Source organism: Falco cherrug, chromosome 5 (assembly GCF_023634085.1).
Source record: "Falco cherrug isolate bFalChe1 chromosome 5, bFalChe1.pri, whole genome shotgun sequence".
Classification (NCBI taxonomy): Eukaryota; Metazoa; Chordata; class Aves; order Falconiformes; family Falconidae; genus Falco; species Falco cherrug.
Window position 1 is genome coordinate 80,716,341 of NC_073701.1, and position 144,179 is coordinate 80,860,519.

The following is a 144,179-nucleotide window of genomic DNA, read 5'->3' on the forward strand; positions in this document are numbered from 1 at the left end:
TTGCTGTTCTTCCAAAAACCAGTTTTGCTTTCACAGTTGCTTAACTGGTGTCTTACTAGCTTTAGTACTTTACACATTACATACCTTTTTCCAAAGTCTTTCCTAAGATCCACCTTCTCTATTTCCACAAGCCTCACATCCCTCAGCATGTTACACCATGATCAGTGTCACTAAACATCCAATGGCCTCTGCACTTCTTGGATGCTACCCTGCTCAGGCAACAGGTTTATTTCGCTGAAATGTGGCAGCTCTTGGCAAAGATGCCTTTTAAAACGTTTCCCCACATTAAGATAAATTCTGAACTGGCATTAATTGTTGGAAGTCAGTTCAGTATAAAGAGTGTTCTGGTAATTCTTTTCTCCTCTTTCCGATATAGACTTGGTATTTTAGCTCTACCATTTATGGTAGAGATCTAATTGATCTTATCTCCCTTATCTAAGAGACCTTATCTCTCTTATCTGTCAGCTAAGAGATCTTCTCTCTCACATAGATCTATCAACAATGCTGTGATTTAACATTTGGAAAAGAAAAAGCACTTTAGAACCGTATGTACAATTGGTCATTAACGGACAGTTAATTGCTGCCTAAAAATCTTGCAAATTAAGCAAGGTGCAAGGCAATACAGCAACACATTTCCTTTAAAAACCTTCATGTTCTCCAAAAACAATTTCCTCTTCCTAGGATAAACAATATTACTACTAATTTTATTCACCAGGACTTACTTCAGCCTCAAAATACAACCCTTGTAAATGCAACTGGATGTTTTCAAGTGATGTCTAACTTTCTTGCCGGTTTTCTTCCTGAACGGGTTCATTCTCATGATCAAAGCTTTAACGGGTGAATAGGTTTTCTTAGTTTCCTCTCCCCAAACCGTTTAAATGTACTGTATAAAACCGAATTTTGGTCACACCAATATGTTCAGGGGCCTACAATTACTGCTGATCCATCTGTGATGAGCCTGTGAATTTGATGCAACCAACCATTACAGCTGGAAAAGGACCGTGCCGCCGCCCGGGCCCGCTACTCACTTGTGCCCTGCTCTCTCCTAAGCCTGGGTGACACTGCGTGACACAGGGAACACATCCCAGCTCCTTTTTCAGCTAATATTAGCCAAACTACAGCTGGACTACCACTGTGCTAAGGAAGTATTTCCCTTCTCCCAGACCTTCTTCTGTACCTCTAAATCCTCAGAATTAAAAGTCCTTTCTTTCCGATACCTTAACTCTGTGCAAAACCTTCCACCTTCTGAGCCTGCCTTTGCTACAGCTCAGTACAAACACACCGCGTGCCCACTCAACTGTCACTTTGACTTCAGGTTTCTGTAAGAACAGCCCACCTGGGAATTCTAAAGTCTCTTAATTACGGTTTGAACACCATAATTGTCACTTTAGCCAGTTAGCACCGGGAAATTGTCCCTCATCCTTTCTTCAGATTGGCTCCTTCCACAAACATCTCCTACCTGTAGAGGTTATTCTGCTTCTCCGGTTTTCCCAGAAAGCTGGAGGGTTTTGATTTGTTTTGTAAATCACTTGAGCTGTATTATGGGAAGAGACATGCCTCAGAAATTCAGGCTCTCTGGTTTTGCTCTTTTCTTTTTTTTTATTTTTTATGAATGTTGCTGCCTTGGTTGAATGATGGAGCAGGTTTTGGCACACTTTTCATTTTGCAGCTCATGCTCAGCACTAAGTAACTGAGCTTAAATATTGTCTGATGGACTCAAGACATTCTTCTAAGGAACATATTCCAAGTTCTTTGTCAAGAAATAAGAATCACAGGAGACATGCTGAAAGCTTCTATTTTCAGAAGTGACCTGGAGGGCTGGAATGTTTAGGGTTCCTCTGGTGAAGAGGCTGAGCTGTGTATAAGGAGTGTAATGTAGTCAGAGAGGGGCTAAAGTCTTTTACTGACCTAGTGGCCTGGGGAAAGGATGCAACCTTAGAAGCTCCCCTGAGACACCCCTTCCTGAGACACCTCTCCATGCGGACAGGTTCTCTCTCTTCACTTACCTTGCTTCTTTACACAGAAAGGGTAATGGATGGGAGCGGCGTGCAGCACGGAGCAGCGTGGTCCACCACAGAGAGCACACTTAAAACCTCTTTGCTTAAGACACAGGAAGGAATGAAGAAAAAGCATTTTGCCCATTTCTAACCCAAAATGAGAGTAGTTGATACTACGAGTCGTGCACAAGCAGTGCTGTTTGTAGCACCACAGGAAGAACCTGAAGATACAATGAAGCCCTGAACTCCTGACCAGAGCCTCGGCCTTGCTTCTGCACATTCTTGCCACTATCCCAATGGTAAACCAACGGAGAAGCCGCTATGTTCGCACACAAACTATTTTATGGTTATATAGCATTCAATATTTGGGGGCAGGAACTGATATGACCTAACAAGAGAGCTTAATAGTTACTACCAAAGATAAGATTATCTTAGAGATAAAGAGATCTGCAAAACACTGTGTGATTATAAAGATGTATGAAGATCACAGACTGTGTTGAACTGAAAGACAGACCCAAAAAAACCGACAGCAGATGGAAATCAACCAGGTAAAAGATGCAGATGGACAGAGATTAGGACAGCAGGCTGAAAAGAAAGATAATGAGGGCACTGAAAGGCAATGCTAAATTTAGCAAGAGACCTAACTTTCAAACCGTGAACAGATGATCAAAGTTACTCTGCCCTCTGCAGATTTTCAGTCAAAGTACAGCAAGAAGACTTTCCATTCTCACAGACAATATACAGTCTTAAAATATATCTCAAAGCATGCTATAGGATACTGTGCCTAAGATCTTCCCACACAGAAACACACTGCTAACTCTTGATCTAAATGAGGGCTGACATTTCCAAGGTGCATTTTCAATGTAGAACGAACCTAGCTTAGAAGTATATCAGGAGCTTTCATTTCTTATATCTCTTTTTAAAAATGTTCGATTTATTGTGATTACAAATCCTGATGTTGCAACTTGTGTGATCGCTACAAAAAACATTTTCCATTTTACGTTCCTCCTCACCACAAAATCCATGCCTGAGCTTCTCACACAAGCTGCCGTACTGCTGTTGACACCGCTTCAGCGCATAAGGGATCCTAATTGCTGAGACCTGTTGCTCTGACCTCCAGCAGTTCCCGGCTGACTCATTCTGTTAAGAACCAACTGCAAAAGTAGCATCCATTTTTCAGCACCAAAAATTACAGAAAAAAAAAAATAAAAATCAACTTCTATAGAAATCACCAGTATTCAGTTATATGTTACTATCACACAACAAACTGAAGTTTTAATAAAAAAGCAATTACCAAAAGACAAGATACTTTCTAAATATGTTGTGCGGAAAATGATTACAGAAATAAGCTTCTAATATTCTATATCGATAGAGATAACACACACGTACAAACTAAGGGACAGAAAGACAATATACAGTACAAAAGTTTTATTGACATGAGTTTGGGATGACTGTTTTACGTACAAAGGTGAAGCGTTAGGAAACAGGTAATCCTTTCCTTTTCCAGGCTGAATTTGAGAAAAACACTACGTTGGAAAGTATAGGCATGACCATGTTGCTGTTCATAGCTCTCAAAACCATCTCCTGGCAGTTTGATCTCAAGAAAACTCCGCGCTTTGCTCCGCCAGCCAGCCGAGGTGTCTGGGCAGGGAGCGTTTCCACATTACTACACTTCACAAGCGTGTAACTGCAGCTACTGCAGAGACCGGGGGCATAATCCCCCTGTAGAAACTCTCCCTCGATGTGTGAACGTGCTCTACCTCTGTAGTAGGGGGTGGGGGGGAATTATAAAGAATTTTAGCTGCAGCTCAAGTATCATTTCACAGCAATTACATCTTAAATCCACAATAGAAATTGATAATTACATAGGAACTCGTGTTATCGCTACTACATTATCTCTGATAATACTGTAGTTCAGCTTGTGCTCAAACTCCTTTTCAGTAAAATCTGTTTCTGTAAAACACTATTATTTCTCAGATCCTTTTAAAACACTGATGAAGTATATAAAAGTTTTTACAGTATACAAGAAAAACAAAGTTAATAAATGATCCCATTTTCTTCAATTCTATTAAAGAATAAGAGTCTGAGAAAAATAACTTTTATTGCATTTTAATTTCTCAATCTCTTTCCTTTTTTAAAAGATAGAAGTTATAACGAAAATTCATGACATTTTAGATGAAGAGAAGCTTGAGAGAAACAAGATCAAAATTCAGCAGGCAGATGATGGGGAAATCAAAGTATTTAATATGGCTTGTAGCTGAAAGTAATTGATCTGCATTTCCAATCATTTTAGTTATTGCCACATTCCATTAATTTTTCGTTAAGTGAAGATAAAAACATGTCTTTAAAATGCACGAACAATAGCTTGAAGCCATTGCTGTACATATTGTGCAACTCATCTGAATGCAGTTTAACATGTGAACTTGATAGAATATATTTATGTACAGTATATACACAAACAGAATCCTGTGGTAACACCCCTGAATATTATCATTTAAACAAGTAATTTTCATAATAAAAGAAGAAAAAAAACCAAACAAACCACCTATGAAGGTGGCAAAACTGCCCATTTCTGAAGTTTAAGTCAATATAATTTCCAGCTGATTTACATAAGAAATAAACGTGGTCCTGTACAAACTTTACATTACAGGGAAACAGTTTATTTTCAAAAAATATTTACATATTTGAGTACTTGGTTCTTTGCAATAGAAATTATAAGATCATCAAAAATTTTATGGTAGGCAGGTTTATTTATTAGATTTTTCTATTTGTTCTTTTTTGTGCAAATTCCAAATCTCTCTTTTTGCCTTATTATCTGCCTCTATTTGCCTTGTATTACTGCTGCTGCTTTTTTTAGTATTCTGAGAAGGCTGGGTGACTTTACTTCTAGGAACTGGAAGAAAAGATTTAACTCTTGAAACACCCAACTCTGTCTTTGATTTACTGTTGCTGCTTTCCACAGTTCGACTGCTGCTGAGCGGACGCATTCCATCCTATGAACAAAAAAAAGCATTTTCTGTATAAGTAATTGTTGCCATTTGACCTGGAAAACAACCAACCAACCCTACCAGCCTCATGGAAACTCTTGGTATTTACAATCTTTTGCCATTTAGTATGACAGCTTCTTACTACTTGGTGAACTATGGCGCTTTGTTTGCTTCTTTGACTGAAAAGACATATCAACATCTTAGAGTACTGAAATAAGACAATGGGGTTTTGCCACTGCTATTGAAAAAGCCTTAAATTTGATTCTTGCATGTCTCCATTTCAGAGGAACATTTCACGTTCTTTCTTTCATTACTGTGGAAAAATGACAGCTGTAGCCACAGCTAAAAGGGAAAAATGGAAATTTAGGTCTTGCAGGCACAAAATTCAGCTTTAAAGCTTGAATAAAGATACACACTTTTTTTGTACCATCAAGGCCATAAATAAGAACAAAATAATCACAACAAAAATAATACTTCGAGAACAGAAGTTGAAAGGCTAGTTACATTTTAATATAACAGAAGTTGAAATATTTAATATAACAGAATAAAAAGATTTAATATAACAGAAGTTGAAAGGCTAGTTACATAATCTTACAGATTGCTTTCTTATAAACCAGATTTTAGCCTCTCAAATTATTTATGCTAAGAAGCTACATTCTTAAAAACTGGACCGTATTCACCCCGCCCAAATTTAGACAGCGGAAGTGCCAAAGTGAGGTGTGTTGTCACTTTTTGTTCCTTTGTAGACAAGGAGAAAGATGTTAGCTAAGCCAGTTTATGACGGTCGCTAACACATCTCTTTCATGAGAGGTGCCTACCTGACAGGAAAGGAGAATTAGGAACTTAACTGTTGGCATCACCTGAATCCAGGTCACCCTCTGGGCAGCAATATTAAAAAGTTCATTTTCACCAGCAGCTGCTGCTCTTCAAGTAAAGGTTGGTGGCATGCAAGTAAACTGTTCATCACTGTCTGTTCCTTATTAATCCTTGATTTCATCAATTTGTTTGGATCCTGGATCAAAGATTTTGCATGTCTTATCAGTTTTCTCTTTCTCGTTCACATACTTGAAAGCATTTTTTCTTCCAGCCAATTAAAAAAAAAATTAATTATGGGTATGTTGCCCTTGTAAGTAATTTGTCTCATTACTGTTGATAAGATCTCCTCTGCTCGTGCAGTATTGCTTTTGTTACCCACAGAATTCTATTTACTTTCAGAAAAGGATGCTTTTCTAATCTCAAACTCGTTTTCAGACACCAGTTCTTGCAGCTGCACAGGTTCAACATCATTGGAATTGCTTCTAAAAGTTTGACTTCTGCTTCCAACCTAAGACTGTGCTCTTCTAGATTTTTGACAGATTTGTTGTAGTAACGATTAAATCTAGAAACAAAGCTTGTCATTCTATTAGATCTCTTTCCCCTCTAGCAAAAGGTTGGGTTGTATTTCCTTCATTTTGGCCAACATTTCCTCACAAGGTATGGAAAATCAATTTTTTTAACCTGTATGAAATCTTTTGACCAAGTTCTTAAAAAACCTCAAAGGTAGCTAAGCTTGTTGTAATGGTTTCAGCTGGGACAGAGTTGATTTTCTTTTCAGTAGCTGGTACAGGGCTGTGTTTTGGATTCGGTATGAGAATTATGTTGATAGTACACTGATGGTTTTAGCTGTTGCTAAGTAATGTTTATACATAGTCAAGGAGTTTTCAGTTTCTTAGGCTCTGCCAGCGAGAGGGCTGGAGGGGCATGGGAAACTGGGAGGGGACACAGCCAGGGCAGCTGCCCCAAACTGGCCAAAGGGGTATTCCATGCCATAGAATGTCACGCCCAGTATATAAGCTGGGGGGTTGGCTGGGGCCTGTGAATTGCTGCTTCTTGCGCACTGGCCGGGCATCGGTAAGTGGGTTGTGAGCAGCTCTATCGTGCACCACTTGGGGTTTTTTGTTTTGGATTTTATTCCTCTCTCCCTTGCTCTCCTTTTCATTACAGTTGTTATTATTATATTTGATTTTATTTCAATTATTAAATTGTTCTTATCTCAACCCTTGAGTTTTACCTTTTGCCCTGATTCTCCTCTGCATCCCACTGCTGTGGTGGGGGATGAGTGAGTGGCTGCGTGGTACTTAGCTGCTGGCTGCCGTTAAACCATGACACTCGTCTACCTCCAAAGTCAATGCAGCTGTGCCTTAAATTGTTAGCAGGAATTTTAAAAGTAAAAAAATTAACTAGGAAAAATTTACATTAGAACAGGTAGGTCACCTGACTTACAAAATTATCCAGGCATTGCCACTATGTGGAGATTTGATTTGTAATGTCTGAAATTACGAATTTTAAATCTGAATAGCATGGCCAGCAGGACCAGGGCAGTGATTGTCCTCCTGTACTGGGCACTGGTGGTGCCGCACCTCAAACCCTGTGTTCAGCTCTGGGCCCCTCACTGTGAGAGGGAGCAGAGGGGCTGGAGCGTGTCCAGAGACGGGCAACGGGGCTGGGGAAGGGTCTGGAGCACAAGTCTTGTGAGGAGCAGCTGAGGGAACTGGGGGTGTTTAGCCTGGAGAGGAGGAGGCCCAGGGGGGAGCCTTGTCGCTCTCTACAACTACCTGGAAGGAGGCTGTAGGCAGGTGGAGGTCGGTCTCTTCTCTCAAATTACAAGCGACAGGACAAGAGAAATGGCCTCAAGTTGCACCAGACGAGGCTTAGACTGCATAGTAGGAAAAATTTCTTCACTGAAAGGGTGGTCAAGCATTGGAACAGGCTGCCCAGGGAGGTGGTGGAATCACCATCCTTGGAGGTATTTAAAAGCCAGACAGACGTGGTGCTTAGGGACATGGGTTAGTGATGGACTTGGCAGCGCTGGGTTAACGGTTGGACTTGATGATCTCAAAGGTCTTTTCCAACCTAAATGATTTGATGATTCTAAAATAATGTGTTTAGAGAAATATCCAAAAGCAGTATACCCAAATGCGGATCTGGAATGTTAAAATTGTTTGTTAGTGGACACTGTTCTCTGGATTTTAAATAAAGTTATGGAAAATATTCTAACGTTTTGAATATTTGGATATGAAAAAATACGGTAAGCGTGGTAAGTGATTTCATCCAACTGTAGTTTTTTTAATGCTTAGGTGTGCAAAGTTAAGCTATTTTCAGGGCTACTTCATTGTAACTGCAGAAAATAGACAGAGTGTCTCTAGGAAAAAAATGATCATGGTCAGGTAAAAGTGTCTGGACTGGACTTTAGAGGATCCCTGTTAAGGGAACAGAGGAGCCCAGTGAGGGAACACAGACAGATTCTGTGCTGGCTAAGGTTAATTGAGCCATGTGCTCAGAAGCCCTCTTGATGTTCAAAACCACAAGGAGCAAGAAAGAAAAGGGAAAAAGAGAAAGCACAATTTTAACTTTACTATCCAAAGAATGAAAACTAAGCAAGATACAACTCCATCTTCATATTTAATAGGGATGTTAGCACTCACAAACAATTATTTCAGTTTCTGAAAAGATGATGATAGTGGACCGATTATATCTTCCAGTAGTATTTAGCTTATCATCCCACTCTGAAACTGCTCTGAAATTAGTAAAGTTCGTTTACATTTAGACTATCTTTTCCCATAATCACCAAACTTCTAACACAGGGTTTCTTTTAATTTCTCATAAATAATCTGGCAATACTGAAAACCCTTTTAAAAAATCCATGCTATTTTTCACAAACTCTGATAATATCATGTCTTACAATTTCTACCACTGGAAAGCTTTGACACCAGAGCAGCTCAGTTCTACTTAAATAATAACACTTAGGAAAACAGTGGTCTGGAATTGTATATATTTGGGTAGTCACTACAAAAAAAAATAGTAGAAAAATAAACCATAAGCCGGGAATTATATATCAAGAATTTAAAAAACTTGTGTGCCTTTGCAAAGTTACTGAATAACATTAACTAGGGTGGGGGGTGGGGGCAGAGGAATGAACCCAGGGTTTTTATTTCATCTGATGCAAGTAACTTATAATGTCAAAGAAATGTCAACAGTACTTGGCTTAAGGAGATGGCTTTATGTAAACATGAAAACGGAAGCAAATACATCCATTGTTTAATAAATCTTAAGTTTCCATTAAAACACATGGAAGAAATTTGGCATGGTATGTCTAGCAAGTTTCCTAAGAATCATGACAGTTTATTCTTGTAATAAACACGGCACTGGAACACTAATTCTATGGATCCAATCAGGAATTCAGATTTTGGAGAAACTCAAGACATCTTCCCTATCCTACTACAAAACTCATTTCACCTACCTTTTGTGCTGTTGTTTTACTTGGGTTAGTACCACTTGCTGAAAATACAGGATTCTTCTGAGAGTTATTGAACATCAATAGCTCATCCTTAGAATCTGCTATCTAAAAAAGATAAGAAAATGGTGATTATGTTTTTTTTAGTTATTCACAGATTATGTTTCACTTTGCCAAATTTTGGGAGTCTTGATTTCATTTTCATATAGTTTCTGTGCAATGTAATGCATAAATATCCAAAGAACAATTAAAATACATTTCCTTTACTATAGAGTGCATTTGCGGGAGGTGGGTGATGAAGAGAGAGATTTCACATGGACCATAACCAGAAGAAGATGAACCATACATTTCCAGAGCAATACTATTCAGCGGAACTTCAGGGCAGTTTCTCGTTAAATTTTATTCAGCCCCAGAAACATCACAAAAAGGAATAATCCTTTTCTCTTCCTTCTGCCATGTTTCTCCCCTACTATTTTCCTCCAAACCTTGTGACCATGCAATAGCAGACAGAGTCTAATCAGCCCTCTGTCCTCGCTGAAAACTAGGTATTTTGTTCTGGGGCAAGCTGATCCAATTCCCTGCAACTGCAAAAGTACTCAATCCCAACCTAACAGAGGCACATATTCAAGTGAAAAGGCAAATTAGAGAGCAGAAGTACTTATTTTTATGGCAGCCTGAAATTCCATCACACGGAGAAAACATGCAACAGCACCCTTACTTCTGTAAGGCTCAACTAGGCAGCTCGGGAATTAACAACAGAAATTCCAGCCATGGATGGTTCCACCCATGGTGAGGAAACTGAACAAAAGACAGTGACATCTATCTCCTTCCTTATCTAACCCATATTTCCTTGAATTGTCAACAACGAGCAATTACATTTTACATGTTATTAAACACAATTTTAAATTGGTTACCATTTCTTTAAGCACATCCCATTCTTTCAAAGATAGATATGGTAAATCCCTGCTAAGTGACTGGTGATTAGCTTGCCAGCTTGGCTCATGTGACTCATGCAAGGACTGTAAATACTTTAAAAAAACAAAACAAAACAACCAACCCAAAACAAAAGACTCTAATAAAGGATTTCATTAAATAGGTTGAAAAATTTTCCCAAACACAGTATTTCTTTTTTTAATAAAAACTTTGTTGACTTCTAAGACTAAACAGAGTACTTAATAAAGGAAAACGAATGGACCTGCTGCTCAGGGAGATCCTAGAGGATGTAACACACTGCCTAACGGGATAATAGCTTAAGACTAACTCTGTCTGTGTTTCAAATGGTACAGAACAGCTGCTCCAGTGTGAACACAGCCTGTTGTCACAGCCATCCTACTTCAGCTGTGCTAGGAGGCAAGAAGGAAAAGAATAAATAGCTACGGCTACAGGGAGAGCCTGGATGCTTTTGGCGTAGAAGGACAAACGAGAAAGATCCACAGCTCCACCCTCTGCAGCACAGAACTTAGCCCCAAACCTGTAAGCCTTGCAAGCATCCTTCACCCTCTGCTGCCGCTGTTAGAGAACTAGGCCAATCCATTCTTTCTTGCTCGGGGCAGCAAAACTGCGTTTTGCCTACGCAGCAGAGGAGCTTTGAGACAGTTCAGTAATGGCTGATGGGATTACACTAAATAAACAAAATGTGCTATGCATATTAGGAAAAACTTCCTATGTCTAAAATTACAAAACAGTTTCCCAGTGGAAGTGATGATAGCATGAAAGATAACATGGGGAACAATAATGCAGAGGAGGTTATTGTTGCTAGCATTTATGAACTTATGAATTGCAGCCTCTCCAGCCTCCACTGCAAAAATCTCTACCAGATAAAATAGTGAAGGTGTAATTTAAAACCAGAACACTTACACTCCAATTATAACTTATTAGTTGACTTTGGCTTATTTCCAAACAATTTTATAATTTTCTTCAAGCAGTGCTTGTAAATTAAAAATTCATTTTAAACACATCACAAACAACTGCATATGGCAAAGTAGTAAATTATTTAAAAGCCTTGTGTTTACCTTGCTTATATCAGGCTCAGATTTGCTGGAACACATACTTTGAAGTTCCTGCACAAGATCTACCTCATCATCAGAACCAAGGGACAGCCTTTGCTCCAGATTTAACGTTCCCAACTGATCCTTCTCTGAAGATCTTGTTCAAAAAAAACCACAAACAAACAAAGAGAACAATTAAAATGAAGCTATGACACAGAATTTTAAAATAAATATTATACACACCTGAAAAATAGTAGGTTTTTTTCCAAGTGACCTTTACTACCATGAACAAAAAGAAAATAGCATCTAATTAAGTGGCAGCAATAGTTGTTACATCATAAGGTATCTTCTTTCTATTCAAATTATTCTCTCCATTCTGAAATTCTAACAAAGGATTCTTCTGCCTACTACCTTCAAAGATTCTCCTCTTTTAAGATGGACCAAATGAAATTTATTCCACTCCTTTTTGGGGGGGATTTGACTCCTAACACTTACAAAAACCCTGGCATACCAAGAAGCATAAACATTCTGTGCTCTCTGTGCCTGTGAATGTGGCAGAACCAAGGTTTCAAATTGAAGTAAAGTCTCAAATGCAGTTCCCTCTGGCTAACTGTACACTTTCCTAGGGGAACTCTGTAGCGTTTAGACTAAAGCACATATACTACACGCTTTTGAATTGCCATTCAGTAAGCTAAGAGAGCCAAAAGAGTTTTGAAAATATAATGCCAGGTGAGAAAAGCATACGGTTGGCTTTTCGTGGCAGGGTAAATGTTACATAATGGTCTTAAGTAATAGACTGTTACATAAAAAGGCATGTAGTGCTGCAAGGTTTAAAATACAGAAATGGATTCTAAAATTATCTTGAAGTATATAAAATTTTCTCTCAGAACTGAGAATTAAAAAGGATTCCTTTCTTTAGATGTAGAACCAAAACATTACCAAATAGAAACTCTTAATCTATTAATTATAATGTGCTGGTTTACAACACAATTTTATTATCTTTACTGTTTGCTAAGTATTACAAATACCAGAAATTAAAACTTACTTTGTGGTGAGAGAAGCTCTTTTCTTACAGTTTGGCTGCAACACAGTCCTAGATTTTATAACTGCACAAAAGACAGATGGACTTATTAGTGTGTTACCATGTGTGTTTGTTTCTTTATTCTAAAATCTGTGATAAACAAGGAAAATGTGTTTCTGTGTACTGGTTAATCATATCAATAGACTCTGTCAAAGGTCAGAATGCATCCCTTGAAACTGTTCAGAACAGCAGTCGGAACTGCTAAAATGGCAAATGGGGCATGACTTGCCCAAGCTTTTGTGGATATAGAACATGAGGTTTCTGTGCAAGGCACCTGAACCACCCTTACTGCTTCTCTCAAAGAGAAATCGCTTGTCAACAGGAAAAGATTTAAGCTTTCTTCGTTTAAGTAAAATCAAACAACTTACCCTTGGAATCGGGAACCGCATTTGATTCTGATAGTCAGAAATGGAAGCCTATTTAAATTCACCATTCCATTTTTTACTTATATTCACAGATATTAACTGGAGTCTAAGAACATTTTCAGGTGCAAGACACAGTATAAACCATCCTCCTTCAGGTTACATTCATTTGATTTCTTAAATCCTCTTAGTGGAATTAGGTGAATTCACAATTCAAACACAGAACTCACAAGCAAAATCAGGACATTAGAGCTGGAGTTCAGAAAAAGCAGATTTCTTTCTGAACAAGAGCTGAAGAAATGAATAGCTCAATTTAATGTTACAAAGTACCAGGCATCAAGTATTTCAGTCTTTTATATATGAGGTAATTGAGGCTAGAATCTTACTGTTTCCAGAGAGAGAGAGAGAGAGAGAGAGAGAGAGAGAGTGTGTGTGTGTGTGTGTGTGTGTAAGCCTCTTTCTCTCTGCATCCCTTCCTAACTCTTCTCTCTGAAGGAGTTACCTTCATTTTCTAAAAGCAAAATAATTTGATTTTGTCCTCTAGAAGCTTTCCTGTTCAATACTGTATTCAGTTATGGTATTCCCAAGTTTTCTTTCTAGACAGATGTGTAATTTTAGAAGAATGAAATGTTGCTTCTGCACATACCCAGATGTTATCCCTGTGTAGTAAACAGCTTGTTAGACGGCTTGTGAGCTTGAGGTAAAAAGACAATTCAAAAGTGTCAGCTACTAATACGACTTTCACATACACACACACAGACTGTCACATAAAGCCTTCTTTATCAAGCAGCCTGCTAAAAATGATGTGGAAACTTCATGAAAACCTTACAGTATCTGTGACTACGCAGAGGTTTTTACATTTAGTTTTTGCAATTAAAAAGAAAATCAAACAAAAATCTTCAATTTAAAACCAGAGACCTCTTGCTTCCGCTACAGGGCTTCTAGATTATTCTACTCAATTTATTTAACAAGACTGAACAAGGGATGCATGATCTTTTTATTATTATTTATTTATTATATTTTATTATTGTAGCGAAGCTACAAAGTATGTGAAAAAAAAAAAGCAAAAAAAGAAATACTGTAAATCAGGTGCAGCTCTAAAGAGCACCAACCAAGTAATGAAGTCTTTCCCTCATCTGGTGCTGGGGCAGAGAATGATAAAACATCATTCCATGCAATATGAGGTGGAACCACTGCTGAATCTTCCACCACCTGAACTAAAGCCTACCTCATTATCAGGACAACAGGAAAGGCATTAGAACAAACAAACAAAAAATCAATAATTAATCAGGATACCTCACAGTCACAACAAAATTATTTGAGGGGAAAAAAAGTAAACGATTTTTTACTGATGAACATAACCATGAGCGTCATTTCATTGAGAATGTTTAATTCATGACGTAGAAGAAAACTGAGATTCCTATCGACACAGGTCAAGCACCCACACCTTCTTTCAGAACTGAAAACGGAAAGCTTTACCTTCAGCGTTTGTCTCCTGCTTATTCCATGACTGGGGGGACAAATGGCCTGACTTTTTGCGAGGACTTGTGCTCACTTTTCTCCAAGAAGCATTCTCACCTCTTTTCTTACTACAATTTTTGTAGCTCGAAACCACAGATAAAGGAAAGTTTCCTCCCTTAAAATCTGCTATGTAATTATCTAGCTCTGAAACAAAAGTAGAACAATGTTAAGAAGAATTGACTCTTGCAAATGATTCCTCTTTGACTACCTTATACAACTACTTAGTTTAGTGACTGTAAATGCTTTTAACCACACACCTCCCATCATAACTATAGTTACGTTTTGTGAAAGTTTTAAAAAAGGAATCCAAGAGTTAAAAGCCCCACTCTGGCAACGTACAACTACTTGCCTTTCAGACTGTTCAGTTACCTGGTCTGGGGAGAGGACAGCCATGCAAAACAGCTTTATTTAGCAAGATACTGAGAGCAGCTTTAACGACAGCCTGTTGACCTTGGCTAGGACTTTTTTTGGCTATGGCTTGTCCTGGTACAGATGGTCTTTTCACAGAGGCTCTGGAGAGTATTGCTTCTTGAACTCTGGGAGCTATCACAGCATTCCATAACCTGGACATCCACCTGTAGGCACACAAAGAATCCCTTAACTTCAGAGAGAATTATAAACAACCCAAGATTTTATAGTTCAGGTAACATATCCAATTCTGCATTTTCAGGAAGCACATATATTTTGGACTTTGTATTGTACCCCATTTCAGAGGGGAACTGATTTTATTTAAAGTGGGGTATATTTGTTTGTTTTATATTAAATTATTTGACCTAACTTTCTTCAGGCTGCTTTGGCAAACTATTTACCATCTGATGGTTTCCTTCTTCAGGTAAGGACCATAAAACATCTTTTCCTTTTTAAGGCTAAAAGAAAGAATGTCCCAGAAAGATGCACCTTCATGTGTGTACAACAAAAGCCCCTTGAGAAGGTTCCATGCCTGCAGGTGTTCATTCATTGCCCGCTGGCTGCCAGCATGGGAAAAAGGAGGTATTTAGTTATGATTGCACCCTTTCCAGTATTCTTCCACTTCCAAACTTGTCCAGTTCACAAGACCCTTCTATTCATACAGCTGCCTTGCTCTCACTCTCCTTTTGTCTATTTGATCTATGGTGAACTGCGTTTCCAGGATGCTGTGAATTTTCCAGATTGTCTGGTTTTGAGACTGGGTCTGATCATAAAAAATTGATTTAAAGGGACGTGGCTCTTCTGGGACTTTTGCTTTTCTAAGAGAGAAATATTACATTGTTTTTAGCTCAGAAGTGACAAATCTGTGTTAGGAAATAAATAAATGCTATTTCTTACAGCTTATAGTTCTCAAGGGATAAAAGCTAGGAGTTTCAGGCTTAGGGCTCAGCTCACATCTATAACAGACACTGAGACAATCTTTTTTTAGATCAAATCCATCTCTTTTTTTTTTTTTTTCTTATACCCTCTTATAAGAGGAAGATGGTAAGACTGAGAGTCAGAGGGTTTATACTGAAGATCTATAAGAAATTATAGGTTATAATGCTGTGTTTCAGCTTCACAGAAATCCATTCAGAAAAACTGAGCGCTAAAATGTGTTTGACTTAAATGAACCATTTTGTTGGATATGTTGATACATAGAAATCATCCTATTACCCAAAAGATTATGACAACATTTTTGGCTTTATTTTTGTTTGTTTGTATTGTTGTTTGTTTGGGTTTTAAAATTTGATTGTACAAATCGTTTGATAGATGTATTTTTGGTTAGTTATGAAGCACAAAATTGAATTTTTATGATATATAACCATGCTACAAAGTGCTGGTATAACCTTGAGAAAAGTTACATTAATTAGAAAAATAATTAGTAGAGTTGTTAAAATAAGATGTAAAATGCATATTGGTGATGTTCCTTCAAGCTTCCTTAGCATAATGTTGTAGATACCATTACATATAGATACAGTCTACTTCTGCTAGCTGAGTTAAGCTACCAAAATAAACAATTGCTTTCATTTTAGCAATAAAGAACTCTACCTCTCCATTTCTGCCTACGTAAGCTTTTGGCGTTTTGCAATCTGCTAGCATAAATGGTGAGAAATGAATGCTGAAGAAATAAAATTAATTGAGCCCATTCTAATCAAACAGTTAACAACTGATGGGCTGTACAATGCCATCCTCTCTAAGTAAAAAATCCAACCTGGTGCTTAAATTCAGTCTTATGTTTGTGCTCATCCTGACCAAGTCCCCAGTTCCTTGATATAGCGGATACTCAGGAAAGGTACAGCACCTCCCTGCCCCTGCAAAGAGCTGGAAAGTGAAACTCTTTCTTGTTGGAACATCATCTTTAACGCATAGATCAAAATCAAGAAAAAAAAAATGTAACTAAAATTGTCCTAATTTATTCACCCTACTATCCAAAATGTGAAGCTACACGAAACACCACACAGCAGGAAACAATTGCCTGTCTCACCTCCTCTCTCCCTTCCCAGCTGCCTGCTGCTGCCACTTGCCTCATGTTAACATCAGCCCAGAACAAACCCAGTTCGTAGGTAGCTGCCTACTGTCTCAATGAATTGAACTGACTCAGTGAAGCTTTAATAAATGTAAAAAGCAGCAGAACAGCACAGCGGAGAGGAGGGACAAGAAGACAGGAGCGGTTAATTAGATTGAAATAACAGCAACAGCTGCTAATTAAAACTATTTATTGCTAGTTATATGACCACACTGTTAGCCACCATGCTGCTAAACCAAAAGCGTGCAGTAAGTGCTCATTGGAGCTGTGCTTTTTAATAATTTATTAGTGGACAAAACCTACATTAAAATGAGGAGTCAGATGGCATATCGATACTATGAAAGACATTTTGGGGTTGAGCTCAAAATAAGCATTGTGAATCCAGTCAAAGTTATACTTAGGAGAAATCCAAACTCAGAAACGCAAGGTATCTAAAGAACAGTTTTCTGTCCTCTAATACCACTGCAATAAATAAACGATTAAAACATTTCAGAAGACATGATTCAAGAGGGAGATAGATGCATGGTATACTTTATTACTTTTTTATTTCACAGCACCCATAAGATTTCAGCTCAATGCTACATACACATTTAGAGTTTGATAATAACACTGGATACTAGATAATCTGTCCTTTTAGAAAAAAAAAAGAAAATGAACAAGTGAAATGTATCTAGATCTGCAGACAGAATGAAAGAAGAGAAAGGCAGTGAACATAGTAAGCAAAGGACCCTGGAAACCTTTATGAAGCAGCAGAAACCATTACGAGAAAAAAGTCAGAGGGAGCAGAAATGGCAATTCAGGAGTGCTGTGAAACAAGGTGATAAAAGTAACGTTGCATCTCCAGAAATCAACATTATTATTTGCATTCTGAACATGCTTGAATCTTAATTAGGGGCTCATAACCTTTCTACAGTAGCCAAGAAACATCTTGGCATGAAATTAATATATTTTAAAATCCTATAATTATTTCTTGTTTCACCTGCTAGCATTTGCAGAGAAGTTGGAACGTAAGCACACGTTCATGCAATTGTAGGCAAGAAAAGACAACATTTTCATCATTCTTTTATGTTACTGGACATATGGTTATACATATACATATGGTTAGATGTATAGCTAAAGGTATATTTCTGCCCTATTTGCTAAGCTGTGAAATTATGTGTATGTTTAAAAATGATACCAGATATTAAATAGTGAGAAATCGTTCTCCAAATTTCCCTTGTATACAACTTCAAAAGGAACCTTTACCAAATTTTCAAGCTCAGAATTCTTGAATCTTATTTTGATCTGTTCACTAATGAACAGCTTTCTTTACTGGGGTGTCTCAAAATGAAGAACAAAACCTTTAAAGGGTTGAGCATTATTATCCAGTACAAGTAATATTTTGCAACCTCTGTGTCAGAAAATAACTGCAAGATCAGAACAAGACTGACTTTCAGCCAGTGTTAGACACCCAGTTCCCACTTGTGTCCTTCAGAATTGCCCTTCTAGTACTTAAATATCAAACAAAAGTTTAAAACTTTCAACAACTTCCACTAAAATACTTTCAAAGTCGCTGAGTCAGTTGGGTTTTTGGAGAAACATAGCTACTATGTTTGCAATAGTTGGCACTGAACAGTGGCAAACAAGAAATGGAAATCTTACTTCACTGTCGCCTGGCCATGCCCTGGCACCACAGGACAAGAGAAGAAATGTTTTGGCCCCATAAGTGCTTCAGGTGCTCCTAGACGTGATAAGCAAGAGTTCAGCTGGTGCCAAACAGCAAGAATCCAGTCTATGATCTTGCACACGGGATCACATGGAGGGGGTACTTTGCCTCTGAACTGCAGAGAGAAAAGATGTTTGACATAAGACCTCTGCTGCACACACTTTCCTTGACACCCCAAGGCGGCTTTTTCCTGGCGTTACAAAATCAGCAACAGTCAAAAACTGGTCAAACCTTTTTATGGAGTATATTGAAGTCTTGTTGTATTAAAACTTATTTCTTCACTATATTTCAAAAGATATCTCCCTACCAATAAATTGACATGCCTGTACTTTCTTGTGGGAAACAGACACAAATTTGGCAGCAGTGCTTTTTCTATGATGTTTAAGGTTAGGATTACAAGAGATACCTACCATATCCTACACAATATACATGATATAAGTAAGGCATATAAAGAACATACGATCACACTGAACAGGAACGTTCTCAGTGGATTTCTCTACTGATTTCAGATTTAGTAGCAAGGAAGGTAAGATGCCTTCCTCTAAGACTTACATTTTTTTAGTATGTCTTGTTGAAGGCGAATCATTTGGTGCCAGAAATATCTATTTAATCTGACTCCAGATTACAGCCTTCATCATCCTAATCCTAGGATTATCCTCTGGAGCCATCTGAATTAGAGGAAGCATTAAAAGATGCACTAGGGATAGTGTTTGCCAGCACTGAAGACAGAGCTTCTTGACAGAATCTACAGGTGAACAGAAAGTTAATGTAGAAAAACATTTAAACTGTTCCCATATATCATAATAGTCCAAAGTATGGGGAAAAGAGCTTTTCATCTGAAAACATGAATATTAAGGCACAAACAAGGTATCAGAATACAGAGCAAGGATCTTTGAAATAGTCTGTTGTTCAAACAATAAATGTGCTTTTGCTTTCCGTTAAGATTGTTATAACAGATTAATCCTTTTGTTTTTAACTTTGGAATCCACTATTTTAAGCCCCATACCAATGGCATTTGAATTTGCACATGGCACATGTATGTATCAAAAAAATAAGAAAGTAATAGCACACTGGGCATTTTTATTCATTATTTAGTTAGGGAAGGTACAGGAAGACACACGGCTTTTTTCCTCCAAAAAGCCACCATCTGCATATATGCTTTAGAGAAAATAATGAGATTACTACAGAAATTCTGTTCAAATTCAGTCAGAGGTAGGAACCTATTACATTGTTAAACTCTAACCTATGAGCCTAAGGATTGCTTTTAAGCTTAAACAAAATAACCTAAAAATGACATCTGTTACGCAATGCTGCAAGATCTGGTAGCCAAAGCAGTTTGGCAGAGTAAGCTTGATTCAGCTTTGTCTGCAAACAAGTCAGAATACCACTGCTTTGGCAACTGTCCGCATTGCTGTGCTTCCTGGCCTTGTGCTCAGTCAAAGACAGTCCTTCTCATTGATGTTGAATGATTTATGATCAAAGCGCTTCCGTCCTTTTATAAAGGGGCTTAGATCACTAGATATTCTCCAGTGCAGACTTGAGAATGCAAACTCGCTCCTCAAGAGGAGGGAGGTGGATTCTGCTACATACTTCCATTGCACTGTCCTCTGGCCTATACTTCATTCCAGTGCCGTACCGTATCTGCAAGATAACAGCTTCAACCAGCCCACTTACTTGCCTACAGACAACTGCTACCCTCCCCATCCTTTGCCAGGATTTTGGAAACCATTCATACCTTCAACCAGACAATGACTCATAATGGTTCCAGCTTACTATGTCTGTAGGGACTCAAAAGATTTAAAGCACATAGGGAAAAAAGGAAATGTTTCACATAGAAAAAAGTACTTATAAATAACTATGCACCTGAAAAAAGTAACAGAATCATTTAGGTGGGAAAAGACCTTCGAGATCATCAAGTCCAACTGTTAACCCAGCACTGCAAGTCTACCAGTAAGTGATGCCCCTAAGCACCGCAACTACGCATTTTTTAAACACCTCCAGGGACGATGATTCCACCACCTCCCTGGGCAGCCTGTTCCAATGCTTGACCACCCTTTCAGTGAAGAAATTTTTCCTAATATGTAATCTAAACCTCCCCTGGTGCAACTTAAGACTGTTTCCTCTTCTCCCGTTACTTGTAGTCTGGGAGGAAAGCCCAACATCCACCTGCCTATAACCTCCTTTCAGGCAGCTGTAGAGAGCAATAAGTTCCCCCCTGAGCCTCCTCTTCTCCAGACTAAACAGGGTGGTCAACCAGCACCCCCAGGTCCTTCCCCACCAGGCAGCTTTCCAGCCGCTCTGCCCCAAGCCTGTAGCGCTGTGTGGGGTTGGTGTGACCCAAGTGCAGGAGCCGGTACTTTTACTTTTCTTTGTTGAACCTCCAACAATTGGCCTTGGCCCATCGATCCAGCCTGAGCAGATCCCTCTGCAGAGCCTTCCTGCCCTCAAGGAGATCAATGCTTGCCGCCCCCCCATCTTGGCGTCACCTGCAAATTTACTGAGGGTGCACTCGATCTCCTTGTCCACAGCGTTGATAAAGACATTAAACAGAACTGGTCCCAGTACTGAGCCCTGGGGAACACCACTGTGACCAGCCACCAGCTGGAAGTAACTCCATTCACTACCACTCTTTGGGCTTGGCCACCCAGCCAGCTTTTTATCCAGTGTAGAGAAGTAATCTCTTTAAGAGTTTCATTGATACATTTCACATGATTCTTTTTTTATATTCTGTATTTCTGTTCTTGCTATTAAAGAATACCTACAAATGTTTTTAAATTTCCTCATTATAGTAACTGAAGCGTTCAGTTACCACACATTTCCTCTTTAGGATCTCTTTGAATCAGTAAGCTTTTATAGATGAGAACTGTGGCACAGGGTACAGGAGATGACATCCCCAGGGATAACCAAGATACATACAGCTGAACACTCAGAAATGACAGTGGGTCTGTTGTTCCAGACCAGGACTCTTTACTACTGACAGTTTTTTGCTATTCCTAGAACAATCTCCCTTTTTAAGCCTGTTCAAAATTCTGCTGCCAAGATTATTTCCCTTTGCAGCTGTTTCGATCAAACTCCCCCTCCCAACATCTAACACTCCCTGACGTCTGCAATAGCTGCTATCACACTGGAGTGTTCTTCTTCCAAATAACTTTCAAAATTCCACAATTCTGCTTTTGCCCACATCTTTCATTTCATTTCCCATCCTCCATTTATTTATTCAAGTTAAAACAGACTTCCCATCCTTATTCTCTTTTGGACTTTTTTTTTGCAGCTTCAGCAGGCATACTGGCTCAAAACAACTTCCCGACTGATATATTTTCACCCCTCTTTCCTCTTTAAGTTGAAAATCATGAAAACTCTTTTTGCTGCTTAAAACATAAGACATTACACACGGGATATATAACTATTTCATTTCAGATATATAGAATAAATTCCTCAAGAAAGGGATTTTACGTTCGCTGAACAGATTTTTACTATCACACTCACACAGAAGATAAAATAAATTATTGAAGGACGTTTTCATACAGTGGATAAGCAGGTATCCACAGTATCATTATTTGCAGCCATCCTGTGTGTTTATGCTGATCAGCCACAGCTGCACACCTTCCTGTAAGAGGCCAAGCACAACATTTACAGATACAGAGCTCCCAGAAATGAAAGCTTTTTTCCTGAAACAACCTAGTTATCTGCTCAGCTTTTGACATTACCATCGTATGTATTTGACAGATGTGGTGAAGAACAAAATCACTGAAGCCAATTCAAGTTCTTACCTTGTTTATAACTTTTCTTCTTAAAAACCTTTGAAGCAAGCCACGCATTGGTTCCCCATCCCACCTAAGTTGAACCCAACGGAAATGCTGCTGAACCAGCAGGTCAGAGCCATGAAGATGACACTTTGCAATTGTCCCCAGCAAAAAGCAGTTCTCATGAAAGTAAAAGGCACCAGAAACTCCATTTGCTAAAAATGAACCATAAAACTTTTTACTGAAATAACCAAAGCTCTGACACAATTTCATATAAAAGCAAGAAGTGACATAATTAGAAAGAAAAAAACACCATCAATTAGCCTCAAAACACACTGTACTTTGTTAAGAACAACTCTTCGTAATAAAATACAAAACAATTTAAATTGTAAATGTACAAACATTACATTATTCTACTGTTCCCTGTCTGCCATGCATTATAATACAACTGTACTGTAGTAAAAACATTTCTCCATCCCAAATTCTTTAAATACCTCTTTGAATAGTGCAAGGATTTTCCGAACTCCGATTCTCAAGAGGTGCCAGAAAATCTCCTAGTAATTCAGATAAAGAAGCTCTCTCCAGATTTTCTAAAATCACAATGGTTGTCTTGCTTACAGGAGGCTGTTTAACTGGGACCAGACAAGCTGAAAGATAAAAATCCCATTAACGTCTACTTATGAAAATTTACTTTTATTTATGTATACAGCTTGTACTGCTACTAATGCAATAAAGGGTTTTTTACAATTTTTTTTTAATTTTTCCTTTTAACTTGCTCACAGAAGCAGACAGACTGTATAGTATGGTCAAAACTGTAAGCATAAAAATCAAATGATGGGAAGAATATCATACTGTACAATAAGAAAAAAAAAAAGCTATTATCAAAATAAATTCCTGAAACGGCTATAATAGTATCTTCATATATAGGAAGGATTTCAGCACACTGAAAATAAATGCAACAGGAAAGATAGCAAAGACCTCTGAAAACATTTCTTTCATTTGCTGTAATACATTTTAAACTTCTAACATGTATTCTTTATACCATGTAGTGAAAAAAGGATTCAGAATATTTCACGTTTATAAAAAACTAATTATTTGTTTGCTACTATCCTCTGTTCAAAACTTCCTCCAATATCTTTAAGAATCACTCAAACAATCAGAGCTAGTTTGAGGCACAAACAGTAGCATCTGAACCTAACAGGCATTAAAATAATATATATCTTTATCTCCTATTTTCACATTTCATATCTTTTCCTTCATTTTTCCTGATTTTAACATCTTATTGCCTAAAAAAGATACAGCCTTTGGAAGGGTTCCTCTAACACTAAATCCCAGATGAATGCTTCTGTAATACAAATACTCAACAAAACACTTGTCTTGAGTATATCGTGCCTTGCATTGTTTCAGAACTTTTTGAAGGTGGTGCTAAAGATGGTCTTTAAGGAATATGATGAGTGATAGAGCAAAACTTAGAGCAACTGACTGCAGGGGGTGATGGCTATTTATTTCCGATTTCCTGAATATTACTGCCCTGTTCTACTAAGAGGATATAGCTGGACAGCAGGGAGGACAGGTACCTCCTCCGTGTCTGACGGAACCATTTAGAGAGAGGAGGAGAGTGCCCTCCTAAGAGAGGACACGTGGCAGAACAATGGGGCAAGAAGCGGGCAGAAAAATGAGACGCAACCAGCAGCACGATGCTGAAATGCAAGCACAAAGTGTTAAGAGCGTGTGGCTGACAGAGTAAAGCATCCAAAAGAAGCAGCTTTCCTAAGAGACAGTGGCTAGTAAACAAACCAGACTATGAATGACTCTCGCCTGCAGGTCAAACACCAAAGCCTAGCTGACTTGTGACTAAATGGTCTCTTCTTCTCCCCCAGCAGTGTGATGGCACTGAAAATGACATGTGGGAATAATCACTGGCACCAGCTATCCTCCGAACTGTGAGCAGGATTTCCTGGGAGAAAAAAACCCAACCTGACATAGATGAAAATACACTGGAAAGTATGCTAACCAACAGAACGGAGCACCCTTCTGCACACCACTGTACGAGCCTGTGGGGTGGCTCTGCTTTTGTTCATGAGCATGGATGTTGTCAGAGGGCACTGTGCAGTTTACTGCAATCAAGAAAGCCAATGAAAGCGACAGGACGAAAGCATACTTGGAGAATAGGATCCACACTGCAAGCGCACAGCAGGTAGTAAGACTGAATGCTGTCTTCTAACTGAACTGTAGTTTTTCTATTAATAAGTTAGTAATTCTAGTTTGTTTGAATAAAACATTTGCTTTGGAGATTCAAATTCCTCTTGGTGTTTCTGATCTGACCATACTGAGAAGGAAAAAGGTAGGGGCTGATCCTCTCAAAGCTCTGTCTGTCTCAAAGTTTCATCATGGCAGCACATGAGAATGTATCCAGAGGCACTGCACTAATAAAATTGAAACTGATGAAGTTTCAAATGCCTAAAGCCCAGCTTCTTTCAGTATGGAAAGTGAAATGTGAAAATCAAAGCTCCTGAAACACAAGGTTATTCCAAGCAGTAATGACATTTATCACATTTATTTTTAATGTGAATCACCATATTGAATGAGAGGTAAACTTAAAATCCTAGAGCTGTAGAAGAGACCACGATAATAAAAGAGAAAAGCCCAACATTTTTGGATGCAAACAGGGTCTTGCTACCAAGGTTAGATTCAAGCTATATTGCCAGTTGTCATCAACAGAAAAAACCCAAAACCTAAACACTCATGAAACAGAAATGGAAAAAAAAAAAATAGAAGAAAGCTGCAAAGGGGTGAAAGCAGCTACCTGAGAACTGCCTGCAAAGGACAAAACTTGTATCTGAGCCAAAATTAATTTGAACAGTACCAAAAAGAAGGAAGCACCATATCACCCTTCAGGCTCTTATTATTGTATGTGTAATATTATATACAATATATAAAATAAAATAGCAATAATAGTATATAGCAATATTATGTACTATATTATCACTCTATGGTTAACACTACAGCAAAATAAAAGAAATCAGAGTTTGAATGCGTGAGTATGGGCAAAACGCAGCCCCCAACCTGCCCAAGAAGAAGCCCTCCACAGAAAACACCACTTTTTCCTTCACTTTTAGCACTATTCTATTTGTTGCTTTTTATGACTTCCTTCACTTCTGACTGACCCATGTGGCCCCATTCTTCTGCTTTTGTACTTAATTTGCCCATTTTTACCATCATTCATCTTTGGCTACTTTGTCCTTTTTTCACTCTTACCAATTAGTCATCGTGAATTTGCACAATACAGCCTGCTGACCACTTTGAGAATACTTCATTGTGAAGCACCCAAGTAACAGGACTTTAAGCCACCTACAGTTATTCACCTCGATGAAAAATTTGTTCTGCACACACCGACACACACACGCACACATGCACACACACACATGCACTCGCGTGCCTGCCCAGGTGATAAAATATGGCTCAGACCCACACATAAGTATCTAGCAAACAAGCATATGTCAAAAGCAAGTGGTCTGACTTTTAAAGAACTCTTTTACTGTTCCTTTTATTCCCAGAAATGAAATAGTTATAGCTTCCCTTCTCCTGTATTTGTTAAAAACCCACAACCATTACAACAGCTACAATAAAGCAACAATAGACGTTCATTTCTGATGTGCTAGATCTGAAGCACAACAATCAACTTTTAAAGGCTCACAAACAAAGGGAAAAAGAAATGAGACAGAAAAAAATATTAAGAACTATTAATTTTACTTAAATGGCATGAACTTTTGATAGAGCTCCCTATTGGACTGTCATACACAGTTCTACCACAGTGTAGACTCTTACCATTATTTCCGAAGCACCTGGAAAACTATGTCTTCTGTCAAAACATGCCACCCACCATGCAAAATTTTTTAATGTATTTCTTTACTTTGTACCATTAAAACATTTCCTACAAATCATCAAAATCAGTCCTGCTGAAATAACCTTACCACTACTGATGAACAGTTCTGCAAGCTGCTCCTTGGAGAAATCAGCATCCACTTCAACTTTAATGATTTCACATGTGGATCCTGCAGCAACTTGCTTTTGCTGTGTTGAAAATTTATAGATTTGGTGAAATAGTGCAAACTCTAATTTCTGAACTAATTTACTTTATACGTTTGTGTTAATACCTTCATGCAGGCCGCTATCTGATATGCTATATAGTCTTGCAAACTTCCTTCTGGACCATGGAAAATGACATTACGGTACTGTTCAACCTACAGACAGACAATAAATGATTCTTGAAAGTTCAGACTTGGATTATTTTTTTTAACCTAGATGAGACAACCAGCACCTAACAGACAAAGTTATTTGTTTTGCACTACAGGAGCTGAATAATCCTTACTACAGCAGTTTCACAATAGGCAATATTTGCATACAATATCTTGGAATTACGTTGATAAATTTATATCCTACCTTGTAAAACTACATGAAAAAATATTTTGTCATTATAACAATCACCAAAAAATGAAAAAGTAATGTAGGAAGGATGAGTTGAGGAGTCACAAATATTTTCTTGATTTTGAATTAAAACTGAAAAACCAGAATGATTTTAAAATCATCAGACTAGTTTAAATCACTGCTAACTTAAGGATGTAGTTTAAGGACTTTATTTCCAGTTGAAATGGGATCATGTTCTCAATACAGCAGAATAAAAATCATCTGTCTTAACTGTAAAATTACATTAGCACTAAAAAGTCAGTAAGGGAACACACTCATATCGTTGTGCACTATTGTTGAATACAGCAGAAACCTATGGCATGTAGCTGTTCTTATAACAACATAAAACATGTTATAAAAACAAAACAAAAACACAACAGCAAGGACACAGCAGAAATTATGCAATTTTAAACTAATGCTGATTTTATTAGTAATGTTAAAACAAATTATGTATGAAAGTTAACTCATATTATCCAACTATCCTTACATTACGAGGTATTAAATAAATTGTAAGAGTTACAGCACAGATAGAGATATATAAGCTAATAATAAAAATCATACCTCAAATAATTCTGATTTACTTTCCCCTCAAAAAGTGGAATGAAATAACTTTAGAAAGAAATTTAGAAAGAACAAAGACATAACAGAGCTTTTAATATATTTTCTTAAGCAGTTCAGTTAATCAGGTGGCAGCTTTTTAAAGAAGGAAGTTAATGCCCTCATGTGACTTAAATTCTTGGGATACGATCTAGTGGGAACTTTATCTTTAAAATAACAGCTTTCATGCTGTTCCATTTTTTAGAAGTCTTGACATTCTTTCACAGCGTAGAAGATAATTTTTTTTAGTCAATGCTATTACAGAAATATTTTCATGTATAAACAGCATGCAGAGAGAAAGTAGCTTAGTACCTACCAGGCGGAGGTAATTCTGAAGTGTCTGAAGATGTATCATAGATGCGTAAGTCACACTATTTAGGCAGCCTTCTTGAGGTCCTTTAAAAAAAGATACACAAATAACTTTTCTAAATCTCTCATGTTTATAAGCATGTATGATGGATACATATGCTTTTCATGCAATATCCTACAGCGATCTCCTAAAATTACAGGCTATGCCAATTAAAATGGTGAAGAAATGAAAGGTGTTTATCTACCAACACAGATTCACAGGTATCCATAACATAAGTAAAACGGATACTACTATTTAATTGGAAAAGGTAGTAGGGCTTTTATGTGCCAGCATATTTTCTAAATGTTGTAGACCCTTTCAAATCTAGTTAAAAAAAATAACTGGATATATTAATTGGATATGATCTGAGGATGAAGCAACACTGAAGAACAAAACCAGTAGCAAATGATTCTCAAATTATGTGTTATATATACATGGTGCGACTTAACATTCAAACCTAAAAAATATGAATTGAAAATTACCAAACAAAAACACTGTGATATGCTCAGCTCTGTTGTTCTTCAAAAAGTCCCATGGTGGCTGGGAAAAAATCTGACCTGTTGACCACGAAATGTTTCCTGTTACGAAGAAAAAATGAGAGAGATGGTTCCTGTATATATATATTGTGTCCTATGCTCAAGCATATTCACTTGCTTACAAAGATTTTGTGCACATACTGACAAATCTGACAAACAAACCAGTCCCATGTACTAAATCGTACTATTATTTGATACATGACTGAGGATACTAATGTTTCCTGCCAACTGAGACACAGATTTAATAGCTAGCTTGTCTTTACATCTTTACGTGTAAAATAAAGTAAAATAAGGTTACTTGCCCACTCTGATTTGAATTGGGCTTTTTTGGGGTGGTGGACAGGTGGAAGGGGATTTAAGATGAAGCACATGAATTTTCAGAATCCTATGCAACTGTTACTACCACCACTGCATTTTGGCCAATTTCTCATCATTTTAAAGATTCTTCTGGTTTGCTTTGATAAGTGAAGTTACATAAAACAGGAGCAGTTCTGTTCTACCTATGCTAATGATTTATGGTCTGGATTTACTGTACATTCTGGATGTCTGTAAAGACATAGTGTGGGCTTTACTTTAAATTGTTTTGTTTCACCTGTAGGAGTACTAAATTGAGTAAAAGACTAATTAACATAGGGCCTCATGGTCCCCAATATGATATTACAGTGCTTAATGAATTGTACCATACACATAGCTAAAAGTAAAGAATGCTTTCATGCCAGCGCTGTTCAGAGTTTCATAGCTAGTACTGGTCTTTCTTAGTCTAAGCTTTAAAAGATCCAGAAATCTAAAGCTATTTTTTATCTCACTTACAAGATTTCAGCAATTCAAGAAAACCCCAAATTTTTGCTTTTCTTATTACACCAATATTGATACCTAGTTTGACAGATAATATACTGCTTGCACTGAGGCCAATGTTGGATTCTGCAGCACTATTAAATGACAGCTCTTCTAGGCTCCTCCATCCATCAGAAGCAATTGCTTGGAAGTGGTTTGTCACTGCCTGACTCACTGCTTTTGAAAAATCATCCCATGATGTTTGTTTGCGGATATTTAAAGCACATATTGTGTTTTCTGTATCAAATTCCTCTGTACCACAGTGGGCTGGTTCAATGCCACTGACTGAAATCCTTACAGGTACATTGAGAGCATCTGTTGAAAAACAGAAATAAAGAATGAGAAAATCTGTAAAACTCAATTAAAAAAATCCATTTATTAAAGACCAATAACATTCAATATTGCAAAGGAAAGCTACAAAATAACTCCCACTACAGAAAAGCAAATGTTAAAAAGCAGCACAGACCACTAAAAAAATCAAAGCTGTGATGAAAAACAAACAACATTTCTTTTTTTACTTTACAAAAAAATTATTATTACGCTTAAATAACAGGAAACAAGAGAAAACTTACTTAATCTTTTATTTCCTCTTTACAGACTAATTTTTTATAAATTAAGACAGATGGTAGGTTGTGTCTTAATGTTTTAGATTATTGTGGTTGTGCACATTTTTATTGTCAATGCAGAAAGGAATTTTCTGGCTTTTGTGCACAAATGGAAAACACAGTTAGCTGAATCAAATGTCTTTAAGTAAAATCCTAAGAGCCAAGACAGAAAAGTCACTTGGAAGTCTATCTTTGATTTACTATAGAATAAACTGACAAAACATATAAAAAAGAAAGTAGGAAATTTCTATGCATATTCTAGAAACAAAATTAATTTAATGATTATATTTTAAATCTTGCTCTGAAAAATGGAATACAACTCAACAGAAGCAGCAGTCTAATATAAAACATTTAGATGACTCAAGGTGAAAATGAAACTGCCTTCTAACTAATGCCAAAACAATACTTTTTGGAAATTATCCCTGAAATTAAAAATAAGTGCACCACAAAAAAAAAAAAAATATCAGATTATGAAATCTTGCAACATGATTTTAGTTTTGCTTTTGAGTTCAGAAGCTAAATCTTAAGCTGATAGAAACCAATGAAGCTTTTCTAATGTCAGAAAAAAGTCTGTTTTAAATCCAGTAGCCTACCATAGGGAAAAGATTACTCAAAGGCATCCTTCAGATGTGGGATTGTGAGCAATGTATCAAAGGCTTGCCCTTCTGAAGGCTGGACCTCAGGGAAATGAGCAATGACTATAAGAAATACAGAGTTCTCTACACGGAATCAGGCCCCTAGGACAGAGGTACAGCATATGCCTCAATTTCAGCGCATGTGACCTCTACAGCACAGCTGGCAGTCATGGCTCAGATCTGCTGGAGGACATCCTCCTGTCCTACATGCATGGAACACCCTACAGCAGAAACCTTCCTGGACTGTGAGGAAGGTAGAGGATAGTACATACGCAGCTTACCCCAACGCAGCCTTGCCTTGTTACGGTGTATACCCAGATGAAACTCTTGTTTCCAAGCTTCCACAGATCAGATATTGGCGGGGGTGAAGAATTAATTATGATGGCATTGATGTTATCTACAGGCTTAACAAATGAAACAGAAGAGAAAAGGAGTCCAAAGGTTCTGACCTGACCTGACAAAAGCAGCCGAATTCATGATAAGCCTGATCAGAGAAACAAGGTACTAAGACTGATGAAAATACTACAAGCATCAATTTAACAGGCTACAGATTAAGCCATCAGTAACTGGCTTCAGTCTGATAAAGAAGTAGACCCCAGAGGAATTTCTAATAGAAAGTGAGTTGTGTTCCTCTCTGCACCAACAGTAAAATGACAAGAACATAGATACTCTGCTAGCTGAAGAGGAAAATCAGAAGAAGCACACACAAAGCTTCCCTAATTTGTTGATAATCAATGACCTTGACTACCCACAACACAAACACCAAAAAAGTGAATAAATATGAAGCGTCCAAATCTACAAAGAAATACTTCTGAGTATGCAGAGAAACAGAAAACACAGAACTTGCAAGTTCTAACTCAAGAAATACACAGTTCAGCCTGGTTTACTGATTTTTGAGAAAACTTAGAGAAGGAAGATGACAGGTTCCAACAGAAGAACAACCTTCTAACAGAAGTTATAAATGTTGGAAAAAAGAAGTTCTTTCATGTTGTCTGTAAGACTTTTTTTGAAGAATAAAAAAAGCAATTCCCTCAACAAGAAACAAATTACAAATAAAACTATGCTCTAAAAAGAGATTCAGACAGGAATAGATGATTGCCTTGGCCTAAGAAATTTGACAACTATCCACCATCAAGTGATTGTTCTGCAAGAATTTGAAGGAAAGATAAGAGGAGGATTATAGCTCTGGAAAAAGTAATTACTAATATTAAACTCAGAAATTTTAGGAGAATATAGATGTTTTCACATGTACAATATACACCATCTTTTCAAACGGTTTAAAAAGAAAGACCTAAGTCATTTAATAACCTCCAACAAAATTTTATCATACACTCTTACAAAATCTGGAGAGTAGAAACTTGTTTGGTTTTTGTGGTGCCAAAAAAGTGACGACTGCTATTTTCATATTTCTCATTTTTGTCCCATGAGCTCTTTACTAAAAGCATTTTTATATAGTGCTGATAGCATTTACTTACTTAAGTTTTCTAGGAGATGTTTGCAATCATCAGTAGCAACATCATGCAATGTTCGATTACACTTATCTTTTCTCTCAGCCTCTAGTCCACCATGGCTACAAAGGATTTCTAGACAGTTCTGCAAAGTAAGAACTGCATTATTTACTTGTACATTTGCTGCATTAAAGTGTTCTATCAATATGCAGTTAGACTACTAAATGAAATTCTTACACATGTATTTCCAAAGATAGTCAGCTATGGAGTTTTCGTATATAAGCATCCAAATGATGTTCCTCACAGAGTTGAAAACCAGAAGTAAAAATGTTTTATAGCAGACTTGAAAGTCTCAAATCAAGATTCTGAAAAAGCAGAACATATGCTGCCAGGCTTCTACAGTCTTCAAGCCTCAAGTGCTGATCAGTTGAATTGAGAAATTCTTAACATCTGCCCACTAGTTTAGGTATTCACGTAAGGAAACATGCCCAGCTACGCATCCTGTTTTGAACATCTTGGCTTCAATGTTCAGTCAACACTAGAAAAGCAATTCTAAAGCTTAACACAGACTCATTAATGAATCTATTCAGATGGCAATCCATAAAATCAATTTTAACTTTGCAATTCACCAAGTACAAGTTCCCATTGTGCCTGACATCTGAATGGGACACAGCAAAAGAAAAACACTAATTTCAAAATCACCTTGCAAGCCTCTTCTTTGGCAGGTAAATCTGAATTTGTGCAAGCATAGTAACAATGCATAGAAATAAAAATGCATTTCTATTAAACTCAGAAGACAAACATTTTGTGGATGCCAACATGATGTCCTCTTAAAATTCAAAGACTTTAAAAAAGTCAACAAAAGCTCAAGAAAAGCAAAAAATCATTAAAATTCATTAAAAAGAAGCTACTAGCAGATACATTTGTATTGGTACAATCATACTGTAACATAAAAAAATCCAATTTTATAGATCCTTCCAAACTAGCAGGAGAAAAAAATGCCCTCACAAAATTACATTCAAACATCGATTGATCAGTGATCAGAAGACCGATGGAGCAACAATACGGGTGGCCTTCATGAAACCTTTGTCATCCTCAAACATGCCTTTCAAGGACAGATAGCCATATTAGAATTAGACACCACCAAAAATTACATTAGTTAATACTGTATTGAAAACCTCTGAGGTTTAGATAGTAGGGAAACGAGACCCTGAAAACACAGAGAAGCAGCTATTAAGTATTTGGACTCAGCACAGTGGCTTGTTGCAGGTTTGGCTACTGGTTTCAATTTTGTAGCTGTTCTAACAGAAAGACTTTTGTCAGTATATCTGGTACTCTTAACGCCTTTCATAAACATAACAGTCATTTCAAGCTGTATTTCCCTGTGAGATGAAATTTTACCAGATTGTGGCTCCAGCACTTGTAAGAAACTCTTAAAAATCAATTAGCTCACTAACTTTGCCAGAAGAAAATAGACCAGAAAAAAAAAAGGAGCATAGTTTCTTGCCAGGTTAGTAAGTTAACTCTTGTCTCTCAAATGGGTGCAATGAATGGCAAAGTCAGCAGAAGGCAAAGGACCGAACCGTGAGGCTGAAAGTGAGAAGAGGGAAGAAACAAGTAGAAGAGAACAAAGAAATGAGGCTTATTCCCTTAGTAAAATGGGAAGTTTTGTTGGTTCTGTTGCCTATGAAACAGCAGCCAAGATGCCACAGCTTAATTCATGTGTAAAGAATGGCACCTACCAATCTCAGAGAAGGGTGAAAGTGCCAGCACTGTTTATATGCGACTATTATATAGTGTCATGAATGACATGCAGTGCAGATAAAGGATTAGAGAATGAAGTATTAACAGTGCTTGAAGATGGCTATTAAGCTTTCTTTAGCTTTTTCATATCTCAAACATCTCAAGTCAATAAATGCATCTTAATCAAATACAATTGTACAAAATCTCTGCAGCACTGAAACCAGGAATCTGACTGCCAGCTGTATATTGCCTTCATCACCTAAAAGAATAACTTCAACCCTCGACAGAGACATTATTGAACAGCTGACTTGGAATGTGCTCAGAGACTCAAAACTGAGCTATTCACGATAGGTATGTCTGAAGACTTCCAGCGCCAGAGCCTTCAGAGAGAACAACTAGCTGAAGCCCCTCTTAGTAAATAAAAGCTAGCTTCCAATGTCCTGAGGATTATATTATTGCAGAAAGAATCAACATACCGCATGCTATTTAGGTATTTGCAGACTATAACAAATACCTTAAACTCCATCTCAAATTAGATGAGTGGATACTGAAATAAGAGTCTATTCCTGCCTAACAGACATTGGTCACGGAATCCAGACTCTGTAATGCAAAATGCTGAGTGATCGGTGGCTAGTCTCTAAAAAAAATAGTTTAATAAACTGAATCTTAAATTTGTGTATATTTTGAATTTATCATAGTAAATTTATCAGGAAAAAAAGCAAATATAATAATAGATATTGAATTAAGCATGCAATCACAAGCTGATTTTCATAGTCTTGGACTGTATTTTCCTAAAATTCACTCTCTTCTGGGTTTAGTATCCCCTATTTTCTCCCCGGGTAAAAGTTTCACAGTTGTGACTGACAGCTGTCATTAAAAAAATAATAATCCTTTAAACAGTCAGTGTTAGAAGTTTAAAGCTCCTGATACCAAATACTTCAAGTAATATTCATTTTCCAGAAATCTTCATGTTTATTATCAGTAAGAGCTGTCAGGTCATTCTCCATGTCATCAGTTATCCCACCCCCCAAAAAACTTACTCGCTGCCTGCTAAAAAGATTGCCCCAAACAACAAATTGAACAATGTGTTATGGCACAAATCTAATCCTTAAATTTCTTTCTCTTCCCTCCTTCCCTCTGGAAAAATCCTTTATAGCTAAATCGTCTCTAACTGTAACAAGAAACTATGTTCCACTAATAAGTACATGACACCCAATGAGTTGGCATTTAGGATAGGATTCACCTTGCCTTAACTTTGAAAAACTGAATCTCAGGTAATCATGTTTTGTCTTTTTATTGTCATCCCAAAAGAAATAGACACCTAAATATGACACTTCACTCCATTTGACACCTAACTTCTAGGGTGAATTGTCCACTAGAAATACCTCTCTCTCTCTGTTAAATCAATTGTGACAATAAACTAGATAACAAACTTATATTTGACATCTAAGTTTTAGTTCTTCAAAGATAAGAAAGGATTATCTTGCCTAAATTCTATCAGGTTACTGTAACTTGTTCACACAGACTGACCTTAAAGCCTTTTGATGCTGCTATGTGGGCAGCAGTCCAACCCTCTTTGTCAGCATGGTTGATGAGATCTGCAGAAATAACAGGCTTTATGCTACTGCCATAGTTGTCTTCTCGCTTCTCCAAATCAAAGTAGTCTAAATTAGTCTCTGCATCAGTCAAAGGGTTCCCATTGTTTGGCTTTCCATAGTACATAAGGAGCTTGAGACTGTCAACATTACCAGAATCCACTGCTGCGTGAATTGGTGACCAGCCATCCTAAAAAAAAAAAAAAAAGCAGAAAGCACACTCCAACCAAATGCATAGAAAAATGTTTGCAGAACTTACATCAGCAATGAATCTGAATGGAAAGCTTTGCCTGGAAATTAAAAAGTTAAGCAAGAGTGATATAATAATCCTTTGGGAAAACAGTTGCTCATATGTGTCTGAGGTGGAAGAAAGAGAGGGAAGAAAATGTAACAGAAAGAAAATTTTACAGCTTGCTCCAAGGACAGTCCAACAGAGACTTCAATAATTTTTGGGAGAGTCTAAGTGATATAGGACTTACATGCTGTTAATAAACTGTTTTCTTATCATGTACCAAACTACCATGGATTCTATCAATAATTTGTTTAATGTTGCATTAATCGATTTAGCAGTCAGGTATTTTCATGGTTTTGACATCACAACTTTCTCTCATTTAAGTCAAATATATTTACGTTCCAAATCCAAAATAAATGAATCAAAAAATTTCACTATAAGAGAGGAGCAGAATGTATTGTGAAGCTAATAGTCATTGTGCTGTGTTTCTGGAAAGCCTACAACCAACATTTATTGTAATATTTGCATCAAAGTCTTAAGAAAAACTTCAGGAAAGCACCTGAAAAAGGCAACACCTAGATGTTCATTTTGAGGCAGTCCTCCTCCTTTTCTCCTGTAGATAATTCTTCTTCCCCATATTCTCCCATTTATGATATGTGAGACTTTAAAATACTGGCTGACAAATTTGGGGGTGGGGATCCACTCAAGGACAACAATAAAGCACCCTAACATTCCCTATCTCCACTTCTCCACCTTAAAAATAAGTCAAAACAGAAGAGTCCTGCTTTGCAAATCCAGTGCTGAAGAAAAGTCTGCAGCAAACTGCAGGTGGAATCTGAAATATTTAAAATTATATCGAAGTCACATAATTTCAGAGATTTTTAGACAATACACAGCTTTAAAAAAAACAGAAACTATAATGAAAAGAACAAAATATTATTTCAAATTACATGGTTTATTGCAGCTTTGAAGAAAACTTTAACTAAATGTTTAATGTAAATATCTCCTACCTGTTTGCAGTTATTCAGTACTACACAAGGCACTTTAACTTTACAAATTATTTTAACTTACACTGGTTTTGACTGTTCGATCTGCTCCACCTTCCAACAATAGCTTAATACAATTGCTATTTCCATTTTTACAGGCCAGGTACAAAGGTGTCTGTCCTCTTTCAGCAGCATGGTTAATATCAGCCTGATACATGATTAATAATTCTGCACACCTACAGCAAACAATAAGGTAGTAAAATCATCTTCTGTTAAACATCCAAAACCTCTTTATAACTTACACCATTTAAATGTTTTTTTTTTATAAAGTACTGATTTGATAGACACAGATCTACCTGTGATTTTATCCATCCCATAGTATAAGGTATAATTTCACACACAGGTATAACCACAGAAAATCAGGTTACTTTAAACCCATAAGTCTTAAACTACCATAGCTGCATTTAAAAACTGTGAATGTAAAAAATTTAATTTCAGAAGGCTAATAAAAACCTGATGGCAGCTGCTTAAGAAAAACCTTCAGCTGAGAAAAAAAGGAACATTGATTTTCAATGACTGATCATTGATTTTTCTGATATTTAAAATAGTTTTAAAAAGAAAAGGGAAAAAAAAGGACGAATGCTAGCTTTAGATATCAACAAAAGGGACACCGGTCTAAGGGAGTAACTTGGTGGGGACAACAAACCAGCTATGGCACTACCTACCACTCACATCCCTGAACGGAGGCTGCTCCAGAAGGATGGCTTGGGTTGTGCTGGTAACAGCTGCTGCATTAGGGAGGACAGAAGATGAGGCAGAGCGCTGCAGAGTGACTCACTAGAGACCAGCATTTATTGGATCCATTACATGGATCCAAGATCCTGTACTTCCTGCAGTAGATCCAGTTTTCTTTCCAGTTCTTGTGCCAGGGTTGGCCCCCTTTCCCTTCCCAAACCTGGCTTTTCAACGACTCTAAAGACTTTAGAAAAATCTTGATGCCAGTCTATTACCTCTGCAGTTCAAACAAGTGCTACAAAGATAATTCCATATCTCTCTGGCTCAATATTTATCACCCCATAAAAATAGAAGGATATCAACAAGGAAGCCTCAAAGCAATTAATGTAATGCCAAATAACTACTGGTTAGGAGATCATACTATAACAAAGAGGATGACTAAATATTTAAAACAATGTAAAGGTATATATAAGTATGTAAGAAATCACAAATTAAAAAAATCACAAGTATTTTTTTTTGTTAGACAATCAATCAAGTTCAAGATAAAATGCAGTTTTAGAAGACAGTAAAACAGATAACACTAATATGAATTACTCAGCTGTGCTTTCTGAAAATGATCAACAGAAAAAATACGAATAAAAGTAATGCTCTACCTTATCAAATGTCGAACATGTACCCTAACCATACAGTCACAAAAATCATCTTAAGATGGGCTCATAACAAGACAACTCCATAGAGCAAGTCAGACTGAGTTTTAAGTCTGCTATGTTAAAAATACCTGTTTTGTTGTTTTGCATTCTATTTAATGATCCTGGAAATACTATATTGACTTTCGACCTCAAGATCAGGTAAGGTCAACCCAGCCTGGCCTTTTTTGCTTTGAAAGTTTCTCCTAAGAGCATTTTCTGAATTGGTGGTATTACTGAAGAGTCTCAAAAAACTATACTTTTTTTTTTTTTTTCCTTCTGACTATGTAACTAGGGCTGGAACAACAGTATTGTCTCAGTTCAGGAATAAAATTAATGAACACGTCACAGGGGACTGGCTAGCAAATCTAGCACATACAAGTACTGGGTAATTGATAGTTTAGTGCTCATTAACACCAGATTCTCAGTGCTGTAGTACAACACAGACTACGCCACACAATGCTTGAAAGGGGACAGACTGTACTACTGCCCAAATTCTGCCTATAAGAAATTTTCTGAGCCAGAACTTTGAAGTGATCAAGAAATCAAAGATCCTGAAGCATTCGTTGTATCCTACATATTTTTTGTCGACCTCGCTATTATTCCATGCTCCCTTTTAAAATTCAGGTTTTGTTTAGTAGCTAAAAAAAGTGAAAGCATGAAAAGTGTTTAAGGATATCATACTACATAGGTAACTCTAAGGGAAAAAGAATATAAAGTCTGCAACATCATAACACAGCAGATGATATATAGCAAAGTACCGTGAGGGTAAGTCAGAGAAATAAACAGCTGCCTATTTAAACAAAGTCCAAGATACTTATGTTAGCAGAAGAATATGAAGAGTATATTTTTGGTTTGCCTTGTCAAGTCACATGTACTTTTTACAGATTTTAGGTAAAACACCAAAACATTTAACTTATATGTTTATTTTTGTGCTGAAAACACTTAGTGAGAATCTGCTACCTCTGGATTAAGACTTCCAGTAAAAGATGCCCGTTGGCTGATAAGCTTGAAGTCTTCCAAGAAGTGGCAAAAATTTTTGATGATCCTTATATACTCATGGAAGACCATGAGAAGGACAGGGATCCCGCTCTTCCTCATTGGGTCAGGGCCTATCACAGTATGATAACATTCAAAGACTGAGCCCTATATGTTACTGTATCAGAGTAAAAATACTAAAATGCAGCATTAAAAGAATAAAAAAACTAAAAGATAATCAAACCCAAAGATAACATAAAATGAAGGTGAAGTCTGTAGTACAGATTCCTAGTCATGCTGTTGAAGACTTTCTCCATTTGTAAAATCATTTTATCTAGGAAAGGATGCTCTGGAAGAGGTTATCTAATGGTTGTTGCCAACTTTCAGCTCTGTTTCCTATGGTTTTATGGTACACAGCAAAGCTGCAGAGCAGAAACACATCATCAGCCTTCAGCTCTTCTGACGAAAAGAGGAAAAGGGAGGAAAAAAATCAATCATCTAGGTGAACTGTTCTGTACTGGTTCTCAGTATAAAAAAAGAATAAAGTATTTTCTAATCATGCTGTCAAAAAACACCAATCTTTATAATGTTAGGAGCTTCAAAAGTAAAAGGAAATTACTTTAACTACATTTTGAGAAAATGTTCTAGAAATATCCTTTGACTCATAATTTTCTGTTTTTCAAATCTACTTAAACCTTAAAAAATGTTTTGTTGTTTAAAGTATCCCATTCTATATCACTCAGGAGAATGTTCAGACAAATGTTCTTTTGTCACTGAACATGATAGTTTTCTGTGCTTCAAAAAAAATCAGTGCAAAAATAATTTTTCCTCCTTCCTCTGTTAATCCTGTATCATGGTTGATAATATGAAGAAAATTAAGAAATTCAAAGGTATGATGCCCACATAGACCAGTATCATACTGTGATTACTAAGAATACATGTGTGTTCAGCAACCTGAAGAGCTGCAATGGGAAACAAAACAAATGAAAAAAATTAAAACCAGAATGGCATATGAATATGAGTTTTAGTAGCTGCTTTCAATAAATGACAGCTAAATGAATTTGGACCTAAGAATGCAAAAGTAATGTAATGAAAAAAGTATATAATATAATGTAAAGAGAATATAAAATTCTGTAATAGTTGACAGGCAAAATCTCAAGACTTCACTTACTTGACATGTCCCTGAGCAACTGCTGAACACAAGGGTGTAAAGCCATTTTTATCAGCAGCATCCACTTGCGCTTCTGCAGTCAGCAGCAATCTCACACAATCTATAAATTCAGCAAAAACATAGACTGATACAACAAAAACAAGTGCTTAAAACTACCAGAAGTTAAAAACTTCTCAAGGGGTAACAGCAGCCAGTCTTTTTCACTATACACCATACACCTTGGGGAACCAAAGCAGAAGGTCCGGAAGTAGTTTGCAGGAGAGAGGTGAGAACAGACTCCCTGGGGCACCACCACTCTTGCAAAAAGGGCTTGGATTGGGTTCTACCGGGATCCAAATATGTGCCCATCACTGGCAACTCCCACAGGGTTAGGTAACATACCTACGAAGTGGGGTATTCAAAGTATCCAGCAGCCTCTAAAGGCAGCACAGTCCCACTGGCAGTCATGTGACGCATCCCAAATACGATGGCCACAGGAGAGATGCTCACAAGCTACACGTAACTCAGGCAGCACACTGGCCAGTCTTCTTTTTAGGACACTTTGACTTAGGATTGCAATGACAAATAAGATAAGCTGACAAACTCAAACCTCCCCAAACCATTCCCATTCATATATTTCCAAAACGACATGCTAAAAATAGTACCAGTTTGATTCCATCATCCTACAGCTAAATTAAGATCATTAATTACACAGTAATTAGACTGCTTTTCATCCACAAATTGGAATATCGTTTGATGCAATTAAGTTTGAAGAAATACCTAACCTGCTTTATATTCTTGAAATTCAAACCAAAATAAAACAAGTCTTTTGTAGCTGAAACTACTACTTTGAAAATAAGCTCAGCTGGGGCACCAGGTATAAACTCCCGAGTTGATTTCTGAGCACGCTTAGTGCACTCTGTTCCAGCCCTCTGTAACGTCCTGGAGCCCAGCTTTGCTACTGAAGCTTATTTCTAGATATCAGAAACATAATATTTAGAATTACTGAGAAACCTGACTACCCTGAACCATTCCTGAATGTATTTACTCCTGTTACAATTCTTTCAAATATTAATACAGATGTTGTGGAGTTGATCAAATAAATGATTTAACATTAAGAAAGAAGATTTTAAAACACTATAAATTATTATAATGTAAATTAAGAGTCTTAAATTTTTAAGTAAGTAATCTGATCTGAAATGTCTTTTTAAAAAAAAAAAATTAAAAATTGGTTTTCAGTATAAGCTACCAGGACTTCATCTGTAATAATTTTTTTAAAATCATAGAGAAGCTTTCAGTTAACTAACTAACCTAGTATTTCCACTTGTAAGATAATACCAATTAAAATCAAATTATATTTTCAATCACTTTGTAACAGAAAAAATACTCTGCTAACAGTGACATTTTTTTCCCCTCTTTCCATTGTCAATCCCAGTCTTATATTAGACAATTAACTTGAAAGTACAGATTCCTGTTTGACAACCTGGAATACTTTTACAGTTTATGAAGGATGTTGAAAAAAATTTTCTTCTAGCAGTTTCAAGTATTTGACTAGAATACTCTTTGGTTTCTTTATAAAGCATATGTTAGCCATGCAAAAGCCATGAAGAACACACAGAACAAGACCACCTTTCTAGAAAGGTATGGTTAACTCATAATTATTGATTGGCAGATCATTCAGGTGGTAGCTTATCTATGTGGAAATACTGTTTCTGATGAAGATCACTGTAAAGAGCTGTTTATTCTCAGGGACAGGTGCAAGCATGAGGAAATACAGCTACTTTCACAAGGCGTACCACGTGAGCGAGTAAGCTCTACATGACCTGTTCTGGTGGCGTACCAAGTAAAAAAAGCAATTATCTCCAAGAAGCCTGGGTCCTCTGGATGGACTTTTGAATGGGATTTGGAGAAGGGCAATTTGGGTCAGTCCAGACTCATTAACTCTGGTTCACTGCTGTCTGCCACAGAAGTGATCAGCAGTGGAGAGGACCGGGCGAAAGGGCAGGCACAAGACAGACATTGATGCTGTCACTCAGTTCCAACGTTTTGGTCAAAGCAAAAGCAAAACATGGAAGCGTATTAGCACAAACACCTGGAGACTTTACTGCTCTCGACCACAGCTGGGTAGTTAGTTCTTCCAGAGTGCTGGCAAACACCATGCAGATACATCCAGTGGCTCGGCAGAGCTGACTCCATGTAGCTGTATGTCTCTGCACCTCACTCCTTTCTACTTCCCACATCATTCCAGTTTTTCCTATCAATCAGGGCGCCACAGCCTCCAAATACTCAGGACAGAAGAGAATTGATTATACCATAAATGCATATGATTAGCACATAGCTGAGTCCAAAAGATATTATTATTCTCTTCACATCTCAGTTTCAGGAATTCTTATTATTTCACTCTGTCAGTCACCTCGTGTGTGGCAGAGAATGGTCAGGATCAGCAACACAATACAGACAAGCAGATATATTAGCTACGTGAACTACTCTACATGTTACCAAGTGCATAACAGGCTGAAGTGGCTCCTGCTTTGTTAATGGATCAAATCAAGGCGGCCTGACAAAACGATCTGCTCAGCTATCCCAATCTAGTAGTTAAAACAGAAAATGAACAGCTTCCTCATGTCCATTCAAACACGACAAAAGTATTTAGCATATATTTTTAGGGTTGAAGTTCTGCATTTCAGACATGCAGAACTGGGGATTGTGCGTGCAGGAAACAAAGCAGCTGCTATGAGCTTCACACGCTCGAAAAACCCTCAGCTGCAGCTCTCAAAAGGCAACTGTTGAGGAACAGGAAGGCTGCGTGTTTTGCAAATAGGACAGAATAGGAAAGAATATTTGAGTGCTCTCTTCTCTTGTGTAACTCAATTTTCTCTATAGACTGGGCTGAAAGCATGTAACAGCTGCTGCCACCAGGCTGGTTACAATGTGCTCTACCATTCTCTAGTTACCTATACATCTCAAATACTGTATTTCTTCACTGAAAATGTGTGGAGATCAATCATTTTCCACTCTTTCCAGACTCTCTGCAACATGCTGTTTGTTTCTGAAGGGAGGTACTCATTATGCTGACTCTTAACGAGTCTAGATCTACTCTTTTCTTCTGGCCAACTGTTTCCCAGGAGAAATCAGAAAATCTGGTTAGTTGACTTAGAAGAAAAAAGGGTTCTTGAAATCTCCAAATCTATTTAGTCACTAACTCCAGGTTGAAAGTATTCTCAATAAATTAAATCATGATGCAATCACCCACCAGGGTAGGCTTATGTGTTAAGTCTTGAGGTTGGACTTGATGATCTTAAGAGTCTTTTCCAACCTAAATGATTCTATGATTCCATGGGGAAAAAAGCCCACCCAGCTAAAAGACAGTAACTTACCATTGACAATCCTACTCAATGGAATGAAAAATTTGTACAATAAATTATTTTATCCTTCCTCAAATTACGTCATTTCTTTCCACCTGGTTAATTAAAAAATGTTTAAAATTTGTTTTTAATAGCTTAAGAGATTTATTCTTATACTTCCTCTCTTAAAGCTACATATTTTTACATAAATCTGTTTTTAAAAGTCTTCACTTTGAACAGCTGCATCTATCCATGCACTTGGAAGCAAACTGCAGGTAACAAAGAAAGGATTACATATTAAATTTAAGCACAAAAACCTTTCTCCAAAAATATTATAAATCTACTACTCTCCTTTTTCATATAATGTATTAAAGAGACATCAATACTGCTGCTGTGTGATTCCCTTATTCAGAATTCATACAATCCATTTAGTCGCTATAATGCAATGATTTGTACAACAAAGTGTTTTTCACATCCTGTCAACTCTAAATAGAAGAGCAACACTAAAACTTTGTAATATATTTTTTGTTTTAAGAAGTAGAAGATACTAAACAATTACAGGATGCATATGCATGTACTTGGTTTTATTATTGTGTTTTCATATTTCTGTCAAGTTCTTCTTATTTGAAATTTTTGACAATAAAACAAGAAACCAAATTGCCTTTGCTGTCAGTAAGAGCTGCTCAGTAACTGTAACTGAAAATCATGGCAATTGCTTCGAAGCATTTTAGGAATACAAGATGAGTAAAGAATTGGGTCAGTTACAGTCTCCCACAAACACCAGCAATGATAAATGGATGTAAGCCTAAAAGAATCCACAGAACATACATCCAGTGAGGGGGAAGAAATAAATCCACACAATATAATAAACATCGATGTTTAATACTAAAGATAAAATTTGCAAGAAAAAAAAAAAGGAAGAAAATAAAGGACCTTTCCAATATTTAAGGGTCTTGGCAACAGCAACGAATCTGTCAGATGAAAAGCCCCAGATGTTCCTACAAAGTAAACCATAGCACCTAGGAAGCAAAGAGAAAATATACCATTCCGAACAGAGGGAAAATTCTTCCTATCCCTGTGGCTGGTAACAAAATTAACCCTGAACATGTCAGAAAAATGTACAGTATCTGCCTAGCTATCGATTCTGGATTCTAACTTTACTTTGATTTCTAAAATACTTCAGAAAAAAAAATAATTAGAGTAGTCTCTCTAAATAGTATTTTGAACACTGGATCGGGGTTTTACAATTATGTCACTGACATACACATAAATAAATAAAATCACAAAGTACTCCTGAAAGTACTAGCTTTGAAGGTACTATGTTCTATTGTAAAATAAAATCCTGACTTTATTAAAACTTAATGGAATTTTTGTCATTGGTATTTGTCATTTTCACCTTCAGTGTCCAAAACAGCATAATGATATTATTTGCAATATAAGAATTTAGGAGATTTTTACATAGGTAGAAAAAAACTATAGTAACGTGTACTGGAATTTTAAAAGAAAGCTGCTGTTCAAAAGCCTTATGTTAACAGCTGGAAAATTATCGCTTGCAGTTTGTATCCATGAAATTTGTATCTGTTATTAACATATGTGCCTCATTTCGTAAAAACATTCATAAAATATGAAGACTGACTGTTGAAAGTTTCAGAAATGCTACCTCCTTGAGACTGACCACTGAGGTAGTGTGGAAAAGGAAAAGAAGAATGTTAACTATCTCAAGTAGAGCCCACAGAAAAAACTAAGGCCGTTTCATCAAGTTCAAAAAGAAAGACTATTCATTTTATTTCCAACTAACACACCACTCTGAAATGATCTTCCATAATTTTCACCACTGCTGCAGAAGATCAAAACCCTGGTGATGACCTATTCTTTCCTGCTTAGTTCCTGTAGAGAAAAGTTGTTTCTTTCAAGTTGCCTTTGCTATAAAGAAATCTTTAGTTTGTCACAGAGCATGGGGTGATGGGTGATGATATCTGGCGTTTTTTTAGAGGAAAGGAGTGGAGAAGTAGAATGGGTGTTCCTGCAGAATGTTACCACAAGCAAGAATGCTTTCTGTGTTCCATAAGTCTGCCTCCAGAAGCACAGCTTATATATACAATATAGTATGACTTTTGTCATATAATCTGTATGTCAGTTTCAATTTCACATTTTTAAAAAATCATGCATTTGACCTAATATTAAAAACTTATGAAATAAGCTTTCGCAATTTCACATGAATATTGTAACAAAACTTAGTGTCACTTACCTATATGTCCGTTCGTAGCAGCAGAATACAAGGCAGAATAGCCATCTTCACAAGAGTAATTAATGTCCAGTCCTTCTTCATTAAGCAGCATTGATAATAAAGTGACATTTCCCTGGGCAGCAGCTTGGTGAAGAAGGGTGGGCCTGCCACCCAGGGGGACAGGACCACCACTTGTTAACAAAGGGGTTAGGGAGGAAGACCAGCCTGTGAGTTAAAGCAACAGAAGTTAGATGGAAGACACATAAATAAAGCTCTGCATTTTCTGTGTTCTTTTAAAAATTAAAAAGGATCTTCAAAATGACAGGAATTGTGTAGTATAGCACACAAGGTTTGCGATGATGCTTTGTCTATACATTAGAAGGTGCTCTGAAGAATAAAAACTGCATATAGGGTAACAGTTGTTAATGCAAATGAACAGGATTGTGTTACAAAAGGTTAATGTGAAACTTGTTATGAACTGTAGTAGCAGCTGGTTGTCTCAAAATACTTTATATTACTAAAATTCAGAAACTACCAAAAAGTTTATACAAGTTTTAGTGTAATTTCTGATATGCCAGGAAGGCTTTTTTAAGTATGTACAGAAAGTTTCCAAGAGAAAACACTTTTCATATGAAATTTCATTCTCTTTTACAGCCTTGGTGCAAACTTTAGTATTTATATCTCACCTGCAGTTACACAGACAAATTGCAGAGCCCTTATTAACTTTAAGCATCTTCCAATAAGTTTGCAATAAAATGTAAAAATCATGTACACAAATACAGAAATAAATATATTTATCACTGAACTGTACCTTAAGGTAATGTTCCTTTTACTCAGCAATACTTAAACAATTTATTATAAAATAGTCCAATGTGAATCAATAAGGGGTTATATAAAATTTATGAGTGAAAGCTTTCAAGTCACCCTGTTAAAAAATAATATTCAATTCAAAGCTCTGAAAGCTTAGGAGTTATCTTGGTTAAACGTTCATTACTTATCAGCTTTAGTAGGGAGTTTGTTAAGAATATGAAACTTGCTGCATAAGGTATAGAAAATTTTGTGCATTCTTCTTTGATTAAGGACTGCAAAAAAAAAAAAATAGGAGAAAGATTTTTTTTCTTATTTTCACTATTACCAAATTCTACTTTATATATTTCTCTTGAATAAATTACTTTTTATTCTGTGGCCACATATAAGCTATTATATGAGGCTGAATTCTGACAATACAAAGCAAGTTTACACAGCTTTTACTGTGGTTCTGCAACACCCAAGACAGAAGAGGAGCTGCAGGGCATTACCTCCAGCTCCATCAAGCTGATAAACGTGCTATCCAACCTCCAGCATCTAGAACTAGAAAAAGCATGTAGTAGTAGCTCTACCATGCTGGGATGATCTGCTCTATTATTCTGGAAAACCAAAATCATAAAATGGAAGTTCCCAACAGAATTCTATAGGAAAAATAGAATTGGGAACCTTGCAAGATCCGGACAAATTTTAACTAAGGTCCAGACTTACACAACAATCCATCATTTGAGCAGCCCCAATGAGAAACATGTAGTTTGATCAAATCAATAAAAATAAATGCTTGGAGTATTTTCATATTAGATTCTAAAGTAAGCTACATTTGTCTCAAATTAAGTTTACTAGTTTTTTACGTAAAGGAAATGTATTTGCAGTATTTTCATAACATTAGCTTATTATTCAACTAATTTATTTGATATTCACTACAAGAAGTCATCACTACAGCTATGAAGTTACCCTATAAATCCCACTTTAAACCAATGATAAACTGTAAAGTTAACTCCATCCATCTTTATGTAACTTCAGTTCTGAAGCTACCTCCTGACTATTAATACACTTACTAATATTTATTTCTCCAATATTTTTAATCAGAGGATTTTGAGTGTTTTCTGAAGTTTGTAAAAAAACCCAAGCAATATACAAAGTAAACTACATCCTTCAAGTGGTAAAAAAATTTATTTCCACTTCCAATATTCGAGAACAGTTAACTTTTATGAAATCCCCAAAGGTCTGAAGATTATTTTTTGTTCTTCCTTTCCATTATAAAAGTGTGTTTATTTTTCCAAACTTATGTTATTCTTTGAAACTAACTGTGCAGCAGCTGTTACTATATATAAAAATATAAATATACATGTTTTTAAAATAGTATTCCTGTATTTTTTACTGTCTTGCCATGGTAGTTAACTGATAGTGGACATGGCTTGCGTGGCACTCCAGATGCTAACACTCTTTGTTCAAGTTATATTGGAATTATCTGGGGGAATCTGTGGAGCCTGACACTAAGATTTAGATATGAAGTTCACTTTGCCACGCAGTTTTGTAATGTAAATAGTATTTCCGAGTTCCCTTCCTTATTGAAAATAGTTTAGGTTTTTTGGTATTGGTTTTTTTAAAGCATCATTAACAGAAATGCCAAAATAAAAGGATTTTGTGTGTGTGTGCCATATGTGGTATCTTAAATTTCATTTCAGCTCCCTGAAATGAAGAATATGTTGTTGCAATTCAGCAATGAAATCCATTATCATGATGATGATGATGCTGTCCCATCCCTGGAAGTGTTCAAGGCCAGGTTGGATGGGGTTTTGAGCAGCCTGGTCTAGTGGAAGGTGTCCCTGCCCGTGGCAGGGAGGTTGGAACTACATGAACTTTAAGGTGCTTCCAACCCAAACCACTCTATGATTCTATGAGGTTATCATTGATGAAAACCTTCTACTGAGAAAGATACAAACCCCAGGCAGTAACATAAACATAACTTTAGCTTCTATTATCAATGTAAAACAATACAACAAAGCTGAATTAATCCAACTAAATACACCAACATTAGAAAATACCAATAAATAAGGTATGCCATTACAGATGCAAAAAGTTAGAAAATATGAATCATCTGTGAAAGCTTGTAGGGCATGCAGTGATGAAGGGCAGAGGGATAGACAAAAACAGCTTCTGGCATCAGCTTCAGAATGTGAGATGGTTAATTTCAGAGCCTAGATCAGTCCCATACACCCCCCACCCCCCCCACCCCCCTGCTTTTATCTTTGAAGCCAATTGTATAGAGAATAAATCAATCATTATAGAAACGAGCAAAATAAAAAACATACTTCATTGAAGAGTGACACAGAAAGCGCAAAACCAAGAAGAAAGTGAAAGCAGAAATCCCAGGGGTATGAAAATCCAACTGCCTAGAATCGTTTCCATTTTGAAGTCTTACAGCCATTGAAATGTAGAAATCCAAACAGAGCAGAAGCATTTTGGCACTAGTTCAAAGGCTGAAGTTAAAGAAAACACTGTTGCAGATTTTTGAATCAGGGCATAAATGTTCATTGTAATTTCTCTATGTACATTCTGTTCAACAGTAATCACAAAAGCTCATGTCTTTTTGTACCAGGGATGAAAAAAGCAACATGCAGTACAATGCCCGATCTCTAAAACAAGGTACTGTCACATTAATTTAGCAGAATGCGTAACTGAAAGAATTGCTGCTGTGATTTTAAGTTTGCTCTTAATAGTTGCTCTTTCCAGAACCAAGACACAACAGCTGCTATGTTCTTAAAGCTAGGATAGTTTTAAAATTAATAAATAAAATACTTTAGTGATTAGGCTATTATCAAGTCTGACTCCACAGTAAGAAGAAAGAAACATGGATGTATTGACCAAAAAAAAAAAAATTATTTCAATGTGTTTTTTCATGTTAAATTTGTTTTGCACTGTTTAAAAAATGAACAAATTCTGATTGAAGCTCACTACTTACTATACAATAAAATACAGATAAGATTTCACCATGCTCTGCTTTAACTGAAAGCAAAATTGAAATTCTAAACATTTTCTGAAAAAAGTAAATAAGACAGATTAAAATATACCAGAATATTGATAAAATAACCGAACCTGTGCCTAGAGGGCATGAAAATGCAGATATGGTAAAGAGGTTTCAGTAGCATTTATAGCTTGTTAGATGTTGCTCACTTCAAGAAAAGTCATACTTAAAAAAGCAACTGAAAAAAAGAAAGTGAATAAGTGACATGAATTCAGGCATTACTGACCCCATTATCTTAATGAAAATGGTGTTATTAAATTTGGTTTATCTTTTCTAAGACATACATATTTATAAAATCTATTTTTTTCTCTCTTCTCAGCACAGAATTTTGAAGGAAATATCTTTCCATGCTTGCATAACATCTGTTGCTCAAAGTTTATTTAGTTCTGAAGTTCGCCAGAACACTTGGACAAAACAGATTAATATTCCTTAAAACCTAAATAAAATGGGATTGGAGAATATGTGCAATAAAACTTAAGCATTAGTTTGGGTAAAAGACAAAGAAGCTCCTGAATATTTACTTGAATATGGCAGATAAAAGATATTAAACTTCTTTGAGCCTGTTTGTGGTCAGTCAAGAAGGGATATTAAAATAACATATCATAACAAGCAAGAAGGGATATTAAAATAACGTTATTAACAAAATAAAACAGCAGACCACTAACTAGAGTTTAAGCAATCTTTCCTTGCAGACTTCTGATTATGGGATACGTTTCCCATTTGTAATTGCAAAAATTCAGAAAAAGCACCACCACTTACAAAATACTAACAGAATCAAATGTTCAGAGCAAGGATTATAAGGGGATTAAATGAACCCAAATGTTTCCATCCCTCCCCAAAACAAGCAAATGGACTCTAAATGAAGAAAGGCAACCTGAACACATAAACCAGCACAATTAAAAAACCACCAAAACAGTTTTTGACAAAAAATTCCTGTCTTTGAGAATTACCTCTGAGAACTGTCACAAATTTCATAAGAAACACAAATTGACTATTTGGTGGAGGAGCCCTGTTTAAAAGGCTGTTCTCCGAAGAAAAAAAAAACCAACAACAAACTTTGAAGCACAAACTAAAGCAATAACGATACATGGAGTTATGAAGTCAAGTGGTGGTAATTTCATTTTTAACATAGAAGATTTATTTTTTTAAATATTCAAAAACTATCTCAGATGAATACCAAACATCATCTACTTAATGTAATACTAACTGAAATAATACAGCCTGATTCATGCTAATAGTATTTGTGGAAGACAGCCTCTTGCCTACAAAAACTATTCACTTTGAAGCTGAATCTGTCAATAATTTGTTGTATGTAATAAAATCTTAAGATTTATTTTTTTTTGATGAAATTTTAATTCCATTATGGAGCTTAACAGCCGCTGAAGGTAAATGAGGTTTGGGGAATATCTGGAATACTGGCATACCAATGATTTATCTGACATGGCACTCAGACTCAGCTAGGAATAGAATTTAAGACGAAAATTCAGGACATCCATATGAAAAACAGCCAACTAATGGGCAGCCATCAAATCCCATGGCTGTTAACTCTGAGACACAGCAGACAAATGGAATATAAGATTTCTGAGCTCATATTTTCATGGCACAGTTCAGAAAGGAGAGAGGATTCTGACAGCATGGTACACAGCCAAGCACTAAAACCATGACTAGGTTACACCAGAAACATGAAGAAAGTCTTCAGTGAAGTGGAAAGGGAATAAAAATTCCTGAAGAATGTGAACTGTAAGTTTGCCACACGCTGCTTTTGGAACAGCTTCCCCAAGACTGGTGAGTGAGTTCAGCTGCCTTATCAGACAGCACTGCAGCTACCAACAGAAAGTCATTGGTTGTGTGATGGAAGCAGACCAGCTGTGCACAGGTTTTATACCCTATAGATGATGATGATACAGGGACTAAAGTTATGAGGGACAGAAGTATCACAGCTGAACTGAGAATAACTGTTGAAAATTTGAGACCATTCATTCTTCAATGCTGATGAAGGTTCGAAGTGTTCCATAACTGTGTGTCTGTCTTCCTCACTGCAGTGCCAAGTCAGGCTAAAGGGCTTCTACTAATGTTCTGGTGATATTGATTGCAGGAGGGAAATATGTTGACAGAAAGTTTTATAGGAGATCTACAATTAGCCGAAAGGTAGATCAGGGCTGCCTTTGTTCATTTAACTGCATCAAGAAGATACCCTTAAGTTGGCAGCACATTAATCACACAAAGTCCCCACTGCAATGCAAAATGAATAGCAGATAGCCCCATTGACTACAGACTTCGACCTATCAATATTTAAACTCTCCAACAGCAACCCTTTGCTGAGATCTGTTGAAGCAAACCTGTGAGATGCCACACACAAGTATTAACAAAGCCTACAACTAAAATCAGAAGAACTACAGAAAAACTGAAATGAAAATAAAAGATATTCTATAGATACGAAGTGATATATTTGAAACTGCACTGTTATCCAGGCAATTATATACCTTAACGTGGGAACATCTAATGCCAGAGGAGAATACAGTAGCCCCAGCTATGGCCTATTTTCTAAAAGATTCACAAAGCACTGAAATATATATTCCATGTAAGATACTACTGGCAGAGGTAGTTTTCAAAACATTATTTCAGACTGAGAAAGCATTTTGAAGTCCAAAAATAATAGCATTCACCAAAAAAATCCCCAAACCAAACCAAACTAAAAACCAAACAAAAGAAGGAGTTTCTTTAGTATACCATAATCTGCAGCCCACTTACTTTAAACATTACTCGTCTTTACCTTTAAGAAAAAAAAGCCTTCAATTTGGAGACCTCCTTCAGCAAGCAAACTAATTTATAATGTTACTAATCAGCAAAAGAATTCCCATACCCCTGGCATGTGGAAAAATATAAATGAAATTTTCAGCTTTTAGAAAGTAAAAAAAAAAAAAGAGAAAGGTATAAAAAGATAAAGCAAATGAGAAACATATAGGAAAACCAAAACATTTTAGAGGGAGACGGTTTGTAGCATATCAATCCCTTTACCTGATGCTGTTACCAGGAGGCTGTCTGAATCACATGGTCTACAGGATGAAGCACTAACAGGGTTTATGGAGGAGCTACAGGCAATGGTGGTGGGAATGACAAAGGAATTTTCTGAACATGCAGGTTGGTTCAGTCCAGGGAAGTGGGAAGGCCAGGCACCCACCTGAGATGAGGCTATGGCTGGTATGGCACAGCCTGCAGGTGCCACAGATAAATCTATAGCAGGTTTTGGTGGCAGCTGAGGTGAGGACTTAGAAATAATTTCCTCATTTATTACCCTGATTCCTTGTGGTGAACTTGAAAGAGGTGAGGTCACGGTTTTGCTGTCAGTTTTTGTACCTGTATTTGGGGATCGACTACTATCCATTAAAACTTTAAGCTGTGGGTGTGGTGGAGAAGGAGTCTGCGAAAGCCCTGGTTTTTTGGGAGGAATAGGTGGAGGATTTCCTCTGTCAATCCTTGATACGCTGGGAGTCTTTAAACTCATTCTACCAACTGGGGGGTAAGTGCCAACTTCCATTGAATGTGATGTCCCCGGCCGTGATGGAGCACCACTCTGAGGGCTTGTAAATCTTGAAAGGACTTGGGTAACAGTATTCCGAGCTACCTGTTTGGAAACTAGGTTATCACGGCTCGTAGGGGATATGTCCCTTGAGGGAGGGCTTTGGGTTGTGTTTCCATTTTGGTCTTGATCATTTGCATTCGCTTGAAATCTAAATCTAGCTGCTTGGATGCGTGGATTTAGGCCTAGATGCCCAGTAGTGTTGGCAGACGGTGAATGCAAACTGTGCATAGATGAAGTGAGTGAGGAATTCTGAGCTGCGGCAGTGGGTGCTGCAGGGGCGCAAAGGGAAGTACTGTTTGAAAAAGGGGGAGTGCTACTTGGTAAATCAGGTGATGAGCCTGTACTTGGTCCGTTTTCCTCAATTCTGTTTTGATTCTGTGTAAGAACAGGAGTCGTGGGAGGGACAAGTTCACTAGATGAAGATTGTCTATCAATGACAGGCTTCACAAATGCTGCATTGGCACACACATTCATTTTTGTATTGCCAGACACTAGTGGGTTCACTGTAGACGGCTTTACAGGTACAGTCAAAGGCAACTTCTTAACATTTTCTGTGCTACTGTCCATCACCACAGTATCTGTTTGGCAGGCAACAGTTCTTGAACTTGGCTCTTCTGTTTCAACAGAAACAGAAACAAGACTCCTATCTTTATTCTTATCTTTATTTTTAAGAGAAAGATTAGCTTTACTTTCATTCTCTTTTTTTAATTGCTCAATCATTTTGACCATTTTATCTCTCTCTTCTCTGAGGTCACTGGTGTGTGCTTCCTCTCTATGAAGTTTGGCACGCAACTGCTCTCTCTCCGTGTCAAACTCAGACAGCTGCTTTTCCATTTGAGCTTCCATTTGTGTGCTCCTTTGTTTCTCAGCTGCAAGCGACTCCTCCAGCTCGGTAGCTTTTTTCTTTTCCTCTTCAAATTTTGACATCACTTCTTCCAGTTTCTGGGCTTCCTCTACAATTCGGCCAGACAACTGCTTACACTCTTTCACTAGCATCAATACTACATGCTTGTTCTTTCCTCGTTCTTCTTCAAGACGAGTGGATAGCTTTTTATGCTCCAGCTCAAGATTCTGTAACTGAGATTTTTCCATTTCCAACTGTAAGAAATCATAAAGAAAAATTCTCATTAACAAGATAAAGACTTCCAACATAACCTCATATTAACCTGACATCGATATTTTAACCTTTGAGAGTATGCCTGAAATAACCTGTCTGCCCCAGGGAAGTGATTTGTCATATCTAACACAAGTGCTATAATTTTACACAAGTAAAAGAAACAGATCAGCATCTCTAAAGAGCAATTCAGAGACCAACTAAGTCCAGCTATTTTCCTCTGTTAAAAACAGAGAGACTCTCCAAAGTTATTACATGCTTTTGATTCCTGAGTGAGGAGCTATCTGTTCTCCAGAAATTAGATATAAGACATCACAGAAAGTCTTCTTCTCAGTAAAGGAACCAGACACAAGCAAGAGATGAGCTTTGCAAAAAAACTTTGAGCCCAGAAATGAAAGGTTTAGGTTTTAGGTCTTCATCAGATTAAAGAAGATTAGGGTTGAAATACACAGTCCATCATGCTCATAAGACATTCATTTCTGAGACTTTTTGGCACAGGCACAAATACCTTCCTGTACTTCTCAACAGCAGAAGGTCGCACTGACATAGTGATGTATAAACTATGTTATAAGCTAGAATCAAAAATCTACCTACTATGGGCAGCTAATGGATAAGAGTAATTTTTCCCCTCATTCATACAGTCATCGCCTCTAATTCATCTTGTTTGCTGATTATGCTTTCATTCAAAGACCCTGTTCTAGAAAAGTGCTGGAAAAATAAGTTAATGCACCATTTTATGAAATGCCTACTAGTAATAATGTAACCTAAATTGCTTTGTATTTCCCAAGCAAACTTTTACACGGGTCAAACCACAACAAAAGAAAAACTGATTTCTTTCTTCCTGCTCCTCCCTTCACATACTGATGCAGTAGCTTCCTATACGGCTTAGCAATAGCCATATTTAGGGCATCAGCAACAGCTACGGCATATCTCCTCTCAGTCAATGCTTAAAATACTGTCTTGGTTGCTAGATGAAACCAGACAGACACACAGGCAAAAAACCACCCAGGCACTACAATAAAATAGTTTTTCAGAAGCCTGTTGCTACAGCACGCTATTCCCTGCCCTCTCCAATAGCAGATGAAATTTCTTAGCTCTGGAAGCTTTTTCCACTGAACGTGTGTCTACAATTCATTTTTAACTAAACAGCAGTTAAACTCTCCAGTTACACCATAGAGTAGGGTTGACACTCATGCCACCAAGAAGTGAGCACAAGAGACAGAGAGTTTGCAGTTGTAATAGAAATAAATCCCACCTGCTATAGGTCATTGTCCTCAGGATAATTTTTTCGCACATGATAAGTAAAACCTCATATGCAAGAAAACACTTAAAAATTAAGGCAAGTGAAATGACATAGAGAGAACAAACAATAAATCCTGCATGAATTTACACTTACAGATAAACATGAGTCTCAGTCTCCTGACATTTCTAACCATATTACCCGACTGTAAATTTCTCTCCCATTTTCTTCAGAAGAATGGGAAAAAGCATAAAGAGGTGATGGCAATATTGGTGTGATTTATCTTATAGTAATAGTAAAATTTGTTCCTGAAATCATACCATTATCATAAGAAACAGTGAACTACGAGCAAGAGATCACTATGGGAAATTATACCTATATTATAAATGACACCTTAGCTTCAGATATCTCAAAAACTGTTTTGCAGTGGAGGGGCTCCACTGGGGTTTTAGAGCTTCATCCCGGGTTAACCAATACACTCTGTACAATGCATTTCACAAAAACAAGTTCACTCTTTCTTAAAAACAGTGTTAAATACATAAAAAATAAGATATGGCATTCTTAGTCATTGCTAAACAAACAGTATCAGTAACAACTCTTCAGTTACGTTAATGACAGTACAGCTGCAAACTAAACTAACAAGCTATGAAGACGACACCGTATTAAGAACATTCATAGTTCTTCACCTGTAGAAAAACTGGTTTTTTTCCCCAAGCATTTCATTGGTTTTTTTCAAAGCATCCAACAGCATTTGGATGCTTCACAAGCATTTCAAAGCAAGTGGAGCACCCAGCAGTAACAGCAAAGCATTCAACAGTTTCTTTTTTGTTAAAACAGATACAGAAATCATGAGAAATATATATGATTTCTAAAGCTTGACCCTGCAGTAAGATTATAGTGAAAATATTTTTTATCAAGATTTTCTACACTTTGTTATTCCTCCATTTTGCTTTCAGATGAGGGACTAGTTCTATAAATTAACTGTTGTGAAATTACATTACTTTCAAATAATCACAAGCAGATTGTAACATATAACTGGGATGAAATCAGCTTTGGAACTAGCTGTAATTATTTATGAGTTTATGAACTAACTATGACCTAATTTTTGCAGTGTACTAACTATATGCATATACTAAATCATATCAGTAATGTAAACATGTGGAACTGTGTCCAAGAAGGATTTAAAAGGGGTGTAAAAAAAAGGATACTGAGAAAAATATAGTGTCCCACAAATAACGAACCAGCAAAGGCCCTTCAAAGGTGAGAGACTGAGTGCATGCCTTGTGAAAAAACGCTGAGGGAGTTTGGCTTGCTTCATCTAGTGAAAAAGCCTGAGGATGATCTAATAGCAACATACCACTCCTTTTGAAGGGTCCTTACAGTGATGACAGAGTCAAGTTCTTGGTAGTGGCAGATTGGGCCCCGTAACAAGATGTTAACATGAAAAATTGTCCTTTAAGGGGCTTAGTCATGGAAAAAAGTTCTTCACAAGGATAGTAGTGCAGAAAGGCTGCAGTATTGCCATTCCTGGGGGTCTTCAGCATTCAGAAAGACAGATTCACAGATAAACAGATGTATTGCTGGTGACAATTTGCTTTAAGCACAAAGTTAGATGAAATCACATCAACTGGCCTCTTTCAACAAACATGTTTGTCTGTCTTTGAATGTGCATCCCAATATTAACTTCTCTGCAAACTATTGACAAAAATCAGGAACTGTCATTTTGATTACCTGGTTTTGAGTTCCCAGGAAATTAATTCAAAATTAAGTTTGATAACAGCTCCAGAAAAAGCATTCAAAGATATGGAAGAGGATGGAGACTTAACACAAAGCAGATGACATCTGGGGATTAGGCTTTTGGTATATGGTAAACTTATGACTGACAGTCATTTTGTGCGCGCCCCTTTTTTTCTACATTCTGGGACATTGTTATGACTTGTCTTTTATGATCAAATAAAAATTTTATTCAACTAATGTTTTTAAGGTCACTACATTCACAGTTAACAAGTCCCCAGGAATAAAAGTTCGGTCTGAGCCTGTTTAATGTCAGTAATTTCCAAAGACGACAAACACAGCTGTACACCTACTTCATTACTTAGTGTAAGAGCGAGACCGTGAGGCAATTCCAAACACAAAGATAGAGGCATCACACATTTAGAGAAGGAAGAATCACTCTTGGAGGGAGGAGGTGCAGCTGGCTCTGTATTTCGGTCACATTTGTCTAGGCTTAACTGTGGGTTTTTTCTTACATTGGGTCATTTACCTTGTCAAACATTTCTAGAAATCCCTCAAAATACCTCCACTACTCTTTTCCACACAGGGATCTGAGACATGAAGAATAGACTGGAAAATGTGGAACTAAGGGAAGGTAAAACACTGGATAAATGGTTTGTGAATGAACTGAGATGGTTGAGAGATGTGTCATCTGTCACCACAAACCCAAAAGAGTTAAAACAGTTCCCTCTCCAAATAGCATTTGTCTTTAAAAGAGGAAGATGCAAGTTCTGCAGACAGTCATGCACATGGCTGCTCAGCACCATGTAGCTTGTTTTCAAATCCTGTGTTATTTAAATTTCCTATTTGTTACAAGGAGTAAAATGGTAGAATTATAATAATACATTTTCAAAGAACATTAGTTTCTTTCAAGTGTAACACTTTCAAGTTTAGCTTGAAAGTTATAGACTAGGTTTGAGTGTACTAGGGGTTTAGGTACTTCTCAAAGTAAGAATCAAACTGCAAAATAAATTAAGATCAAACTATTTAAAATAGTGATTAAAAAAATTATCTCATGTATTCTTCTAGGAGACAAAAGACAAGCATACAGATACCGACTTCGGTAATAAACCTGGGCTAAAAAAAGGACAAAACAGAATTTACATATCAATACCCTGACTTTGAGACACGTTCTCAATATTGTAAGCTCATCTTACAGGCATGTATCTGTCCATATACTAAAAGCCAGAGATAGATGAAGAATTTAGGAGCAAGAAGAGACTTGTTGCCATGCACTGAAACAAGAAACTAACCCAATTGTCCAGGCAGATGTGTCAGTGTCTCTCCCAATATCATTCTTCAGTCAGAATTAGGAAGCTTACTCTCTCACTTTTATGCTGAGACAATCCCTTCTCCAAAATCTCAATTTACTTACAAAGCATTTAAAAAAGAAAACTAACATTTAAGAGCCGTCAAAAAGAAGTGCTAGGTAAGTAAAAGTAACAGTTCACTACACAGGCCATTGCACTGTTTCAAGACTCATGTATCATACATACAGTCTAGTATTATTCATGCTTTTTGTTTTTCTGAAGTTTTAACAGAGAAGGGATGCTTAAACTTAACAATACAGCTAAAATAACAAGAAAAGGTTTGCTGAATTAATTTAAGCATGTATTTCCAGCATACTTCCAGTACTTTTGTGTGTATGTTATTTCCCAAAGAACAATTACTACCAAAATCAATTTTATGTCACTTGTCTTAGCATTGTTGGGTTTTTTTTAAACATCAATATGAAACTGTCACCAAAAGGTATTTCACAGCTACTGAAGACATTCTACCCATCTTATACCCAGCGAGGACAATTCAATGCCTACTCTTTTATACTTATTCCAAAATGCCTGGTCTAGATTAGCCTATTAAGTTACCGTTCCCCTCTTTTCTCTCAGAAACCCCTCTCCAACATATGCATATTTAGCTATGCCTTAGGAATGTATGACTTACGTATTAGTGAAATACATGCAACCAACCATTCCCTTTCAAAATGACATTGTTTTATCTTCAATATGAGCCTCTTTTTTTGCAACATACTTGTTCCAAAGTATATTTTTCTTTACAGCAATTTTCTAAATATATAAAAAAAGTATTTTTTAGAGTTATAATTTATTTTTACTGATTTATGAAACAGAGCCACCTAGTATAAAATGCAAATAAATTATTTATTTTATGCTATTTAGGTTAGAACAAAAATAACAGTAGCTTCTCTAGGCTTCAATGGTGTTGGTTTAAAAATGTATTGTTATGATGCTTTCTCAGCTCATGCTGACTTATCCACTTGTATACTGCATCGACTTGCACCAGTTATACTTCATTATTCCAGAAGTAGAGCTAAATTCACAGAACAAATGAGATGTGTGCACACAAAATATCACCAGAAAATCAGCACCTCACTATATATGACAATTAAGGATAAAATTTTAACACTTGCAATGATAACCAAGTTGGACAAAGATGCAAATTAAAAAAGGGGCATGAAAGAACAAGTCAGGACAGGGAAAAGGAAAAAAAGTTAGTAGCAGGATACCTTCTTTTGTCTGTTTTCAGCAGCAGCCAACTGAGCTGACATTCTTTCTTGCATTTTCCTGCAGTGAGCCATAACAGCTTCTAAAATGGACAGAGGGTTCATGCATATTGGCTTCTTTTCTTTATCACCAGCACCTGCCTCAAAGTCTCTCTGAAGAGCCAGAAATGGGTCACTCAGATTAAATCTTCCATATCGCTCCTGGATAAAAACCTCTTTGCGCCGGGCCTAACAAAAAACACAAACAGACAAAAATAAAACTAAATGCATGCTTTGGAGTTCATCCACACATAGAAGAGATCTAAACCACAGGGAAAGTTATGTTACTTATTTATGCTTTTTTAATATTTCCTTTAGGTATTCATTTACAAGCTCTAAAAGAAATAGTCAGATACGTTGCACACAGATTTCATTATAGTCAATACAACTCACTACATAAAAAACATGCCCCCTTCTCAATTCAACACAGAAATACCAATCTGGATCATTGTCAAAAGTATCATGAAAATAACAACTTGTAAATTGGCTGATACACAGAGAGGAAAAGGAAGAAAAACATTCTAAAATAAAAGTTTTCTATTTCTGTATATTAAAATGATGCTAGTAAAAGATATGAAAACATGCTTTGGGTGTTTACTGCAGTACCAAAATAAATATTTTTGAAATAAAAAAATCTGACAGTATGTTTATACATACAGAGATTTTGATAAGTAATAGCAGACAAGCAGAGAGCAAAAATACCACCATGACTTATCTGAAATAAAGACATTTCCCATATCTCTGTTGAGGAAGAAATTAATGATCATGTTTCTCCATACCTTTATTTTAAAACATATTTATATTTCCAAACTACAGTACAACACATCATTGTCATAACAAAAAATAATTAAACAATAAAGATCAGAGGTAGTTTTGCTTGACAAATTTTTGGTTCTTCAGCCCAACAAGAAAACAAGATCAGTTTCAGAGAAGGTATTTTTATACATTTAATACACAGTGCACAGGACGGCCACAGATAAGTACTGACTTCTAACAATATTAATAGAAAATATTGTTCCAAAATCTCAGGCTTAAGACCCATCTAATTTGTGGGGGTAAAAGAAAACCAAACCAACCAACCAAAAAAAACCCAAACCAAAACACCACCAGAAAGATCCAATTATTTCTAAAATTTTGTTGTGGTGGTTTTGTGCTTGCACATATAACAGAAAGCAGAATGTAGACAGCCAAACCATTATAGCACAGGTTTTGGAAGAAAATTAAGATTTCTTTCTTTAAAAATTAAAAGAGTCACCAGAAGAGCTCTTTGAAGAAGTCTCAAAAAATCAGAAAAAAACCTAAACAAAACAGTGCATAGAAAGACCATCAGAAAAAGGAATCTCTCAAAAAATGCATACAAGATTTATTTGTGATTAGGTTCAAATTCAGTTTTGAATAAGCAAAAAAGAGGATGAATAAGCCATTTCTGAGATACAAAACATGAGATACAGGCCTAATGGTTACCAAATAGATTCATAAATCCTTTGGAAAGCTTGAAGAAGCTAAAACTGAAACATATGTAAAGATCATAAGAGGTAACGCACATTTCAGGGCATGAGAAACCAAAAAAGAACATAAGAACTATGTTAGAAAAACTGTCCGGAGACTAACTACAAATAACACAGCTTAGTGAATGCCCAACTTTTCCCTATATATTGTCTGCAAAATTGAACTGTTGTGGGAAATCAAAAGGTAAAAGAGCATTTGACTGCAACAGAAATGAGTGTGCCTACATATTCTGATGCTTGAAATACTTTTAGCCTATTTTTCAATTTGATAGTATAAATAGAACTTGAAAATATTTATAAAAAACCCAGGCCTTTGGGGCATAACTTTAGAAAAAGCTCACAGAGTTCATTCAGACTGAAAGTATAGCTAGGTTTACAGAGTCAGGTAATAATTGGTCGAAGAGACAAAAATAAGCTGATAGAACTTTGGGGTTTTTATAAATTGCCTTGCAAGTAACCCCTAATTAGTCTAATATTTTAATCCCTTAATTTTTAACTTAGATTTTAAATTAAAATAAAATAAAATAGATGGTTTCAAAGGTAATATTACAAAGCCAGGTGGGGAGGGGCTATATTTGTAGCTCCTGGTTCCATAGACTGAAGTTACAGGACAGTATGCAGCTTAGGAATTCAACCTTCATGTAAAAGAAACAATCAAAACCAAAAACCTGACCCTAAATGGATTAGAGTGCTAAGTAGCCAAACAAGATGACAAACCCAAGCAGGTTAAGAATATTAATGGAGATGGAGGCACAATCTATATATAAATTATCAGCAGTGTAAAAGCCACTTAGTTTATATAAAGAAAGTGAGCCATGAAAGTAAAGGAAAAACCACTGATGTAGCAGCTCAGCTGTAAACAACAAAAAAAGACCACCAAAGCCCCCATCCTTCAATCCAGAGGCCAACAGCAAAAAAAGAAGCCAAGCAGATTAACTGATCTCACAGGCAAAGGCAACCACTCATGCTTTTAAGGAAACACAGACAACCAGTGAAATAATGTGTATTTTCCAATTTTTCTATGACCAGCACATGCTGTACGCATGCAATATGAATGTATTTGATATGTTCTCTAACATGCATAGCTATTAACAGAACAAGCAAGGAAAAGAAAGGTTCAGCGTCCACCTGCCAAAATAGTAACAGGATGGGGTGCCCAGATTCATTAAATAAGGAAAAGATGAAACTACACAGAAGAGTTGAGCTTCATCCCAATGAAAATCAAAACAATCTGCTGGCATTAAGAATTAAATGGCTACAGGAAAATCTGAAAGCTTAAGACTGTCAAAAAACCAATAGGTCTTGAACAGCACGTGGTTTGGGATGACAGACCCTGTAGGGCTGAAGCCATAACTATATACCTTCAAGCACAGGATAAAACAGACTGGCGACTCTCAAACCATTAACAGCCAAGTTGTGTCAGGATGCTTCCAACTCAAAAGGGAGCTAAATGCAAAATATTAAAACAATGTTTACATGTTTCTATACAAGAACTAAACATATAAAATAAAATTATGGGATGAGCATGATTTCAAATGAAGATACCAGAATAAAAGATAAAGCAGAAGCTTGGTAGAAGGGAATCAAAGAGTAGTTTCTCAAAACTTAGGCACTAAGTGGCAGAAAGAAAAGCTAGGCTTGGGTTGTTTTTTTTTTACACGATTCCTCCAGCCCCTAAAATAATACTTCTGTTCCTTTGCATGTCACTAAAGTACACCAGATGAGAGAAATAGAAATATTAGAATTAGAAAATTTTCTGTTACACCACCTTTCAGCATTGAATTTCCAGTCATAAGAGCTAGTAGCAATATCAAGATATCTGTTTTTTATGGCACTTATTATCTGGGGAATGTACAGTCTAATGTCATACGGGTAATTAATCCTCTAAAATAGGCTCTGCATAATCTGGTGGTTGTGCTAAAACAGCATTAGTACTGTCTCGTGTATTAACTTCAATTGCACAACTATATATACAGAAAATAACATTTAAAAAGTTCATCAGTGAATAATTCACTGAATGCATTTTCAAACAGAAAATTTTCAAAACCAAACAGAATATGCACCCATAGGAGGTAATCAGGACTGCTGCGCTGTGAAAGGTGCTATATGAATTTATAAACCCTGAGCTATATTTTTCTGTACATACCCACTTGCACAGCGACTAGCCTTTTAATGGAAAGACTGAGATTGAAAGTACTTAAAGGTATAAAAAATGGCCATGGAAAACTATTCTTTTTGCACCCTACGCCAGCTGTACACAAAATTATGACTTAAGCTAAATCCTCCAACAGGTAACTGCTAATGAAAAGTGACAGCAAACACACACAAAGGGAAAAGATCTAAAAACGAAGAAAAAAACCCCCTTTAAGTAGTTAATTAACTAAATTCACTACTGCAATAGAGTAAAAACTTAAGCTTATTTACAACAGCTTTTTAATTAAGTCCAGAAGGAACACCACATTTATACAGAGCTTTCAAATCCTTACACAGGATCTGAAACATTAAACAAGTAGACCAAAATCAGGATGCAACTACTACTTAAAAAGAATGAAAACTCCAAGGTTTTTTATGGACAGGCTGGTCTATAGCATTATGTTGGATCAAGAGTGGACTATAAATTTATACTAAAAAAATACAATAGAACTGGAAAACATCTTCAGAGAGGAGTGAAAGAAGATCAAAAGGTACAACATGGCTTCTCTTCAAGGAAGAGCTAAGTAGAAAAAGGACTTTTCAGTGTGAAACAGACAACCAGGGAGAAACACTGGACACTGAACGCTGACAGGACAGGTAGCAATTGTCCCATGATCTAATTCAGGGAAACTGCAGTTGGACACACATTCTTCTCACTGAGAGCAGATAAGAACTGGAACGTGTTGCACTGGGAAAACATACAACCTCTGTCACTAGGAGATTTCCAAAACTCAACTGGATAAGGCCACAAGCAACCCAATCCATGTTTGACATTAGTCCTGCGTTACGCAGAAGATGGAACTGAACAATCTCTAAAGGTGCCTGCAAGCTAAATTACTCTGTGATTAGTGATTTCTTCTAGGACGGTTAACTTTTGTCGTGTAGATGCTAACCATCTTCTCAAGTAACAAATGACAGAAATGTAGTCTCAGAGGAAGGAAAAACAACCAAATACTTAATGGTGGAACAAGTCTTATGTCTTGCTTTGGATCATGAAAACAGACTTAAGACTTAGAAAACAGAACTTTTAGTCTGTTATATTCAAAATAAAAAATCAGTACTGAACAATCCCAGGGCTTACACAGCTGTGTGACACAAGGTGAAGTTTTACCCTCAATTTTTCTCTCCTATGTCTGCGGCCAACAAGAATCTGGAGGATCAGGCTGTAAGATAACCTGCTTCTTACTCTCTCAGGGAGCCTGTCTCGTACCACATACAGCAAGACACCTCATTCACCCTTACACCAACTTTTTTCACACAAAGTCATACAAGTCATGTCTATGCATCTATCCAGCTCCCTCCTGGACACTTCCATCTCTCAAGCTGACCCTTTACAATCACTGACCCCACTCATTTACAGGCAGATGAGGACTGGCAGAGGCACATGCTGGGAGAGGAACAAAACGAGTGGAGGCATGTGGATGATGGGTTGTGCAAAAAGCTGCAAATCCAGTATAAGAACTGGCCTGCAGTCACTTGTTTCTGATGTTCCACTTCAGAAGGAACAAAAAAAAATATTTTCAGTGACCAAACTGAGGATTATGAAGTCTAATTAGATTCTTCCCCCTTGTTATTGAAAAAAGAATGCAAGGGGGTAAGGAGGTCTTCACACAGTATCCAGCTGTCGACTTAAAGCTAAAAGCATTAAAAAAGCAAGGAAAACCAAATACGGCCAATAGATAGTAAATAAATATAAAATAATAGTAAATAATAAGATCAATAATGAAACCTGAAAAATCACATAAAGGAAACTAACTATAAAAGTAATGTTCAGTAATAATCTACATTGATCTTAGTTGCACACATTTGCTGATATGAGTTTTCAGCTTGCATAACCAGTAACAGAATATATAAGCAACAGTATTTTTAAGGTTAACACTGCATTATTCCCCCAACATATCTCAAGAGTTTCCTCTTCGTTTACCTGCCAAGTTAAGAGTTCAGCAAGTCCAAGTCTTCCATGAAGCAAGTGATGATAAACATCAAAAATAGGACTGCATGTCCTACACTGCTGTGAAACAATAGAACTGAATTAAAGCTGCCCCAGAACCCTTAAACAAAATTTCCTTCCTTTCAGGAACGTTTGTTCCTCTGATTAATTTCCCTTTCCACATATACTGAAATCGTTTCAACAGATGTTGATATGTTCATATTAATATTTTCTTTTGACATATGTATTAGGCACTGGTAAAACATTTTCTAAAACTAACCAGCACAGAAGAGGAGGCAGTAAAAGCTTATGTGTTATGTTAAAGACGGGGGTGAGCCCTTGACTGTAAATAAAATTGGAAGGTTAATAGATTATTGAAAAGAGGAAGGTGGCTGAAAGAGAACATGTTTATAAATCTTATTTAGTGGAATTATAGTCTCTTGAAATGATTTGCTGGAGCTATTCACTTCAGCAAAAGAATTATTAATGAATCTATATATCTCATTGATATAGTATATATATACACTATACATATATACAATATAGGATTATATATATAATTTTTATATATTATGTATTGTATGTATAACCCCCTCATCCAGATCGCTGATAGAAAGTTATATACACGCTATATATGCACACACACACATAAATATATATATGTGTGTGTATCGTTATTGGCAATCTGGATGAGGGGACTGAGCACACCCTCAGTAAGTTTGCAGATGACACCAAGCTAGCGGGGAGTGTTGATCTCCTTGAGGGCAGGAAGGCTCTGCAGAGGGATCTGCTCAGGCTGGACCGATGGGCCAAGGCCAATTGTTGGAGGTTCAACAAGGCTCAGTGCCGGGTCCTGCACTTGGGTCACACCAGCCCCACACAACAATACAAGACCTGGGGGTGCTGGTTGACAGCCGGCTGAACATGAGCCAGCAGGGTGCCCAGGTGGCCAAGAAGGCCAGAAGGCAAAGAGCATCCTGGCTTGTATCAGAAACAGCAGGACAAGGGAGGTGATCACCCCCCTGTACTGGGCACTGGTGATGCCGCACCTCAAACCCTGTGTTCAGTTCTGGGCCCCTCACTGCAAGAGGGACACAGAGGGGCTGGAGCGTGTCCAGAGACGGGCAACGGGGCTGGGGAAGGGTCTGGAGCACAAGTCTTATGAGGAGCAGCTGAGGGAACTGGGGGTGTTTAGTCTGGAGAGGAGGAGGCCCAGGGGGGAGCCTTGTCGCTCTCTACAACTACCTGGAAGGAGGCTGTAGGCAGGTGGAGGTCGGTCTCTTCTCCCAAATTACAAGCGACAGGACAAGAGAAATGGCCTCAAGTTGCACCAGACGAGGCTTAGACTGCATAGTAGGAAAAATTTCTTCACTGAAAGGGTGGTCAAGCATTGGAACAGGCTGCCCAGGGAGGTGGTGGAATCACCATCTGTGAAGGTATTTAAAAATTTGTAGATGCGGTACTCAGGGACATGGTTTAGTGATGGACTTGGCAGCGCTGGGTTAACGGTTGGACTTGATGACCTCAAAGGTCTTTTCCAACCTAAATGATTCTATGATTCTATATACTCATAATAAAAGCAGTACTTTCAGAGAGATACCTGCAAAATACAGGGGTGGGGGATATGATGTGTTACTATGATTAATTAAGAATCATATGATCAGTGACTTTAAGAGTTATTAAGAATGCATCTTTAAAGAATGCTAGCAATTCTGTTTCACAATACTGTTTGGAGTCTTTGGTGGCCTCTTTGGTGGTAGGTTTTTTTTTAAAGCAGATGTAAATGAATGTTTTCAAAGTACCATATCGGATGTTACTTCCATATAAAACTTTACAGAACAAACTAAACATGGAAATGTAAACATCAATCACAGATGAAGAAATTGTATCCTGCAGCATGATTTCTGTCAATACACATGATACTCAATTTCTTTCTTAATTACAGTCTAAATACCTTTCTTCAGCACTGTGACAGTGCATACCTATGCAAAGTCTACAAGTGATTTAGATTTTAATGAACTCAATATTATATGAAAAACATTTGGCCAATATATTTGAACTGTCATTTCCATGTTAAGTGTCATGTATCATAAGACAAAAATTTGTACATACACTTTAAGGATGAAAAGAATGGAAATTCTCTGAAGAAAACTGATGATCTTAACAGGCTGCTAGTTCAAAAACAGTAAAAACAGTAGAAAGAATTGAGAAATGGTAGGATGCAATCAGCAAAGGAAACAAAACCAACATACAGGTTATATAGGTCTCTCAGAGCATAATTAATTGTTTAATACTATAAAAAATGCTCTTTACATATGACTGATCAGGATCATGAAAGAATTCAAGTCTTTTGGTAGAGCTACTAAGAAAATAAAATATACCTGTTGAGTAATTTTTAATGTAAGGCACACATACTCAGAAAAAAACATTCAAAACTATCTTGGAGCAGTCTCTCGTAACAGTCGTAAGCTATATAAATAAACTTATTACAGTTGAAGTAGGCTGCATGAAAGCGGAGATAAAATCAGTTTTTCCAGAAAAGTTATCCCAAGTGTGAATCATTAAAATAAGAGTAACAACAAAACACTGCATTATTCTTTTATACACAACAACCCATAGAACTTTTCCAAAACTTTCTAATTCACAAAGTACCCCTTTCTCTCAGAATCACATAGCTTTAAATCCCAGCTTTTTAAAAAAACACTTTTTAAGGTAAAAAGAAAGCTCTGAAATAAGACGGTATGTTGTTTTAAAAGGCTATCCTCACTAACCTCCACTTAAGAAGATATACAAACCCATCAATATAAGGCACAAAAGGTCAGATCTTACCTAGTGTTGATAAAAACAACAAACCAGATTATTTCATGCCAAGCAGCCAAATATTAAAGTGGTTTGCAAAAAGCCGTTCAGTTTCCTCTTCTCTGCACTAAAAAGCAGACTTAACGAAAGCACAACATGCCTAACGACTAATTGAAATCTCTCTGTGTATAGGAGGACAAACATTTAATTAATTAACACTTAAACAGTCCTGACTTAGAATATATCAGAAAGCACTGAAGAAGAATTATACAACCAAGGTAATGATCAACCCCAAACCTCCTTAGGGGTCTGACTCCAAGAGAGTATCACCCAATAGTACCTGTTTACTGTTACCCTAACATTGCTAAGGAGCACAACCTCCCTCCCTTTCTCCCTGCTACCTCACAAAAACCTCCATAAAAGAGATACAGACAGGACAGACATACACATGCTTCCAACTCTTCATTACAAATTTTTGCCCTTAGAGTGATGAAAATCCACTATTTTGAGGATGCAGATTTAAAAATGAAAAGGCCATATAACAAAGCTAAGATCAGTTACTAACAGAGCAGTACCAACAAGAAAAAAACAATACAGTCAATATAAAATATTATTCACTTCTTACAGATGTAAGAGTTGAAACTCAGGCCTTGCACTAAGTTTCTAAATGATGAAGGAGAAAAAGCTCAAGCCAAGTTTTTAACTAACAAGAACCATCCAGATGTTCTATATAAAAATGACATTAGACCTATTTTATGACAGCCTTCTTGTCTGATGCCTAAATATTTGAAAATTATAGGACAGTATTTTGTAAGAAAGTATCACTATTCGATGCTCTGATTATCTAACCACCCAGACATTTATCTCTGAAAATAACACAGATTTTCATCCTGATAGTGAATCCCAAATGATAGAAGAGACTTGAGCTTTCTGGATACTTTAAGTAACCATTTGTCATCTAAAGTTTTTTGCACATTCAGATCTATAGTTCAAATTCATGCAAATCAATTCATAATTCTTTGCATGGAAATGTCAGCCATTCTTCTGAAATATTGAAGGAAATACGACTTCACCTCTGATCAAAAAAGAGCACTTTAACCTCCATGCTTAGCAGTTTAAAAGTTTCTTCAGCTCAGTAAGAAAGAAAACATAACAAAGGCATAACAGAAAAACTTCAACTAAATCAATTGGTGCTTCTTTTTTAATTTACAGCATTTGGATTTTTGTGTTTTCAAGCTCTCAAAATCTCAGCTAAAATATCATCCCGTATTACTGTATGGCAATTACATGGTAACCAAACTTTAATTAGCTTAATGCAATTGTATGCAAATTATGAGTGGCAATCATCAGCTATAGTCAACATCAGTTCACAAAAGGAAAGTCCTGTTTAACTAATTTGATATTCTTCTGTGACCCACCTAGTGGAAGTAAAGGCAGTGGATGTATTTTTTCTGGATTCCAGAAAGGCTTTTGACACTGTCCTTCATGGCATCCTTCCGGACAAGTTGTCTGGCTCTGAGATGAGTGGGTTCATAGCTCCCTGGGTGAAAGACTGGCTGAAGGGCAGAGCTCAAAGCATTGTACTGAATGGGGCCACACCTGGCTGGAGACCGGCCTCCAGCGGTGTTCCTCGGGCTCCAAGTCTAGGGCCAGTTCTGTTCAATATACCAATGATCTGGATGCACCATCAAGCAAGGTTGGTGCCGATACCAAACTAGGAGATGCTGTTGACTCTCTCGTGGGACGGGAGGCCTTGCAGAATGATCTAGATAGATTGGAGCATTAAGCAATGATTAACAGGATGAAATTTAACAAGTCAAAATGCTGGATTCTGCTCCTAGGACGGAGTAACACCAGGCAAAAATACGAACGGGGTCAGGAGCGGCTGGAGAAGAGCCCCGCAGAAGGGAAGCTGGGGGTGCTGGTGGGGAGCAGGCTCAGCACGAGTCAGCTGTGTGCCCTGGAGCCAAGAGACAACCCGCACCCTGGGGTGCCCCAAACACGGCGTAACCAGCCGCTCGCAAGAGGTGATTATCCCCTGCATTCAGCACTGGTGCGGCCTCACCGGGAGCACTGTGTGCGCTGCTGGGCCCCACAGCTCAAGAAGGACGTGAAGGTCCTTGAATGGGTCCAGAGGAGGCCAGCACAGCTGGTGAAAGGGCTGGGAGGAATGTCCCGTGAGGAGCAGCTAAGGACGTTGGGCCTGTCTAGTTTGGGGAAAAGGAGGCGGAGGGGTGACCTCATTGCTCTCTGCAGCTTCCTGAGGAGGGGGAGTGGAGAGGGAGATGCTGAGCTCTTCTCCCTGTATCCAGCGATAGGACGTGTGGAAATGGCTCAAAGCTGCACCAGGGTAGGCTCAGGGTGGACACGAGGAAGCATTTCTTTAGCGAGGGGGTGGTCAGTCAAACACTGGAACAGGATTCCCAGAGAGACAATTGATGTCCCAAGCTTGTCAGTGATTAAGAGGCTTTTGGACAATGTCCTTAATAACATGCTCTAACTTGGCCAGCCCTGAATGGATCAGTGAGTTGGACTAGATGATCATCGTAGGTCCCTTCCAACTGAAATAGTCATTCTATTAACAATATAGATTAATTTGAGGTATAGTAAGTGAATTCAGTATTTTCTAATTATTTCTGGTATTCACTGAAGATAAATTGTGAGAGTGATATGTATTACCTACAAGAACAATTTTATTCTTGCTACTACAACTACTGAAGCTGAACGAACAAATGGATTTAACTAAATAAATTTGATTTCTAGAATGGAACATTTTAAAGTAAACAGAATAGTGATCTGCACTGTATATCTTGGCTTTTATGCCCTTTAATACAACTGTAAAGCAATTTTCCAGCTAGTACTCTCTTTACAGATACCATTACTTAAAAGTTACCAGTTTTAAAATTGCCATCTAACAGCTTATATTTCCACAATATCTAGCTAAAATTTTATTCTGCTATTTCAGAGAGAACTCACTATAATCACTGTTGCTCTATATTCTCAAACTTTCTATTTATTTGTACAAATGGAATGCTGCTTTTATAAGAGACCTAGTGCTAAGTACTTTTAGTACACTGCCAGACATTCCAAGACACATGCCTCTCTCTGGAAGAGCTGCAGGTGGAAAGACCTATCCATCAGTCAGAACAGCATCAAAACTGAGCGGGAGAGAGAAAAGCTTCACAAGTGTTGAATTTCTAAAGGACCCCAATCAAATCTCTTATCTTATTCATAATTAGTTCTTATAAATTACTATCATAATTTATTTGGAAGAACAGAGAATAAACCTTTTACAGTTTTTCTTCAGCAAGATGAAGACACACAAACAAAAGGAAGAAGCGTTGTTACTGGTTGCATTTTAATGTTACCATCAACAAAATTAACTGTACCACTTATTGGCATAGAGAAAATATCCTGTGTATGTTCCCTTAACTAAAAATGGAAAATTTCAGTTAACATAATAATACAGATAGGATGACCCAGTTGCATTTCTCATTGTCAGCAACATGAGTAATGATGGCAAACAGATAAAGCATTTTAAATAAGTCACTCTAACAATGAAGTCACAGCTGTATTATTCATAAAGATCACAGAAACCGAGAAACAGTTACATCAACGTGATGTTGGAATTTTTTATTGTTTTTACAAATAGTGTGTGCATCTCTACTCACTAGTTTATGTTGGATTATGCAGAAAGATCAAACAAGGGTAGGAGGAATCAAGTGGAAAAGGCAAAGCAATTATCCAAATAATAAACCAGCAGAATATTTTCAGCTAGATCAGTAATTACGTGCCTCGCAACAATAAAGATATTCAGATCTTATGTGAAAAACAAAGAGAGACTATTATCAGTTTAACAGTCACTGCTCTAAACGACAGAGTGAAAAGGATGTTTGCAATGCAAGGCCATAGAGTTTTCATAATAGAAAACTAGTCTCCTAGTTTCATACTTACAGTCCCCAATTTTATGAGAACTTGGAATAAGGTTATTTACCTGCATAGTGAAGCTTAAGCTTAGTAAAACATCACATATACAGGAGTGTTTTAATACAGTTTACCAAAAATTTTGCTTTGCTCAGTGTTTATTATCTCCCTTTGGCACATAGCAAATAACTACCACAAGAAGTGATGTAATGCAACTGAAAACTTGTTTTGTCAGTGGCTTCTAGAAGAGGCCTTTATGTGTCAAATACCAGGATCCCTCAGATCAACAAAGTTAATCAGTTCAGTGACTGCTGCTGCTACATCTCCAGCATCTATTGGAAAAGGTGAGACTCTCTGTTCCATTCATAATAAAGTGCAAGAAACAAAAGATGCTACTTGAAGGAAAGTCTAAATACAGTTCATGTGATACCTTCCATCATGCAAAGAAAAGTATTTTTTGTTAGTTATCCACACTTACAGAACTATTACTACAAAAACCACTGAACATAAGGAAAGTAAATACTTTCACAGATACCTGAAATGATCCTTTATATAAGATGCTATATAGAAAGCCAATCCACCAATACTATAAAGAGTATTTCCAAATTTTTGCAACATGGATGCTGGTAATATTAAGAATAAAGGTATAAGGCTGTCCTTCAATTAACACTGGACTTCAGGAAATGTTGTGAAGTCTATGCTGTCTTCAGCAGCCTTGGTCATTTTGTTGTCATACAACAAAAGCTATTTTCTTACATTCTAACCAGTCATGCAATTCTCAAAAACTGAGGTCCACACAGGTATTTCAGGTATTTACTGGAACAGTGTTAGGTTCTTGAATTGTTTGGCAATAAAGCAGTGTATCAAAACATGTCAAGTAATTTAATAAAAACTAAATTTAGCTGACATAATATAAACTAAAAAAAAAAATTACAATACATTAAAATACATAAACGGGGGGGCGATAAAAATTTGAACATTCTTTAAGGTCATGTCTAACAACACTTTTTCAATGAGGTGAACAAAAAGCATGTTGCATTACTTTACAAATTTAAATAAAATGCAGATGAAGAAATCAGTCCAAACTATGCACTGAAAAATCATTTACTCTAACCTGTCCGAGGTTTCTTCATATTTCATAGTTTCCTTGTAATTGATTTTAAACGGTTTGTGATAGTGAAATAAAACTCTGTCAGCCATATTCACAAAATTACAATAAACTAATGTTAAGAAAGTAAAAGCTTTAATCATAACCAGAATCATTGGACAGGTAAAAACAAACTATTGTTAAGAGCAAAGAAAATGCATATGCACTATAATTAAAGTCAATAAATCAAAAGTAGCAATCAGATGAGCAAGGACATAAACTGCAGATCATTACCTCCCAAAAATTTAGTAAAAGTTAATTTTTTGCAAAGAAATTGCAACATGCAAAAATGACAATGCAAACAAAGCATTATCTGACTTCTATTTCATGGTTCACTTCTGCCACCAAGGCCAGCAACTGCCATCATACTGTCTACAACAATAACCTTCTGTTACTACAGTTTAACATCTTCTGCTCCTCCTTCTACCTAATCACCATTTCCAAAGCCACCTGCTACAAAATAGGCTGTCTTACTGGCTGCCAGAAACCTCTAAAGCTGCCTTCTGTGCGCTCTTAGCTCCATTCTTTGGTACGAGCGTGCCATGGGATTCATACATATAGGAGACGTTCAGATTTGCATTTTAAATTCACAACAGCTAAACAGAATTACTACAGGTAAGGGTCTTCATAGTTTATAGGTGGTGTAGCTTCCTTTGACAGATTACTCTTAATATACATGTAATTCTTTTACCTATCAGTCAATGTGATAACTAAACTATATGGATTCGTTCCCTTTTTCCTGATGGCTACCAGGTTTCTTCCCCTCTAACTCCAAAGTTCATCCTAGAAGTACTATCTTATAGTACAAGCTGACTTTGTTACTAAAACAAGTTTGTAGAGCAACAAACTTTGCAGTCTTGTTGACTTTGTGTAGTAGTTCAGGGTAAAAAAATTATCCATATACAACTGATAATTGTTGTGTGGGTAATATTTTGTTTTAACATATTACTTACAGAGTACACACAAAACAAAGTATCATCCCATCAAAAGATGCAGAAGACAATAAATAACATTAAAAGGACACTAAAACTCAAACTATCTAAATGAAATTTTCATAACTAAAATTTCAACCTGTGGTAGGCAAAAGTGTGCCTTGGCCAGGTGAAGGAATCTCCTTTGCTAGACAGAACTCACTGGGAAGCAGACAAGTCAAATTAGGCAAGTATAGCTTGCAAGTATCTGCAGCTCTCCTTCCAAATATTTTATTTAATATTTACCCCCTTCCCCACCCCACCCCAGGGAACAGCTAATTCATTACTGAAAATGCAGAACCAGGCCTGAAGGGCTCCACATTTTGCAGAGTTATTCCAGTATCACTCTCTGTTACCCACCAAAAACCTAACATTGTTACATAGTATGCTGTTATGACAAACTATGATACACTCAGGGTTTTTTTAATATTGCTTGATCTTCTCACAAATTTAAAAAAATGCAAAATTAGTACAGAAATATATATACATGACTTATCAAAATAGTTCATGTTTTCAATGAGATCAAAATAAAACTATACTGTTCACTGCCTAATCATTGTTGGCTGAAATGGAAAGTTAAGTTTACTAATAATAGCCTTCCACAATGCACAGCTCAGGGCTTGAAATCAAACTAGCTTGAGCAGAAAATGCATTCTGCCCTTTGGGGAGAAAGAGTCATTTTACAATGACCCATCTGGCAATTTCACAAGCAAGGTCCATCTCTCTTCAATTCAAGAATGACTGCAACTGTAGAAAGCACTGGGGAATTTCTGGTTTTAAAAAGTGAACATGGGGATATAAAGTTAATTTTTAAGAAAATCTAGACCAAAACAACTCAGATTTCCTACTGTATTTACACAAACAACCCTGGAAAATGGCATTTATAGGTATACATGATTATGTCAACATTAGCAGGTAGTGTAGCACAACAGAAACAAGTATGTAGAGCAACAAACTTTGTAGTCTTGTCGACTTTGTGTAGTAGCTGAGGATAAAAACTTGTATATATCCATATACAACTGACAATTCTGGTGTTGGTAATAATTCTGTTTTAACGTGTAACTTATCGATACTGGGGATGTGCCTATAGTCCTACCATTTTGAAGGAGATCTTAGGACTAGCTCTGCTCTCCGTTCAGTTTACACTGCCTGACAGTAGTCTGTGAGGCAAATCAAAGCGAGGTGGAGACGATGGGGAGAATTTCTTCAGAACTGCGCTCTTGGTCTGAATCCCAAGGTAGTTCACCCAAGCAGTTCATTCACACACACATATACTTCCAGAAAAAACGGAGCAGAGTTGTGAAGCAATGTTGGATTATACCACTATAACCTTGGAAATGGAGTGTCTTTTCATTGCAGCTAGTTATTTAAGAAATTTCTGAAACCACCCCATCATTTCAAAACAAATGATCCTCCTAAAAAGTATTAAACTTTTTTTTTTTTTTTAAACTTGCTTTAAAATACTGAATTGCTCATGGAATTGAGTACTGATAACCTAGTAGTTCTAAAATGATTAATGAGAGTTGGAACCGGAAAACTGGTATTCAACATACTATGCATTATCAAATTTAAAGACATGTTGCAGATTCTACACAGTAATCACTATACTTTCTAAAGGCTGTTTAACCTTGTCTTTTTAAACTGGAAGCTTTATAAGGTAAAGCTAATAGAACGGGTTATGTTATGAAACTTAAATGTATCTATGAGGTATTATTACATGATACATTAATTTCTGTCTTTTGATCTACTTATTTCATTACATTAATATCCACACTTCATCACAAAACTCAACCGCGGCTCTTCAAGAACTCACGTGACTTGCTAGGGGCAGTCAGAAATCACCTTATATGGCTTTGCTACTCAGACATAATATAAAAAGTATGAGTCATTTCCAGCTGTATTGATTAGCCTGCAGGCCTGTCAAAATGCTTACATTCAGGGAGATATACTGTACTCACAATGCAGACAGAACTAACTCCCACAGCAGAGATATTTTTTTTCCTCCCTCATATTTTTGTAAACTTACATAGTCTAACTTAAATTCTCTGAGCAGTACAATAACAGTCTGATTTTCCCTAACTCTGTGTTCTAGAGTTCATATACATTGCTCAATAAATGACACCACAAATCTCTGCCCTTCTTCAACTAAGGCCCTAACAACAGTATGACTTTTCTTACCCAGCTGCCTTGTTTTATGACTACCGATTTCTGAAATGCTTAGCATTTCTTTCAGATTTTGTGGAAACTGGCTAAAAGATTCAACAGACGTTAGTACAAACACATACAGAGAAGATCAAGTTTCCTGCCGGAGGAAGTTGCAGCCACATTTTAATACAGTAGGGCTTTACAACACTGAAGAAACACCTACAACCAAATTCACCTTGCCATTCTCATACCGTCCTCCTGACTCCGCCATCACAACACAGAACCTATTGACTTGGAGCTCACTTAAGCTCGGAGAAAAGACATTGCTCCACAGCAATGTCATTGATAGCGTAGTCAATTTCAACTAAACAAAAATGTATCTGTTGTTGGTACTGACAATTCTTTTAGCCATTTTTTTTTATTTCATTGGAGATTTTTCCCAACAATCCAAAGATGTTGCTCTAAATCTATAGTGTGGTATATTAATGAATCTAGTATGGTAAGAATTTGCATTGTTCACATTAATTAATGCACACCAAAGAAGCAAGTATAATATTAATTTTCATTTTACCATTGACCACCTAATGAAATTTACATAGGTAATTACAATTATTTTTAAAAAACAAAAATCCCAACTAAATTGGTCTTTAAAATTTTAGATGAAAAATAACCTACTAATGATTTAAATTTATGAAAGAGCATCACTAAAAGCAGCATTTAGTGTTTGTAATTCCATGCTTGACAACTAACGCTAGCACTTCAATTCATCACATGAGGGTCAACGCACTTTAAAAAAATCCTCTAGAAAGCAGGCAGATATAGCAACCACTTTACAGCTAGGAGAGAAAAAAACCAACAAAAACCCAAAAACCCCACAATGAAATAAATGCTGTATTGAGATCACAGTTGTGGGAGACCAGACCTGTGCTTTGATTATGTGGACACATTACCTCCACATTAGGCATATATTATCCCCTTATTATAGGCAGACAGTTTATTTGGATAATTGAGACAGATGGAAGCAGCAGCTATAGTTAAGTCTCCCTCCTTTTTTAACTATATGCATTCCCAAAAGCAATTAGACAGCATGTTATTTCTCATTAACGAAATAACTTTAATGATTTAATGTTAATCTGAATTTAATTTTAATTGCTGTGCGACCCTAATTATGGAGCTACTAAAATAAAGACGTTCCAGACTGAAAAAGAACCATCTCAATTCATTTGGTGTAGTAGTTCTACAAAATCAGAGTGCTAATAAGAAAGATTTACACAAAGATCATCTCTGAGGTGAATCCTGGTGCTGTTCTCCAGAAAATTAACTGTTCACTTTGAGGATAGATCTGGAAATCTGACCCTCAGCATGACAAAGTTCTGCTCTTCCAAGACTGTTGATCCTCATAGGGCTGAACTTGTCCAGCAATTTAAATTGCTGTGGTTGATAATTACTGTAACTTTTTCAAATCTGAATTTCTCCAACTTCCAAATTCCAGACATCCAATATTCCCGCAAAAAAGAAATAGTCTTCAGACAGAGATTTGTTAGCAAAATACTGAGAGTTCAGTATTGTACAAATCAGAGTATACTATAAAAAAGGGCAAAAAAACCCCTCAGCTTTCTCTGTTTATATCGAAGCACCAAACTACTTTTACAGCAATAGTAGGAGACATCGATCCAGTTAGATAAAGTTTCAATTGCTGAAGCAGGAAACAACAGCCCTTTTTTAGAAATAGGAATGCTGCGCGTCCTCGTGTATCTGCACTTGTGCATATTATAAAGGAACAACAATGTATTGTAAAAACGTGGAAGTACACAGATGTCATCTGCATACTTCTTACAAACACATTTTGGATTTGAAGTTTAGTTTTTATTGCAAAAGCAGAATTCAAGGTATAAAAACTTTATATAAATACAATGGAAACTCTACAATACATTATGCACAAAGATGCAATAAAAAGAATTATTATATGTGACACCTTGGGTTTGGTTCTCTCCGATTTGTTATGTGGCAAAAATTCAAGTGCCTTAGTGAAAATCTATTACACCAACACCATTAATTTACTAACTAAACTTATCTTCTCCCCTAGTCCCACTCCCTGGGATGACTAGTTAATTTCACAAGATTTCTTGCTATAATCCCAAACTACTGGCCTGGCTTTTCTCAATTCTTTTTTTTTTTAAAAAAAAACAAAACAAAACACCACAGAATAGACAGAATAAATACTCTGCACTGGAACAACATCCAGTGAACAGACTTAAAATTCCCTAGGTCAATCTTTTCCAAGCAGAGTAACAAACTCTTTCTTCTTTTTGAAACGAAGCTTTACGTAAGCAGAAAAAGTTACACAACATCTTAAAAGTGTTAAATGAGGAGTTAGTAGCCATCTTCTCTGATGGCTGCTAGCACTAAGAGAAATTAAACCTGAAGTCATAAATTACAAATTCATTTTATGATACAATGAATACATTGTAAATAAACAACCAGAAGACAAGCACCTGAGACAATACAATTCTGAAATCCAAGGGCATTGTCTCCCTGTCAGAAAAACAGTATTGCAGCAGTACTAACTGATATAGGGTATAATTTTTGAGTTTCATTTCTTTCACCGACACCTCAAACTGTGCATAATTTTATAGCTATTTTTTAAATGAGAACAAAAAAACCACCACACCCCAGGAGTCACAAAACCACAACACAGTCAGAAGATCATTATTTTAAGTTTCTATGAGCTATTAAGCAGTAATTTGTGTAGGACTGAGGCTCAAACCACAAAAACAAAGATGTGATAAGTGTTTTCTGCTTAATCCATCAGAACCCACACAGGTAAATCAAACTTTTATGATATTATCAAGAAGCATTAAAATGTAATCCTGAAAAGCAAATTTCTAAAATAAACAAAAAGGTTTATTTTAAAACATGATTTAAAAAGTGATTTAACTGCGAAGTCCATCATACATATACATGATAAACATGGCATAGAAAAACAAACAAACAAACAAACAAACCAAAACCAGTAAGGCAGAAGTTCCAATTCCATATCTTATTCAAAAATACTGTTCCTGCTCCCTAGTTTTTGCCCCTGAACTCTCTGTCAGAATTTTCTCTTCCATTCCACCAGGGAATACTGTGGATAAGGTGTGGATTGCGATGGTATGACATGTGTACCAACAGAAAAAAAGATTTGGCATTATGAGATATCATGGTCCTATAAGAGTCAGCCTGAAAAGAAATCCTACCTAATTATGTTGAAGGTAGGTGTGATTTCTTTACATCACTGGCTTTACAGACAGGGAAAAACCAGTTCTGTCTCACATCTTCAGTAAAGCACATGATGTGGCTTCACACAAAATTCGTGAAGTGGGAAACAAGAGGAGTGCGTAAGAATTTACACAATGGGAAAAGGACAAACTAACAGATGCATCAAAAAGGTCTTGTTAAAACAAGAAGCTTCATGCTACATGCAGATTGAGTAGTGCCATGTGAGTCAGTCTTCAATTATATTCAGTATTATCAGTTCTTTTGTGATCAGTCAAGACTGATTCACGCCAGAACTTCCCAGAAGTATTTCCAATAGATACATAAGTACTGTTTACTGTACAAATTTTACAAATGCTCAGTGAAATCCTGCAAAAAGAGCACATAAAGGGCACATACATTTATCATAGGTGTAGTTTAACTTCAATGACTATAGAGAAAAATCTGAGATGACAGCTGCAAGAATGAACAGTCACTTTCTAAGACAAGATTAAAAGATCTAGTTCTATAGTCTTACAAAAAGACCAAGAACATGTAAGACGGCTTAACAAACGTATATACCACAGTGACTGAAAACTGACAGAAAGATCACTTGAGAGGAAAAGACAACACACATATTATCTAGTATAGGGCTGGAAATTATCAGGCTTTGATCAGTCAGAGAAATTAGGTTTTGAAACAGCTCTGCAGTACTAGTAGGATTAAAAGAAACAAACAAACCTGCCCAAACACACACAAATTTTCCTAATTTTGAAACAGAGCTTGATCAGCTTTTGAAACAGTAACATAAGAAGTCTTTTCCCTTATATGAAAGCCATTTCCTTCTTGCTTTAAGGATACACAAAGTATATATGCCAATTTGTTGAAACAAATCTAAATATCAAATTTCCAATGGAATTCTCTTGTTAATATTTGGCTGTCTAGGAGCTTATTTTGCATGTTGCTTGGAGACTCTAGCTGTTAATACTGCTGACTTGTGGCTTCCCAAGTAAGAAGCCAGATTATCCGAAAGTATCATATTCCAAGGTATCAGGCTACAGTTCTTCAGTAAGTATAACTTCCAAGTTTTCCAGTACTAGCATAGCTAACCAGGCAAACTGCCTGGAAGATTTGAGTTACATATGGATTTTGTTTAGAGGCTTTTACTACAAAATACAGGAACTGGAAATTGAGATGCAGGAGAAGAAAAAACCAAAACAAACACAATTTTCAACTTTGATATACCTTCTGTGAAATTGAGTTATTTTTATATTGATCTATATTAGTCATCAAAAACCACTGGGTACATACTACCCATTTCAGCAGGTGCATGGGAATCTGACATAGACTTTTTCTCTCCTGGGACTGCACTATCCTGAATGTTTAATGTGTACTATCATTAAATGTGTACTGTATTTATTTTTTTTTTTTTAATTTTGGTCAATTTCAATACATCCATCATTTGGTATGTAGTGTACTAGCTTGTTCACGAATAGGCATTAGAGAAAATTGTCAGAGTATTCTATTTGCATTCCTCCAGAGTTAGAAGAGTAAAAAAAAAATTCTGGATCTGGTGTGCACATTGTTTCCCTTTTTACAAAACCTTAACTGGCAGTCAGGGGAAATAAAAAGGCATAGTCCAAGCAAATGAGATATGAAATTATAAAACAGCTAGATGAAAAGGCAGTACATTTCAACACATGCATATACCTGAAGGCCAACCACCAAATATCTTCAAAGTGCAGTAATCCCCCAGAAACGCATTGCTTCCAGTGTCTTATTGTCATTACAAAATGAAAATAGGATTTTAAAAAGAGGTTTATACCTGTAAAGTCTTTTAGTTATTAATGCAGGTACATCAATGACAACTACTTTAAAGCTCCATTGGCACCAAGTGATCTGAAGACATCACAAAACAAATCAAAATTGAATAAAAAAATGCATTTACAATTGTTACTGTGACATTACAAGTGGAAAATGTTCCCACACTACTTGATAATCATTACACATGCTACTAAAAACTAGTATTAGATACACTTTATTTTACTGAGGTTTTGCTTTAAGAGACCTTAAAGGGCATGATTTCCCTCTATTCAACTGTGAAGCTATAAATATTTTCAAACCATGTAAGGTTTTTCCCCCCCCTAAACCTGCAGTCTGTTTGGCATCTCTGTTAAATTTTATTCTGTTCCAGATCAATTTTTAAGTCATAAAAATTTATCATTTTTTTATTAAAATACAGTTTTGTTTGTACATTTCCAGTCAACTAAGCTGCCTTTCAGACTACAACCTTCCAAAGCAGAAAACCAACCTTCAAATGTGCCTAGCACAGCGAAAATCTAATCAAGTACTTGTCAGTGCTGGTCAGAGTGCATACTCAATATTTCACCATTTAAATAAATAAAAAAGGGAAAACAAAAACCACCACAAAAACTTTTTCCTAAGTGCATATGACCATCCAATTTTGTCCTTCATTCCATCTCACAGAAAATTAATGCACTGAATAGACTAGACGCACAAATACATAGACCATTAGAACAAATGGTGAATGGACTGAATTTTCCTTTGAAGTTACTCCTCCCTTTCACAAATAGCAGGCTCTACAATATGAAAGAATTTAAAGAGGAAGTAATTTTACAGTTTTCGCACTTATTTCTCTGAAATTTTGCTGGGTTTTTATACCAAAATTACATAGAATTACTGAATAGCAACAATTAAACAAGAACATATTTTATGATTTTGAGATTTAGTCAACCTAAAACTTTAAAAGTCACAATTTACTCTTCCACTAATAATATTCTACGCACAGCATAAAGGAAGTGGCAAAAGAGAATTAAAAAAAACAAAGCAAACCACAACAACCCAGTAACTCACCCGCAAGGCTTCAATTACAAGGTCTCGTGCTTCTAGTTCTCCTTCCATTATACTCAAAAGCATTCGCAGTTCTGGCTTGCTCAAATTATCCACATCAAACTCTCTCTTCTGTAAGAAACAAAACACTGATGAACACACTGACTGACTGCACCAGTTACTATAAATCTGAAACATAAAACATATCAGCATCCTAATTGTGGGTTCCTCAAACATCTATAACTTTCAAAAGTTGAGGTGGCTTTATTTGTAGCATATAAAGTCAAAATTAATAGCAAATACTCTGATTCTTTTTATTCATAGTGAAGGAATTAAAAGCCCTCTAGTATGAGTATGACACTGTCCCAAATCCTACACCGTTACAAGGAATTAATTTGGCAAAGTCTTGTAAATGGTAAGGGTGAAATGGTAAAGAAAATAACTTGGTGACTAACAGCAGCCTCAAGAGACCAAAACAATTCAGCAGACCTGAAATAGCACACCAGCGATGCAGGCAAGAGAAGATGAAAGAACCTAAACCATAGCATACCTAATCCAGTGTAACCTGTGCCTCACTTGCAAACAACTACCAAGTCATCCCAGTATGCCAAGCTGAATGTGAATTTCTGAAGCACAACTCATGAAAAGACATAAAATCTTATCTGTATGCTTTATTTGCCGTCCCATTTGTTTGGCTGAAGGGTACGGTTCAGGTTAAGAGGCACTGACAAACAACAGTTCATAGCAATAATATCTTCTCATGCCACACTTACCAAGGTCAGTGTAAGTCTGACTTACACGCCTAGAAAGACAGGAGAACAAGTTTATACCGACAAATAAGATCACTGCACATATGCATAAACATGGTTTGCTGTGAATATCAGTATGGCTTCTGTAAAACCAAATCCTCCCCACAAACTGCCACAGCTCTGTAACAACGCCAATAGACACATGGGTAAAGAGGATCCACTAGACACTAATATACTTAGATTTTCCAGAAGTTTTGGACAAGGTTCTGTATCAAGCATTATTACAGAAACTCCTATCCAACAGCATTGGATGACACTTCATGGATAGGAAGCAAACACTGTGGGTAACAATTGCTTTTCAAGATGGAGACAGGTAAGCAGTGGGACAATTCTGGGACCGGCTTTATTCAAGTTCTTCATCAATAACCTGGAAAAAGGACACAGAAGTGGCAGGGACATCTACCTCATGTGGGTGTTGGTACATAATTCCTCACTGACAAGGTTCATTTCCTCATTTTGCCACTATATAAAACCCTGGTAAACCCACATCTCAAGTACTGCATTAAGTCCTCATCTAAAAGTATAGAATTGGCCAAATAAAAGGATGAACAGAGGAGTAACTACTATATAAGGAAAGACTACAAGGCTGGAAGTCTTGATTTTGGAGGTGGGGCAGCAGGAATGTTATTAATATTTACAAAATCACAAAGGTAGTAGATAAGATTAATATGAATCTCTTGTTCACCAATATCCACAATGGTAACACAAGTAGACAGTGAAACTAGAAGGGGGTAATTTTAACGGAGAGAAAAATATGTATCTTCTATGTGCAAGATTCAGCTGACCAGCTTGATTTCCAATACGCTTAGGAGAAATACTGGAGTCCTTGCTATGATGTAGATGTGTCCATCCTAGCAAAGCCCTGAGATGCAGACACTCATCTATCTTCAGTATGAAGTAATCCGTTTCCAAATTATCTGAACTGTGTATCTGGATATACTGTCTGTTTTCCCTGAAGGTTGTAAAAATCTAAGAGTTCAGCTACCCAGGAGCTTAACTTCCATCACAGGAAAATCCAAGAAAAAATAAAGCAAGTACCACTTTTGTTTTCTCAAGGCAATAAGAGGGCAAAACAGTTGTTCTTCCCTCAGGCTAGAAGACCATAGATCAAAACTACCCAAAAGCTGTAACTGTATTATATTTACTCTGTGTTCCATTTCTTCTTCGCAATTAAAACACACAAGGGTGCACAAATGGCTAGTGAGAACTGTATGCCAGAACCGTAGCTATTTGCAGTCAACGTGCATTGGATTGAGTTTCTTCGTTAATGTGTACAATATGGATCAACAAGAGGAGCAATGATTTCTACTAAGTCTAACTGTTCCACAGACAGGGCTATCCACTCTAACTAGTATTTCTAGACTGAACAACAGTTATCCTCTATTTTTGCTGCCTGTGTCAGCTGTTTCTGTAATCCAAAAGATACTTCTTACCCTCCACGCCAATGGATCAAGAAAAGCAAGTTTCTCTGAAGGCGTTTTCCCCAAATTATGCTGCAGCAGCCTCTCACAGCACTCTTCACAATTCTAAACAGTGCTCACCAGTCTACAGACACATATAAAGTTACTAAATGTATACAGTTCCCTATGTAAATTAATATCTGTAGAATAATTTTACCTTATAGGTTGCAGCAGATTTCACCCTCAGCACTTCGAACTACTAAATTCAATTCAGATAGCAGGATCCACTTACCCACCCTCCCTCTTCTATGAATCACTTTATACTACTTAATAGCTCAAGGACAGCAATGGATTTATTCCTATAACTTCCTTTGTAACAGAGAAAAACTGTCTCCATTTTTCAGATGTAAAACTGATGCAGAGGTTGTTTTTTTTTTTTCAAACAACACAGAAAGCAAGTATTCACTAACAGTCTTTTAAGTCTCTATTCGGTGGTTTGACCATTTTATATAAATATATATATATAACCATAACATTATCTTCCCTTTCTAAAATATTTTTACATCTGACAGAAAAGGCACCAAAGTTAAGAGTGGCAGTATACTTCTGTGGATGCAAGAAATGTGATCCTACTCTTTTATCCAAGTCAGTAAATTCAGGTATAAAAAAGGGCAGCTCTCTGTCAAAAGACTGACTGAACATGACAGGTGAAACTTTACATTTCCGCAGTCTTCCACAAGTCATAAATGAAAACATTCTTTTACATTCTTTACAAACCAGAGGCATTCTTCAACATATGTGATGCAGAGATGAGCTTTTCTAACTAAGCATCTGATCAAGCAATTAAAGTTAATTTTGCTCAAGTACACACCCTGAACTAGAACATATGAAGACAGCAATAAAAATTACTCAAAAGTGCGCTCTGTTAATTTATAGAAATAAATACACAAAAATGTTAATAGAAAGACATACCAACAAGATATGTAACTTAGTTGTTGCATTTTTAATTTTAAAAGCTTAAAATAAGAACTAGCAAAACCACTTCATATATGAACAGTTCTGGCATATCAGACTAAAAAGCCACTGAGCTGAGCATCCTCTCTCCAAAAGCAGCAATAATGGGTGCCTCAAAACCAGTACCAGAGCAAGATAAGCACATAACGATACTTCCCAGAAATACTCCCCCAGCTTCCAGCATTTTTCAGCTTATGCACCTTCTGAGCCAGAAATTGTGATCTGGCACGTAGTAGCCTTTGGCTAATGTACCTGTTGTGAATTTGCCCCATTGCTTTTTGAATCTCTATGTAATTTTAGCATCCACAACATTCTACAGCACAACTACATATTCTATGAAGAACCACCACCTTTGCAGTCAGTCTGCCATCAGCCACTTTTGCTTGATGCCTTCTAATTTATTAAGCACAGAAGACATGATCTATTATTACCCACACTCTCCATGCTACACAATTTCAGACAAGTCCTCACATACATAGAAAGAACAAACTGATGTCCAAAATCAACCAGAAAAGACACACAAACAGAAAAAGGTAAATAAAGAACTTAAGAGCTTTCCAGGATGGAAGAAAAGGTCAACATTTTTAAGGGTTTTTTCACCAATAATTTTATGCCTACTGAGGTTTTCTTATCACAACTTTCTCCGATAAACTCCGAAACTGGAATGACCATATTTTTCCAGTACTTTAAGGACATCTTAGAATTCCTCATTATGGATAAGCAACCTTGAATCCCTGCACACAGGGTCGTTGAAAAAGCTACCACACCTTCTCTGCATGCACATCTCTTAATCAGCACTTATGGAGCTACAACATAGCTTAGCCTAACTGGACCAAAATACATAGTTTAAAGTTTCAATATATTCTCAAAAAAAGTCATAAAAATATTTTTAAGATTTCAGTAAATAAAGCACATGGTAATATAAAACTATCCTTCCTCTTAAACACTCCCTGCCATTTCCTGGCGATCAAAATGTCAGTCATGGCAGGCAAACAGTGCTCTATCTGAACAAGTCAGAGAAAACTGTTGTTTAGATCTAGAAAAGTAATCTTCCTAACATCTTGCAGGGGAGCTCTAAGTCTTCGATCTCCAGAAAATAAAGACTGCATTAGTAGCTCATGGCTTATATGTCATCTGGGGTTTAGCTACAATACCTGCGGTAAAGTGCCAAGCTGTAACAATTTAACCAACAATTTAACAACTATGTAACCAAGCCATCCATTATATTGGTTTTATAACAGAGACACAGGAATATGTTGCCCCAGGGTGACATCTGGCATACACAACCAAAACACAAGAGAATTTTTTTCTCTACCTCTTTTGGATTTTAAAATGTCTGGTTTATTTGATTTATAAGAATAAAGTGCCTGAAAAAGACTACTGCTTCAGTCCTCTGTGTCTCTAAAACTCCACATTATTTTTCAGATCGGTTTTGTAAGCAGTGTGTGTTGCCTGGCAGCAAGTGCACTGACAATAGAGCAAACAGCTAATTAGCCAAAACTCATTCAACTACCTGCGTATGCATCACAAAAAGATAACCTGCATTGCTAAAGGTTAAACGAAGCTCTGTGGTGAACCAAAGAGAAGACAAAAGCTTGTTTTCTGAACAAGGGAAGAACAACTTAGGACAGCAGTCATCAAACTGGACAGGCGTTCTCCCACCTCCATTGTCTCTGGAAAAGATGGAAAGAGAATGAAACTGGAAGGTCACCAAGAGGCATATGAACAGAAGGAGTTCTTTCCCACATCCATAGCTTTTTAAAGCAGAGATGGTAAAAGTCTTTAGAGTTAGATTTATCCCATCACCCCAACCACCACAAAAATTGTTGCAGGGGATTGGCAGTGCCAATAGTTTGGTTTTGCTGACCTAGCCTAGTTGATAGTACTGGCAACTTCAGGAGCTAAAAGTGCTAAAAGCAGCTGTTACAAACTCTGCTGCCTTCAGCAGAAGCCTGAATAGGTAAAGCATAAAAGCTACAGCTTTGTACTTCCCCTAAGCAGAACAGAAGCAAAAAATGAGTTAGCTGTGGATTAATCACAAATGATCATGGGAAACAAGGCCCTTGCTGCTCAGAAAACAGCTACATGGCCTTTTTAAAGGTGGAACTGGGTAATAACCCAGCACTTGGGAAAGAAACCTGTGGAGCATAACTGAGGGCTGAAGTGGAAAGACAAGGAGGGAGACGTACAAAAATGTTGTGCAGGAAAACACATAGGGAAAAGCTGTCAAAAAAAAAAAAAGAATCCTTTCAGAAGACAATGGAAATGTACATGTCTACATTTGTTACATATTTTGTATTGAAATCTAGTAAATACACACAAGAATCCTATTGAGGATTCACAAAGAAGACTTACAAGATGAGGTTCTAAAAATTTTTTTTATTTTTTACTTATTAGGCTATACAAAGAAATCTTTTAATATCATGATGGCCTCACATCTGTCAGACCCATGAAACACTGCACCAGGGAAACACAACCCCGATTCATACATTTTACAACATCATTATGTCCCTCCAGGTACAACTCATCTAACCAAGTAGAAAGATCTGTTTTGACTGTATTTAGTTGCTTACATAGAAGTATCTAGTGCGAATTGAAATGTCTGGGGGATCAGAGGCATCTTTTGGGGAAAGGTAGATATGATACATGACTTAGATGAATCATCCATGCTATCCGGACTGGTAACAGAAGGCCAGCTGGAATAACCCAGAGTATCACATACAGACCACTAAAGGAAGCCCTCAAGATTAAGACACCTATAGGTAGGTGTGAGCTAGGTATGCTAGGTACCCTTTATTTTCAACAAAGAACTGATTAGCCTAGGTGAAACAGCCAAGAAAACTAAGATTCAGCTAACCAGCCACCAGAACTATTTGATTGTGGCTCCACTGACTGTAATAGAATATTAAACACTGTGCATACCTGTAGATACCCAAAAGTGTCTCGAACCCCATCCATACCTCCAAGAGTCAGTGGCTTAAGTCATTTCACTCAGAAACAGAAAAGCCCACAAACCTGTTTCTAAAACAGGTTATTCCTTCTAACTACTTACTTCAACTATAAAAGGAAGTTCCAAGACCTAGTTCAACATAAACATGGGTATGCAGTCAAATCCTAACCCTTTTCTAATAAAGAAAGTTCTGCAAACGGACAGGGTAATAAAAGCAGTGGTTACTTCACCATACAGTATTCATGAATACTTTAGGGAACATGAAAATTTATTGCTTTGGCTGTGGAAGGCTTGTTCTTTACTCTAAAACCAGGGTAAGAGTCTGTGACTTCATGCTTCTCCAGAAATTATCTGATGCAAAAATACATGTCTGTCTCCCAACCCATCCAAGATGAAATTAAGAAGTAAGATGTGACCTATAGGAATGTTTTTAGCAACAGAAACAAATATGAAGGCAGAAAAGTATCATTCAAGGAAAATCAATGCTGTGGAACTTGCTCCTCAACTAAGTATCTTGCTGAAGAGAGTACCATCCAGGACTTACATAAAATTCCATACAATCATATCTGAGGGATCATGAGGAGACTGTACACACATTTAATTATGCCTATCCATTAGCTCAATTACTCTTACTAGATTGTTCACATGAAGTTACCTGCTTATTCTGCCCTCTTTCCCAAGCACAGCTCCCTTGCTTTCTGGATTTTTCAAAGGTTTTCTTTAAAAGGTATAGGGGAGGTTTTGTTTAGTTGCTGTGGCGTTGTTTTTTTTTTTTTGCTTGAGCTAACTGCAAAAACTTTTAACAGCTTCAACATTAACCATAAATATACTTCAAAATTGGGAAATGTATTTTGGAAACAAGAAAACCAGCCCCCAACCCCTCCAAAATTAGCAAGACACTGACCTTTACACATACCCAGATATTGTCATAGCTGTTAAAACATGTTTGCAATCTATTAACAGCCACAAAGGTACTTAGTCATTTTTTATTTCAGTGCAAGTTAGGTAACTAAGTCTTATTTTTATGGATCTAGGCCCACAACCCTTCAATGTTTAAAGTCTTAATTAAATTTAACAGGTAATTTCTATTCAGAAAGTTACTTTCAGATAAGTCACTTCTAAGGCAAATAGTATAGGATTAGAACCAGATACAGGCAGGCATTGCTGAAGCTATCTTTAGAAGTTTTCCAGAAGCTATCTTTTAAGTCTTCCAGAATTTTACACCTTACCCTGTGCTACAATAGAACCAAAAATCAATGCCCAGGAGACAGTACCTCTTCCCTAAGCCTACCCCACACGCTGCCATCTACATATTTAAGGATTACACAGGTATTGTAAAACAACTGATCCTTTTCTTGGGTAGGAATGGGTGCGGAAGCAGACCTCAAACTGTTGTCTTCCTAAGTACTTTCCCTCCCATCCCAATTTCCATCTCTATTCCTGTCTTTGTATATCACCTCTGAGGCCAAAGCAATGCCTAAACAGATGAAGTCAAAGTGGTTGGAAAAACAACAGGACAGGACGTACTGCATCCTACAGATTTGCACCTCCATGCCACTTTCACACATCCAGCTTACAGCCTTGCCCCTCTGCACTTCACCCTCAATGACAGTGTGACAAGTCCACACTTGGAAGAAAAAGGAACATTTAAAAAGCAAACTACATTCTGTAGCCACCTTTTCTCACCCCCCAGCGCCTTCATGGAGTAGAAGGCACAGAAAAGGCAATGCTGTAGTTTGAGCAGGAGGAAAAGAAGCAGAAAGGTTTGGAGCACATCACTGCAAGATGGATCAAGACCACTCTCGCCACAGAGGTGCAGCAGGACTAAAACAGACAAAACTGTCCTGTCTCTCCATCTCACCTCCATGTTGGAACACCACAACAGCATCACGCATCTGACTAGATGAAAACAATTCCTCTGAACAATCACACTCCATGGAGAACTCGTATTCAGATGAGGACAGTGCTTGTTAATCTAAGTCCTTTTGCAAGTGGCCATTCCTAGGATGTAATCCCTAATAAGATACATAGTCTTTGCTTTTCAAGGGTTATGGTCTCATTTTCTGCTACTTGCAATATTTTTCAGATAAGAATAACTCCAACTGATCTAAATCAGCCTCTGTAATTGATCTGATCAAAACATTATTTAGCATTTCACTATATTGACCAGAATGGCAGTCCTACTACAAGCATTCTTGCAGATCAATAGATAGCGAGTATACCAAGCTGAGCATAAAATCGTACACAACGTCACCACAAAGTGTCATGGAATTTCTCTCCATTTATCAATTTTTTTTTCAATATTGACTTTTTCCTGTAGTGTAACTTTTTTGTACTGTTACGTGACCCACAGCAACACAGACTGATCCTTTTGGTTATGCACACATAATTATCAATGAAATTTTGACCAATGAACACAGCAGCAAAATTTCTCCTCACTTCAGAGGAGTCAAGGTTCCACTTCCCATTTTACCAACATCTTCTACATTTACAGCTTTACAGACAGCGGAAGATACTGTCTTTCAGAGAAAAATAACGTTTATGCTTTTGATCACTGGTCAAGCAAAAATCAAACCGAGAAAATGTACTGAATAATTTTAACAGACTTCGTGTTTGATATAACAGGCTTTTCATAGGCTTTGTTAAAGCTACACTGAAGCTGTACTGTGTGACAAGCCAGCCCTCTATGCACAGCAGGCTGATGTTCAGTGTTTCAACAAAAAGACTGTTAAATTGGATTATTTCTTGCTATTATATAATCATTATTGGTAGACATTATGCAGATGGAAGTCATTCAAAGATGTTTTAAAATACACACATATGTTTTCTCTCAATTCTAGTCCAAATTGCACCAATACAATTTCACTGGCTTCAGTGCAATCAAGCTGTGCAGGTATGAAAAAGGACCAGAACCACTCCCCTGCCATTCTTCCTTGTCATCCTTACCATGATAAAAATACCAACATTTTGTGGGAAAGAAGTGGTGGGCTTACCAAATGCTGTGCTTCGTCCAAGAAAAATCAGAATGACAAGATTATCAGCTTTGCTTCTTACTGTAACATACTATAAAGCAGTCTAGGCTTTTTTCAGTCAAATTCCCTGGTAAATGTAAAAAACAGGAGGGAGGGGGGCCCTTTTAATCCTTTTCTATAGTGCTTCTAAAAGCAGCAAAAAACAGTCCTTTTTTTCCAGTGATTTTACTGAAAGCATACCAAGATGCAATAACAGCATTTAGTATCAAGAAACCCTACTGTGCTGTCTTGTGTATTATATCCCCTGCTTACACCACAAAATCTATACATTAACATATTACTATTACAAATACTGTTCCTACAGTTTTTTACTGCAACATTTGTGCAATAAGAATTCTGAGACCTGGATAAAAAACACCCTCAAACCAAAAATCACAAACTAAAACTGTACTGAAAACAGTACTTAATTATAAGTTGACATTTAGCATGACTTACAAGTTAGTCACCTGGACATTTACTGTCATCCTAAAAGTAAGCAAGGCAATCCAATTCATAATTATGTATCTTGACTTTGAAGACAGAAAACAAGCTATTCACACTAACCCTTCAAAAGGAATACTGGAGTATTATATAAACATTTTTTAAAATCTTTTCATTGCACAGAGGAGTTCCTTTTGCTTTCCTCTACAAGAGATAAAATGAAATCAACAATACCATGTTTGCATTGGCAAAGCAAAAAAAGATGAAAAGGAGTAATAAATATTTAATGACTGAAGGCAAATTAAAAGCAATAATTTAAAAAACATTTTGTTATTGCTTCAGTATGGCTATTATTTTTGTAAGGGAGCAACACACAGGTTACTTCCTAGCATCTCTTCAGCTTTAAAAAAATGTTTTAAAAGCAGTGTGCAGTATAAGGCTATTGCTCCTGCCTTCCACAATGAGAACATCAAATTGCACGAGTGGCTTACATTGCACTACCTAGCAGGACAATACTGGAGTGCTCCTTGATTACGAGCTACTCGTTTGAGTTTTTAAAACTCAAACTCAAGAGAGTAATTACATGACTGTATTAAATAATTTAGTGGTTGGTTTGTTTTTTTTTTTTTAACTCAAAACTAGGGCTTTAAAGTATTTAATAGTCTGCTTTTGTGAACTCTTACCTTAACATTCATTTATGTCATGGTTATGTCATTGTTTTAAAAGACAATGACGTTATAAAAATTCACTGTGTAAGGTTTACTTTTTATAAGTAAAACTCAATTTCCACAACACTGCAGTAGTTAATACACGCAAGGATGATTAAGTGCACAGTTGGAACAGGATTTCAGATAAGAATTAGTGCCTGTCTGAAAGAAAACAAAATAATAATAAAAAATGCCGGCAATAATTACACAGAAACTAGTGACCCTATCGCTAGCGATAGGTGATCCCCTCCAGAGACGACCCCAAGCAAAAGGGGCGGCACAGGGGTTTTACTGCCTCAACCTGGGCATGTCACGACGAGGCCGAGCACTTGCAGCCCGGTTTCGGACCCGGCCACCCCGCTCCGCTGCCGGCCAGGCCGCCGCCACGGGCAGCGGAGCCTCGGTGGGCGCCCAGGCAGGTTTGAGCACGCCGGGTCTGGGACGCGCCGCGGGAGGGAGCGCAGCCCGCCGAGCGGGGTCTGCCGCTGCGGGTGAGGAGCCGGGGAAGCAGCACAGGCGCAGACCGCCCGAGAGGCGAGCCCCTGCTCCCCTGCCAGGGCGTCGGGCCGGCGAGCCCGAGCAGCCCCCCGCTCGCCAAGGGGAGCGCAGCCTCCATCCGACACCGTTTTAACCGACCGGCAGCACACCGCCGCCCCAGGCGCCTCACCCACCCGCGGATAAGGCACGCCGGGAGCGGGGGGGGGGGGTCTGCCCGGCTTCTGGGATATTTTAAGCGGGGAGACAGATCCTGCCCCCGGGGCGCAGGCCCGGGGAGCGGAGACTGCTCCACACACCGGCGCTCGGGGCGGGGACGGGAGGGGAAAGGACGCTGCCCCGGCGCCGCAAACGCCGCACGGGGGGATGGAAGGAGAGAGCAAGCTCCTCGCCGCCCGGCAAAGGGTTAAAGGCCCACATTTCTCCCCCTCCCCGATCTGACAGGTCCCACCGCCCCGGCCGCTGTCACCACCTCAGCCCGCCTGGAGACGGGGCGCAGCCGCCCTGGCTGTGGCAAGCGGCTGGGAAAGGCGGGTGGGTGAGCGGGTGGGTGCCCGAGGCGAGACGGGGGAGCGGACCCCCCGGCCCCGTGCACCCTCACGGGTGCCGCACGCCGACCCCGCGCCGGAGCAGCGGGAAGGAACAATGCGGGAGAGAGCCCGCCGCCCCTGCAGAGGGGGAGAAGGAAGCCGGCAGGGAGGGAGACCCCGCGCCCTTCTCTCTTCTCCCCCGGGGCGGGACGGGGCTCGGCTGCGGCGGTTCCCGCAGCCGAGCCCCGTCCCGCCCCGGGGGAGAAGGAGGGCGGAGGGACAGAGCGGGGGAGGCAGGTCTCCAAGCGCCGCTTCGTCCCATCCCCACAGGGAGCCCTCCTGGCCCCGGCTGGCCCGAACCCCCCTCTCCCGCCAAGCCGGTTACCGCTGCCGTGGCCGCCGAGTCCTCCCGTCTGCCGGAGCCCGACTCGCCGCTCGCGCCCTCCGTCGCCATCTTCCCACTGTAACGGCTCCGGCGCGGAGAGCGGCGCGGAGCCGAGTGGCGGCAGCCGCCGCCGCCAGGCGCTTAACCCCCTCCCCGCCGGCAGCGAGCCCACCGGGAGCGGGGGCGCTTAACCCCTCCGGCGCCGCGCAGGCGGGGCTGCCGAAGCCGAGCCGCCCCCTTAGCCGGCCGAGGCGAGCGACTCCCGCCGGCGGGCACTCGGGTTTCCCCACCCACCCCCTCCACCGGCCGCCATAAGGCGGCCCGGAGCCATGCGGAGGAGGGGGAGCGGGACCCCGCCGCGGGCTACCGGCGCGCCATGGTGGCTGAGGGGAGTGCCTCCGCCACCGCGCTGCCCGGGCCCCACGCAGGCACCGCTCTCCTCCCTTCCCTCACCCGTGGCTTGGGAGCTAGAAGAACGAAAGGAAAGGTTGTGGATGGGGCTTAAAAAAAAAAAAAAAAAAAAAAAAAAGGTTTTTTTACGGTGGGTTTGTCTCACCTGATCGATGAGATCCTTAAGCCCGCTGAAGCCTTTAAGGGAAGGGCATCGCTTTGCCTCTTTCTCTCTGGGGGTGCTGGCAGGAGTCACCTCTCCCTCCCTGTCCTCCGTGGAGGGGCTGGGGGAGGACATTTCTGCCGCCGGCTCTTGCTTACAGGCTTACCTTCCGCGCAAGGGTGGCTTCAGAGCCGTCTGTGGGCGGACGGGCACATAGGCCCAGTGCTTCTACGCGCCTCAGCCCCAGGCCTGGAGCCCCCACACTGGCCTGGGGCTGCCCGTTGCAGTAACAGGCTGGTACCAAAGCTAAAGCCTGTTCCGACTCTTCGGGCGGCTGAGCTGAACTTGCTACCAGACAGGCTAAATGTTCCCCCCAGGAGCACCCTTCCATCTGTGCTGCCTGTCTGCCTCCAGGGGTTGTTCCTCAAGGTGTTGCCCCACTGCGATGGGAACCTACCCGGTGAGGTATAGACCAAAACAAAATCCAAATGTACCCTCCTCTGGAACCAGCTCAGATCCATTATAAGCTGAATTTGCAACCTGTTTACTCTGTAGCCGCATACAACTTCCACCAACAGCAGGCTCCTCTGTGCCTTGCCAGTCTCCTTTCATAAATATGCTTCAGGTCTAAGTTCATGCTGAACTCCCTTGGCACCGCAACCAGACAGAAATGGGCCAATGCCTTCCCTTGATCAAAGACAGCAAATGTTCTTTTAAGCATGCAGTACCTAAGGATGTAAGTAAAAACATGCATGAACTTTCCCCTTTACATTACTGGAAGGGAAACTGATGAGTGATTAGTAGAATCAACTCCCAGCCGTAACATAAATGTACACTGAACAGAGTGAGCAGAAGGCAGTGTATAGGATCCATTATAGGGCACGTAAAATCCAGTCAAACATGCCTTCTCTGTTCAGGGTTTGTTTTTCTTTTTCCTTAAAAATCATCTAGCTGTCCTCCTACTCAAGCTTTACACTTTTTGTAACTGTAGTGAGTGCTTGCATCCTTTTCACCGCTGAAACTGAGAAACTCCATTGATGACACAGAGCCTAAAACAACTTGCTTTTCTTGGCTCCCAGAACTCTAACACCATTTAATTGGTGTTAGGATACATCATTGCTTGCTTACTTTATTGAAAGCAAAGTACCACACATTACTCATAATTAAGTTATATACATTTTGAAGAGCATGTGGTGTTTTGCCATTGAGAAACTTAATAAGAAGTCATTTGTTTCCTATGGACTTTGTCATACTTACTCCTCTCCAAAATGGTTTTAAGCTTGAAGCTTTAAAACTAGTTTGAGAATATCTTTTACTGATTTCTGCCTACCATTATAGTTTCCAGTATTTCACTCTTGTGTTAGAATCATCTGCTGGCCATCACAGTTACTTATGTGTCTTTCTAACCACGTTGGTACAAACATGCATGCAACATGCTGTGTAAATACTACCTTTTTTAACTATCCACTTCTCAGCAATGATGTAGCAAAGATGGCACCATTCATCTCTTGCTCTGCTCAGGTATTAAGCTCTGGTTTAGCTGATATTTTATCAATTACCAAATGTACATTTATCAAAATAACAATGAATATTAGGTTAGCCATAACTTTCCGTCTCAGACTGGAGAACTGATCTCTCTTTCCTCATCCAAAGATAAATTTAAAATGATTTCTGAGAGAGATGGGGGTGTTCAGATCTCAGCCAGAGAAAAATTAATGGGATAGATGGACCAGCAACATTTCAGTTAAAAGCCCACCTCCAGACAACTAATATCCAGCACATCATCCAACTGCTGGAATCACTTTGAGGTTGTTGGAAGCTGTTGTGGTCAAAAAGACGGCAAGTATGCTTTTAAAGGAGGAATGATTTGTATTTCTTCTTTATGCCATGAAATGAATTGTCACAACATTTTGAAAATATTATTGATTTTTGAGTTGTATGAGCCTATACTACATGTTTGTGTGTCTTCTCTCTTTCCCCTAATGACAGCAACGGGGATTCCTGTTGATGTGAGAGCGCTAAAATCCATATTAGATATCACCATTCACTACTGGGAGTAGATTCTCATGCTGCATAGCCATTGTTGCTGCATCTTCAGTGATATGCTGGTAGGGGCCTAAATATCTTTGAGGTTTTGCTGCATGAAGAACATTTTTGGACTTTGGATCATCTTAAAAGTAGGAAGTGTTTTTTTCCCTGATTCTTAGTACTGCATCACTGAACAATGTCTTACTTATTCTCTAGTTGCTCTGTTTATGCTGCTGACATCCTCCTTCAGAACTGGCTTTAAAACCTCAGTAATATAGCAACTATGCACATCATAAGTTGTGCATAAGAGAGGGACAGCATGGCTTCGTGATTGTTCCCATGGTTCACTGTCATTGCCTGTATCATACAGGGTAAAACACCTCTTTAACACATGGCTAAGCCAGAGCCCCTCCAGGAGAAGAAACTGCCTGTGCTTTTACAAATAATTTTATCACTACAGTGAGGCAAAAAAGTTGCTTTTCACAAAGAAAGTTGCTCACTGTTTTACTACTAGCACATAGCTGGCAAGCTGAATGCAATTAACTCTTTTTCTGCTGTTCCAGTTTTATTTGGCTTGAGTGACATAAAGGCAATGCCAAGCCTAGAGCAGGCCTTACAACCGAGCTTTAAATATATTTCTTTCCTATGACTAGAGCTGGCATGCAGCGGTGGAATGTCCACACCTTACAGGATACAGCTGCTGGACTGAACGGTGCTCCCTCCATTAGCACACAACTGATGTGGTAGAGTAGAAAATGCATGCCTTGGCTTTACGCTGGCAGGGAAGCAAACTGCTATGTATCTAAATCATAAAGTGTGTTGAGGCATTATCGCCTTGCTACCAACCATTTAAATGAACAAAAAATGTAAAATGGTATTTTATTCACTCTTTTCCAAAAAATAAGCCTGTGTCTGAATTTAAACCAAGCAGGAGACACTGAAGTCCCAAGCTAATTTTTTACAGAATATTGGATATCTGAGAAGAAGTAATGTATCACTGTATCATTGCAATATTTTCAAAGGTCACCTCAGTGCTAACTTAAGACACTTCTGCCATCACCCTCATCTAGAACTCATCAAGCCAAGCCAAACAACATAATTCAAATACTGCACTGATTACCTCTTCAGGAAACTTTGGTCTTGGAGACCTGTAAGCAATTCAGCAATTCAAAGCACTGATAACTGAACCATTACCTTGGGTTTTTTGTGAAGAAGGGCTTACTTTCTCTGGAAGATGGTGTACCACTGTCTGGGTGAAATTCAATAGAAAAAGAATCAGTATTCTAGAAGGCCTGTTGGCTCCTTCAGAGGATGTTAAAGCAACAACAAAAAGAAAGGTGAAAAGGAGATAAAAATCAAAGCTTGGTGAACAAAATGTAATCTCCAGTAGGCATCAACAAAAGAGATGCTTTAATTGACTATGTATGGACAAAGAACATATCTAATAAATAAAGTATTGGAATTGTTGTTTTATAAGCATAAATTCAACAGTGCTGCATATTTGTATAAGCTAGTGACGTGATACACATGACTGGAATGTTGAAAACTGGCTATGATCTGCTTAGAAAGGCACAAGTGGACAAAAGGAAGGGGAAGCTATCACAATAGAATGTTTTGTGTGTTAGCATTACTGATGTCTCAGGAAAGGTTACTTGAATGTTTATGAACTGTGGTTTAGTGTTTAAAACATAAAATGAAGTGTTAGTGCCTACTGCAAACCTTACATCATACTAAAGAGCAAAATGGCAAGATACTTAACTATCTTTTGCACAGAAAGAGAAAACTGGTATCACTGAGGCCTCACCTTGAATGACATCATTCTGCCAGTACTGTGACATCTTGGAAATGTCTAAAAATTACAGGTGACAATTCAGAAGGTTAACCTTGAGCAGGAGGATTCTAAATGAGACCTCATTTTAACACATGAGGAGGAAAAGATAAACTGGAATCTAAAATCTGTGCATTTGCTGTGCCTAAATTTTAGAAATTTGAGCACAGAATGGAATCCAGGAACTAAAAATGGGTACAACCCATGAATTTGAAACATTTATTTTAAAGAAGTCTTGCAGTTTATGTTGTGCAAAAAGAAAAGATCACACACTGATCTCCCCAGCATTGAAATCCATAAGCTGCTACTAGACTATCAATGTATTTCAAGCCTATGCTGTCATACCTGAAAAAGTTGAATATTTGTTTTGCATGTGTTTCCCTATGAGGAAGAGAATGATAAGTCATTTACTGTCAAGGCAAAAAAGACTGTACTGCTTTCCAAATACTGGAAAGGTACAGTGAAAATTATTAGACTGAAAATCTATGAAAATATTCAGAAAAACTTCTAGCCTTATCTTATTTCTTTCTTTCATTCATCTTCTCATAGGTACCAGTAAGGAATGTGAAGTAGATCCACAAGAGACTGCTAACTAAAGCAGTAAAGATGCAGGAATCAAGAAGTCTCAGAAACAGTTTCCCTGAGCAGGCATGATGACTAATGTAATTTTACAGGCATCAGCACTTCCAAGCAAAAAAACACATTTTTTTCTGGACATAGGAGAAATGCCTGCTGCTGTGATCATATCGGCTGTAGTGGCAGGAGGCAGGGGATTTCATGCTGCAACTGCCAGACGTGGAAGAGTTTGTTCCTTCACTGGCAGGAGTTATGCAGTGATCTGCAGTGCTGGGAAGTGCACTACCTCATTTTGGAATTTAACTCTTAGCCCTCAAATCACCACACCGTGAAATTAATTTTTTTCAGTGATTGTTAAATCACTTTATTGCAGAATCTGGTGGGGTTTTTTTGTTTTGGGTTTTGGGTTTGGTTTTTTTTTTTGGTTGGTGTTTGGTTTGGTTTTGGGGGTGGGTGTTGTTTGTTTGTTTGTTTTTTGAGAAAGAATCCATTGATTGTTATCCTCGCTGGTTTGGCGTTTCCCCCTTTTGATTATACAAAAGGTTAATTTTGAAATTTTCTTATACTGCTGACATCCTAGGAACAATATTGGATCGCTAAATGCCCCTCTGTAGGGATGAAGCTGTACCACTGCCAATATGGACCGCTGTATCTTAGAAGAAACTTGTCTGGAATCGAAATGACAGTGCACAGAGTGGCGGCTGTCCTCTCTGCCAAAGCTCAACTATTGCTCTGAGAGCTGACTGTGCAAGTGCAGCACTGTATGTGGGCATTCAGCACATGAAACAGCTTTGAGTGGACCTTTACTGTGTAATTGTAGAAATAAAATCTCAAGGGAGGTTAATCAATTCATTGCCAAGAAGGATCAGTCTCTGTAAGGTGTAACTACCTTAGCACTTGAACTTCTATATGGGGACCAGGTAATGAAATGTTGTTTGTATTGAAATGCTGCACTAGGGAGAAATTCCCTTGCTAATGAAACAAAACTGCTTCAATAGGTTGTTAGCTACACCACTGACACTGTAGAACCATAGCCCAAGAGAATCAGCTCCTGTGCTGCTGACACAGAACAGAAAGCATTGTGCTGAGAAGTTAACTCCCTCCTGGAAAACAAGCATTTGCTAGAGTAAATGAACTAATTTGCTTGCCTGTAGGAGAACGATGCACTTACTGATGCAATTCAGCTTTTGCAATGGAACTTTATTTATACTCTCAAAGTTGAAAAATAATTCTGTGAAATGACAACGTTGACAATGTGTGTTCCTTAAACTGAACTAACGTGATCATACTGCCAAACTCATAGTGACCTAAACTAAAGACAGGCAACTCACATGTAAACCTGTGGTTCAAGTTTATGACCATCAAGTGCTGATGAATGTTTTAATCAGAAAAAAAATAATCAGTAGGAGACTTTCATTGTGAAATCACAAGTAAAAAAGTCAAAATTATAATTCATGTGGGATTCAGTATGTGTGCAAAATTCACTTATTTACATGTAAATGAGGCAGACAGAGGAAAAGCAATGAGCAGGAGAGAGATAACCCTGTCTAGTCTTTCCTGTCATGTACAAACATCTTCCAATGTACAGCTGCACTGAAATCTTTAAGTCAGGGATTAACGATTCTGCTTTTACTGTACCATTTAAATTCTGGATCAAGACTGAGATGGTTTACACTGTCACTTAGATTGTATGGGATTTTGGTGCTCAAGGTGTCATTTGCCTACCTCACTGTGAATTAAATGGAAACAAAATTAAAAAAACTATCTCTGTTGCAAAAATGAAAAGAGTGTTTAGGTTCCCGAGTTTCATCAGCTCTCAGTGGATGCTGGGGACTCTCCTGCCTTCTGTGCCTTGACAATTTTCTTTGAGATTTCAAGTCTGGGCAAGAATAAACACCCAAAGCTCTACAGAAGGTGTGTTGCAAAAAGAAATCTGTATGAATATAATGACTTTATAAAACATCTCAAAAAACTGAATAATCTAGCAAGACAAAGGCAGAAAAAAAGGAAAGTCAGTGGATTTGGAATGAGGAATATTTACATAATAGTTTATCTTTGTTATTTTAAAACAACTCCAAAATACGATTCATAGAAACACAGGACTGGATTATGAATCAGTCAGTTTAACCTCTTCCAGATCCTAGCATACATATTACATTGTCCTGTCAAAAAAATTATTACTTTAAAATCAGAATGTTTGCTGTATCTTTTCTATTCAAATAGTGCTGAATGTGTTAGCTTAAAACTATATAAATTCTGCATTATTTATAACAAAATTAAATACGTCCTGATACTGGTGACTTTTCCTTAAGGGCTATCAAATAAGATAGTAGCTACTAATTAAGCACCACGATATCATTCTGAGTCTGAAGATATTTCAGCAGTTATTTCAATGTAAAAACAAAGATAAAGGAAAGCTGAGTGACTTCCTAGGGACCACAGAACAGTTCAGAAACCGTACCTGAGAAAGGAAACCCTGGAATACAGGTTTCCAGACTCTTGCTCTTATTGAAGTGACCATCTGAGAAAATATATATTTAATGAGAAGAGATTTAGATGTCCCTGTGCCAAGATAAAGAGCTTGCACTGGAAATGAACTGGTACTTAACAAAATGGCACTATGAAAAAGGAATGCTTTCACAGCTGGGAAAGACTGCATTTCAGTAAAGGTTGTTCTACTCTGCACTGTATATACCACTGAAAGGCAACAGTATTTCTATAAAAATGCTTCACAGCCCAAGTCCTTTTTTAAATTTAACGTATGAATTCTCTAAGAACCCAGTTTCCTTTGGAAACAAGGCTGTGTCGCTGGAGGGTAACAAGAGGATAGTGGTTGTGTTTCTGATTGTAAAAGGTACCCCAAAATATAAAAAAAATCAGCATGTGCAGCATTTGGCTTCTGTTTAGCCTTTGAAAAGCCTCTTCAGACATGCAACCTCATAAAGGAGATTTGTTTCACAGAGATCATTCTAGAAAAAATGAGAACAGAGCACGAGCCTAGAACAAAGCAGCTTCTCACCCATAATGGTACAAAAGGATTGCACTCCTGCCTTTATTTGAGGCCCCTTAGGAAGCCTACGGGATGCTGGTTGCTAGGCAACACTCAAAGCAATGGTGTTTATAGCATTAGGTATTAATTATTGTCATGGGCCTTTTCCATGGAAGATCCTGGAAATATGCAATTAGACACATCGCAGGATAAGTCATTTCGCATTCTGATGGACAAGCATTATTAATCTGCAGAAAATTCAGAACCTGACAAATTGTTCAAAGGTGACTTGACTGTGCCAAGCCTAATAGTTTCTTTTTGTCATGCTGGTTTTTTGTAACTGCAGCAAGGGGATTTGAACAACAATATAGTTACAGTAAGCTGTTTAAAGGTTCTGAACTTGAGTGTAATATTGCTTCATTTGTTCCCCCGATCAAAGTGCCTAGCCCTAAACTGATCTTTACCAGCACTTTGTTTTGAGTAGTTCAGGTCAGTAGTCGAGAAAAAAGAAAAAGAAAAAAAAAAAAAAAGACACCTTAGAATATGAATAGGAAAGCTATAAAATACTTAATGGCAGCTGCATGTTGCAACACTGAATCAACAAATTAAATCTTGTGAAAAGAGGCAACATTTAGGCTGGTAGTGTCATCCTTGAGATAAGTTTCTTCATATAATTCATGACACTGGCTTGTATTTATGAGAAAGTAGTGCTGCTCTTCCTTTTCCGGCATTGCCTACCTTACTAATCATCACTAGCGTAATGGGACATATATACATGGCACATCCCACTTTTCAGGAGATGGTTATGCATTGAATGAGACAGGTTATACCCTCTGAAATGAATTGGGGCAGTCAAGAAGAGACTCCAGTTAGTGCAAAGAAGAATGGAATTCACACTAAAGCAAGTCATTACCAAAGGTGAAAACAGAACCAGCAGTGTATTGGAAACTCCTGCGAAGTGACAGTGACAAAATGTAACCAACACCAAAGCAAATAAATTACTGTCTCAGCACATGAACTGAGTAATAAGAAAATTAGAGAAATAAATTATTAGACTTTTATCAGTTACTGCAAGAGAAAAAGTACTGACTGTTTCCTGGTTGAAGAAAGAAGTTGACACTGTGGATGGGAGAGGTTCAAGGAGACGCCACTAAGAGGTTATGTGGCTGAAAATCTTTGCACATGCAAGGATGCCTTCTCCCACATCTTGAGTACACTAATATTTGTGCAGAGGGAGAGTGAAATGCAGCAAAGGGGAACCAGAAGCACTTTGATATGTCCACCTGTACATGAGGCACATGATAGAGGGTAAAGCTCCCGTTCTGTTTCCTGAGTCACATTTTTAGATGGATATGTGGCAGAAAACTGTCATGAATATTGACGTCCCATCAGGTGACTCGGCATGCTTCAGAAATTGGAACACTAAGTCAGACTGGTACTGTGCTGCTTCAAATGCCCATAGAGCATGCTAGTGAGCAAAATTATCAGGCAGGCAACAAAAAACGACAGAACCAGAAAAATTCTAAACCTGTCCTCTTCCAGTAGGCAGTGACGAGTCTGGACATTCAGTTTTGATCAAATGGGGGCAGAAAGCATGGAAATTTCACAGCTGTCTCCATAGCAGTTCTCTACTCCAAAACATGACTTCCCAGTTGAGGCTGTCACCTGTTTTTATTGTCATGGCTTCCAACTGGAAGAATATGAGGAGCAGTCATTTCATTCACCATTTTGTTGGACACACAAACAAGACAAAATTACTATCCCTTGGCCATTCATACCGATAAATATTCTTCCATGAAAGCTAGGAGAACATTATTTTGAATATTTTTTTCAAGCGTAGCATCTTACCAATGGTATTGTATACTTTCTAATGAAGTGGTATGTTAGGGAAATCAGTTATTTTAAAAAAATGAAAAGATTGCTCCACAAAGACATGCTACAGGCAAAGAAATGTAGAAATTAAATTAGCCGTCTTGGAAAAGAAAACTAACATACTGTAATTTTATAAATAATGTGAATGCATATGTTGTTAATATCATATTGCTCAAACATTTGTCATATGGAATATTTTTCTATCAGCTAGCAGAGATTTTCCTTTGGTAGCACTTCCAAAGCAGGTGGATTTGCTCAGCCTCGTTCTGTGTGATGCCAGGATGTACTGCGTGATGGCAACCGCAAATTTCAATCTGGCTTAGGATATGTGTCCGTACTAGAGCCTGACCAATACAATTTGTTTACGTGACCGAACTCACACAACAACCTACAAATAAGTGTGACTCACATCCTGCCTTATTTGTAACACTGATTTTTGACTACCTGCTTAGAATCTTATGAATCTTCATTAAAACCTCCTCCGCTTTTCCTGATATTTGTTTGATCAACGTGTTTTGTCTTTTCTGTCACTTGTCTGATTTGAAAGCATTAGATGAAAATGGAAATGAACTCTGTATTGATAGTCTTTATTTTTCTTACTTTTGGGGGAGTAGCTATATTACTTTGAATTATTCTGCAGCATTTCTGTAGTCATTTAACACAGTGAACCATGGGCCTCAAGTTCTTTATTTACTATTGTATATCTTAGAATCATGGAATCATAGAATCATGTAGGTTGGAAAAGACCTTTAAGATCATCAAGTCCAGCCACTAACCCAGGACTGCCAACCTCTTCTCTACTTCCTTCATTTTTCTCATTAGAAATAGCTTAGATTTGGTTTATGATTCTTTGATCAGAAGTTTTCCTCAGTCAGCTGTTGTATTTAGTTACAGCCTCTAACTAAAACTTCAATCTCATTTCCATTTCAGTGGAATCTGTGAGTCTGTTATGTGTCTGTCTGTGAGATTGTTATGCTTAATCCAGTTGTCTCCAGCAATGTTTTCTCTCTGGCCCAGATCCACAAAGCAACCTGGGTCTTATTGACCAGCAAGCTAGTAGCTAGCTTTGGAAGTGCCTGAATCCAACAGCAAAATCACCTTGGGTTAGGAATTCCTAACTTCTGCACTTCTGAAACTGGTTATTTTTGCAGAAAAGGCAGCAGTAGCAGGGCTTTTTAAGATTCTGAAGTCTCAGTCCCACTTTGTGGATATGGAGTTTAGAGAGTCTGAGCATGAGCTGTTTGTTTTAGTTATAGAACAATTTCACCTTCTTTTGTATCCTGGAACTTTGTCAGAGTTAACATAATAAAATGCCCTATTTATTGGAGACCAGATTCTTGGCTGTTGTATGAAATGAACAGTCAAAAGAACAAAACAATACCAATGCACATCAGCTGCAGACCTGACCCCAACCTGCAATTTTCTTAGGCCCAGTGCAGTATTTTTCAGTGACCTGACCCCAACCTGCAATTTTCTTAGGCCCAGTGCAGTATTTTTCAGTGACCTATTAAAAAAAAAAAAAAAAAAAAGCATAAAAAAAATTTCAATTCAGTGTTCCAGTGCTGCAAAATAAGAACTTAAACACTTGTCCCACCTAGTTCACTTTTTCTTACAGCTTTGCTGAAGGTTATACCATTACTTGACAAAAAGAACTGTTCTTGCACAGTTTAGCCAGCAAGATTACAACAGCAATGAAATCACTTGTTCCAAGAGCTGAAACACAAATGCAAATGATAACTGGTCTCTGCCCTGAAATTCTTAAAGTAAACCTTTTTCGTCTCATCAGAGATGTTGCTTTGGGAAGAGGCTTTGTAAAGTCCTTAATTCTGTTTCTAATGTATGTGTCTTTAATAAAACAGATATCAACATTTGTGGCAGGGCTAGAGATGGTCGCAGGTTCAAAGTCAAACAACCTTCTCTAGGGTTTCAAGTTGATTTCACAGGCTCGTATTAACTGAAGTGATATAAACATAACATTCAGTAGCTGTACCTCCATTTCTATCCCTGCAAACTCATTCTCAGCCCTTTTTTTTCACCAGGCGTGTTACTGAAGACTAGAGCACAGTGATCATTAAGGAATACACTTTCATTCTTATCTACCCATCCTTGCTACAAAACTTCACATTTTCTAGATGTCTCCCACTGAAATAGAAGCATTTTTTTACTTGCTTTAATTTCCTTTGTAAAAGGTTACCTCAATGTAATGTAGAATTCCAATACTTTTATTGAAAACACGATCTTAAATCAGAGAAAGTCAAGCATACAAAAATTAACTGTCTGAACAACATCCCTGTTTTCATAGTCTGTCATAGCTAAACTACATCAGTACATTTTGTATTACTTGTGCTGGAAGAAGAATAAATAATTTCTAGGGAAAGTTTTGTCTTTATCTACTAGCTGTCCCATTCAGTGAGAAATTCTTCCTGAATTCCCTTGTTTGAAAACAGAGGCCTCCATCATACACACTCGTAATCCAAGAGAACAAAAAATCATTATAGTGGCTACTGAAGGTGAAAAAGATGGATCGGTGTAGACAATTATGAAGTGTTTTCAGTACACAGAATTAGAAAAGCTCATTTACCTGATTTACAGGTGCCTTCTTAAAAGGTAGACCAGAACACGACATCTGCCCTGTGCTATACACATTATGGTAAATAATAGCTAGAACTTCAACTAAGCAGAAACAACAATAATGTTCTGAAGACTTTCTTAGCCATCTTTTTTGTTGTTGTTGCTCTTGCTAAGCCCCTGGTGTAGGTTTTAGGACTCAATACTTCTCCTTCTGTAAAACTAACATATTCCGACATTTTAACTTCTATATCTTTTAGGTTTTTGTTTCTGAGTGCTGTACTGACATACTCAGGGTTTTTCCTACCTATTTTCCTAATTAGTGTTTACTTATGCTCTGTTTTCCCAACATAATGGCACATTAATAGGCAGAAACATAGTACAGTTTGTCAGACTGTTCTCAATATTCTGGCAATTTTAGAAACTTGTTGGTCTCATTGGCTGCATTTAAATATAATGACCTAGATGATGCAGGAATGAAAGAAACGCAGTTGAAAATAATGCGCTCATTGACGTAAGTAAACCATGACTGATAGGAAATGAGCCTACACTAGTGGTGCCAAGATCACTATAGAAACAGAATGATCTTGTGGCAAAATTCAAAATGCTAATCAACTGAAGAGTGGCACAAAGTGTGTGAGTGCAACAGAGGAGAAGGAAAGCAGCTACCAATGCCCCTTCTGATAAGGCAGTAAGGAATCCCACCACCGAAAATGCTATACCAATGTTTGTGGTTCCCATTGTTCCACATGGGTGGAACCAAAGAAGATAAACCTTTTCATGTTGGATTTACAGTCACTCACCCTTCTATATTTGTTCCAGCTCTACTGCCACAAAGCAGGTTGGAAACCTCATGTGATCTGGAGAATTTTGGGTAGTTCCTCTGCGTACATCTGTGTTAAACCATTGGTCCCACTTTATGGAACTTATCCTCCTGTGATTCCCTGTCACATGAAGTAATGGGAAAAATCCTGTATCCTGCATGGAGGTGAAAAGATGCAGTCTCTGAACTTCTGTGATGATCCATTCAAATAGGATACCCTTGAGTAAAAGAAATGGTCATTACTCGAGGAAGATTTTTCAAATCTGAACAGACCAATGGATTTTTCCCAAGAGCTTTGATCATATACTCTGGCCAATTAAAAAATCACCTGACATAGAGGTTTAGCAAATGTACAAGGTACTTTTTCAACAGATTGCTTCAGAGGAAGCTTATCAGGATGACATAGAGGGAAGTGGATGTAATGGCTAGAGGTGAAGCCATCTATTAGAAACAGAAATGGAATCTGATAGAAGCTTAGAGAGTGCTTACTCTGAGGAAGAAACTGAGGAACAGAAATACATGCTAGTATTTTATTGTTTTAAGTGCCAAGTAAATGTTAATTGTAAACTGGTGTCCCAGTGAGAAGACACTTTTAGAAGGGGAAAGCAACTGGTGATAACCACCAATAGCTTTGGAGCCCTAGGGCTTGTGGACCAAAATTACTTTATAAGAAGCTTTAGCAAGCACAAAGGAATTGTTTTAGAGAGGCTAAGGAAACACTGTGCTAGACCATACTTGCTCAGAGATGACCTAGATATTTTCCACTTAAATTTCCATTGTAAGCACCTTGATTTCTTAAGTAATGGCATACTGGAAAATTAGTAATTAATGCTAGAAAACCATCATTCATTTCCAATGAAATAAAATCTATTGATATGTTGAGAAACTCTAATATTCACCATCTTCTAACAGTAACCTCCATTAACTGGTAAAATTGCATATTCAAATACAAAGCAAGACCCTCCTTCAGCAAAGACCCCTTCTTGGTTCGACACAGCGGAGACGGTGCAGGGACCATCATCAGTCGTTATGCCAACGGCCTTGTTAGCACAGAGAGTGGTGTATAAGATAGAAGCATACTTCTGCTTTCATCTTATTCTTCCCTTCTCTCCTATGCTCATCTGGGTTCCAGATTTAGGGCGAGTTAGGCCTTTTCAAAAGGAGAGCACACTGATGTACCTGGAGCATTCATTTGTGGCTAAAGCTTTCTAGGTGGTCATCAGTGGTTTGCAGAGGTTCACAGAGGTTTGAGCAAATAATTGGAGATTCAGCTGCTCTGCTCTTCCTTCACCATGCAATAAAGGTGGATCTCAGCCAAGTTCTAGCCAAATGTGATGTGGGTACTGGTAGAGAAAAAAGAATCCCTTCATATCATCTAATTTGGCGTAACAACAGTATGACAAAATTGCTAAGGCACTACGTAGAATATTGTCATTTTAGAGATAAAGTGTGATTATTTCATTATAGCCTGAGTTCTCGTTCAGTGGAGACAGAGTAATCTTTTAACATAGGTAGTCTGTACAATTAGCTTTCTTTTTATTCCTTGTGTAGAGAAGTCATACCTATATATCTGCCTGATGACCATTACCAAGGAATAAGAAGTCAGCAATGGCCACTCGTCTGATCAGCTGCTATGTTGCTTTATTGATCTATGTACTTTTCAAGTGAATTGTTGGTGAATAAAGAGTGCCTGTTGAAAGGCAGATAACAGAAATGCTTCTCAGCACTAAGATATCATGTATGCACAGCGCCAAGAGCAAAATATTTCAATGTGGAAAAAACCATAATGACAAGAAGTAATATGACTTGACTTCAAATTACACAGCATGAAGCCCATCACTTGAATTGCGTCAGGAAAGATGCTGGCTGCCCACATCATCCTGTGATACTATTAAATCTAATAAGAGTAATTGCAAGTCTAGGAATGCTTCCAAGTAAATTTGCTTAACGATCTTAAACTCTAAGGAAGAGATGTCCACCTATTGCTTAATTATTAAATGTACTAAAGGGCATGTGCATAATGCAGCAGCTTATCTGCTCATCAGTACAACTCAGCAGGAATATATCTCTCTCTAATTGTTCTGTGCTGCTTTTCCTTTTGGCTGACAAATCCAACCAAGTGCTGTTACAGTCTGCTAGAGCAGTGGACCTGCTCAGAGAGGCAATCACCATCTCATCCTGTAATTCAGCTACCCGGACAGATTACCTTCAGTGGCAAAACAAAATAAACAAACCAAAAAAAGCACCTTAACTGCATGGGGCTAGAATTACTCCAGTCCTGCGGCTTCACTGATGGCGGAGGTGAACTGGTATAGAACCTCACTGCACTGGGAGCTGCATGCAAAAGTGCTCATTTTGACTTAGATGTTCTGTAATCATACTTGCAAGCATGACACTGCTTTCAGATTTTTGTATATTCACGTATCCGTATTTATATATGTACCCACACCTAAATGTGCAAGTAATGTGGGCACACATAAAAAATCTGAAAATTCAAAAAGCTTGCTTTTGATGGCAGGGCTGGGAAGACAGTTTCTGCAGATTTTTCTGTACATATCATAATAAGTGATGATAATAAGATAAGTGATCCATAGATATGTTTGTGCATTTTGTATGTTTGTAAGCACACACTATACATTAAAGATCAAGCATTCATAAACTGTTGTAAGCTTGGATCTGAATCCCTTTAACCCCTCTGGATGTTTAGGTGGTGAAGCAGATCCTGTGTGAATACCCACATCATGGGGCTATTCCAGCATGAAGGTGTAGGTTTTGACTTGTTTCCTCTGATGTTTTTGAAAAAATTCAGTTTTGGTCAGATAAGGTGTGGGGGGAAGGCTGAGGATCCTGCAAGACTGGAAAATAATTTTCTATTCTGCTGTTCCATGTTCTCAGTTCAAATCCATGGAAATTAAGAAGCAATGTAGTTACAGAAATTAAGATAGCAGAGAATCAAGCCATGAAATTGAAATGGAAAAGCAATGAGCCAGGTAAAATTCAGTCACACGACATAAAAAGTACGCAATCTAGTCCCATATTGACTCGTCTGGACACGGAAAATAAAAAGTGATTGTTTTATTTGAGGTTTCTGGAAAGCCTTGGAATCAGAATGGTTGGGGCTGCTCCTGAAGTTGTTAGTGGGCTTTCTTGGTCCTGCCTGCTTCCCAGGAGGACGGCCCATACTGCAAATTCAATTCCCTGAGTTTTGTCGGGATCTGGTGAGGTAACTATGCTAAAGCAGTTAATCCACAGCCAGCGGAGCTGGCGAAGCTGGGTTTCTTACGGGTCTGTGTAGTATATCCTTTAAAATACCCTTAGCACAGTACACTCAGCTCACCCTTATGTTGCTTCGCCTTGCTACCATGCTACCTCTTGTCCTCCTCGCTCCCCCTGCAGTACGTGCAGCCTCCTCCCAAAGCCCCATGCCCTCTCTTCACACCACGGTAGTCCTCCAGCCTGCTGGTGTTAATCTACCTCTCCCCTCACCAACACTTTTTATGAATCCAAGCTATTTTTTTGGCTTAGCTGTATAACCTGGTGAAATGTGTTTGCTAACTGGCCAGTCAGGGCACGCCTGCTGATTGACCAGCTAGATGCTGCTAAAGAGATCACAGTGAATTTGTTCTGCTGTTGCTTCAGAGGAAGCACCAGTAGGGTCTCTTTTCTTTAATCAGCATCTAGATTTCAGTGTAGATGTTTGTTGTTTTTGAGAACTCTAACCATCTGCTATACAGGGCTGGAATTGGTCAAGGAGTACCAAAAATAATGAGGATGGAGCGGGGTGGGGGGTGGGGAGGAGGGGGGAGAGCTGCCTGCCAGCCAGCTCAAAGAAGAAACAGAGGTTGTAATTTTGTGAACTTCATGTCCTTGGAAAGATAGGCTAGAAAATAAAGTGGAGATGCCTTAAAACAAACAAAACCGAGTCTACTGTATGTTCAGAGTTGCTTAGGAATGATTCTTTGGCTTCGTTCCAGGAGCCCTGCAGTAGAAAACACAAATCTAGGGAGCCAATAGCTTATTCCCAAATGAAGGAGAGGGCTGAGAGCAGACCCCCTCTATATCTTTTATATTTATGGAAGGACAGTGAAGTGGTAGCCTGCTGCCAAGAGTGCTATTCACCAGCGTGCGATATTATTTGAAGCGTCTCATTAAAGCAACTGATGTTTTCTGTAAGTTTGAAAAAAGAAAGCCTAACTGCTGCAGGAGCCCAAAAGCCAGAGACTGGGCTGTGCCTTCGGTGGTAGCTCTGGGCAAAGTGTGCAGGGTAACCTGCTCCTTCCAGGAGCAGCTCTTGGAGGCAGCATGGATCTGACACATCTTGCTCTCCTTTTCCCCCTTGAATATGGGAATACTGTGAACATCTGTACCTAGTAGCTGCTCTGGTCTCTCCCATGTGGGGCAGGAATGAGGTAAGGAGATCTTCCTCTTGCCCAGCAGCTGGACCCCAAGCTGAGAAATGCTTCTAAGGTTGGAAGGAAGTCTTTTCCCATTGGTGTGGACAAGAGCTAGGACAAGTTTGGTCAAAACAGTATATAACACATGGTAATGAAGATGTTCTGCAATGTCTCGTATTACATTCATATTTTCATCTGAAACTAAAGAATTTAACTTTCCAGTATGTGACCCCCAAGAATCATCTCACTATTTTTACTGCTGAATAGCTGCATCTCCTTTTTCATTGTTTTGCTTTCACTTTTTTGTGTATTTTGCTTCCCGCTGTCTATTCATGATCCAAGCAGAATGCTGCCATGTGGATTTAAGCTATGATCCTCTGTTCCTTGTTCTTATACATTCTCCTAGACCTGAGACACTATATTTTAGAATTTAGACATTTAGAAACTAGAGTTTGCCTTTGACTGCGACTGCATAGCATAAACCTGGCATTCCAGACAATGATTGCTTTCAGTTTTGCTGTGACCAAAGAAATTTTTTGCACTTACTGTGAACCTCATATGTGTTAAGGAAATTCTTTAGTACTCCTTTTTTAAATGTCTTCTGTGATAAGTGGAAATAGTCAATCAGTCAGCAAAATATTATTCTAAGATTTACTGCAATATACAAAAAGAAGAAAACATTTCAAAAATAAAAACCATCCCTTGACCTGCAGAGAAACAGATGGGCATGAATTACACAACTAGCTAGAATGAAAAATAGACCCAAAGTGAATTAAATGCTGGTGGGATGAAAATTAAGCATTTTTTTTCTGCTGAAGTGAGAAAACAGTCCTACTTATAATGGAAAATTATTCACTCTGTACTGTAGTGTAAGACAAAACCTATCACACAGGAAGAAGATATTACTAGGCTGTAGAAATACATGAGACTGGATTGTCTCACTGAAGGGAGAACTACAAATATCGTTTAAAATGCAGCAGTTCTGGACAAAAAAAAATGCTTTCAGTACTTACATATTTAAAACTTTTGCTGAACGTGTAGAACAAACAAAACAAATGCTTTTTACATGTGCTCATGTTGCAAATCTTTTTTTGAATTGTAGACTTGCTATGAGATTTCATCACATTTTTGTTGCTGTTATCATTAATTACAGTTGTGTTTCCACAAGCATCGAATGTTCCTATAGAATCTATCACTTCATCTTCGGCTTTCAAAGGATAAGTGCTGTAATAAAACTGAAATTGCGAATATCAGTTAATTCCCACAGTAATTATTCAAGTATTATTTATATCACTGTAACCCAGAGAGATCTCAGCTGAGACTGAGGGCCTTTGTGCTAGATATTATCTAAGAGTAAGTTTAATATTCTTAACCACATTAATCTAGCTCAATTGAGAATGGCCACTTTATAAAGTATCCGCCGTGCTGCAATGATCAGACTTTTGTGAGAGCAGTTTATAGAGAATGATCTAATTGTTCTACATGCTTGGGGCAGCTGAGCTGCTCTAAGTTCCCAGTGAACTGCAGGAAAAGATACTTGGTCTTTCTGGGTGTCTGGTGTAGCATTGACCATGAAGGTGTGGGAAAAGCACTAACCACAGGACAGGACTGCTTGCACGCCACAGTATGATCATGTAAACCTCTGACAATTTGTTAGCTGTAGTTTTCTACCCATTGGTGCGCATGCTTGATTTTTAGAAATCTATGGTACTGCTGTTTGGGCTGTCACATGCTTATGTTGCTTGACTTGGGGTTGACACAGGATATTACTGACATCAATTTTACAGAAAAGCCAAAATTAGCAAGAGTCTTTGTCCAAAGGCATTACAGTCTAAATAAAGAAAAAATAGACAGATGTACTAAGAGAAACAGAATATCTTCTTTGTTTACTAGATGAGGAACATGAAGATTAAGAATTAAAATATCTCTCTGTGCAGGTCAGTGGGAATTTTGCCAGTGACAGCAACAGGATTAGGCCTTTACCCACAAGGATGATACTGCAGTGGTACAGGCAGTATATAGAGAGACAGGAAGTGAACGCAATTTTTTTTGAATTCTCAACCAGAAAAGGGACCGTAGAAACACTTGTCTTGATTGAAGTTTGCTAGGCATGTGACCTCTGTACTCTACTGTACATCACCAATATAATTACATTTAAACAGTAGTGTGGCCAACTGCCACCATTTCCATCCTAATACTGACATCTGGAACTTGGACCACACCAGAAAGTGCCTTACAGAATGTGTGTATGCTTCAGGAGGACCGGTCTACCATTTTAATAATCACTCCAGCAAGCTCATCAGGGTGCCAGTTGCCATGCATTTTTTACCATCTGGTTCTAATCAATCTTCTTGTGGCACCATGCCTACCATACACAGGTCCCCTGCTGTAAAATGACATGTTACTGCACAGTGGCTACCCATTATTTCAGTCGCTGTGTCCTCACAATGTCATACAGTGCCTGGGGGGTGTCTCGTAAATGTATGTGCTGCAGTGGGGATTGTGGTGTGGAAGAAATATTTCTAATGTCCTTCACTTCATTACAGATAACTGCAGTGGTTTTAGACATATTGCCCACATTTTAACAATATTTGAGTGTTACAGGGGGCATTTCTTAGCAGAAGAATGACCACCACCCTGCTGCACAGTTAAGTATGTGGAATGAAGAGCAGCAGGATGCAGTACTGATCAAGGGAGGGATGATGCCAATGGAGTTACACGATTCACTTTTCCTGTACAGACCTTTTGTTTTAAAAGACCGTGTTGTTAATGCAAAAAGTTGAAGGAAAAGAAGTTCCCCATAAAGATGCGTAGTACACACGGTGTTTGTCCATGAATGCTACAAAGCTAAGCATGACAGAGGTTAGGATTTCACTTCGGAGCCCCTTAGTTAAGATTCTGATAAAATCATCACCCACATTGAAATATGCAACAACTAATCTCGGTTGAATGTCACATATTGTGGACTGAGAAATTAATAGAGAAAAATCTCAAAACTGTAGATTACTGACCTACACATTAGACAAAAGACGAAATGTAATGCATGTTTTGTGAGAAGGGGCATGCATAAACAGGAAAACAAGGTAATCGGAAGAGAACAAACTTTTCTGCTAGTGGAGTTGTACATCTAATGAATCCCTGAATGGTGAATCTCACAAATATTTGAAGCTTTCAGCATAGTGATTTCAATCTTTGATTTCCACAGAGGCAGTTTATGGTCCCTTATACACAACATTTAAAATGTGTACAAAAAATCATGGTCTGAATATTACCAGTACAAATTTTTATGCCACAAGACGGAAGATACCCTCCAAGATCACAATATTTAAAGTCTGTTGTAAAGGACCCACTCTGACCTCAGATGTTATGGCATAAAATGTCTGCTGAAATAACTGGGATTACAACAGTAGAAAACAGAGGTAAGTGAAATCATGTGTAAAGCAATACTAGAGGTTTGGTTCATGCAAGTGAGTTTCAGATGCACTAAATGTTCATAGGTTTTCCTCTCTCCCCAGATAAAATTATTTTAATAAGATAAATTAACTGAGCACTGATTATACATAGGTCTTGAAGGTCCATGCACAAAGCTGTTTATTGAATTCAGAGAGGGGCAGGACATTTTGGTACTCTGGACAGGTTTTTTTATTCCCCCCAGTGCTCTGTTCTCTGGAGCTCTCTCCCACCTGGTCTCACTGCCCCCTGTGCTCCTCTCAGCTGCCAGATGCTTCTTCCAGAGTCTGCCCTGGACCTGCGGAGCACCCTGCGGTGGTGGCCCTCACATCTGTCACCATCTGGTGCCTCTCTTCCCACTGTGGTCATGACTCTGTAGCATATATCGCATGTGCTTTTAGCTGACAATTCATGTGGAGATGGGTGTTCTGGACAAAAAATAACCTGTCTCCAAATCATGTTTGTCTTAACCTTTTACAGTCCTTCACTTTATCAAGGTAGCTTCACAGTGAGAATCAGTTTTAATCCTGAGTAAATACATAGGAAATATTTTACAAAATCAGTTCTTGCATGTGCCCCTACAGCTGATTTCACAGCAATTATGCCTGTGTCTGAGATTAGTACCAGACTTCGAGTGCCATTAAGGCATCGGTACGGGATATATTTTCTATTTTATTATCAGCAAAGTGGTCAGCTGCAAGGGGGGTATTACCCTTCATCTTCTGGCTTACCTTTCCAGTAAGGACAGAACCTTGCTCAGAAGAAGGAGGAGCCTCTTGTTTCAGTATCTTCTGTATTTACAATAGTTACAATAATAATTTACAAAGTCTGCAAAAATCTTTAAATTGTGCTCCAAATGTAGTGCTGTCTTCAGATGCAAATCAGGGACTTCTGGGGTAAGTATCGAATGCCAGGAACAACTACCCTCGTCCTGGAGCATTTAGGTCATTTGCACTACGTCATTCTGTTGCTGTTACTACATTGGGTGGCACTTTGTTCTGGAAAAAACCCTCCTTTGATTTATACAGGGCTTCTTGCAGAATAAAGTGCCTAGAAATATATGGTTGTCTGAATAAATTTCTTAAGATTATGAAAGTCGTTTGCAGATGTCAAACACCATGTAAATATTGCGACAAAAAATATGAATCCTCAGAAAGATTTTGCATGTATGGAGGTAGGCAGTGACAGTTCATGGTGGGAACAGTAAAATCCTTCCCATTTAGAAAGCAGAGCCATTGGGAACATCTGAGCAGGGCATCTGTGCAGTCACTGAATACGCTGTTCTATAATCCTCTGAAAGTGAGACTCCAGGGAAACTTAAGTGCACAGCACCCACTTCGCAGGCTTCCTAGGCGCTGTCACATTATATAACAAACCACTTTGGTTCCTCTGGGTTCTTGTCTTACTGCAGCCTTTCTCTGGGCCATCCAGATGCATCTGAAGTATTGTAGAAAGAGCAGAACTCAGGTAGGCATCATCTCCAACCGATGGAACCGAGGAGGAGGGCAAGTGTTGTTATGGAGGTACCTCTCAGAGTCTAGTCTATTAACGAAAGCCTGAAATTCAAATTTCCTGTTAACATTCCAGCAGAATCTGAATATGAAAGGTAGCTATATATCAGCTGAGAAAATGCTATTTCCATCCTTATTGCTTCCTAATGTTAAACTCATGTAGCCAGGTTAATTTAAATAAATCTGCTACCAGCAGTTCAGTTACTCTTGTTAAAAATGTAGTTACATTTGCTGTTCACACTATATATGCATACACAAATGTATTTCTCACATTTTATGTGTTCAGCTCATCCATATACTTTGCTTTTCACTATATAATTAGGTCACAAAATATTCCAAACGTGTGAGTTTGTAAATGTAAGCATAAAGAAAAAGTACACGCACGCCTATTACATTTCCAGTTTGCATAGAAAGTTGAATTTCAAAGCACCAACGAGGAGAAAAACTCTTACATCCGCTGACAGTCACAGGAGTTGTGCAGACACATGAAGGCTAAATTTCAAGTTAAACGCTTTCCCTTCCCTCCTAAGTTGTCCTAGGTAAAGATCTAGTTGCAATGTTATCCGTGTTGCAGTCACAGACAACCCCCAGTGCTCAAAGTTCTCATTCTGGCTTCACATCTGAGAACGCTGAGCTTTCAGAACTGAGCTGCGGTGACTTCAGAACAGACTTTGTCACCCACAGTCACGTGGGATGGCATCAAAGAGCTGCATGTGTGAAGCCCTTGAGAATCCAAACGGCGCAGTTCTTGGTGGGCATCCTCAGAGAACTGTCAAAGAGGCAGCTCTTCAACAGCTGGACCTCCTGTCTGCCACCAGTGCCAGTGCAGAAGTGGCTCTGGTCGGTGTTCACCAGTAACATTTTCAAAGGAAAGAAACTCAAGATTCCCAGTCTGCTTTCTCTTATTTAGGGAGGTAAAAAAAAAACCAGAAAAACCCCCAGACACCAGCAAATCTAGGAAATAGAAACAACAGCCGTTCTTTAAATCAGACTACAATTTATATTAATTAGGAATTTTGTTCGGAAACAGCACTAATTAAGTACATATATTCTGACTTCTTATTTCCTTTTCTGAGCCCAGAGCAGACAACCCCAAATATATTCTCTGCTGACAATTACAAGTGCATAAGAAGGCTTCCACTGTACCCTCTTCTGTCTTATACAACCTAGTGCAGAAATATGGAATTAATTAAAAAGCACAAAGTACAGTAAGATGCCATCCTCTCCCATTTGTCCTCAGCAGTCAGCAGGTGGTGTGTTGTGTACTCAGCACTGTGGCACGGAGGCAGACAAACCCAAAACTCGTCCCCAGACTGTAGGGTGCTGCAGCACCATTTCTCAGGGGTACCTGTGCAAATCAAGACTTACACAAGGAAGACCCCTGACTTACGGGTGCCTGAGTCCAGAGCAAGTGTAGGAGTTACAGTCCTTTAAAGGAGTTTCCAATCAATTTCTATTAAGATAAGATTTACAAATGTTTGTAGGGTTTGGGACCCCTTCCTTGCTGGCAGTGCCCAGAACAGCTTGTGGTCTGTGTTCTGTGGCAGGGCAGGAACGCCTGCATCGCCCCGCATACACCCACCCCATGGCAGCTGCATCCCTGCTGTGCAGATTCATCACTTGCCTTTTCTTGGCACTGGTTTGTGGTGAATGATGTTCATATTCTATTCAGGTTCTCATAACTTGTCCATCACATCGCTTTCTGTAAGCCCATTACAGCAAAGCTTATTTTACAGTCTGTGTCAGATGCTGGGTTTTTTGCATATGTTATGGAAATGTATTTTTTGGTTTGCTCAGTATGTGTGTGAATGATCCCATGCGCAATAAAAGGTTCCTGTTGCATGCTCTACTTGTAACCACATTAAAGAGCCACATGTGTCTGCAGCAGTCTGGATGTGTGTTGTGGTTGTTCTCTCTTCTGAGGTTTTTGTGGTTTGGGTTTCAGTGAATTGCTCAAGGTTTTGCTCTGAGGTTTTTATTTTGTTGCCCATTTTGCATATGAAGGAATTTTTAATTCTTGACACCTTTCGTCAATACGAAAGTCTTATTGTGGAATAAAATTTTACTGTACTGACCAGAATTTTCTTGCTGAATGCAAGAAGATGGGTTAGATGGTTTCTTGAGACCCTTGCAGCTATTCATTTCTGTAGCTCTGTGCTTTTACTGTTGTTGGGGTGTGGGAGCCATACGGGAGGTGTTGATCTGTGCTGAATGCTCACATGTGAATTATAGTTTGTATTTTGCCATCTGGTTTCCTGATAATTAGTCCATCTTTTTATCAAATGAATGGCACATGTCTTCCTTTCCTCAATACATATGCAAAACTATATATTTTGGAAAGGATTGTTTTCAACTTCAAAAAACAGCCAGAAAGCAGTGTCTTTCTGCAGTCACGTGTATGTCCTCAGACAAACTTCACCCACGTTTGCACCTAGATTAGCCCCTGAATCATTCTGTGGTATTATGCACTCCAAGTATTGAATTACTTATTACGTGATGTTTTGAATTTGCTACATACTTATATAAGCAGAGGTCTGGATGATATTGTCCTATATAGCTGCAATATGTAGCTATATTTTCCTATATTCAATAAAAAAAAAGAAACCCTGAGTTTGATGGCATGTTTATTCTGCTATATCCTCATCACTGCTCCAAGCATATTTCTGTAAGATCCATTCCTGATGGGACTCCATGGGTGGGGGCCCTCAGGAGAAGCAGGCTGAGCAGCAGGATAGCTTAAAGAGGACCAGGGGAGCATGAAGTACCTGTTGGTACTACTTCTAGAGAAATCTGTGGTTCATTATGGCATGTGAAATCAGGAAATCAAGAATTCAGTGAAAATCTACCCATAGCCCCTGGGAAGAAATATGTTCTCTGAAACCTTTTTCTTCTCATTTATCAGGAAACCCTCGGAAAAGGTTGTCCAGAAGGAGACGGAAGGCATTTTCTCACTCAGTGGCTTGCTTCTTCCCTGTTTTGGGATGTTGGCTATCCAAGTCGGTCCTTAAGAGCTATAATTCATGAGTCACTAGCTATGTATTAATGCACAGGGAAAATCTATTTTATTGATATATATTTGGGGGAAGATATTTTCAATTCATAAAATTGAAGAAGCTGTCTATTTTTTTGAGAAGTTAAAAGTTTTTTTTTTTGTTTCCAAGAATGCAACATATTAAAAATTATAGGTGTGTTAGCTTGTTAATTACGGCAAATTATTTTTTCCTATCTAGAAAGAATTTTTACCACAAAATATATTAACTTCTGCAACTTTCAACAGGTTGGCAACTGCCAAACTGCCTAAAAAGACAACCTAAGGGACCACTTCAGCTCAGTCATTGTGATTTTTATAGTGTGAAAATCATCTGCTAGAAAGTGGTTTGAGGCAACAATATCTGCCATCGAAAGGAAATGAATAAAAACATACCATAAAGTCAACATTTCTCACATATCTCATGCACTGAATGAGACTTTAGCTATAACTGGTCTAAGCTGTATTCATGTTAACAGTATTAAATATGTATAAAGAAAATTACCATTTTCCTGAAATATCTAGTCCTATCTAGTGGAAATAAACACGTATTAATTTTTTAGCAAATCTGACTGTACAACCCCTTTCCTTTGGAATACCTTTGCTTTTCTGCATCGCCATATTTTGAAACCTAAAAGAGTATTTATACAGGAAAGCTCCATTTTCATTGGTTTTAAATTATCATGATTGTGTGGATCAGGGTAAACCTTTCTCTTTGTAATATGTTCATACTAAAGTAGTTCTTCTTTTTGCCATTGATATCACTGACAACAAATGATGACCAGAAAAGGAAATGACCTTTCTGAAAGGATTTCCTTCCACACAGCACGAAACAGGGGTGTGTGAAGATAACGGAACCCTTTGCCTTGAGTAAATACTGCAAGGTCAGTCTTCGGCTCATTTCAGGCTCTTGCCTATTACGCTGATTAAACTACGTCTCTATTTCTTCATGCTGCTCTGGCCTATTGTATCCCCTTATCTCCCATTGCCATGCAGATGGTGAGGTTTTGGGGTAGGCCATACTTTTTGTTATAGGTGCATGCAGCACACGCCAACAGGGGCCCTCACCTCTGGTTGGATTTGTAGGCACTCCTGCACACAAACAATATCCCTGAAAGAAATTTTAACTCCAATAAGAATAATGGTTATTTTCTTCCCAAGTTAGAAGAAATAAAACCAACTGGTTCTTTCTTTTTTTCTGTCTGCAAATTCATGCACAAATACACTAGTCTAGATGAGGGTAATGTCTTCATCTTCCATAGGTTCTATATTTGATTAACCTGTGTAATCAGATAGGAAAGAATAACCTTAATAAACCATAAAAGCGAAGTAAATATATTAGAAAATGGTGCTCAGATGATGCAGAAATAAAGTAAAACTTGCATGTCCCCAAATACATATAGAACACATTTTGCTATGACCCCACTACCACCACTACAACTTTATCTTTCTGCTTAGGTAAAATGCCTGTTACTACAGAATTTATGTGCGGTGCCTAGAACATGAAATGAGACTTCCTAGAAAGCCAGTCAAATACCCAGTCCTAGTCATACATCTTCTTGTGTCCTGGTCTTCTGAGTAATAGCATGTCAAAATGATGAATCTTAATATGTGATATGGAGACAGAGCGCACGAAGCTTTTGTGGAAGGCTTTTACAGAGCACGCTGCTGTGAAGCCTTTGCTTCCAGTTCCTTTGCCCACACCTCTACTCTCCAACACCGTTTCCCAGATGACCAGCCAGCAGCAGGTTCTGGGCACAGGGTACTTATTTTGCCAACTTCAGGTTTTGAAATGTCTCTTTAGATCAGTATTTAGTTCTGCAGAGATAAAAGCTTCTCCTTCTTCCAGAGTGAGAAGTTATACTTGCAGAAAACTGTTTTGAAAGCTATGCCTTCCAATACCCAATGCAGCTTTGGACAGACATGAACCTTTGGGTCCAAGTCTCCAAGTAGTTTTGAAAGGAAGTTAGATCACTGTTTGCTCGTGACATATATCATATTATATTAATCCTGTGCTTCAGGGTATTCACTGGCTGCCTTTGGGCCAAGAGGGATTATTTTTTTCCTTTTCTCCTCTCTTGATGTAGAAATTGGCTCTTAGTTTTTTTTTGGTTTGACTTTTGTTCTGTTTCTCTAATGACCCGCCAACTGGAAATAGGCCATGTGTCTAGACAAGATTCAAAAGCACAGTGCTGCCACTGCTCCTGGTGCCACTTGAAGTCAGCTTACAGTTAAACTGGTAGCTAGATTTAGGATCAGGAACAATTTTTCCCCTAATCTAACTGGAATGGTTAGGGAGGTTTTTGCTCATTTTTTTGCATTCCTCTACACTGAAGGGCAGTCTTTGTCCTGTATCTCCTGTGAATTGCCCCCCCGCCCCCCCCAAAAAAAACCCAAACAAAAAAAAAACCACCAAAAAAACCCCCAACCCAAAACCCCAAACCAACCAAACAAAAAATGCTGCTATGCTGGAACTCACTATATTAGCAATATCTTTGATTTACCCTGCTTCCTTTCTGTAGGTCATTTTAGACATTTTTTTATTGCAGTTGTTGTTTGTTCCAAATAAAAGCTTGGGCAGTATTAGCAGGAAGCAGGTAATTTTTTTAGCCCATCCAGAACTCTGCAGCTGCCTGCCAGTACAGGGTAATAGATTTGTTGACCTAGGTTGCCATTTCAGACTGATGTTCCTATAGAAGTTAAATTCCACTTGCAGCACTGTCATCACAATTCACCTTAGATCCATTTATTACAAAAGCACACGACAGAGCAGAATTCAGGCTCTCCATACAGAGATGCAAAATGGCAATTGCTTTTTAAAGGCATGAGAGTGCAACTCCAATAGCCAAGCTGATCACAGTGACTGAAGGACATTTCTCTAAACAAATGATCACGAACACTATCTCAGACAAGACATCCAAGCAGTTAAAGAAGTGGTTTAAGACATGTTAAGGTTTGATGAGACCTAACATTTAATCCAGGCAATTTTTCTAAAGTGTGTTTTCTGGATTGCATAAAATATGTCTAGCAAAGAGAATGGACTTTTATAATTTGCTATGGAAAAAAAAAAAAAAAGTATGTGAGAACCTTGTCCTTTTCAAAACAAACTTATCTGGTTTGTAATCTTTTTGGCCATACACTTACAGCTCTGTACTGTGTGTTTTCAGCTTAAGGATGATTTCTCCCTCGGAAATTCAGTACAATGGATATGGCGGCATAGCTGCTTAAAAGATACTTAGTACACGTGAATTTCTGATACGAGAACACCCCAATTTTGAATACATAAAGTAACAGCTACAATCAATCTGAAAATAAGTTCTTTCTGTTATATTTTTGCTTCATAAACATATATATTTTTCAGTCACAATCTTATTCTGAATTTCTGACAAATCTGGAAATATTTCAAATAAATTCACCTAAACAAAAACCCCCACTCTTTTTATTTCAAAAAAACAGATTTCTGCTAATATCTATCCTGTGAAGTCTCTGGCTGGGACACCACTCATTGCGTCGATTTTCTGCAGCTCATATCCATACAAATTCCTGGCAATTGGGTAAAGGTATTGTATTTTAAAAGTCTTTTGACAGAGGATTTGAATAATTAAGATCACTTCAAAATACATGTTTCCTGTTATTTCATTGGAGTTGCAGATGATCTCAAACAGAACCCAGAACATTAAGTAGTCAGACATGTTTAGTAAAAGCTAGAAGTCCATGGCACTTTTGAACTTAATCGAGGTATGAATTTTTTACTGTTCGGGTTTTAACTACTTTTATTCTCATTTTTTATGAATGCTGTAAAAATACGAGGCTTTTTTTGATTTCATAAAGAAAGGTGTGGATCCCTGTTGTAAAATTGCTCTCTTGCTGTAGAAAAGAAAAAAAAAAAAAGAAAAAGCAAACTTATGCATACTAGCAGCAGCACTACCTTAGTTTTGCTTCAGCCATGATATGGGATATAAAAGCAGTCTCACTTGGTCGCTTAATACTGCAGTGCAGAAAGGCACCGTTAGAACAGGGGTCTGAACCTTTGACACTATGATCGACTTGACATCAACAGAAATGGTTAATAGTAACAGCAATGAGCCATATGCTTTTAGAAATATGCTTTAGATCAGAAACCCCAAAAGACTTCCCTTAGATCAGGGAATGGGAACCTCCACCCACTTTCTTATGAGGTCAGTGCAGAAAAAAACTGAAGATGTTTTTTTCCTCCTTTAGGCGCTGCGACATTCCCATCCCCAGCTTTGCTACAGCAGAAGTCTGCCTTTCAGAATACTATTTGCCACAACCCATCACCTTTCAGTAAACCTCACTACCTGCAATGCATCTCCTCTTCAGTTCCCAAGTTTTCTGAAACGGATGGCAAGCCTGGCACTGTCTCTTCTGCAGCATGTACAGAGTTTGTGGTGCACCACACTGTGCAAATACAGGGCTATAAATCTGCATTTGCCGGGTAAATCCATGCCTGGCTGATGGTAGATATTATCCAAAATATTTTAGGATGCCTATTATCATGACTAGTTTCTGGCCTCTTAATGGCTGCTAGGAATACTATTTATGGAAATATGTCATTAGCCCTAAAAGTGTTTATCAGAAGTGATTAATAGGAATAATTGCCTGTTAGGTAAACAAGAAGTTACAGCAGTTTATGAACTGATTTCTAATGATTCACAGCTCCTGCACATTCAGACACAAAGCCAGAGATCAGACTAATTTGGTGGCAACAACAACCTTTACATTTTTGTGATGTTCTAATTTAATTAATATGATGATGATGATGATGATAATAATAATAATAATAATAAATGAAATAGGTACATCCCTCCTTACTTCCCTGCTCCAACCTGAATCAGGTCACAGAGCTCCAGAAGCGGCACAGCAGGACCGAGTGCCGAATATCACTGTGACCTGCTTCAGACCGTGCACCGAACTATGGCTTTCAGCGCAAGGAGTCTCAGGATGACCTGCATTGCTCCCAGGCCAGGATCATTCAGAAACTGGAGACCCACGTGCCTAGGTAGCCCAGATACAAGGTAGCCCACCTGATGCCCTCCCTCCAACTTCTGCTGAATCCTTTCACAGCTACTTTTCCAAACTTTGCTGCGTCAAGCTGCTCCCCACTTGGAGACCATCCTAGTGACCATCATGCCAGAGTTCAGCCTTCAAATGGCCAAATGGCAGGTGACTATCCCTGGCCTTCCCTTGCAAGCACCGTCCAGTGCATAGCTAATCTGTATTTAGTACCAAAGGGCATCCAGAGTTCACATATATAAAATATTTCATTTTGTTACCTTAAAAAAATCACTTAATATCAAGAATTGTGACAAGGATGAACAAGGGTCAATATAATGTCTCACATTTTATCATGACTTTGTTTATACTTAAAACATCTGAAGTTGGATCTCCAGGTAACATTTTAGTCTCGTAAAATTCTGAAATCTAGCTAAAGGAAATTAGAAATGTCATCTTAAATTATGTATTTGTCTCCACACTATCGAGGCTGTTGTTTCAGAACTGCCTAGGGCAAACGCCTTAGAAAAAACAGACTGGCAAATGACCAGGGTTTCTTTTTGTTCTGACTGAAGTTAAGTTTGAAAAAAGTGTTGCATTCTACTTTATTAAGAGCAGGAGCTAGATATTAGGGTGTACATTCATCAGGAACAGCTATATGTCCAGCCACTTTAAAGGACATTGTTCTAATCCCTGTGATGCAACACTCAGGGTTTCCTGACACTCTGTATTTATGATGAGCACGTTATTCATCACATAAAGCAGGGAAAACAAAGAGACAGATCCTGATTTCTCTTGCAGTGACATAAATCCACAAAGACTAATGGAATTATTGTAGATTTATGCTCTGGTGAGTGAAGGATTTGGCCTAGAAGCTCTATAAATTCTCTAGTTTCAGCATAGCAGGACAGTTATACACACCATGCAAGTTCTGAACCATCTGGTTTCCCTGAAAGCCCAGGAGCATTTTAAGGACTTCTTTCTGGCTCTAATTGAATATGGTTAGCTATTTCTTTCCCCATTCCTGCCATTGACTACAATGATCCCTTTCTTACAAATTCTAATTACTTTGTGAGCTGTACAGCACTTGACTGGATGTTACTTCATTAAATTGAGGAGACTATATAAAGTGCTGAACTGACTGCAGCTCATGTGAAAAGAAAGGAGCAAAGCCACGAGATCATCATTCAGAACTGGAGAAAGATTTGTGGCAGCCAGGGAATGCTAGCAAAGGAAGGTCTTTGGAAGTAAAGGTGAAACAAGCTGAGATTGAAATTCTTGATCGTAAACCATCAGGGGAGCAATAGAGTGTAGCAATAACGATTGCTGATAATAGGCACTCCCTTTTTTTGAAACAAACACAGCTGTATAGATCACATATAACCTAAATTATAAATGCTATTCTCTTTTGCACAAACATATAACCAAGACTGCACAACTGGCAGGAAGAAGAGAAAGAAAAAAATTTTAAAAAAGACTGTTTACAACAGATGTTATTTCACAGGCACGTCGAGACCACATGACTTTCCAGAGGTTCTTTGGGAAAGCAAAGAGACGTTTTTCTAGATAGTTTAGTAGTCTTAGAAAGTTTTTTTTTGTCAGCTTGAGGAAGTGCTAAGGTTTAAAGGGCACTGAGCAGTATTTCAGAAATATTTGCCTTTTTTGCAGTTAGAAGCGTAGCAGAGCTCCTGATGTGTGCTGTTCTTTCATGGTTACAGTAATGCAGGGGAGGCTGGAGGGTTTGACAGGTTCTGGAAAGTCAATAGAGCACCATACGTGTTAGCCAATGTTCAGTCAACCAGACTCTTCGATTAGCTCAGCCTGCCAGTGTATTTTTTCCAGGATAAATTATTTGATGGCTCTGAACAGCTTTGACCTTACTTTACCTTTAGTATAACTTTACCATGTGTATCTTCTTTTGCATTTTAAAAATAACTTTTTTGGTTTTTAACAAAAAGAACAAAAAATGCTCTTTTTCAGAAAGGAGACTTGCTTTGTGGAGTAATAGCCATGGAGTATCTGGCACAAACTTTCTCAGTCCATTTAGGTAGGTACGTGGTGTTTTACAAGAGACTGGTTTGAGTGACAAAACTAACACATCAAACACATCAATCTTTATTAAGGAAAATCCTTTGTGTCAAAGGCAGTGTTCGTGGGATCGCTGTAGTATTTGTAATATGTGAAAGAAATATTCTTTCCAGCATGAGCATTTCACACAGCATGAAGCAAAGAAACTATACGTTGATCTTGGTTAGCCTTGTGAAACATCACAAACCGTACAAGTATGATATAAAAATAGGAGTGATTAGCCTGAAGTCTTTGGCATATCTCACACAACAGTTTATGAAACTAGTCATTTTCCTTTATATAGCAACTTTTGTGAGTCTTTCATAGCATCTGTACAATAGTGGAGCTATTTAGCCTCATTTTATGGAGACAGAGAGAGAGAATGGCAAAACCAAGGTAAAGCATTCCAAAGAACCCACCTTACTGAGGAGAAGAGTAGCATATAGCAGAGCTCAGAGCTACTGTTTCTTCCCTTAATCTTTTGTCATTACAACATACTCTAAATCTCACAAATACAAGCCATTCTTTTGAAGGCATACTTCAGTGAACTCCAGCAGTGCTACCTGTCCCAGCCAGTGCCAGACCTTCCTTTCAGGTCAGCTGTACCATTTGGGAGCCCAGCTGCTGAGACATCTGGAAGTCAGCAGCCTGAATATGAGACTCCCTTGCTTTCTCCCTGCCACGTGTCCTTCCAACACTCCCCATCAGCCCACAGGACTGACATAATCCAACTGTCTTTGGCTTTGTCCTCTCATTTTGCTTTGCAACAGAAACGTGTTGGCAGCAAGTCACTGCTGGTTTTGTATAATTTTTAACTGAGTGTGCATTAAAGAGTTTGAAGGAAGTCCACTGTTCCAGTACACTGAATTAGGCCAGAGTATATGAACGTTTTTCACATTGGTATTCATTGGTAGACTAGAAATACGCAACAGAGACTGTGCTGGGTTATATTAGGAAGTATGTTGATGACATGGCAGTGTAACTTTGTCTTTCAAGTGAAACATAGATCCTTATCTGTTTAAAAACATCATGTGGCAACCAACATATGATACATCCGGTTCTCAGCTACTTGTGAGCAGATGACACTGTTGCTAATTGAACACCTTGTGCCTTTCCTTAGTTACCCTTTTTCTCTCCTCCAGAAGAAGGACAATGCCACACTTCCCAGTTTTTGACAAAACTGGAGTACATGCTGCCCACACAAAGCCACAGTCTGCCCACTACTGCTTAAAGTTTCATCTCTTGTCTTCAGAGACCTATATACACATTTTTCTAAAGTAAATACATGACATATGCTGCTATAGCTTGATCTGTACTTCTAGATGATCCATACCTTCGCTGAACACAGGTTTTCTCCTCTGCTGCTCCCTTACACTGAACAATTGATATGTAGCCACTGCTCACTTGTGGTAGATACACACTTGGTGTCTCGGTGAGCAGTAGCGTCTCAGGGAGCAAACAGGACTGTACGGAATCAGCATAAAGAGGGAGGCCACCAGGACGGCCTATGCTTCTTCACCTGGAGGCACTTGCCCAAGGTCCCATCTTTCTGGTCTCTGGAAAGCTGTAGCACAGACTAGCCATGGCACATAGAAGACTTCAGCCCCTAGTTTCATGGAGGTACATTTTTACCCATTTGTAAATGTTATATGTCGAGTGATGCTTAGGAGGACTGTTTGAAAGCAATCCAAAAAAGGTGCTGGCAAATTATGAGCTATGCTTTTTATTGCTTAGCTGTTTTGAAAACATCCAGAGCTTCTTGTTTCTCATTTCAGAAAGGTAATATTGTTTTATGTTTATTATCTTGGCTCTTCCAAAACACTTTACTGCTTTATCTTCCTTTTGCTAGGATTTAAAATTTCATAGACTTGTTTATATATTGTATTTGTGCCATTGAATGTAAACCTTATTCTGTCCCTCCCAAGATACTTTCAGATCAGATTTTATGCAAAACACTTTTTATCCTCTGATTTACTTTTTGCAGATAAGATGAGCCCAGGTAAAAGTTAGAAATATTTTGAAACCAGGACAGAAATATTTTCCTTTGCTAGGACCTTCGCTTTGGGAAGATATGTTGAACTGACTGCAGCTGATCAGGGTATCACCTCTCCTCTCACACACTCACAGATGCTCAGCTCTGATCTGTTGGCGTTATGTCACAGACAGTTGCACCCAAACCTGGTTCTGTCAGCATGACTTAGGTTAGGGGAAACACTACGTTTAAGCACTTTTTTTCTTTTTTAAACCTGCATCATCCAGATAGACTGCATCAGAGAGCAAGGGAGCAACTACTGCATAATTATATCATTAACAATTTAATCCAAGTGTGCTACAGACGGAATCATTCAAGCAGCTAGGCTTATTGAGCCAATGTGAGTTGCTCTAGCCCCTGCAATAGGCAATCTGTTGGAAGCAAGAAGATAAAAAGCTGAGAAAACTGAAGTGCTCAGCTGTGATCTGGATGGGTTACAAATAGTTTTGCTCCACAGGGAAGTAGCAAGAACACATCTGATCTCATAACACTAAACACATTTTTGCAGGGTTTTGTTTTTATTTTTTTTTCCAAATTTCTGTAGGAATAGATAAACTAATTAATCTCACAGAAACTGATGGAAAGAAATCTGAAGAGGAGTTACGCTCCCCCTCTACCTCAATAATCCTGTATGACAATCCTGTATTGTAACAGAATTTAGTGACAGCTTCTAATATGGAAAAATTACTTCTGTTTCTTAAGAGGCAGAGCTTGAAATACTGTTATCTGCATTAACACATTTATTCAGATCAATAAGTTTTTGTGTTAGTGCTTTCTACCTAAGACTGAGGGGGTTTTGTGACTATGCCAATATGTTTTCCACCTGGAGAAAGTAGTCTCACACAACAAACGAACAAACTAATAGAAAGCACATTCTGAATATCCTAGTATCCTGAAACTTATTGCTCTGTTCATTAGATGTTTTGTCTGTGCTTTATGTTCTTGTTAAATCTCTCTTTATTGATTATCTCTCTACATAAATCCTTGTTGTATTAAGTAATTATAAATAGTGCAATGGGTTAGTCTCTAATTAGGAAAGCAAAACACTCGGTGATGCATGAACTACAGGTTAATGTAGAGCAGTCTGTAAGTCACTGCCCAGGGTTCAGCAGATTATATTATACTCCTTAGGCAATGGCTTAAGAAAGCCTGTGTAACATAATGAAACCAGTGTATCATTACAAGTATATTTGTCATTGATAAGAACAAAACAAACATTCACTGAGCAAATCAGTGATGTGCTGTTAAAACCCCACATGCCTGAGGTTTAGAATTTTTTTTACAATACGGAATATTTAGTGTGTAAATGAACATGCAAAAGAGCTGAAAACAGCAAAGAAACAAAAGATTTCTAACTAATGTCTCCCATTGTATAAAGACAAGATAATGTAACTTACATAATAATTCCTGGGGAATAGCTACTTCATTATCTCCCCAATTAATTGAGTCTTATCAAGGAAGAAATAATTGCATGTTAGAAGAAAGCAGCAAAGGCTGCACATTAATGTTACATCTTAAATGAGTGAAATACCTCATTTAACTTCTACTCTCTAAAAAGCTAAACCAAGAACCCTGAATGTGTGGCCATAATTTGGGGTAGAAATTAATAAAAACCATTTGCATTTGTGTGGGATCCTGCTCCTGGTAATGCCTGAGATGAGTTCACGTAGGAGTGGATTTTACGCACCAATCTGGCAATGGTTGAACCATGTGGTGGGCTGTAGGCTTTGTTTTGTCTTTCAGGATTATGATTTTGTTTTGCTTTTGTTTAATTCTAGTCCATTTGATGGGTATCATGCCCTCCATATGTTTGGTTGTTGGTTTTGGTTTTGGTTTTTTTTGTTAAGAATCCTCTCTTTACAAATCAAGGAATTACTTTGGTGCCTCAGTTTCCCTTTCCTTAATAATTTTCCTCATTTTGAGATTTACAGCCAGAGCCAAGTATTGTTACCACGGACTCCGTTCCTGTGCCGGCTTTACAGAGGTGGGGCTTGTCCAGCCAGCTGGTGAGGTATCCAGTGAACAGAAAGCAGCTGGGGGGAAATTACTTACGACCTTTGAAAAGAACGTTTGTTGGCCCTGATAATTCCTTACTTGGTTTTCCCCTCTGCCAGAGTTGTGATGGTGCCTTGTTTGCTATAACTGTTGATGTTTTCATCATTCATTTACCATAAGATTAAGTCTTCTTCTTTTTTTTTTTTTTTTTTTGTCTTGTTCTTAATGACTGGCGGTGATGATTTCTACTAGTGTTTGTGGTGTCACTGACCCAGTTTTGAACCCTTCTTCTTCCTGTTTATATCTCTGCTGAGGCAAGCTGAGCAGAACTGAACACAGCATTCAGGAAAGATTAATTTGCACAATATTAGATTACTTTCAGTTGTATTTTCTACTCTGTTACTTCAATATTCTAACTTTGCTTTTAGGACCTCCCACTGGATAGTAATGACTCCACTGACCTGTCCTCCATGGTGCCAAATGCTTTTTTTCAGTGCTGATACAATTTATTGTTCAGCCACACTGTGCGAATAGTTAAGTACCTTTCTTTCAACATATATTGCATTCCACTTCTTAGCTTTTTAAAAATATTATGGTTCTAAACTGTTTTTTTTCTAATATCAGCTAATCTTAAAAGACAAGTTTTCTTTTTTCTGAAAAAGGAAATTTGTTAACTGTTTCATCTTGTGCCTCTTATCTGATTTCTATTCAGGATAATACTTTTCCTCTTGCTTCAAACCATAGTGTAATGACCATATGGCTTATTTAACAGGGATTTCATTAGAGAATATGCGAATCCCCATGCTGATTATAAACGACAGGGTTTTTAGCCATTATTTCAGAGTCTGCACACAGGGAATTCTACTGTATTAGAAAGGTACGTTTTTTGTATGCGCCAGCTTTTCCTCTATTGGGCATTTATAATGCCAGTACTGAAACATATTACAGACATTCAATAATTCGCAGCTTGAAATATTTTATTCAGTTCACCTGGCACTGAAGCAAAGCTTATCCCCAGATAATCTATTATGCTTTCTTTCAAATGTTTCCTACACCCCAGCATTCCATATCATTGAACTACCACAGTAGTTGATTCTACTGTAAGTTCAACATTCATTTTAAATTCCTGGCAGTACTCCCAGTGGAGCTATGTTAATTTGCAGCAGCTAAAAATATGGCCCAATAGTGCTGTTTTGCTGCATATCCCCTCCTTCCCAAACAAAACAAAGCATTTCAATGCTTAGAGAACACATTTGTCATGTATACAATGCTATTTAATAGCACATTGACAGAGAATAGCATGATATCTAGTATGCTGTGATGAGTGCCTTTAATCTGTTTCAGTAACAGCTTACAGTGCACTGAAATACCTGGTTGATTTTATATAAAAGCATATCAATAACACTTCCTGAACTAAATTTAATAGCGTTCCATTACTCCTGCCTTTTTTTCCTCTGCTTCAGAGGCAATAGTAGAAGCGTCAGGTATACCATCACAGCATATCCTACTTATCAGTTTTCCAAAGTGGAAATAATGTTAATAAAGTGGGAAGTTTCACCTACTGGAAATCACCTTGGCAGGAATGGTTCATCATTGTGGTAGGAGCAAAGCAGCACCCTAGTATATGACAAAGAAAGGAAACCTGGGTCAAAAAGCAAAAGAAGACCTCATTAGCTGTCTCTTCTCACATCAGCCCTCAGCTCTGTAAAGACTCACTATGTTGAACAGATGCCACCTGTGGGGGGGACCTAGCTAGTCAGAGGATACATATTTAAGAACCTTTGAATCCATAGACAAGTACAAAACTCATGAGCAGAAATAAAAAATATTGATGGGAACGAGGAAGATAATGAAGACATAAACTTCACAATTCAAAGCTATATATACACTCTTGTTTTTAAAAATAGACAGGAAGAAGAATAATAAATCTATTATTTTGGGGAATAACCTATTCCTGGTGTGGTCATTTCCTGTTCATTATTTAAACCTTTGCGCATTCTTCCCATTGATGGTCTTGTGATTTAAACAAGATGCCCGAGTTCCCTCCTGAACGGAACGGTGTTCTTGAACTGGGCCTGAGTAAGTGTCATGTCAAAATGAAGTGAGATTTTTCATGGACAAGATGAAGCAGTATTTAGCTTAAACATATTGAATTTTAAAGTAGGATGATTCTCTGTTAAATATCAGAAGATGCACTATTATGGAAAATTAGCACAAATATAAAAAAATAGACTCTGCGTGCATTTCTGGCACTTCATTCAAAATCACCCTGAAATTAACTCTACCTAGGTCTTGGTGGTGAGCACAGGAAATTCCCAAAGCTGAATAAGAATCAGAAGGCCTGAATGCCTTTATGTAACAGTTTTGCCGATGGAAACAGCATCAGAGAGCAAAATGAATCATTCATCCTGCATGGAGAGAGAAGCAGAGGTAAATTCAGGTTTTCAGGCTAAGAACTTTAGGCATCTGCGTGATTAGACGTAGAAAAGGAAAATGCCTCACAGTCTTCCGTGTTGGTGGTAAACCTTCTGTATTAAAGGGAACAGAAGCCAATTCCTGCATTTCTGGCTGAAAAACCACTGCCTCAAGGACAACATCTTGTCTAAATCCTGCCCTTTGGTCAATCCGTGTAGCACAAAGTATTAGAAAGAGAGGGTTTAGCCTATGCAGTACATGTGAAGAATAACCTAAACCACACATTACTAAAACAGACTGGAGAGGTACTCCAGGAAGCATTCATACTGGTTTCTTGCTCACATTTTCTTTCTCACCACCCATCATGCACTTATTTTCTTTGGCTGTTTCATAAGTCAGTGCACTTTCTTACAGCAGCACTCCGCAGTCTTCACCCCATAAGAGATTTGCCCGATTACTGATACGACCTGCAACATGGAGAACTGATAGCTAGAGGAAACATCATTATTCTAAATCTAGTCAATCATGGCAGGACAGTGCACAGCTTTTTGCAAAACATGCATCTTGACTTAGCAAGGGTCTGAAGTTCAACAGTAGTGTACTCCATGCACAACAAATTGCAATGCTCCTCGTGTCTCTTGGACTTTCCCACAGCATTGTGGGATAACTACTGTGCGTACTGAGCACTCTCTGCATGCTCTGCTCACCCTCACAGAAGTTGATACTGCTGTTTGTATTCGGTGACTGTCCTTATCCCACTCACCAAGCAATACTCCATCTTTTCCTGCAGATTTTTACAAAACTTTTCCCAACAAAATTAATTCTCTGTTCTTCAGGAGGCTGAGTTTTCAGCTGTTCTTATAGTTTCACCTTATTCCTCTACCCTCATACACAATGGCTTGTGAAAGTGCCCTACCTGATTCTTATGCTTCTTTATGGTACCACAGACAAGATAAACCCATCTGCATTTTATAAGAGTGGACAACAAATATCACAGTTTTAACCTTAACTCTTCTACAGTCTTCATAGTATATAAGGCCCTAACAGACATTAAAAAAATCATTGCAAATATGTAAATACAGTGTGAAAATATTCAGTTGTGTCTCTTGTAGTATTTGGAGATGCTGTGAATGAGATAAAGGTAGCTGGGACATGGTGCCACTCCCTGGACTTTTGCTCACATATTTTCCTCCAGGTGCAACAGCTGTATTGCTGAAACTTGCATTCAAGTAAGGTTTTAAACAATTAAGCCTTCTGTAGTATATATCATTACTTGAAAATATCTAAGCCACCTAATTAAGGTGGGTTCACAGATTCAACCTGTCACCTTTATGTGGATAAGTCAAGAGGAAGCCAAAATTTATTTCAAAAACTTCTACAAATGCTGACAGATGCAATAAGAGCTGATAGAGAGGTAAAACGCTGATGTCCATTCAGGACTGCATATTAAGATACTTAAGAAATAGTTTCACCTCATACTTAGTCCTAGATCCAGCACACGCAGAATGTCCTAAAACCTCCTAGAAGAGATGTTTTGATGTCTTTGTCAACAAACCATAGAACATAGGGCTCATATCTGTAGAATAAAGATGCCACCAAGATGGTGAAGCAGTAAATAATGAGATTAGGGACAAGTTCTTGATCACAGTCCAGCAAAGTGTACTCTAATACAGGCAAGTGCTGCGTAGCGTATTTCAGCACAAAAATCCTCAGCTGTGCTTACAGGGCAAGAGACTCATTGAAGCAGCCACTAGAAAAACTCAAGTGCCTCTTCACTGACCTATTTCAATGTTGTGGCCATGACATTTCATAAGATGCGTGCATATGCACCAAGGGTAACACTGGAAGAAGCTGGGAAGGCACTTTGCCTCTGAACACAGCATTGCTAGGACCGCTACTAGAACCCTGTTTCTGAGTCTTGACAATCCCATTCGAATAATGATTGGAAGTGCAGAGCATACAAATAATTCAAGGCCCACAAATAATTCAGGTCACAAAAGACACAATTTGGGATGTCGAGACTGATGAGTACTACTGGATTATTATTTTTTTAATAACTGATCCATGAGCAAAGCTTTTGTTCACATAGTGGTAGGTTTTCCAGTCTTGCAGGCAAAGGCATTGGAACATCCAATAACTGGAACTGCAGATAAAGGGAAAAACCCCCAACTTTAAACCCTAAGACGAGGTGTAATTTCATAGCTGTGAAGGTAGCTGAACATTGGATCACCTTATCAGGAGGCTGTAAGTTCATCACAACCCTAGATCTTCAAGAAAATATTATGTGTATTCCTATAACATGTACTTTAATCCAGCTTTGGAGCAAAAGTCTGTGGACAGAGAAGGTCAGACCAACTGATTACACTTGTCCCTACTGGTCATCACCTCCATGAAAGAAATCTGCGAAGAGCAGAGCTGAGATGTAATTAATCACTTTTTAAGCTAAAAGCTTTTTATTCACCTAGAGTTTTTCTTCTTTCTTTTGTTCATGAGAGTGATTATCAATTCCATAGAGAAGAGTTTACAGTAAATATGAATAAGAGCTCAGAAATAATAGATTAAAGCTGAAGTATCATTTTACTATAAATACTTAGTGCAGAGCCTGTAGTGGAATTATGTCATTTGGAACAAGTAATGCCTATAACCCACTTACTTCATTTTTTGTTCCTTTTAGTATTAATTCAAATTTTAACAGTATTGGAAAAACACAGCTGCTTCTTGTTGGAAAGATAGTTATTTTCTCTATATTTACAGGAATAATTGATTCAGTGAGATGTAATCTATAAATCTGTTTTGTAAAAATGAAATGATATAGTGAACCATGTTTGTCCAAGCTGTTTCCAGGGAAGATGTGTCATTAACCCTTTTTCTCATCCTGTAGATTGTTTTGTTTCAAATGTGATTAAAAGGCTACTGTCAAGATTTAGACACAAGTATTAATCTTCATACAGATTGCTCAATTCCATTCTGGATGTTTCCCACATTGTGTTCTGTGTGATCTGGAGCAGAACTTTTACTGATAGATGTTTATGCAGTGACTATCGAGGGACATTTGGGAATGAAATTAAAGCCTAAAACGAAAGAAACACATGCATATGTATTTATACATCATAGTTATTTTTTTAAGAAGTTGAGGACTTTATAGTTCAATATAAAATTATCTGATGACACATAGAAGCAATATCAGCAGGATTTTGGACAGTTATCTACATGTAGGTGGTAAACCATGAATCAGTTACATAATTCATACAAAACTTACGTACTCAAAATTCTCACACCCCCTGCAGAACATATGATGTTGGGAGATGTCACATATATTACAGCGGGGGGGGGGGAGGGGAAGCACTATGTTTAAGGGGATTTTTAGAAATGCTACTGTAGCTACTTTTCATACCCTTCTCTTTATAAATTAATATATCTGTAACAGTACTGCATAAAATATCTGAAGGCTCTCCGAGTGCACTATCTTGAGACCTAGGTAGGCAACTAACTATGGGTTCCATTGGTAGGCTGTGGATTTATTGTACTGAAAAGGATAATGCTTCTACTTCTGGGCTTGTAACGTCATAAGATATTAACACTACTCATGGAAAAACTACTATAATTTTATGTACAGAAAAGCTGCTACTAAGATTATGATGTTTGTGGAGTATCTTTTATGTGCATTTGCAGGGAAAAGCTCTGGAAAGAGTTGTTCTTAGCTAATACCAAAAAAACTAAAATATGTGGCTATAGGTTTCATTCTTACGTTTAGTAAGTCTGCAATGTAAGCAGATATGATTTACATTTACAGGTATGCATTTTTGGAATGACACCATTAAAGAAACTTATTATTCCTACATGTAGACCCACCTACATCCACTCTAAACAGAATAAACTCAAAGATGACACATCTGTTTCACAGAATTTACGGGGGTTTTACTCCTTAGTTCCACTACACTGTAGAATGAAACTAGAACCTTTCAGAGATTCATTAAAGCATAATTGAGTTAAAATATTAACAATTCCAGCCAGAATATGGATGTCTAAATGGTTAGGACATGGCCCAGAATATGAAAGAAAACTTCAAATCTAGATCTACATATAGTGAGTGAATAATCTTGAAGTAATTAAAAGGCCTTGGCTGGGCACCTCCCACTTCCTAGGGCCAGTACTTTAGTGACCACACTGCTAAAATCTTTTCTATTTAAAATTGTTTCTATATCCTTGCAAAACATTTGCATTTGATAAATTCTCATTTATTAAAAAATGTCCCAGTCAGTTCTAATGCAAATATGCTTCATAAACTCTATCAAAAGCAATGAAGAAATTCCTCTGTGCTGCATTAAATATCTCCCATCCACACTTAACTTACATACGTGCCGTGTTCCAAGACTTGCACTAACATTAGTGATACTTGCCCAGGACCATGAAGATTTTGCAGTACCCATCCACTTTGAAGACAAAACAGACTTTTCACTCCTTGTTACAAAATGCAGGGAACTAAATTAACCAATGTCTGTCAAAGAAAAAAAGGAGGAGCTTGGAGAATGAAAATAAAACTTTCACTTGTGATATTTTTTTTTAAATTACATCACAGCAGTATTTTAGAAGTATCTCATATATAAGACATCCAAATAATGGTTGAAAACTATATCCCCATCTTCTCCATCACAATGGAACATTATGTGAAATCATGGTGATCACCATTAATTAATACAACCCCACTGCACAAAAACATACAAAGCACGGTAGTGTTACAAAAAAGTAATACAAAACGCCTGTAGAGGCACTCCAAAGGCAAAATAAAAAACCTGTAAAATCTAAGCAACTTTTGCCAGTCTAGTTCAATGGCTGACTTAGTAGGTACTTCACACAGGTCTTGCAGGGATGCTCCAGAATGTTCTAAAGCAAGTCCTGCTTGATGAGCCTGATCTCCTTCTATGACAAGATGACCTGCCTAGTGGATGAGGGAAAGGATATGAATGTTGTCTACTCAGACCTTAGTAAAGGCTATGACACCATCTCCCACAGCATTCTCCTGGAGAAACTGGCTGCTCAGGGCTTGGATGGGTGTACTCTACGCTGGGTAAAAAGCTGGCTGGATGGCTGAGCCCAAAGAGTGGTAGCGAATGGAGTTACTTCCAGCTGGTGGCCAGTTACAGGTGATGTTCCCCAGGGCTCAGTACTGGGGCCAGTTCTGTTTAATACCTTTATCAATGCTGTGGACAAGGAGATCAAGTGCACCCTCAGTAAATTTGCAGGCAACGCCAACATGGGGGGGGGAAGAAAGCGTTGATTTCCTTGAGGGCAGGAAGGCTCTGCAGAGGGATCTGCTCAGGCTGGATCGATGGGCCAAGGCCAATTGTTGGAGGTTCAACGAGGAAAAGTGCTGGGTCCTTCACCTGGGTCACACCAACCCCACACAGTGCTACAGGCTTGGGGAAGAGCAGCTGGAAAGCTGCCTGGTGGGAAAGGACCTGGGGGTGCTGGTTGACAGCCAGATGAACATGAGCCAGCAGGGTGCCCAGGTGGCTAAGAAGGCCAATGGTGTCCTGACTAGTATCTAAAATCGTGTGGCCAGCAGGACAAGGGAGGTGATCGTCCCCCTGCACTCAGCACTGGTGAGGCCACACTTCAAACCCTGTGTTCAGTTTTGGACCACTCACTTCAAGAAGGATGCAGAGGGGCTGGAGCATGTCCAGAGAAGAACAATGAAACAGGTGAAGGGTCTAGAGGACAAATACTATGAGAAGTGACTGAGGGAGCTGGGGTTGTTTAGTCTAAAGAGGCGGCTCAGGGGGTTCTTATCACTCTCTGACAGGAGGCTGCAAGCAGGTGAGTGTCAGTCTCTTCTCCCAGACTACAAGTGACAGGGTGAGAGAAAGGGCTTCAAGTTGCACCAGTGGAGGTTTAGACTGGACATTAGGAAAAAAATTCTATGCTGAAAGGGCGTTGAAACATTGGAACAGGCTTCCCAGGGAGGTGGTAGAATCACCCTCCTCAGAAGTTGTAATTTAAGATGAACAACAAATATTGCAGTACACCTGTATCAATTAGCTGTCAACAGCTCACCTCTCACAGTGTCTGTTATGGGTTGCAGGTTCTCCCGCTTGTCACAGCTACATCAAGCACCAGTTGTTGTAGTCAGAGTCCAGCTCAGTTGGCCTCACACAGGGCACCAATTGTTGCAGCACAAATAAGCTATCAGGCTGCAACAAGACTTACCATCAGTCAGATCCTACTGTTCATGCTGTTTCTCCTTCCTCCAGAAGTCAGACCACACTACTACCCCTCCTCCAACTGAAACCCCCTTCCCACAGTCCTCAGGGCTATTTAACTACTTGGATGGAACGAGCTACACCTGCACATCATCCAGGTCAATCAACCCACTGCCTTCGAGGCAAGGCCACAGCTGCATGTTATCAATGCTAATCAACCCACTGACTTCATTCCTCTGCACTTGGAGGTGTTTAAAAAATGGGTAGATGTGTTGTTTAGTGACATGGTGTAGTGATGGACTTGGCAGTGGTGGGTTAATTGTTGGACTTGATGATCTCAAAGGTCTTTTCCAACTAAAATGATTCTATGATTCCCTTCCCCCTGCCTCCCATGTGTCTCCCTGTGCTCTCAGCAATTGCAGCAGCAGCGCTGAGGATTTTGGAAAGCAAGAGCAGCCCCATGGCTACTGTATTGAAAATGAGAAGTAGATCACCATACAGCTGGTCTAGGACCAAGCAGTACTGACAGAGCTTACAGCCACCACTGCATTGTTTCTGAATTACACTTTTGTCCTACAAGCACCAGAAGAGGATTTGGGCCGTTATCTCCCGTTTGAAATAATCAAGCTGGTTAATAGGTAAACTTCCCAGTTTCAGACATCAGAACTCTTAAAAATATTGTTTTAAAATTAAAGACACATTTGAAAGCAATAGTTTCTACACAAATGATGTGCATGATTTCCTTCCACTAAGACATTAAAGTACCTTTACATGTACTTTAGAGCGATGAAAACTATCTGTTAATAATATTAAATGCTATACAAAGAGCTAAACTGCAGTACATACAGCTATTCCTAATATGGTAAGATCTGTCAGCTTTAAGCAGCCTTCTTTGCATCTTTGCAGTACTGTAACTCCCAGTGCTGGCCTAATAGCAAGTGTATTAGAGCTGGTTAAATGCCACAATGTCTTCAGTGGAAAAGACAGCATAACCTCACAGCGCCTAAGGGATGAACCGTTTATGCAAGTGGGCTATCATTTTGCCCTCAAGTAAATCATTACATTCTTTCAGTGTGCTACATATGTATAGATGCAAAGTTATGTCTGGAGAGTGTTGTAAAATACCCTCTTTTAAACTTCAAACACTGCAAAAGCTGCAACTACATCGTTTCTCCTTGGGGAGAGTCTGTCCGTTGTGCCGTGTGTGCTAATGTGTGGATCCTGGACCACCAGTTTCTCCACTTCCTTTCAACTCCCATCTGACTTGAATATGAACGTGCCGGTATGGCTCAGTTCTGTATTATCCAATATCTACACAGAATCAGTTCTGATGGATTTTCAACTGAAAGCTCCTCAGAAAACTTAGCAGCTGTGCTCTCTCAATCTGGTAAGTGGTAGGCACTGAATACCGTCCACTGTGGATCATGTATGGACTACAGTGGATCATATTCTGATGGAGTACTGTAGAAATGAATGATATACCACTCATCCTAAAAGTGGAGATCCAGCCTGAATTAGTGTTGCAATCTCCCTAAGAAATCACTGCAGAGAGATAGGCGGTTGCAGAGGCAGATTCAGATCACACTAAAACGGGTATCTGAGATAGATGGGTACCGATTCCTGGAGGTACATATATGCTATCCCTGCACACAGAGAGAACTGAAATGATTAGTCAGGACCAAGCATCTATCTTCCAGATGGTCTAACGTGGGTGAGATGAATCCAACCCTTGCCTTCCAATTCAGCTGTTGAAATGATTAAAAGACAAACACTTCAGTGCAACAAACAGAGAGGTACCTCAGATGACATCTTTATCTCCTTCTAACTCTGTAGGGTGCTGAGGGACTTGCATGACAGAATGATCCTGAATGTTGTGCAGGACGATGCCAATGACTAACCCACAGGAAACCCCAGGCACAGACGGTGTCTAAACAGGCTCTTCTCTGATCTCTTGGGGGAATAGTTGCCAAACTAGGAATAAATTAGGGGATAGAAGGCGGCAGCAATCACCCAGCCTGGTAGCATAAATATTTGGTCTGGAGAGAGCTCTATTCTAAGCATTCCTCAACCTAAATAATTTCTAATCCACCTCCTGACTGTGGGTGGTGGCTCTAATGATGTGATGGTGGTGGGGTTATTTTCCAGCTCCATTTTTAAGCTGGGCCGCTGAGCAGATAGGAATGCAAGATGTAAAGGGGTAAAAAGCCTTATTTAAGAGGAGCGCTGACTTAATCATGTTTAAGCCTCAGTCCCATTGGTTAAGACCCAATCCCATCCCTGCTCCCAGGAGTCCTCATGCATTTTCTATTTAAGTCACTGGATGATATAAAGGCACTGAACGGGGAGCTTGGGTTTGAACTGATAGTCCTGGTGTCTAAGATCAGAAACAAACCAAAAGCCCTCTCAGACCTTTACACAGCTATGATATATCAAAAAGACCAATTCTATGACAATTATCATAAATCTAGTAAAATTTAAATGGAACTGATATAAATATTTTTTCTTGTTATTCTTTTGTGTTAAGGACTCACTTTGGCTCCAGTAGCTGGGCTGACAATAGCTCTAATAATGACAAGTTTGTGAAACAGGGATATCAGATGCTTCCTGACATTGTTAGACGTGTATGCTTTTGGCATACAAATCCATACAGTAATCTGGGAATCACCCAGATTCGGTAGTAAATCTTTCCCAGCTGCATTTGCCTGAGCCTTCTCCCACCCCACCACTTTTCATCCCATCTTTCCTCCAGGCCCAGCCCTGGGAGCGCACAAGTGCTGTAACATCTGTTTCTGCAGAGAGAGGCAATAGTGCCAGTGATGTGAGAGCACCGATGGTCTCCTCATTCTCCTCATGGCCTTGTATGCGTGGCAAAGCAGAATTTTTCAAAACAACTTTTAGAATAACAGAGGAACCAGGAAAGGATTTTGCTTTAAATAATGTCCTGGAACATTTCAGAACAGAAATAACTTAACCCAGAAACACAGCATTATACATGACAGCCTGTCAGATAAGTAAAATGATCCAAAAGATACTAATAAAACAAAAAAAACCAACAACCAATACAATGAAAACAGAGTCCCAAGAAAACCAATAACTGGAGCTTAAAGCCCAACTCCTCGGGTGCCTTTGAGTATCTCTCACAACGCCTGTTTAGCAATGTGAGGAGGTGGCTGTTCATGGATCAACCCTAAGCTTCTTCATCAAATTCCCCAAAAGAACACTGTGGAGCACTAGTGACAGTAAGATGGTGTTTTCAGTGAAATACCATGAAGCTTGTGCTTCAGGGTGTTTATCTTACACCCTTAACTTTACGTTAAGGGACTTAGAGCAGACAAGGTCTTCAGGGCAAGATGGTAACTGGATGTGTGTTTTATCATACCCATTGCCCTAGGGCCTTAAAGATGATCTAGATCTCTAAAAAATACTGCACCATAGATCATCTTTATAATTTTCTTCCCACCGTGATCCTCACCGCCCCCTTATAACAGATTATTAGTAGTCTGTTATAAAGTAGCTGACCATGTCAAGCATTCATCTTCCTCTGTTGATGGGTTGCAGAGCTGGTATCCAGAACAGGGCCCCACTGTGAACCAGCCCACCCAAGGTAACGTGGCCCATTTGAACCCATCTTACTAAACATTACAAATCTAGCCAAAGAACCGGCTCACATGGAATTATATTCTCAAAACCTAAATACTGCTCGTTTTACTCCTTGCCAGCAGAACCAACAGAGACTTGCTCTGATTCTGTAGCCCTTTGAAAAGCTAATCTGTGGGGTAAGCTCAGGCAGCAACATTTCTTTCAGACCTCATATCACCTTATCCAGAATAAGAAGTACACTTTGGTCTGAAGGACAGAGAAGGTTTCCAGGCACAGGGAGAAAACAACTAGAATGGAACAGTGGGCTTTTAAGTCACATTGTGCTTGAGCAGGATTATAATGCTCTCAGGATTGTGTCCTGAATCCCTTCTTCAAACACTTCAGCATAATCAGCTTCTTAGGCCTTTCAGTTCCATGCCAAAAGGCAATCATGCCAACTCTGCCCACATGAGCTGAATCACCTCCAAGTAAGACATAACAGTATTGTTCATCACACCACTCCAGTAACACCGTGTGGCAATAAAGAATATCAGGTTTCTTTATCCTGCATTGCAAGAGAGTCTACCAGAAGCAGAGTTACCAAAGCCAGAAGGTGAAAAAACAAAACCGGGAAATAAGCCTTTCATGTTGTCGAAGACCAACACCCTGTAATAGGAGATCTGGATGGTTCTGGATACAGCAGTATTACCAGAAGATTACCGTGTGGCATTAAAACACTCTGGAACGTGCTGTTCTTGCTGGCGATTGTTCACACAAGGAATGGGCAGAGGCTTTATCCTGAAGACCTCAGTACGGAGATAACCTAGAAAACTTCTCTGTGATTGCTTCCTCACATGCAGCTATTGTTTATGTTGATGCTTCCAGTCCCTCCAGGGTAATATTAAACAGTTCAGTGGACACCGTGGCAGCGTAAGCTGAGCTGGTAGACTTTTCCCTGGAGTATTCACAGGTAGCTAAGAGGTGAAGAGATAAGAAACGGGTTTCTCAGCTATAACTGGGAAAAATTCTGGTCTTAAAACTTCATTGCCAGCTCACTCAGTTGGATACTAGTCTTGTTTAGGAGGCAACTAAAAATCAGTGACTTCTGGTTCTGCCTAGCTGAGGCTGGTGACCAGAATCCTGCACTCTTCTGATTGGTTGTCCTCCACTGATAGCTCACACTTGCAAGCCAAAGACAGCAACGCCTCACATGGCTAATTACCAGCTCTAAGCTGGCAATCAGCTACTGAAACGGAGTAAAGATCAGCAGTCTGAACCTTGTTTCAGCTGTCACTGGGACTTTGGCCATGAACATTTCAGCTGCCAACAGCCATGAATGATTCCATATGTACAGTAAATTTAAGGTGTCAAAGGCTCTGTCACACTTTAAAACAAGTGTATTACTGACATCAGAGGCAAGAACAGACCACCTCGGC

At 38.3% G+C, this 144,179-nt stretch overlaps 1 protein-coding gene across 1 annotated transcript; it reads right to left on the reverse strand.

Moving 5' to 3' along the window:
• Positions 1 to 3,410: 3,410 nt before the first annotated feature.
• On the reverse strand, positions 3,411 to 94,283 carry CTTNBP2 (cortactin binding protein 2). Its single transcript, XM_055712329.1, has 23 exons — positions 93,823 to 94,283; positions 82,105 to 82,212; positions 59,344 to 59,568; positions 52,131 to 53,793; positions 45,302 to 45,505; positions 39,731 to 39,830; positions 36,246 to 36,396; positions 34,878 to 35,132; positions 31,632 to 31,749; positions 28,956 to 29,231; positions 28,029 to 28,124; positions 27,514 to 27,593; positions 26,291 to 26,377; positions 26,108 to 26,207; positions 22,628 to 22,780; positions 22,161 to 22,348; positions 18,327 to 18,505; positions 14,579 to 14,784; positions 14,168 to 14,353; positions 12,291 to 12,351; positions 11,270 to 11,402; positions 9,264 to 9,365; positions 3,411 to 4,990 (listed from the first exon to the last, which is right to left on the reverse strand). The coding sequence occupies exons 1-23, from the start codon at positions 93,889 to 93,891 to the stop codon at positions 4,745 to 4,747; spliced, it is 4,986 nt and encodes a 1,661-aa protein (XP_055568304.1). The 5' UTR covers positions 93,892 to 94,283; the 3' UTR covers positions 3,411 to 4,744.
• Positions 94,284 to 144,179: the final 49,896 nt, after the last annotated feature.

Excerpts from the sequence above, each read along its gene's own strand:
- CTTNBP2 (XM_055712329.1), bottom strand. The coding sequence starts at position 93,891 with ATGGCGACGGAGGGCGCGAGCGGCGAGTCGGGCTCCGGCAGACGGGAG. Across the intron at positions 35,133-36,245 it reads ATCGAACAGTCAAAACCAGT|GATGGCTGGTCACCAATTCA; the intron begins GTAAGTTAAAAT and ends TTTTTTTTTTAG. Across the intron at positions 27,594-28,028 it reads TATCACAGTGTTTTTGTTTG|GACCTCAAGAAGGCTGCCTA; the intron begins GTAATTTTCAAT and ends CTTTTTTTAAAG.